Source organism: Zingiber officinale, chromosome 2A, assembly GCF_018446385.1.
Source record: "Zingiber officinale cultivar Zhangliang chromosome 2A, Zo_v1.1, whole genome shotgun sequence".
NCBI lineage: Eukaryota > Viridiplantae > Streptophyta > Magnoliopsida > Zingiberales > Zingiberaceae > Zingiber > Zingiber officinale.
The window spans coordinates 74,587,539-74,731,717 of NC_055988.1; the positions used below are offsets into that span (position 1 = coordinate 74,587,539).

Genomic DNA, 144,179 nt, shown 5'->3' on the forward strand with positions numbered 1-144,179 from the left:
CTTATTCATGAGTAGATATGCATGTTTATTTACATTGTTATTGCATTTATATTTTTCAAACTTAAACGGGTTGTCAAATATCAAAAAAAGGGAGATTGTTAGAGCAATCTAGGTACCCTAGGTTTTGATGTATAGGTAAAGATTTAAGTTAGGTTTATTATTATATTTGGCATGCATTGTGAGTGTGTAGGATACAGGTACAACAAAGAAAGTCCAAGTGTGATCTTAGCAAAAAAAAAGTCCAAGAGGAGTCTTGGCAGTGTAAGTCCAAGTATGTAGTCGTGGCAACGTAAGTCTAAGTGTGACTTGACAATGGTTGAAATCCTAGAAGCAAGGAGCCTTTTGGAAAAGGAAGACTCGACAACAAGGACAAGGCCGAAGGTGTTAGGATGTATACTAAAAGCCTAGCTTTTTGTATGAATATTTATTTTGAAATGAGAATCACATTGGTCAAATGTCTGCATTTAGTAAAATACAGTTGTCTATTTAATGTATATTATAGATAACATGGTGTGTGGTGTCACACAGAAGATCATGTTATCAATTTCTTATAAATTATAAATAGTAGCTCACAACCAAGATGGATTGGGACAAACCATTGGAATGGTTGTAATGTAATTTGGTACTAGTTTATGTTGACTATAAAATTACACTAGTACACTATGTGTGTATTGAGCAGGACCATTTGAGGTTGTTCCTTTTATACTGACTGCATAAAAGAATATAACCTCTGTTATTATGGATGTACGTACTCTTAATCCCGATATAATAACAAGCACATATACTTAGTATTTATTTATTTAATTTATTAATGGGTGAGATTTATTCATTAAATCAATAGGCTCGATAAGTTGGGAAATAATATTATTTATATGGTGGGTTGTTGATTATACAAGAAAACTGTGTCCTAATTATCTAGGTTGATGATGTCCCCTTGAGGAGTTCATAAGGACTATCATGTAAACCCTGTAGGTGGACTTAGTGCGACATGACAATGAAGTTGAGTGATACTACTCTTGGAGCTAGATATTAATTAAGTGAGTTGTCAGTAATTCATTTAATTAATGGTCATTCGATATCTTAAACACAGGGAGATTAATGCACTCATGATAAAAAGAAGTCCATAATGTAATATGAGATTGTTGCGGTAGTTCAATAATAACTCTTTAGTGATATGAGTTATTATTGATGAACTTGAGTTGGGTGTTCGGGTTGAACACAGGAAGCTTAAGCTTATCTGGAGGTCAAAACCAATTCCTCCTTTCGGTCCCTGTTGTAACCTCTATAAAGCCTCACGTTCACCCGTTTTGATTTTCTTTCTTACCCAAATGAGGGGTCGGCCACATCCTTCCTTGGTGCCCAAGCAAGGGGCCGGCCAAGCCCTCTTGGTGCCCAAGATGTGGGTCGGCCAAGCCATGCTTGGTGCCCAATCATAGGGCCGACCATACAAGAAGAGAAAAGGAAGTTTTGTTGAAAATAAAATTTTGTTAAAATCTTTCCTTTTATAGCTTTCTACAATGGATTAAAAGAGATATTTTAATTTTGTTAAAATCTTTCCTTTTTTGTAGTTATCTACAATGATTAAAAGAGATTTTAATTTTATTAAAAATTTTCTTTTTTTTGTAGTTATCTACAATGGTTAAAAGAGATATTTTAATTTTATTAAAATCTTTCCTTTTTTGTAGTTATCTACAATGGTTAAAAGAGATATTTTAATTTTGTTAAAATATTTTTCTTTTTGTAACCAACCATTATAGGAATAAAAGGAAGATTTTGTTTAAAACAAAATTTTGTTATAATATTTCCTTTTATAGCTATTTACAATGGTTTAAAAGAGAGATTTAATTTTGTTAAAATCTTTCCTTTTTGTAACCATCTACAATAGCAAATAAAAGGAAATTTTATTAAAAACTTTCCTTATTAAATACAAAAATTATAAAAGAGGAGGAGGGGATGCTCTCTAAATACAACCAAAGCTCCTCTTCTAATTTCTTGTGGTTGGCTCTTCCCTCTTTTCCCTTTCCTCTTCATAAGGGCCAGTGGCACTTGGAGAAGGACCTTTACCTTGTGGCCGGTTACTTAGAGGAGAAGAAGAAGAAGGAGGAGGCCTCTTCACTTTGTATTCTTTGGTGGCCAAAAGCTTGGAAAAGAAGGAGGTCGGGTGTCTTTGTCTTGGTAGATCGTCTCCCACACGATGTCCAAGAGGAAGAGAGGAATACAGCAGAAGATCAAGAGGTCTTTAAGATACAAAGAAAGGTATAACTAGTTAATTGTTTCCTCGGTGTACTAGTTTAGTTTTTCTTTGTGTGGATCCTGAAATACCAACACAAGATGCTAGCGATTTTGTGTTTCGATTTTGTGTTTCGATTGAGGTCTCTTTACTTAAACCTAGGGTTTACTGCGAGGAGTTTAAATATTTAAATTCTTTGAAAGGCTTTGTCTAGGAAGTGGTGGATGATCCCATAACCAAGAAGGTCGAGTGCCTCGCCAACGACCTGGAAGTCAATCCTTGAAATAGATATTTAATCAACTTTTGTAATATGGTTTAACTTCTGATGATCACATGGGTTGAACTTGGATTAATAATGTTAAGTTTCATTTGCAATCCAAGTTTAACTTCTGAAAAGCACATGGGTTGCTAGAAAAAGTTCTGTGCTTGTACAAATTTTTATACAGAGGAAACAGAACGGAATTCTGAGTAGCACCAAACAATTGGTATCAGAGCTAGTTTTCTGCCTCTGTGTGTTTGGTTTTCAGTTAAATTATACACTTTTCATACATAAATTTAGGCAGGATAATAGTAGGATGTGCAAGTAGATTAACTCCGTGGTTGTAGGCATTCTAATTCCAACTATTATGGCCCTATTGTATTTGTGTGTGATTTGACCCTCAGGCATGTCGAGGGCATTTTTTGTGTGTGCATGATTGTAATTATTAAAGATAGTAGGAGATGTATTAGTTTTTAGGATTTTACATTCTGTTCGATCTAGATTACATGTGCATTCCCTTATGGAATATATGATCGATAAATATAAAATTTTATTTTATCGCGGATCGTATCCTTGCGAGGTGTGGTGCTATTTGAGGACCAGAAGCGCAGTGGAAAAAGAAAAAAGATAGATGCGATGACATGACCCGTTGGCGGTGGCTAGGGTTAGTGGCACACGGAGGACAGCTATGGATGAGACCATAATAGTTGGAAAATTATTTTTCATATTTATTGCCTTTTATGCTGTTTATATGTGTTGTGTGTGTGTGCATGTTAAAATTGTTGGATTGCGGCGGTCGACTAGAAGGGGGATTGAATAGCCTGACAAAATAAAAATACAACCTTTCTCGAACTCTTAAACTAACACTTGCATAAATTAGCTAAAAGAAAATAAATCAGAAAAGACAAGGCACACCAGGATTGACTTGGTTATAACCGGGGAGGTTGTTAATCCAAGGAAGATGATCGTACTAAAAACTCCTTCAGGCAGAGAAGCCTCGTACAATGATGAAGTGCACAAAAAGAAGCTAAACTACAGACGAAGACACAAGTGTTGAAAGAATTGCTTGAGTTCTGATTGATGAAAAGCTTCTGGACCAAGGTTGTATTTATAACCTTGGTCGAGGCGTCCTGAAGGGATTCCGGGCACCCTAGGGGGGATAAAACTTTATCCCCAACGTTTAGATCACGTTTGATGCAATTTGGTCAAAAAGTCAACTCTGGGCGCCCGAAAGGGTTCTGGGCGCCCCGGAGGGTTACGGGCGCCCCGGAGGGTTACGGGCGCCCCGGACTGTTTCGGGCGCCTCGGATAGTTCCGGGCACCCCAAAGGGAAAAGTCAACCCCGTTGAGTTTTTCCAGCCCGGGTCTTCTGCTCCGGCTCCGTTTACCTCAGACCGAGTCTTTCGCTCACTTGGGTGATCTCTGCCATCCAGAATAGGGCTCACCTGAACCCAACTTCCGGTCTTCTCGAGCAGGCTTCTGCTCCACCTTCTCATCCCTCGGAATCACCGCATGCTTCCTTCTTGTCCGCTAGCGTACTCATCCGCAGTCTTCTTCCCTCGGTCGCACCCCGTGCCGACCTTCTCGCTAACTGCGTCTCTTGCTCCTCGAGCAGTCTTCCGCTTCGGCTTCTGGTCCCTCGGAACCACCGCACGCTTCCTTCTCGACCGCCGGTGTACTCTTCCACAGCGCCTCGTCCCTCGGACGCACCGTGAGTCGTCCTTCTCACTAGCTGCATCTTCCGCTCGACTACCTGTGCTCCTAAGCTCCTGCACACTTAAACACAAGGTTAAAAACACACAGAACCTAACTTAACTTATTGATCACACCAAAACAACCTTGGGGTTCCAACAATCTCCCCCTTTTGATGTGAGCAATCCAAGTTAAGCTAGGGAAAAAATAGACATAAAAAAATAAACTAACTTATTTTGCAATAAAGAACTCTTTGGGCACCAAAGTCGGACTGCTAGGCAAGAGGCAATGAGAAAGTTAATGATAGCCACCATGTCTGAGGGGACACCCGTAAGGGATCATATCCTCAAAATGATGGCTTATCTGAATGAAATACAAGTCCTTGGAGGAGAAATCGATGGGGAAACCCAGGTCGATATAATTCTCCAAACCCTACCCAGAAGTTTTGAGCAGTTCCGCCTGAACTATAACATGAATAAAAGGGAGTATACGTTGGCGGAACTTCTGACACAACTACAGGCAGCAGAAGATATATTTCGTCACAGTTCTCAGATTCACTATGCTGAAAATGGTTCTACTTCTAAGTCGAAAGGCAAGAAGAAGAAGAAACAGGTCTTTTCAGCAAAGAGAGTGAATAAACCTCAGGGTACAGGACAAAAAGCTGGAATGAAGAAGCTGAAGGGCAAGTGTTTCATCTGCAAGCAGTCAGGACATTGGAAGGCGGACTATCCTCGTAGAAATCAGAACAATAAAGGTATATCTCATGCTATAGTAGTTGAAACATGTTTAGCGGTGTTATCTACCAGCACCTGGTGTGTAGATACAGGAGCCATTGATCATGTCTGTAATTCTTTGCAGGGGTTCCAGGAAACCCGACGACTATTTGAAGGAGAGATAACCGTCTACATGGGCAATGCTACTAAGGTGGTGGCTGTTACAGTGGGAGACGTCTACTTATCTTTTGATAGGAATAGAAGTTTGGTTTTAGGAAATTGTCTTTATGTACCCAGTTTTAGAAAGAATTTAATTTCAGTTTCTAAATTATATTTGGATGAATATTCTATTTCTTTCAGTAACAATGTAGTTATAAAGAGAAATAGAGTTATTATCTGTTTTTGTGCATTGGTTGGCAATTTATATACATTAAATCCAATTTCTCCCATAAAGTAAAAAATAGAAATTAATAACACATCTTCTAACTCTAATAAGAGAAAAGAACCTTTGGAGATGAACCAAACATATCTTTGGCATCTAAGGCTTGGGCATATTAACTTAAGTAGGATTCAAAGGCTTATAGCCGATGGACTCTTGGGTACATTAGAGTTGGAAAATTTTTCAACCTGTGAATTTTGCTTGGAAGGTAAAATGGCCAAGAGACCTTTTAAGGTCAAGGGGTATAGAGCCAAAGATGTGTTAGAACTGGTTCATTTTGATTTGTGTGATCCTATGTCTATCCAGGCAAGATGTGGTTTCGAATACTTTGTCTCTTTTATAGATGATTATTCGAGATACGGATACATTTACTTGATGCGCCGCAAGTCTGAGTGCTTTGATAAGTTCAAAGAGTACAAGGCTGATGTGGAAAAATGTCTTGGTAAAAGTATCAAATCACTATGGTCTGATCGTGGTGGTGAATACCTCTTGGGAGAGTTTAGAAATTACTTATCAGAGGCCGAGATTCAATCCTAATTGTCTGCACCCGGTACACCCCAACAGAATAGTGTGGCAGAACGAAGGAATAAGACTCTTATGGAGATGGTTAGATCGATGATGAGTTATTCAGAATTACAAAATTTGTTTTGGGGATACGCTCTGGAAACAGCAGCGCACATTCTGAACTTAGTACATTCTAAATCAGTATCTTCTACTCCCACAAATTATGGAATGAGCAAAAGCCCAGTCTAAGACATATTCGGATTTGGGGTAGTCCAGCACATGTGCTGAAAGCTGATGCTGATAAGTTAGAATCTTGTACAGAAGTTCACGTGTTTGTGGATTATCCTAGAGGAACAAAAGGTGGTTTGTTTTATAGTCCTAAAGACCATAAGGTTATTGTTAGCACCAATGCCTAATTTTTAGAAGAAGACTATATAATGGACCACAAGCCCAAAAGTAAAATTATTTTAGAAGAAATGAGAGAGGACACGTCTACTTCAGTACCAACAGTACAAGATGAAGTACCACAAGAGACTGCAACACGTGTCACACATGATACACAACCACAGACAGTGCCTCGTCGTAGTGGGAGGGTTATGAGGCAACCTGAGAGATTCATGTTTTTGGGAGAATCTTCAAATTTGATCCCGGGTAAACATGAACCTGATCCCCGGTCATATGACAAAGCACTCCAAGATAAAGATGCAGTATCTTGGCAAAAGGCAATGAATTCTGAAATAGAATTTATGTATTCTAATAAGGTCTGGGAGCTTGTAGAACCACCTGATGGTGTAAAAGCCGTTGGATGCAAGTGGATCTACAAAAGGAAAAGAGGGACAGACGGGAAGGTAGAAACCTTCAAATCAAGGCTTGTTGCGAAAGGATATACTCAGAAAGAGGGAATCGATTATGAGGAGACTTTTTCGCCGGTAGCTATGCTTAAGTCTATCCGGATACTCTTATCCATTGCCTCTCATATGGATTATGAGATTTGACAAATGGATGTCAAGACAGCTTTCCTTAACGGAAGTCTTGAAGAAAACATCCATATGAAGCAACCAGAGGGATTCATTGAAAAAGGCAAAGAGCATCTAGTATGCAAGCTGAATCGGTCCATTTATGGACTGAAGCAAGCTTCAAGATCTTGGAACATCCGGTTTAAGGAAGTAATCCAGTCATATGAATTTATTTAGTGTCCGGATGAGTCTTGTGTATACAAGAAGTGTAATGGCAATGTGGTGGTATTTCTTATACTATACGTAGATGATATTTTGTTACTTGGCAATAATGTCAAAGTATTATCGGACGTAAGGGTATGGTTGTCCAAAAAATTTGATATGAAGGACTTAGGAGAATGTGTACACATTCTTGGGATCAAAGTTATAAGGGATCGCAAGAAAAGAATGTTGTGTCTATCTCAAGCTTCATATATAGCTATAATCCTTGCTCATTTTAGCCTGCAGAACTCCAAGAAAGGTTTCTTACATTTTAAGCATGGAGTAGCCTAATCTAAAGAGATGTCTCCAAAGACATCAAAGGAGATAGAGGACATGAAGACAGTTCCTTATGCTTCGGCTGTGGGAAGCCTAATGTATGCAATGCTGTGTACGGGACCTGATATCTGTTTTATCGTGGGCATGGTTAGCAGATATCAGAGTAACCCTAGATAAGGACATTGGACTGCTGTAAAGCATATATTGAAGTATCTGAGAAGGACTAGAGATTATATGTTAGTTTACCAAGCAAACGATTTGCTCCCTGTGGGTTACACGGATTCGGATTTCCAATCAGATAGGGATAACAGTAAGTCTACATCAGGCTATGTGTTTACTTTAGGAGGTGGAGCCATTGCATGGAGGAGTGTTAAGAAGAAATGCGTTTCAGACTCAACCATGGAAGCTGAGTATGTGGCAGCCTCTGAGGCAGCCAAAGAAGCTGTATGGCTCAGGAACTTTCTAATGGACTTAGATGTGATTCCTGGTTTGCCCAAAATCATCACAATTTATTGTGATAATAGTGGTGCAGTTGCAAACTCGAAGGAACCACGAGCCCATAAGGAGAGTAAACATATAGAGCGCAAGTACCACCTGATACAAGACATTGTCAAACGAGGAGAAGTTGTCGTCGCTAAGATTGCATCAGCAGATAACCTGGCAGATCCTTTCACTAAGGCCCTTCCGGCGAAAGCTTATGATCGGCATGTGGAGGGGATGAGAATCAGATGTATGGCAGCAGATATGACAGCTTATTCTTTTAGTATAAGTGGGAGATTGTTAGAGTGTATACTAAAAGCCTAGCTTTTGTAAACATTTATTTTTGAAATAAAAGAATCACATTGGTCAAATGTCTATATTTATTTGTTAAATATAGTTGTTCAATTAATTTATAAAGTAGATAACATGGCGTGTGGTGTCACACACAGAAGATCATGTTATCAGCTCTTTATAAATTATAAATAGTTGCTCATGACTAAAATGGAAAGAAACAAACTATTAGTATAGTCATAGTGTAATTAGGTATTAGTTTATCTTGACTAATAAATTTCACTAGTACACTCTAAGTGTATTGAGTAGGACCATTTTAGGTAAGTTCTTTTTATACTGACTTAATAAAAGAACTAGACCTTAGTTATTATGGAAGTGTGTACTCTTAATCCTAATATATTAACAAGCATATATATTTAGTATCTATTTCTTTAACTTATCAAAGGGTGAGATTTAGCTTGATAAATCAATAGACCCGATAAGTTGGGAAATGATATTACTTATAGTGTGTGTTGTTGATTATAGAAGGAAATTGTATCCTAGTTATCTAGGTTAAGAATGTCCCCAAGAGGAGCTCATAAGGATTGTCATGTTAAACCCTGCAGGTGGACTTAGTCCGACATGACAATGACGTTGAGTGGTACTACTCTTGGAGCTAGATATTAATTAAGTGAGTTGTTAGTAACTTACTTAATTAGTGGGCATTCGTTATCTTAAACACAGGGAGGCTAACACACTCATGGTAAGAAGGAGACCATAATGTAATTTGGGATTGGTGCGGTAGTACAACAATAACTCTCTATTGGGATTGGTGTGGTTATGCAACAATAACTCTTTAGTGGAATGAGTTATTGTTGATGAACTTGAGTTGTGTGTTCGAGGTGAACACAGGATACTCAAGCTCATCGGAAGGCCAAAACCAATTTCTCCTCTAGGTCCCTGTCGTAGCCTCATTAGTGCCTTATAAACTAATCATTAAAAGCCTTTCTTGGTGTCCAAGAAAGGAGGTCGACCCATTGGTTGGTGACCAAGCAATGGCCGACCACCATCTCCTTAAGAGGGTCAGCCCTCTTACTTGGTGACCAAGCAAGTAGGGGCCGACCATAATAAATTCAAATAGGAGGGGTGTTTTAAATTTTTAAAATCTTCTCTTTGTAGAAAACTATAAGTTTTAAAAGAGAGATTTTAATTTTAAAAACTTTCCTTATTTGAATTAGGCCACATGGTTTAATAGAGAGTTTTAAAAGTTTTAAAACTTTCCTTTTTTTAACCATCCTCATGGTTTTAGAAAAAAAGGAAGAGAAGTTTTAAAATTAAAATTTTCTATTTTTTGTAACCATGTTAAAAAAGGAAATTTTAGAAGAGAAATTTTAAATTTTAAATTTTAAAACATGGTTTTAATTTTTGAAACTTTCCTTTTTTAACATCCACTTTTAGAAAGAAAGCTTGTAAAATTTTATAAGAGGATTTCTTCTTGTAAAATTTTATTAAAAAAAATTATTATTCCTTCCTATAAGTGGTCAGCCACCCTTGCTTGGTGCCGAAGCAAGGGGCCGGCCAAATCATCATCCAATCAATCCATGATTTGGTGATTGATTCAATCAAGAGGAAAGAAAAGGAAAAATAAAAAGGGAAAAAGAAAAACTAGAGGAAGATTTTAATTTTTGTAAAAATTCTTCCCTTATTTGCCTTGGGCAAGTAATATAAAAGAAGGGGTGAGGAGGCCTCATGAAAATACAACTCTTATTCTCTTGGTGGAGACTCTCTTGGTGGTCGGCCCTCTCTCCCTCTCTTCTCCCTTTGCTCTCTTTTCTTTTGTGGTGGTGGTGACCGAAAGTTTGAGAAGGAGGAGTTTTTTTGGGTGGTGTTCATCTTGGAGAATCGTCGCCTACACGACGTCCAAGGCGAGATGAGGAATACGGCAGAAGATCTTGAGGTCATTAGCTTGCAAAGAAAAGGTATAACTAGTAATTTTCTTCCGCATCATGCTAGTTATTTTTCTTTTTAGAATTCCAAACAGAAGAGGTATTAGATCTAGTTTTTCGAATTAGTAATTCGTGTTTATGTTTTTCTTTGTTTTTCGAATTTGTGATTCGATTGTTCTTTTTGGTTAAACCTAGAGTTATATAAGGAAATTAAATATTAGATTTCCTTAAAAGGCTTTATCTAGGCGGTGGTGGATGCTCCCATACCCAAGAAGGCCATGTACCTTGTCATGCAGTCCTGGAAGCCAATTTTGGAAATTAATATTTAATTGAATTTATAACGTAGGTGGATTTGGATCAATAGTGTTAAGTTCCGCTTGCGATCCAAGTCTAAACCATTAAGAACAGATATGTTAAATTTGGAATCAATAATGTTAAGTTCCATTTGCGATTCCTAATTTAACTTCTAAAGAACATAATAGGTTATTTAGGAAAGATTCGACACTTGACAAAAATTTTGTACAGTGGAACCGGTACGATCTTCCTAGGACTAACCAACATCATTCGCAGTCTTCGTCCCTCTGTCGCACCCCATGCCGACCTTCTCGCTAGCTGCGTCTCTTACTCCTCGAGCAGTCTTCCACTCCGGCTTCTCGTCCCTCGGAACCACCGCACGCTTCCTTCTCGACTGCCGGTGTACTCTTCCGCAGCACCTCATCCCTCGGATGCACCGTGTGTCATCCTTCTCGCTAGCTGCGTCTTTCGCTCAACTACCTGTGCTCCTAAGCTCCTGTACACTTAGAAACAAGGTTAAAAACATACAGGACCTAACTTAACTTGTTGATCACACCAAAACAACCTTGGGATTCTTACAAAAATTCTTCACTTTAAATAACTAAGTGGGAGAGGAATTATTTAAATTCCACGGTCTCAATTACTGGTTTGTAAGTGATGCATTCAAACTTGCACATTGACTTTGAGTGTCTTCCTCCACATCGAATGAGTTTGTTTGCGGATCACTAGATCAAACTTCCTTTATGGATGATAATAGGAAATTATTTAGGTTTGTGTGATCTTCTCCATCTGAAGGGGCACAATCCTATTTAATGGACTAAGTATCAAGTAATAGTATACTGATGTGCGTAGATTGTATACACTTGTTTAGCATGTTTTGACGCACATTCACATATTTTGCGCATGCTTTATCTATGCATTTTTGTACTTCCATCTTTGCTTTTAGCATATTTACTTTTTTTGTTCGGAGATCTGCTTTTGTGCATTTTCTGTACACAGGAGTCGTATTTGGAGAAGAATTTATGATCGAGGCTAAATCTGCAAGTTAACGAAAAGAGGAAGACACCGTCTTGGAGTGCCACACGACCATGTCTGGGAGAGTGACCTAAGTTGTGTGGTGATCCTCACCCATGCAGCAGTGGCAGATCAGGGCAATGTCCAGGCCATGTGGTAATGATCACCCGTGTAGCCTCTGTAGAAAAGGAAGAGGTCACGGTCGTGTGTGTATCACATGGCCGTGCCAATTTACAAGCCTTCCAGATCCAAAGTAATACATGGTTGTGTCTCAGACACGGCCGTGCAAGCCTTCCAGAAGCTAAACAAGGCCTGGTCGTGTCCGAGACACGGTCGTGCATGAGTTCCAGAACCGGAGGCAGCAGAGGTCATGTAGATCTACACGGTCGTGCAAAGAGGGCAGTGGCAGAGCATGTCACGGCTGTGTGCACTACACGGCCGTGTGAGATGGGCAGTGACGGGAATGATTTAGGTCGTGTCTCACACACGGTCAGGTCTCAGGGTCGTGTGGCACCCAAAGTCTCTGCCCTATATAAGGGTTTCTTGCATCATTTGAAGGGGGAGTTCTCCCTTTTGGGAGAGGACGAGATTTGGGAGATTCCTCACCTTCTTGGAGGGATTTTCCGACGATCTAAGGGCAGATCTTCAACGAATCGACTCCGGGAATGAGGATTAGATCCGAAGACCGTTCTTCATCGTAGATAAGCTTTTCTTCCCTTTCTCTTCTTGGATTTTGGGATCAAGATGCTTGAAATCTTCTTATCTTTGGGTTTCTTTTCCTGTTCTATGGATTAGATCTCTTTGTTCTAGGATGGATGAAGTATTTGTAATGTGATTTGATGTAAACTCTTGTGGATTTACCAATTTCCTATTTCTATGATATTATCTTGTTTGTATCGATTTGATCTTGTGTGGATTGATGTGATTGGACTTAATTACCATACTTGATTGAATGTTTGAGTGTCTTGTGGATCTTGTAGAGGTAATCCCTCATTCGATTATCCGAGGGGCATACGTGACAGATAACCCCGTGTAAGGACGATTGAGGAAAAATCTTGAAGGGGAAATAAGGACATTCAAGGGGGTAGGATAGATTGTATGCATTAATCTTTTATATCTTAATATGGGTTGAGAAGCAATGCATTTCTATATTGATTATCCGAGGGATGCACGTGACAGGCAAGCCCGTGTAAGGACATCATAGGAATCATTCCTAATTGATCATATTTAGATATAGATTTTAGTCCTAAGCCGATTGTCTATTACAAGAGAGAATCGACAACCTTCTACAAATGATGGACAATTAAGGAATAAGATTTGGTAGATCATTTACATTGAATAACATTACAAAGAAATCAAAACTCCTAGAACATCATTTATCATAGCCCTTATCCATGTTTTTATGCTTTTACTTCTAGGTTTTACTTTCTATAGTTGTACCTAGATTTTATAAATCAATTGATTAGTTGTTTAGCTAATTCATATTGAGATATCTTTAGTGGTTATAACCAGTCCCTATGGATACGATATCTTTCTTTATTACTGATGACGTATCCGTACACTTGCGGAATGTTAACATATACACTTAGGCGCATTTAATAGTATCCTCCCCATCGGAGTCACTGCTATTATTTGTGTGACCGAAGAAAAACCAACTATTAATTTTATTTGTCATAAAGTTAGATTGACAAGATAATAAAATTAATGGGTAAAACCCCCTCATACAAATGTTTAAATTTGTATATGTCCACACTATCGTGGCATACAAAATTCACGGTGTTTTGAGGTGTTAGTGAATTTAAATGATATTGTTTGAGGAATCAATATTATTTTAAATTCTAAAGTTTTGACCAAATATTTTGTGATTCTTAGGGTTTCAAATGGCTTTCAATCCTCTTGTTGTTATATTGAAAGAAAACAAACTTACTGGTCCCAATTACATTGATTGGAAACAAAACTTGGGCTATCCTCGCAAAAGGGAGAACAATAAAGGTGTATCTTATTCATTAGTATGTTGTTGAAATATGTTTAGCAGTGTTATCTACCGGTACTTGGTGTGTAGATATGGGAGCCACTGATCATGTCTGCAATTCATTGCAGGGGTTCCAGGAAACCCGACAACTATATGAAGGGAAATCACCGTCTACATGGGCAATGCTACAAAAGTGGTAACTGTTGCAGTGAGAGATGTTTATTTATCCTTTGATAGGAATAAAACATTAATTTTGAGAAATTGTCTTTATGTACCAAGTTTTAGAAAGAACTTGATTTCATTTTCCAAACTATTTATGGATCGATATTCTGTTTCTTTTGATGACAAAGTAGTTGTCAAGAAAAATAGAGTAGTTATCTATTCTAGTACATTGGTTGACAATTTGTATACTCTAAATCTAATAACTCCCACGATGCAACAAATGAAAATTAATAATACATCTTCTAATTCAAATAGAGAAAACAACCTTCGAAAATGAACCAAACATATCTTTGGCATCTAAGGCTAGGTCATATTAACTTGAGTAGGATTCAAAGGTTTATAGTCGATGGACTTTTAGGTTCATTGGTGGTGGAAAACTTTCCAACCTGTGAGTCTTGCTTGGAAGGAAAAATGATCAAGAGATCTTTTAAGGTTAAGGGGTATAGAGCCAAAGATGTGTTGGAATTGGTTTATTCTTATTTGTGTGGACCTATGACTATCCAGGCAAGATGTGGTTTTGAATATTTTATCTCTTTTATAGACGACTATTCGAGATACGAGTACATTTACTTGATGTGTCACAAGTCTGAGTGCTTTGATAAGTTCAAATAATACAAAGCTGATGTGGAAAAACGTTATGGTAAAAGTATCAAGATACTACGATCTGATCGTGGTGGCGAGTGTAGGATCGGAAAGAATTTAGATATCTCCACAATTACATGATATTGTCCACTTTGGGCCTAAGCCCTCATGGTTTTGCTCTTGGGCTCTACCCAAAAGGTCTCATACCAATGGAGATATCTTTCTTTTTATAAACCCATGATCTTTCCTATGTATTTTCAATGTGGGACTATGTTTGCAACCTTGCAATACCAACAACCCCCCCCCCCCCCCCCCCCGCCCTCAAACAAAGGACCACAGGCTTCCCATGTCTGATCCTCGACCCACCAGGTCTTCCTGCCCCTCGGTCCACCCGACCTACTAGGACTTCCTTGCCTAGCCGCAACTAGGACTTCCTGCCTGGTGTCTGGTCCTCTTGATCCGAACATAGGAGCCCCCACTTTCTTTGTTCGAGGTCAATATTATACCCACATGGCTCAATTAGACCATAGCTCTTATGCACAATCGACGGTTAAACCTTCTGGCAATCCGGACTCTGATACTAATTGTAGGATCGGAAAGAATTTAGATATCTCCACAATTACATGATATTGTCCAATTTGGGCCTAAGCCCTCATGGTTTTGCTCTTGGGCTCTACCCAAAATGTCTCATACCAATGGAGACATCTTTCTCTTTATAAACCCATGATATTTCCCATGTGTTTTCAATGTGGGACTATGTTTGCAACCTTGCAACACCAACAGCGAGTACCTCTTAGGAGAGTTTAGGAGTTATTTATCAGAAGCTGGGATTCAATCCCAACTGTCTGCACCTAGTACACCCCAACAAAATGGTGTGGTAGAATGAATGAATAGGACTCTTATGGAAATGGTTAGATCAATGATGAGTTATTCAGAATTACCAAATTCATTTTGGGGATATGCTCTGGAAACGACAGTGTATATTCTGAACTTGGTACCTTCTAAGTCAGTACCCTCTACTCCCACAGAATTGTGGAATGACCATACGCCTAGTCTGAAGCATATTCAGATTTGGGGTAGTCCAGCACATGTACTGAAGGAAGACACTGATAAGTTGGAATCATGTACAGAAGTTCGCTTGTTTGTGGGTTATCCTAAAGGAACAAAATGTGGTTTATTTTATAGTCCTAAAGATTAGAAGGTCATTGTTAGCACTAATGCTCGTTTTTTAGAAGAGGACTATGTAATGAACCACAAGCCCATGAGTAAAATTATTCTTGAAAAAAATAAGAGAAGACACTTCTACTTTAGTAACAACGGTACAAGATAAGATACCACAAGAAACTACAACATGTGTCACAAATGATGCACAATTACAAGTAATGTCTCGTCATAGTGGGAGGGTTGTTAGGCAACTTGATAGATCCATGTTTTTGGGAGAATCTTAAGACTTGATCCCTGGTGAACATGAACCTGATCCCTGGACATATGATGAAGCACTCCGAGATAAAGATGCAGCATCGGTCTATCTATGAACTGAAGCAAACTTCGAGATCTTGGAACATCTGGTTTAATAAAGTGATCCAGTCTTATGGATTTATTCAGTGTCCGGATGAGTCTTGTGTATATAAGAAGAGTGATGAAAATGTGGTGGTATTTCTTGTACTATACATAGATGACATTTTGCTCATTGGCAACAATGTCAAAGTGTTGTCAGACGTAAGTGTATGGTTGTCCAAGCAGTTTGATATGAAGGATTTGGGAGAATGTGGGCATATTCTTGGGATCAAAGTAATAAGGGATCGCTAGAAAAGAATGTTGTGCTTATCCCAAGCTTCATACATCGATACTATTCTAGCTCGTTTTAGCATGCAAAACTCCAAGAAAGGTTTTCTACCTTTTCGGCATGGAGTACCTTTATCTAAAGAGATATGTACTAAAACATCAAAGGAGATAGAGGACATGAAGGCAGTTCCTTATGCTTCAGTTGTAGGAAGCCTAATGTATGCAATGCTATGTACGAGGTTGGATATCTGTTTTGTCGTGGGCATGGTTAGCAGATATCAAAGTAATCCAGGATAGGGACATTGAACTACCGTAAAGCATATATTAAAATACCTGAGAAGGACTAAAGATTATATGCTGGTTTACCAGATAGATGATTTGCTCCATGTGGGTTACACGGATTCTGACTTCCAATCAGATAGAGATAATAGTAAGTCGACCTCAGGGTATGTGATTACTTTGGGAGGTGGAGCCATAGCATGGAGGAGTGTTAAGCAGAAATGCGTTTCGGACTCTACCATGAAAGCTAAGTATGTGGCAGCCTCTGAGGCAACCAAAGAAGTTGTTGTTAGGATGTATACTAAAAGTCTAGCTTTTTTTATGAACATTTATATTTTGAAATGAGAATTACTCTGGTCAAATGTTGCATGTTAATGCAGTTAACTATTTAATTTATATTGTATATAACATGGTATGTGGTGCCACACAGAAGATCATGTTATCAGTTCCTTATAAATTATAAATAGTAGCTCATGACCGAGATGGATAGGGACAAACCATTGGAACAGTTGTAGTGTAATTTAGAATTAGTTTATCTTGACTATATAATTACACTAGTACACTATGTGTGTATTGAGCAGGACCATTTGAGGTTATTCTTTTTATACTAACTACATAAAAGAACAAAACCTCTGTTATTATGGATGTGCGTACTCTTAATCCCGATATAATAACAAACACATATACTTAATATTTATTTTTTAAATTTATCAAAGGGTGAAATTTATTCAGTTAAATCAATAGGCCCGATAAGTTAAGAAATAATATTATTTATATGGTGTGTTGTTGATTATAAAAGGAAATTGTGTCATAGTAATCTAGGTTGATGATGTCCCCTTGAAGAGCTTATAAGGATTATCATGTAAATCCTGCAGGTGGACTTAGTCCGACATAATAATAAGGTTGAGTGGTACTACTCTTGTAGCTAGATGTTAATTAAGTAAGTTATTAGTAACTCATTTAATTAACGGACATACGATATCTTAAACACAGGGAGACTAACACACTCATGATAAGTAGGAGCTCATATTATAATATGGGATTGGTGCGGTAGTTCAATAATAACTCTTTAGTGGTATGAGTTATTATTGATGAACTTGAGTTGGGTGATCGGGTCGAACACAGGAAGCTCAAGTCCATCAGGAGACCAAAACCAATTCCTCCTCTCGGTCCCTGTTGTAGCCTCTATAAAGCCTCACATTCACCTGTTTTGGTTTTGCTTCTTACCCAAGAAAGGGGCTGGCCACATCCTTGCTTGGTGCCCAAGCAAGGGGACGGCTAAGCCTTGCTTCCTACCCAAGAAAGGGGCCGACCAAGCCTTGCTTGGTGCCCAAGCAAGGGGTCAGCCAAACCAAAAGAAAAGAAAAGAAAAAGAAAAGAAAAGAAAAGAAAAGAAAAGGAGAGATTTTTTCTCAACAGAATTAGAGATTTTTCTAAAAAGAATTACGTTGATTCTTTCTTAGAAATTTTCTAAAAAGAATTATATTAATTCTTTCCTAAGAAATGTTTCTAAAAAGAATTATGTTAATTCTTTCCTATAGATTTTTCTAAAAAGAATTATGTTAATTCTTTCTTAGAAATTTTTGAAAAAGAATTATACTAATTCTTTCTTAAGAAATTTTTTTAAAAAGAATTATGTTAATTCTTTTCTAGAGATTTTTTCTAAACAAAAATCTATTACTTTTTCTCTTTTTTTATCTAGGGCAAAGGGTTATAAAAGGAGAGGAGGTTGTGCCATAAAAAACAACAATTCAATTAAGAAATGATAAGTTTTTCTCCACAACTAAAAACCCTCTCCTTTCCCTTAAGGTCGGCACCCATTTTTTCTTTTCTTTCCTCTAGGGCTGGTGCCCCACTTCTTTTCTTCTTCCCTTTTCTTCCCTCTAGGGTCGGCGCCCCATCTTCTCTTGGTGGCCGGAGCTTGGAGGAAAAGAAAATGAAGAGACGAAGCACCTTGGTGGCCGGTGGTTTGGAGGAGAAGAAGAAGAAGGAGGTGTTCCTTTCTTTGTATCTTTTGGTGGTAGGCGGCTTGGAAACAAAAGGGGTTCAGGTGTTTTTATCTTGGTAGATCGTCACCCACACGACGTCCAAGAAGAGGAGAGGAATACGACAGAAGATCAAGAGGTCTTTGTCTACGAAGAAATGTACAAGTAGTTATTTTTTCCGTAGCACAACTAGTTTTGTTTTCTTTGTATGGATCCTGAAATACCAACACAAGAGGCTAGCAATTTCGTGTTTTCATTTTTGTGCTTCTATTTTATGTTTTGATCTTGTGCTTTGATTGAGATCTCTGTAGTTAAACCTAAGGTTACTGTGAGGAGTTTAAATATTCATTTTCTTTGAAAGGATTTGTCTAGGAAGTGGTGGATGATCTCATAACCAAGAAGGCCTAGTGCCTCGTCAATGGCCTGGAAGTCGATCCTTGAAATAAATATTTAATCAACTTCTATAATATGGTTTAACTTCTGAAGAACACAAGGGTTGAACTTGCAGTAAAAATGTTAAGTTTCATTTCCAATCCAAGTTTAACTTTGAAGAATGAACTTGGAGTAAAAATATTAAGTTCCATTTCCAATCCAAGTTTAACTTCTGAAAAGCACATGGGTTGCTAGGAAACGTTCTGTGCTTGTACAAATTTTTGTACAGGGGAAACAGAATGGTATTCCGAGTAGCACCCAACAAGTGATATCAGAGCCAGGTTTTCTGCCTCTGTGTGTTTGGTTTTCGGTTAAATTATGCACTGCTCATACATAAGTTTAGGTCGGATAATAGTAGGATGTGCTAGATAGATTATCTCTGTGGTTGCAGGCATCCTAGAACCAACTATTATGGCTTTTGTGTGCTTGTGCGTGATTTGAACCCTCGGGCATGTCGAGATTGTTGTGTGTGCATGATTGTAATAATTAAATATGACCGATTACCGTATTATTATTGTTGTTGTTTTACATTATGTTCGATCTAGATTACATGTACATTTCCTTGTGGAATATAGGATCGATAAATGTAAAACTCTATTTTTGTCGCGGATCATATCCTTGCAAGGCATGGTGCTATTTGAGGACCAGAGGCACAGCGGAAAAGGAAGCAAGATAGACACGACGACATGGCCCGTTGGCGGCGGCTAGGGTCAGCGGCATACGGAGGACAGCTATAATAGTTGGAAAATTATTTTTTCATATTTATTGCCTTTATGTGCTGTGATGTGTATGCTTTTGTGTGCATGTGTGTTATGTGGGCATGTTAAAATTCCTTGTTTAAATAACTAAGTGGGAGAGAGTTTATTTAAATAAATTCCACGATCTCCATTACTAGTTTGTAAGTGATGCATTCAAACTTGTGTGTTGGCTTTAAGTGCATTCCTCCACATCGAATGAGTTTATTTGCAGATCACTAGATCAAACTTCCTCTATAGATGATTATATGAAATTATTTAGTTTTGTGTGATCTTCTCCATCTGAAGGGGCACAATCCTAATTAATGGACTAAGTATTAAGTAATGATATACACTTAGGCGCATTTAATAGTATCCTCTCCATCGAATTCACTGCTATTATTTTGTGTGACCGAAGACAAACCAACTATTAATTTTATTTGTCATAAAGTTAGGTTGACAAGATAATAAAATTAATGGGTAAAATCTACTCTTACAAATGTTTGAATTAGTATACGTCCACACTATCATGACATACTAAATTCACGGTGTTTTGAGGTGTTGGTGTTTTGAGGTGTTGTCATAGGAGCTTCACAGTGTCATATGAGCTTTTTCGAAGCACTGAGCAGAAGAGAAAGTCGTTGCAGTTATTGTCCTGAAGCTCTGGGTCAAAGGTCTTTAAATAGGTCCATTCCGAGCGTCTGGACCACATGGCCCGGCCAATCGACGCACCCTACGTCAACTTGTGGATGATGTTTTGGTTCCGGGTGCCTAGACTGATTTTGAGCACCTAGATCGCCTGGGCGCCCTGGACAACCACTGGGTGCACCTGCTCCGGGCGCCCGGACTCCTTCCATGCACTCGAACCCTTTTCTTCAACAACTTCCACCTACAAGAAAAGGTTAGTCCAGCCAATCAAAAAATAGATTTTACCCTGCAAAACAGAGTTAGCAAAACATGATAAAATATGAGTATTAATTAGATCCTACTCCACGAGACCAGGACCTAGTAAGATCTCAACTTAGGTTTTCCAAATAGACCTAAGTTGGATCGACGCCTATAATTCCCTCAATGGGGAACGCATCCTCACTAGAACTCTCCTCCAGTTGCTTATCTTCACTTACCACTTGCAGTCACTTAACTTGCCTCTAACCCACCAGGTCTTTCCACCAGTTGTTAGGTCCATTGACCCAACTGGACTTCGGCTGATTGTCAGGTCCCACAGATCCAACCAAACTTCCTGCTAGATATCAGGCCTCGCAGACCTATCTGGACTTTCCACTAGCTATCAGGTCCACAGAGCTAGTTGGATTTCAGCCTGGTGTCAGGTCCTTCAGATCAGTCAACTCCTGTACACTTGATAGAAAAGGTTAGACAAACAATACATCTAACTTTAACCTATTTGTCATACATTAAAATCAGATTATTAGTGCAATCTACACTAACAAGGAGCAAATCTATTGTTGATCCCTAGTGAATTTGCTGATTGCTATGCCATATGTATCGGTACCAGATTAGGTATGTGTATTCATTATGTCATTTATGCTTATGTTCATTGATTATGTCGGTTATGGTTATGTGCATTGATTATGTCATATATCATCATGTTCTTATTTCTCTACTGAGACTGTATGCTTTGATCTCCAAGTTTTATTTAGATCAGGCACTATCTTGTCTATTATCCACTGAGTGACCCGCACTCACCACCCCATTTGTATATTATCTTTTTTCTCAGGTAGCAGGTAGATGATTGTGGAGTTGCTTGGAGTATCTTGTCTGCCGATCTCACGTCACATCTGAGGATGGTTATAGGTTTTGTTTCCTATTTTACTTGCATTACGAAATTATAGACTTGGCATTGTATAACTCGACTTTGTTTTGGAGTTTTGCTATGTAGTGGCTTGTATTTGCCTTGTTGCGGTTGTGTAAAGCCTAGCCGGCTAGCAGTCTGTTGTTTTTGGTTTATGGGTTTTCCTTTTGTCTTCAGCTATATTTTTATTACAGCTATGTGGGTTGCTTATTATACAACTGCATAGTTATGTTTTTTTATTCCAGCTGTGTATATAACTGCGTGGTTGTGTATGTTCTAGCCATGTGAGCTATTGATTATTACTTGTGCGGCCTTGTGGCCTTGTATCCATGTTTCATATTCACTGTTACAGAGGAGATGCTGTTCATTTTCTGGGTCGGGACTCCTCTAGGGCGCGATGCTGGTCCATGGACTTTCCTTGCTTGCTCTAATCGGATCTAATCAATCCTATGAATTTCACTTTTCAATCGACTGAATCCTATCCAATCGACTAGACCCTATGGGTTTTCTTTAGTATTCAATCTGATCATATCTGTTTTGCAATTTTCATATATGTTTAGTCAACTAATCCTCTTGATCAGTTGATTGATCCTCTATTTCCTTGTTTTCTAGATCTGGATCTGATCTTTACTTATCTGTCTGGATCAATTGACCAACCCAAACTTTGCTTTCAGTAAAATAAAGTTAGTACAAAATAATAGTAATAATGATCCTGTAAAATAGAGTTATAAACATATAGTTATGCATGAATGAGTCTGATAGTTAACATTGTTTGATCTTTAGTTATGAATGAGTCCGTTGATTTCTTTAGTCGAATCAATGTCTAAGGTTGTCCCCATAACGAGGACTCGGCCTTATTATTCTTCTTTTAAGAAGAATTACTCTACTCCAGGAGCTTACCTTACTTACACGCCAAACATCTAATCTGATTGACATATTTGGACTTCTTCTTTTACTCAGTGTTCGATCAACCCACCAGAACTTTCTTTAGTTGATGTTGTTGGTGCGGTTTGCAGTAACAGCCTAACTCAGGTTTTGATGAATGACAAGTAAGTTAGGTTTTGTTGTGATCTAACCACTTGATTAAGTGTGCAGGAAATCCAGCTAGGTCGACAGGCCGACCAGATAGCTTGTACGAAGTCCAGATAGGTCGACAGGCTGATAGGATATCTAGCAAGAAATTTAGCTAGGTCGACAGGCAGACTAGATAGCTGATACGAAGTCTAGATAGGTTGATAGGCTGACTAGATATCTGGCAAGAAGTCCAGCTAGGTTAACGGGTCGACCGGATAGTTGACATGAAGTCTATACAGGTCAACAGGTTGACCGGATGTCTGGCAAATTGGTAAGTTAAGGTAAGTCACTGGAGGAGAGTGACCAAGTGAGGACGTGTCTCAGTTAAAGGGGCAGTAGGCGTCGATCTAGTTTAGGTCCATTTGAGATCCCTAAGTTGAAACTTTGACTAGTTTCTGATCCTGGGAGGACAGGAACTAATTACTATCCTTTATTATTAATTAGTATTTATCTTAACACTTGTTTTATAGGTTATTTGGACTAACGTTGTTTTGTAGGACAAAAGGAGAAAAATTACTTTAGGATGAATAGTGTCGAAGGTGCCCTCAAGCAGTAAAGGCAGTACTATTCATAGAAGGCGTCTTCTATGGCTATGGAAGGCACCTTCTGTAGGATAAATTTTGGCTGAAGTCGTGGATAAGTGTCGGGCAGTTCGGGATCGGATTTGCCTCATTGGAGGTGCTTTCCATGGCTATGGAAGGCGCCTTCCATGCCTTTTATAAGGTTGTCTCGAGAAGGCATTGGAACAACACTGATACAAGAGCTACTGAGCATCCGTTTGAGCTTCTGACTATTCCAGGCTCCTACTACGACTCTGCTGCAAAGCTGCTACGCCCGACAATTGCTCTGAGAACTTTCAATCATGACCGGCAGACTGACACCGACACTCGAGTGCTCCTACTTCTATTTCTAAAGTGTCAGTAACCTTTCATTTGTGCACTTGATTACTACAAAAGGATAAGTGCAGTGTGTTGCATTTGTTCGAACTTTCTTTTGTACTCGATTTCCTCTTCTAGAGGTACTGGAAGAGACCTTTAGTGAATTACCCATCGATAGGTCCGCGGGAACTGGGTCATGGAGTAGGAGTCACCGAAAGCTCCGGATCAAGTAAACTGCTTATGTCTTTCTCATGTCTTTTAAATTCTGATTTCATACGTATTTTCTGCTGCATATACTTGTGATTTTAAAATCGACAAAATGAGTTTTTGAAAACCACGTGATTTACCCCCCCCCCCTCTCACGTGTGTATCGATCCAACAAGTGGTATCAGAGCAGGTTCTGCTCTGAATTGATGCAACTACCAATCAAGCCAGAGGAATCATTTTTTGTTGTTTTTCATATTCTATTTGAATTGGTAAAACTTTACCTATTCAGATAATTTTTTTGTTCGATTTTAACTTGAAGTTGGTGTAAATTCTCGAGTTCTTTTATATTTCTTTATCTCAAACTCTACTAATCCAAGACCAAGTCTTGGCACCTTTTTTAAATTTTCTATCTACACATGTGAAATGGCCCAAAATGAATGATACATCACCGTCCATCCTCCCCTCTTCAACGGTGATGACTTCCCGTACTGAAAGAAGCGAATAGAGGTGTACCTGAAAACGGACTTCGACCAGTGGTTCAGCATCACCACAGGGTACAAAGCACCAATGGACAACGCCAAAATTCCAATGGACCCAGAAAATTAGAATTCGGAAATGAAGAAAAAAGCATAAATTAACTTCAAGGCTCTCAACACAATCTAGTGTGGGCTAACAAAAGAAGAGTTGAACTGCATCGACCCTCATGAAAATGCCAAAAAGTTATGGGACAAACTCATAGAACTACACAAGGGGAACAACGACGCAAAGATAACTAAAAAAGACTTATATCTAAATAAATTGTTTAATATAAAAATGTAGGAAGGAGAGACTACCGGACAGCTACACGTGAGGATAAAAGATATCCTCAACGGACTTCACACCATCAGCCACCAGATTGAGAACTAGGATCTAATCAGGTATGCTCTAAATGTGTTTCCTCGAAATACACTGTGGGCATCCATTATGGATGCCTATAAGATTTTGAGGAACTTGTCTAAATTAAAATTAGATGAGTTATTTTGTGAATTAGAGCTGCATGAACAAACTAATGCTTAAATCGAGAAGGGTATTGTTCTTATTGTAGGGACATCAAAAGAAAAGTCTAGAACCAAACCTGAACCTGAAATTGAGTCTGACCAAGACTCAGAGGATGAAGAATACCTGGTGAACCTGGTAAAAAAGATGTTCACTAGGAGAAAGAAGAATTTCAGTAAAAAGGACTTGCAAAAGATCAACTCCTCCTCCAATCCCAACAGTAAGAATGTGACCTGCTTCAGATGCAACAGGAAGGTGCACTACAAGACAGACTACCCGAATCTGAAAAAAAAGGCCCTCAAAGCGATGTGGGACTAATCATCTAGAGATGAATCAGACGATGGAGAACTGAAGCACACCAACTACCTGGTGCTGATGGCTTACGAATTAGAATTGGAAGACGGATCCGAACCCGAATCGAGTCATGAGTCTGCACTCGTTTCCAAAGGTTCCGATGAAGTATACTTTACTTTAAGCAAAAGATTTTTCAAAATTATTGCATGTTTAAATAAGAAATTAACTAACTCTGAAAATTACATAAATGAACTAACAAAAGAAAATAATAAACTTAATGAACAATTAAAGTCAAGTTCAACAACTGAACTAATTCAAATTGAAATTCCAACTCAAGTTGCAAAACTTAAGGATAATCTCAGACTGAAAAATAAAATAATTGAACTAAAAGATTTACTATAAAAATTCACAACTAGATCCAAGTATCTTGACATGATACTTGGGTCACAAAGAGCTGTGTACAACAAGTTCAGACTCGGATACAAGTCCAGCTCAACCAGTAAATCCTTTATATCCTTAGTTAATCAAAATAAGACCCAAACTAAAGCTTGAGTTCCAAAAGCCTGTCTAACCACGCAAGTAGGAATCAACCAATATTATGTACCTAAAAATGAGATCCATTATATAAAATCAAATCCAACGAAAACCTTAAATTCGAACCAAAACAAATCTTCAAAAATAAATTCTAAACTTAAAAACGAAATAAAATCAAACAAAGCAAATTACCATCAAATCCACTATAATTATAAATGTAATCAACACAAACCCAAAACTTAAAAATCAAACTCAACAATTCAAGGGGGGACTCCAAATTAGTTGGCACCTCCAAAATAATAACTTACACGGCTGGGTAATTAGGACTAGCCAAAATAGGGACAACAGTTTAACTTGATAAATGTACTGATGAAATTTTGGATGACAATAGGTTAGAAAAATTCTGTCTATGCATGCCTAGGAAGATATGACTTTGACCTGGTGCATTTGACTTAGTGGAACTAACTGAAGTTACCCTTTACAAATCCTAACTAGTTAGACCAAGGTTTTGTACTAAGTTCAGTGGATGAGACTATTTGGAAAACTTCGAAGGCATGGTTACTCTAATCATGTCCAAGTGACTCACTATAGCCCAGAAGTTTATTCAAAGAATATCTATTTGTTGAACCCAAACCTAAACCTGAATCTAAACATAAAGTTAAACCAAACCCTGAAATCAAACTTAACTCATTTCATAAAATCATAGGATTCCTTGATTGAAAATGTAAATTGGGTAAGGTGACTAAGGAATTAAAATTTAAAAATTAAAAATCAAACTTAAAAAAATTTAAATTAAAAATTAAAAATTAAAAATTAAAAATTAAAAAAATCAAAATCAAAATTAAAAATAAATTAAAAATTAAAAATCAAATTTAAACTTAAAATTAACATTAAAATTAACTTAAAATTTAAATTAAATTAAAATTAAAATTTAAAATTTAAACTTAAAATTTAAAACTTAAAATTTAAAATAAAAAATTAAACTTAAAATCAAAATTTAAAATTTAACTTAAAATTTAATTTAATTAAAAAAAAAGGTACCTCCCGAAGGCACCTCCGAGACCATCGGAGGCACACTCAGGAGAGGCGGGAAAAATCTTGCCTAAGCGGTGGAAGGCGCCTTCAGCCATTTAAAGGTGCCCTCCATAACCTATGGAAGGCATCTTCCAATATGCTTGAATGCGCCTTCAAACAGTATTTTTCCAGCGAACAGGACATTTTCTGTTCGCGATTTTGGATGTGACAAGGCACCTTTCAGCCACAATTTCTCAACGTCTTCATCCCCAACACCTCAAAATGCCTCCTAGGTATAACCTCAACTTATTTTATCTTGTCAATATTTAGTTCTTATGTGTTTTCCTTGTCAATTTATGTTTATATACTTGTATAAAATTAGGAAATGATGACATGTTACCCCTAGGCCTAGCAATACTCCATCTACTGATGCCAGATTCCCTACTGAGCAACTTAGGTTATCTTTTTTATAACATACATATGTTTCCCTAAAATCTAGGTACTTAAGTAGAATCTTTTTTACTCAATATTGTGCCCCTATCACACAGATTATTGGGCACTACCAGTTAGATAAACTGGTTTACTGCAGTCATGCAGTAAATCTTGATTTATGTACTCAATTCTATAACAACTTAGAAAAGATAGATGACCTGACCTATGTGAGGACCTTCGGATGGCTAGAGAGGGGGGGTGTGAATAGCCTCCTCTAAAAACTCAATTAATCTCCTCACAAAAGTTTGTTAGTACAGCGGAAATAAGCAAAAGGAAAACTGATGCAAGGAAAAGAAACAACCCACCACTAACACAACAAGGATGTATGAGGTTCGGGGATAACTTGCCCCTACTCCTCGGCGTATCCGTAAGGTGGACGATCCCTTGATCTTTCGGTAGATCACACCCCGGACAGATTTCGGCTAAGTATTTCTCCTTCTCGGTGGAGTAACCTCTCCACAAAGTCTCAGAAAAGATTTGAAATGAAGCACAAGACTTACAGAGTTTAGTGGCTAAAAGGAATGAACAATAAACTTACAGCCACGATGAAGGCAAAGCGCAATGACAGAAGGAGTTCCTCAGCCAAGAGCTCAAAAACACAGCACTCTTGCTTGATCGACAGAGAGTTTTTGAAAATCCTCTCCCAAACCTCTCTTCTTCCTTCTTCTTATTCCTCTACTTTCTCACTGACTTCAGCCAGAGCCGAATCACTGTCACCTGTATCGAATCACTGCGACAAACTCAAGCGTCGCCAATCACTCTTACTCCTCATCTGGTTCTCTGAACTCACACCAATACCATCCATGGTCTTCACTGGTGTCTCTGAGCTCGAACCAATAAGCAAGAGTCAAGCTGTTGCCAACTGATCACAGCCAGTGAATGTTGACGCTCCATTTGCAGCGAAACACAGCAGAAAGAGCACTTGGTCTTATTCTTCTGATGGAGATTAATTTGAATTTAAGCATTAGCATGACACCTGCAACCTGTAACTCAAAAAGCTTACAGCAGATGGTTAGATCAGATGAATCAGAAATCGCAGAGAAACAGCAGAAGACAAACGACATCGTTGTGGATCGGTCAGCGGACCGATCCATACCTTTGAATCGATGTCAGATCGGTCGTGATGAATGCTGATCGGTCTGTGGACCGATCATCCTATAGGTGGATCGGTCCACGGCCGATCCCCTATTGTTCAATCACATCGCTTCTTCGATCGGTCACGGACCGTCGAGATAACCCATGAGAAACTCGTAGTTCGATCGATCACGAGACCGATCGATAACTAGATATCCGGATCGGTCGACGGTGATCGAACGACAATATCCTTTGGATCGGTCAACGGACCGATCCAATACCTGCTGGTTTTAGAGCTTCGACCCTAAACCTAACGTCTTCTGGTCGAGAACGAGCTACCGAGGCCCTCTCGACCTGATGCGGAGAACAGTGCCGAGCCCTCTCGACTTCGTCCGGTCCAGAACAAGCTCCGAGCCTCCGATCGGTCCGGAGAAGGAGCTGCCGAGCCCTCTCCGACTTCGTCCGGTCGAGAACGAGCTCAGAGGCCCTCTCGGCCTAGTCTAGAGAACGAGCTGAGCCCTCTCCGACTTCACGTCGGGTCGGAGAACGAGCTATCGAGCCCTCTCGACCTGAGTGCGGAGAACAGTGTCGAGCCCTCTCCGACTTCGTCCGGTCCAGAGAACGAGCTACCGAGCCCTCTCTGACCTAATCCGGAGAACGAGCTACCGAGCTCTCTCCGACTTCGCGTGCCAAGTATCCGTACTTGGACTTTTCCTCTCCACATGATCAACCTTGATCATTAATCAGTCTGAGTTTAATTAATATCTGATACAAAATTAAATCAGTGTCAACATCAAAACAACAGCCAGGTCAGACTGTATTAACAATCTTCCCATTTTTGTTATTTGACAACACGATTTAAGTTTAGATCAGAAATGTTCATATTTCCCTAATTTTAGGAGAATCAAGATCCTCCCCCTAAGACAGATACAACACCATGTAAGGATAGGGGAATCAAGATCCTCCCCCTAAAGCCAAACTTTCATTTATCTCTAAACTTAGTTATCTTCTCCCCCTTTGTCAAACACTGAAAATGTGTGAACTAGGTAAGAAAACGTTAAAGGACTCCCCCTTAACCCATACTGTCTTTTTCTTAATCCACCTAGAATGCCCTCTAAGTGTATTATAAGACAGTGATAAAGAAATAAGAGACATACAAGACATGGCATATGAACAGCATATTAATAGCCAATAGGAAGTGAAACATAAAGAAAAACAAGAAAATGAGCAGCATAAATATATGAAATCAGCAAGTATCCAGGTCAGACATAAGTATCCAACAAACAACATCCAAAACATAGATAATCAAAATGACAGCATACAACAATGTGTATCAATCAACCTCCTCATCATGAGGAGCATCAGCATCATCAACTTGAGGAGTGGGTCCCTGAGGTGGCATGCCGTTGCTCGAGGATGGATAACCCGGGAAATACTGCGGAGGTGGGTATCTGGCCATCCATCCCATAATCGCCTGATGTGTCGCCAACTGCTGACTGCGTAGATCATCGTAGCGCTGGTCAATCCGAACGCGCAGCCCGTGGAGCTCAGCAACCCACAGCTCATCATGCTGATCAATGCGGCTCTCCAGCTCGGCGATCTGCCAGCGCAGATCAGGATCTGCCTCTCTATCGTCAGCAGCAGTGGCAGGAGGAGCAGCAACAGGAACAGCCGCAACCTGTCGTGGAGGTGCCCATGGTAACTCACCTAGTGCTCTCCCATCCTTCCACCAAACCTCCCCATTCTGTCCTATGATGCCAGACTTAGAAAATGCCCGTTTCCCAAGTCTGCAGTCCTGCCTGACCATCTTGACTATTCTACCCTTAGAGACATCAATCTGAAGGGTCTCGAGCCAATCTGTAATTATATGCCCATAAGGCATATAAACAGTGAAGCTGTTTGGCTCACTATAGGAGATGATCGAAGAATAGATGCTAGACATGATGTCAAAGTTGAGACGCCAACGCAATCCATAAAGCATCAGGCAATGATATGGTCGGATCTCAGACAAGGGTTTAGATGTGATTGGCAGAAGGCAGTTTGTGACAATCTTAAAGAGAATGTAATCTGGGGCAGATAATCTCAAGGCTGCAAAAGTAGGAAAATCAACATCTAATTCATCTAGTCCACCCGGTCTAGGATGTCCGAAGAAATACTCATAAATGGAGTCAGATGAGACATCAAATGGTGAAGATAAGGGGTCTGGTAAGTCAGGATATATGGAAAAGACATTTCCTGAACACCTACGGCAAGCTAGATATTCAAAGAAGGCTGAGAAACTGAAATCAAAAGTCTGCTTAGCAACTTTTGTTTTATAACTTACATCATTAGTTTGATGAAGATTGTTATAAAACTCAGATACTAAGTCATAATTGATATCTCGTTCTAAATAGACAAGTGAATCAAGTTTGTAATAGGCAATGATTTCTGACACAGATGGACAAAATTCGTCCATGAATTTTCGATCCACAGACCTACAAGGGAGCAATTTGAAGTTCCGTTGTTTAAAGGCTTGTTCAAAATGGTGGTTTGGGAATCTCCCGGAGACAGATGGTTGAGGTCGGGAGGGAGCCTTAGTCTCAGACTTCTCAGGCGACTTAGAGGTCCCTTCACCCACTTGTTTCTTCCTAAGGTTTAACAATGTGATACAATGGGGCAAATAAGTGAGCACCGGAGCCACCAACAACCGAAAGCCAAAACAAAATGCACAGATACGGTGAGAAATGAAACTGAAATGCCAAGGTGAGTAGTTCTAGGGAAGTATGGAGTTACCTTGGTGCCATTGAAGTATCTTTTGGCTAGGGCTTTGGCTAGGGCTTCGGCGTGCAAAGAGAAGAGAAGAGTTGAGGTGTAGGAAAGTGTCGGCTAGGGCTTCAGCGTGAAAGGAGAAGAGAAAGGATCGGGAAGATTTAAGAGAGATCGGCTAGGGTCCATGTGTTGAAGTGATCGGACGGCTGTCCGATCAGGAGATATCAGAAACTTCCTGATCGGTCACCAGTCCGATCAGGGAACATCCTGATCGGTCTCTGGACCGATCAGGGAACTCCTGATCGGTCTGTAGACCGATCAGTAGGCTTTCTGGCGTACAAAACGAACCTGATCGGTCCCTAGACCGATGAGATTACAAACAGGAAGGTCTGGAGAGATTTTTGGATCGGTCGACAGACCGATCCACCTTCTCCTGATCGGGCTGTAGACCGATCAGTGTCTGATACTGAAGTTTCTCCAGTAATTTCAGTAACTGAAATTCGTAGAGGTGTTCGATAATTCGTAGAAGTTTCTCCAGTAAAACTTCCAAATTCAGTACCTAGAACCTGAAGAATCTACAAGCATAACTATTTCCTAAAGATTATGGTCAGACATTTAGAAAAACAGACAACTCAAGGCTTGAAAACTGAAATTTTTGACTTTGTTATGTTCAGTTTCAAGTTTGTCAAAATATAACCAAATTACTATCATTATTTCAAGGACTTGTCCTAGTTTCAATCAAAAACATGAAAGGTATCGATCAAAGATATCAATCAACACATTAACCAAAGTTAGATAAATTCTAGGTAAAGGTCCAACCAAGTTTCCTTGGTTGGAATATATGAGTAAGATCTAGGAACCAAATACACATGAATTATGTAATGGTCTTCCCCGTACTCAATTTATGTCTCTTCAACCTAATTATTCAAGGGATGCATGATACATTTTGAATAATTCGGCTGATCCTAGCATCTCACCCCATTTCTAGCAAACAAAAATAATTTGTTAAACCTTATAGTTTGTGTGAGATGTCCCCAAGTTGCCCAAGTTAATTTCCCAAATCCTCTTGTCATTTTAATGTCCTTATCGATCATTATGAAGTCCTAATGGCCTATTGAGCCAAACACATTCCCAATTCTCTCCTTAAATGAATAAATTCATTTTCCGGAAGAGGTTTGGTAAAAATATCAGCTAGGTTTGATTTTGACTCAACATATGTGAGCGCAATGTCTCCCCTAGCTACGTGATCTCTAATGAAGTGATGACGCACTTCAATGTGTTTGGTCCTTGAATGATGGACTGGATTTTTCGTTAGGTTTATTGTGTTGATGTTGTCACACAGCACTTGCACTCCCTTATACGAAAGCCCATAATCTTCTAGGGTGTGGATCATCCACAACAATTGTGATACACTCTCTCCCATGGAAATGTATTCAGCCTCGGTTGTGGAGAGAGCAACGCAATGTTGCTTCCGACTTGACCAACTAACCAATGATGAACCTAAAAATTGGCAACCCCCACTAGTGCTTTTCCGATCAAATTTACACCCAGCATAATCGGAGTCGGTATAACCTATCAAATCAAAAGACTCAGTACGAGGGTACCAGAGACTTACTCTAATTATGCACTTAAGGTATCTCAGAATTCTCTTAACTGCAATTAAATGAGATTCCTTGGCACATACTTGATATCTAGCGCACATGCCCACAGCAAAAAGTATGTCCGGTCGACTAGCTGTGAGATATAGAAGACTACCGATCATGCTTCTATATTGCGTTAGATCAACTGGTTTTCCATTCTCATCATTGTCAAGGCGAGTGTTCGTCGTCATTGGAGTGGATACTTCCTTAGAGTCACTCATTTTGAATTTCTTGAGCATCTCTTGAGTGTATTTTGTTTGATGGACATAAATGTCATCTCGAGTTTGTTTGATTTCAAATACAAGGAAGAATGTCAATTCTCCCACCAGACTCATCTCAAACTCACTTTCCATGTGAGTGATAAATTCATTCAAATAGTCCTTATTATTTAAGCCACAAATTATATCATCGACATACACCTGGGCTACAAATATGTTTTCACCATCTTTACGCAGAAATAGTGTTGGGTCTATTTGACCTCTTACAAAACCCTTTTCTAGTAAGTAAGTTGACAACCTTTCGTACCATGCTCGAGGTGCTTGTTTAAGCCCATAAAGAGCTTTCTTGAGCTTGTACACGTGGTTTGGAGCTTCGGTATTCACAAACCCCGATGGTTGTTCAACATAGACCTCTTCTTTAATGAAACCGTTTAAGAAGGCCGATTTAACGTCCATTTGATAGAGTTTGAAGCCTCTATGTGCAGCAAAAGCTAGCATCAAATGAATGGACTCCAATCGGGCCACGGGAGCATAAGTCTCATCATAATCGAGGCCTTCGACTTGACTATAGCCCTTGTCTACAAGTCTTGCCTTGTTTCTTACGACTTCTCCCTTTTGGTTTAACTTATTTTTGAAGACCCATTTGGTTCCAATAATGGTGGTCTTCTTAGGTCTAGGAACTAAGTCCCACACTTGGCTCCTTTCAAATTAACCTAACTCATCTTGCATAGCTATGATCCAATCAGGATCGTGCAATGCCTCATCAACTAATTTTGGTTCGATTTCTGAGATCAAGGTGACCTCATTAGACTCATTTCTAAAGAATGATCTAGTCCTAACCCCTTGTTGAATGTCTCCCACAATCTGGTCTTGGGGATGACTAGAGGTTATCCTAGATTGCCTTGGTGTTGGCGGTGCCTTATGAGTGGTCTCACTAGACACAGGCAAGGGCTCAGTATCAGGCAAAGGATCAGACTGAGCCCTCTCTTGCCTTTGCTCATCATCATCGGAGTCAATTTTGACTCTTTCTATGTTTTGATCATTCAAATTTAGCCTTCTAAGTTCAAATTGAATTTCTCCTACATCCCTCGATTTATCATTTGATTTAGGTATTTCTTCAAATGCTACATCTGAGGATTCTTCAATCAATTTAGTCCTATTGTTGTAGACTCGATAGGCTTTGCTGATGAGAGAGTACCCCACCAGTATCCCTTCATCAGCCTTAGCCGTGAACTTTCCAAGATGATCCTTGGTGTTCAAGATGAACACCTTACAACCAAACACCCTAAGATGTTTAATTGTAGGGGGTTTTCCAAACCAAAGTTCATGGGGGGTCTTTCCTAAAAACCTATGTATCAAGACTCGGTTTTGCACATAGCAAGCTGTATTTACAGCTTCAGCCCATAAGTAAATCGGTAGTGAGTACTCATTGAGCATGCTTCGTGCAGCTTCTTGCAAGACTCGATTCTTTCTCTCCACAACCCCATTTTGCTGTGGGGTCCTTGGAGTAGAGAACTCATGCCTATATCCTTTTTCTTGACAAAATTCTAAAAATCTATGATTTTGAAATTCTCCACCATGATCACTTCTAATTGTTTTAATTGTTGTTGATTTTTCATTTTCAGTTCCTCTACAAAAGGAAAACAAAAATATCTATGATTTGATCCTTATTTTTCAAAAAGAAAGTCCATGTATATCTAGTAAAGTCATCAATGATCATTAAGCAATATCTACTTCCATTCAATGAAATGACATTACTACAATCAAATAAGTCCATATGCAATAAATCTAAAGTAGTAGAGGTACTTACAGCGCTTTTACCTTTATGAGACGCTTTTGTTTGCTTACCCTTTTGACATGCATCACATAATTTTATCTTTTGGTACTTGATGCTTGGTAGGCCTCACACTAATCCTTTGTTGGCTAGCTTTCGAATATTCTTCATGTTCACATGGGCCAACCTCTTATGCCACAGCCATGATTCTTCTTCTTTTGACATAAAACACTTAGCAGAGGCATTAGTAGCACTTTTAAAAAATACTTAATAAATGTTATCTACCCTTGTGCCTACTAGTACCGTGTCAAGTGTGTCAATGTGTTTGACCAGACATTGACTTGAATGAAACTCAATTGTGTAACCTGTATCACACAATTGGCTGACACTTAGGAGATTAAAGGTCATCCCCTTGACTAGAAGGACATTTTTGATTTGGAGACATTCGGATATATGAATATCTCCAACTCCTATAACCTTAAGGCTACCATTATTACCAAAAGACACATTACCTCTATTTTTTTTTTTGAAGGGTAGTAAAGAGTGACTTGTCCCCGGTCATGTGCTTGAAGCATCCACTATCAACTAACCAAGTTGATAGATACTCCCCCTTGACAAATGCCTACAAGACACGAAAGATAGATGTTTTAGGTACCCAAATCTTGGGACCTAATGGATCTACAATGAAAGACCTAGGAACCCATGCCTTGGTCACACCCTTCCTAGTCTCATGAACCCTAGAAGCATGTGATCTATGAAATTGGGTTCTAGACACTAGGGAAATGAAACTAGACTCCTTAGGTTGATATCCTAACCTAGCCTTGTTGTAGATTGCCCTTTGGGCATTTAGAATCATATCTAAGGTCTTAGAGCTAGTTGAAAATTTCTCAAGCATTTTCTTGAGTTTCTCAACTTCACTCTTTAAGGCTTTGTTTTCATCCTCAAGAAGCTCTTGATGTAGGTCATCAACCTCATCTTCCCTAAGAGTCTTCAAGTGTTCTACTTCATCTTTTAATGATTTGATTTCAGTTTTTGATTTCTTAAGCAAAGTAGATAAATGTGCAATAGTTTTATAGCATTTTTCTAAGTGAGGAGAAGTTACCTCTTCATCATCCGAAGATGATGAAGCCGCGACTGATGTATCACTTCCGGAATCCGATTCCTCCCTTGCCATGAACGCTAATTGACAAGTGCTTTTCTCCTTCTTCTCTTCCTCCGATGAGCTTGAGGAGGATTCATCCCAAGTAGCTTTGAGAGCTTTCTTCTTCTTGGCCCTTTCCTCCTTCTTCTTGAGTTTTGGACACTCGCTCCGATAGTGTCCTTTCTTGCTACACTCATAACACGTAACATTAGTCTTATCAACATTTTGATCAATAGACTTACCTTTCCCTTTGTATCTCCGGCTCCTTCTCATGATTCTCCTTACGAAGTTGGCCATCTCGCTTGATGATGATCCACCTTCATCATCGGACTCGGAGGAGGATGAGGATGTAGGAATCTCTTTCTCCTTCTTCTTTTCTTTCTTCCTTCTTCCATCCTTGCTCTTTTATCCTGCAACTAAGGCAATACCTTTCTCTTTTTGACCTTTGTTAGTAAGTTTATGAAGTTCAATTTCACAAAAGAATTCATCTAATTTAACAATTGAAAGGTCCTTGGAGACCTTGTAGGCATCTACCATAGATGACCACAAGGCATTCCTCGGAAAGGCTTTGAGAGTGTACCTTACAAGATCGTGATTCTCTACGCGTTCATCTACGGAATGAAGACCATTGATGATCTCTTTGAACCTTCCGTGTAGTTCACCTACCGTTTCGTTCTCCTTCATGGTGAGATTTTGTAGTTGGTTTAGGAACAAGTCTCTCTTGGCGATCCGAGAGTCTCGGGTTCCTTCTTGGAGCTCGATGAGCTTGTTCCACAAATCTTTTGCGCTCACAAATGGACCTACCTTGACAAGTTAATCTTTGGCTATCCCACATTGTAGAGTGACCACCGCCTTGGCATCGGCTTGTCCTTTGCGAGTTTGCTCGGCGGACCACCTTGACGACTCTAGTTCCTTACCTTCTTCGTCCTTCGGAGGTGTGAACCCTTCCTTGACCGAGAACCACATGGAGATGTCGATCTTGAGATAATACTCCATACGGCTTTTCCAATATTGGAAGTCCGCTCCGTCGAAGTAGGGTGGACGATTGGTGCTAAAACCTTCCTTCATAGCCATCTTCTTGCTCTTTAGGGTGTTAATCCGGATGAAGAGCGCCTTGCTCTGATACCACTTGTTAGGACATTCGGATGGCTAGAGAGGGGGGGTGTGAATAGCCTCCTCTAAAAACTCAATTAATCTCCTCACAAAAGTTTGTTAGCACAGCGGAAATAAGCAAAAGGAAAACTGATGCAAGGAAAAGAAACAACCCACCACTAACACAACAAGGATGTACGAGGTTCGGGGATAACTTGCCCCTACTCCTTGGCGTATCTGTAAGGTGGATGATCCCTTGATCTTTCGATAGATCACACCCCGGACAGATTCCGTCTAAGTATTTCTCCTTCTCGGTGGAGTAACCTCTCCACAAAGTCTCAGAAAAGATTTGAAATGAAGCACAAAACTTATAGAGTTTAGTGGCTAAAAGGAATGAACAATAAACTTACAGCCACGATGAAGGCAAAGCGCAAAGACAGAAGGAGTTCCTCAGCCAAGAGCTCAAAAACACAGCACTCTTGCTTGATCGACAGAGAGTTTTTGAAAATCCTCTCCCAAACCTCTCTTCTTCCTTCTTCTTATTCCTCTGCTTTCTCACTGACTTCAGCCAGAGCCGAATCACTGTCACCTGTATCGAATCACTGCGACCAACTCAGGCGTCACCAATCACTCTTCCTCCTCTTCTGGTTCTCTGAACTCACACCAATACCATCCATGGTCTTCACTGGTGTCTCTGAGCTCGAACCAATAAGCAAGAGTCAAGCTGTTGCCAACTGATCGCAGCCAGTGAACGTTGACGCTCCAATTGCACCATTTGCAGCGAAACACAGCAGAAAGAGCACTTGGTCTTATTCTTCTGATGGAGCTTAATTTGAATTTAAGCATTGGCACGACACCTGCAACCTGTAACTCAAAAAGCTTACAGCAGATGGTTAGATCAGATGAATCAGAAATCGCAGAGAAACAGCAGAAGACAAACGACATCGTTGTGGATCGGTCAACAGACCGATCCATAGCTCTCTGGACTGATCAGGACACATCCTGATCGGTCTGGAGTGATGCTGATCGGTCTGTGGACCGATCAGCTATATATGGATCGGTCCACGGACCGATCCCCCTATTGTTTCTCACGTTGCTTCCTGATCGGTCACCAGATAACCTACTGTGTGGTTACCGATCGGTCACGAGACCGATCGGATAACTGTATCGTCGATCGGTCGACGGACCGATCCAGAAGCCTAGTATCACTGGATCGGTCAACAGATCGATCCAATGCCTCTGTTGGTTTTAGAGCTTCCCAGCCCTAAACCCTAACGTCTTCCTGGTCCAGAGAACGAGCTACCGAGCCCTCTCTGACATAGTCTGGAGAACGAGCTGTCGAGCCCTCTCCGACTTCGTCCGATCCAGAGAACAAGCTACCGAGCCCTCTCTGACCTAGTCCGGAGAACGAGCTTCCGAGCCCTCTCCGACTTCGTCCGGTCCAAAGAACGAGCTACCGAGCCCTCTCTGACCTAGTCCGGAGAACGAACTACCGAGCCCTCTCTGACTTCTACGTCCGGGTCAGAGAACGAGCTACCGAGCCCTCTCTGACCTAGTCTGGAGAACGAGCTGCCGAGCCCTCTCAAACTTCGTCCGGTCCAGAGAACGAGCTACCGAGCCCTCTCTGACCTAGTCCGGAGAACGAGCTACCGAGCCCTCTCCGACTTCGCGTGCCAAGTATCCGTACTTGGACTTTTCCTCTCCACATGATCAACCTTGATCATTAATCAGTCTGAGTTTAATTAATATCTGATACAAACTTAAATCAGTGTCAACATCAAAACAACAGTCAGGTCAGACTGTATTAACAACCTACTCCACCAGAGTTGGTGGAAAGGATTTTCACTTTTCCCCCATCTTATTGTATAGTAGTTTAGGACTTAGGAGATCTGCATGCACATTTCTGTGTTATCCTAGTAGGGACCTACCACTTGGCGAGTCCTACTTCCATATTACATTAGATACTATCTATATATATTTTTTGGGGGAGGAAAGACTACCTATAGTGATTGACTTTAGGTCACTCTCCCTTAGGGTCCAGAACTATATCCTATATCAAGTCTTGATCACATGCATTTTGTCAATCATATCTCGTAACATTGCGATGATGCGACCCTCTCACTCCTTTTTGTATGCTCTTTATCAGCGTCTAGACATTGACATTGCATTACATGTGTTTTATATTATCATACATGCATTTAGCCTCGTCGTTAGGCATTAGGTTCATATGCCCTATTGTCACATCTGACATATATATTTTTGACCATAGGAGTATATATGTCCCAGGGTACGTCTAGTTCCCATAGTGCATATGATGAGCTTGGTCAGCGTCAGCTAACCTTAGTGCATATAGACATCACTGCTCAGAGGGTTCTAACCTGGAGACGTGGGCCACAGCCAGTCATACCAGTTGAGGTCGAGGATGACTTTCTACCTATTATTCCAGCTGAGGGAGAGGAGTGGCCACAATTTATGACTGAGGAGATATTTGGATATCCTCCGACTTTGACCCAACCCTCGACCTTGACCCAGCCCTCGACTTCTCTATCCGTCGAAGATCGACTTGCTCGACTTGAGGATATTTAGATATCCTCTGCGTAGCTTTGGCAATCAGTCTCGGATGGATTCAACACACTTCAGGGGGAGATGACCACTGGATTTATTTCTCTCTGAGATGACATGACCACCAGATTTGAGCAAATTCTTCAAGCTCTACGCGCACCAGAGCGACCCCTACCACCACCGCCTACTGACGATGATCAGACCTGATCATGTTACATACACTATTATTCATTATATATTATTTGACTTACTATTTTTAATCAGTTTTTTCTTTCAGTCAATTTGTTAAAATTAGGAATGTGTTTCATAGACTAGGACCAATATTTTTAACATTATTTTCAAATAAATTTCAAATTCTAGGGTAAAATTTCTTTTCTTATAGTTTTCTCAAAATTTTCTTATTTTTAGAATTTGCAAAATCAATTTTAGCCTTAGTCTAGGTCATTTCCATAAAAAGCATGTTCCTATAGATTTAGGACTTGAGTATCTCACCAACACATTAGGGGTACCTTGTTTGTGCATTGCCAAACTTAAAAAGGGGTGAGATGCATAGGCAGATTGTCTAGACTTAAGATGCTTATATCAATGCATCAACATAAGTCTGGGCATTAAATACCAAATTTGTAGTGATCAGGTTAAGTAATTCAGTTTAGTCAAACACTAATTGGATAAAGGACTTAACCTTACTAACCAAGTGAGCACTACTATCTTCTGATAGTTAGTTAGTAACTAATGGTTAGATAGATAAGGACAATTTATAGTTGATTAGATTATTTTGAAATAATATCATGTTCAGGGGGAAGATTAAAATCTCTAAAAATTGTCTTGAAATTCGATAAATTTTGAAAACATTACTTAAATCTTTCAAAATTCCACTTTTGAAAATGTTTATCGCATGTTTTAAAAATTCTGATCAAATCACATGTTTTGAAAAATTATTTTAAAAACTGTTTCAATTTTTATAAACTACTTTAAACCATTTTTAAAAAAAAATTGAAAAGCTTTAGTTGGAAATTGCTTTAAAAGATGTTTTGTAAATTATTTTCAAAGCTTCTTAAAATCATTTCTATGCTTAAATTCTTTTCTAAAGCAGTTGACCAATACTTTTTGAAAACACTTTGAAAAGTCGTTATGGTTATAAAAGTTTTTTTAACTCCCCCAAGTGATCCTGGAACTTATCATGTTATCAAATTTTTTACTTAGCACATTTTTTTACTTAGTTGTCTATTAATGTGTTTGATGAATGACAAAGGGGGAGGGTTAGGGATTAAGTTAGCAAACAAACTTAACAACTTAATCAATAACTTAACAACGAAATTATAATCATATTTGACTATTTATGTTTGCATATTTTTTTCTAACTTAACCCAAGTTGTCATTACAACAAAAAGGGGGAGATTGTTGGTGCAGTTTATGTTGGATCACAACGCCCAGCTAGAAGAGGGGTTGAATAGCCTGAAAAAATAAAACACAACCCTTCTCGAACTCTTAAACTAACACTTGTAAAATAATGAAAGTAGAAAGTAAATCAGAAAAGATGAGGCACACCATATTTGACTTGGTTACAACCAGAGAGGTTGTTAATCCAAGGAAGATGATCGCACTACTATCTCCTTCAGGTGGAGAAGTCAGCCTCTTACAGCAATGAAGCACACAAAAAGAAGTTAAACTATAGACGAAGTACAAGTGTTGAAAGAATTACTTGAGTTCTGATTGATGAAAAGCTTCTTGATCAAGGCTATATTTATAGCCTTGGTCGGGGTGCCTTGAGGGTTCCGGGCGCCCTGGGGGGATAAACTTTATCCCCCAACGTTCAGATCCAGTCAAAACTCGATCCTGTGAAAAAGTTAACTCCGAGCGCCCGGAAGGGTTCCGGGCACCCCGGACAACTCTGGGCGCCTCGACTGGAAAAGTCAACCTTGTTGACTTTTTCCAGCCCGGGTCTTCTGCTCTGGCTCCGTTTGCCTCAGACCGAGTCTTCCGCTCGCTTGGGTGATTTCTGCCATCCGGAATAGGGCTCACCCGAACCTAACTTCCGGTCTTCTCGAGCAGGCTTCCGCTCCGGCTTCTCGTCCCTCGGAATCACCACATGTTTCCTTCTCGTCCGCCAGCGTACTCATCCGCAGTCTTCATCCCTCGGTCGCACCCCATGCCGACCTTCTTGCTAGCTGCGTCTCTTGCTCCTCCAGCAGTCTTCCGCTCCGGCTTCTCGTCCCTCGGAACCACCGCACGCTTCCTTCTCGTCCGCTGGCGTACTCTTCCGCAGCGCCTCGTCCCTCGGACGCACAGCGTGCCATCCTTCTCACTAGCTGCGTCTTCCGCTCGACTAGCTGTATTCCTAAGTTCCTGCACATTTAGACACCAGGTTTAAAACACACAGGACCTAACTTAAATTGTTGATCACACCAAAACAACCTTGGGGTTCCAACAGTTTGTACTAATGGTGTAACTCAAGTTTTGATGAATGACAAGTAAGTTAAGTTGGGTTTTGTTGTGATCTACCACTTGATTAAGTATGCAAGAAATTTAACTATGTCGACGGGTCGACCGGATAGCTAATACGAAGTTCAGATAGGTCGACGGGCTGACCGGATATCTAGTAAGAAATTCAGTTAGGTCGACGAACTGATTGGATAGCTGATATGAAGTCCAGATAGGTCGACGGGCTAACCGGATATCTGGCAAGAAGTCCAAATATGTCGATAGACTGACCGAATATCTAGCAAGAAGTCCAACTAGGTCAACGGGTCGACTGGATAGTTGGCATGAAGTCTAGACAGGTCGACAGGATGACCGGATGTCTGGCAAACTAGTAAGTTAAGGTAAGTCACTAAGTTGAGGACAGTGACCAAGTGAGGACGTGCCCCGGTTGAAGGGGATCGCTAAGCTGTTAAGGTTAAGGTAGGTGTTGGTCCTGTTTAGATCCATTTGGGATCGCTAAGCTGAGACCTTGACTAATTCCTGGTCCTAGGAGAATATGAACTAATTGCTACCCTTTATTATTAATTATTATTTGTCCTAACACTTATTTTGTAGGTTATTTGGACTAACGTTATTTTGCATGACAAAAGAAGAAAAATTGCCTTCGGATGAACAGTGCCAAAGACACCCTCAAGCAGTGAAGGCACCTTCGTACTTTTCATAGAAGGTGTCTTCCATGATTATGGAAGGCGCCTTCCGCAGGATAAATTTTGGCCAAAGTCATAGATAAGTGTCGTGTTGTTCAGGATCAGATTTACCTCATTAGAGGTGTCTTCCATGCCTTATCTCGAGAAGGCATTGGAATAACACTGATATACGAGTCACTGAGCATCCGTTTGAGCTTCCGGCTGCTCCAGGCTCCTACTATGACTCAGCTGCAAAGCTTCTATGCTCGAAAACTGCTCCGAGAACTTTCGATCATGACCGGCAGACCGGCACCGACACTCGAGTGCTCCTACTTCTATTTCTAAAGTGTCAGTAACCTTTCATTTGTGTACTTGATTACTGTAAAAGGACAAGTGCAATGTGTTGCATTTGTTCAAACTTTTTTTTGTACTCAATTTCCTTTTACAGAGGTACCAGAAGAGGTCTTTAGTGAATTACCCATCGATAGGTCCGCGGAACCTGGATCTTGGAGTAGGAGTCACCGAAGGCTCCAAACCAAGTAAACTGCTTGTGTCTTTCTCGTGTCTTTTAAATTCTAATTTTATACTTATTTTCTGCTGTGCATACTTGTGATTTTAAAATCGACAAAATGAGTTTTTGAAAATCACGTGATTCACCCCCTCCCCCTCTCACGTGCATATCAATCTAACAAATGTCTAGTCCAGTTAACCCATCAAGTGCTCTACCAGATCAGCTTTTTTGGTCTTCTGCCTAATGTCTAGTCCTTCTAATCCATTGAGACCCCTTTGCCTAATGTTTGTTTCTCCTGACCCGCTAAGTCATTCCAATGTCTGATGTTCGATCTTCCTAACCTATTAGGACTTTCTATGTTAAGTGACATGGACACTTAGCTAATATATCAACACATAATGTCTAACTTTAAATGTTTTGCCAAACATCAAAATATAAGTTTGATTATCGGTGCTGATTGTATTAATAATCTCCCTCCTTTTGATATTTGACAGCATAGTTTAAAGTTAGAGAAAAATAGACATTTCGTTAACAGAATTTAACATGTTTTCTAAAGAATTTCAAACTTAAAACTTTAAAGCAGTTAAACTTAAGATCAAGATGATTTGATAACTGAAACTTAGATCATATATTTAAGCTAAGTTAGACTAAATCAAGATTTGATATCTTTAACAACTTATCTTTTAGCAAAAAATGATAAGAAATTAGTTCATGCTTTAAGTTGAAAGTTCAATCAAACTTGAGATAACTAACTTAAATTTAACTTCAGTCTAAATAAAAGTTTAATTTTCTTTCTAAATTTTCTCTTAGCTCACTTTAAACTTATCTTTCCCCCATCTGTCACACGTCAAAAAAAAAGGATCATTGCATAATTTTCAAAGCAAATTTGAAACAAGTTTGTCAAAATAAAATATTTTTTCAAGACAATAATGCATTTTTTTAAAAATATTTTCAAGACAATAATACATTTTAAAAATATTTTCAAGACAATATTACATTTTAAAAATATTTTCAAAGTAATAATATATTTCAAAAATATTTTCAAGACAGTAATACATTTTAAAAATATTTTCAAAGTAATAATGCATTTCAAAAATATTTTTTAAAAATAATATATTTTTAAAATTTACAAGACTAAATTGTTTTTACAGAGAAATTTTCAAAAAAAAAAATCAAAGATATTTTTTCAAAATATTTTCCAAAAGAATTTATAAAATATTTTCTAAAATATTTCCCAAAGGAATTTTTAAAGATATTTTTCAAAGTATATTCCAAAGAAATGAAAATTTTCAAAAGTATTTAAAATTTGAAAGGAACTATAAAGTATATGCATTCAATTAGATCAAGCACATATAAGGTATTCTGCTCCTGCATAATCAAATAGTATAAGTCACATATAGCAAATCAAAGCATCAAATAAGTTAAATATACTAGTCAAAGCATCAGATAAGTCAAATATAGCAAGGAGTCATAAAGCTAAAGCAAAAGTGCCTAAAAGTCAAACTATCAACATAAATAGATAATACATCAAGGTACCTACAAAATCTTTTCTTCCAAATCATCGATACTTTTTTTTAAATTATTTGTACTTAAATTTAAATATTAACAATTTTTTATCTTTACTTTACTTTTTGTTACGTTTACTCTGGATTGATTTATGAAAATATGAAGAAATCATGAGCACTATTAACTCCCTTCCTCTTTTAACTTTTTGATCCAATAATAAAAGTCTCTTTTTATATTCTCAGAATCTTGACAACTATTAATGATCATTACTCACAAGGGTATAGAAAGGTTAACGCCTACTTATGCTTTAGCCCATGGCCATCTTAATTATTTTTGTCATATGTAATTATTCACCCAATCATCCCTAAATTTCTAAACCCAACTCTTCCATCCGTCCGGAGACTTGTTTTTATATATGCAATTTATATCATCGACCAATTAATCCGAGACTTTTTGTTTTCCATTAATTTTTTTTAGCCTAAAAAGATTATAATTCCTAGTCCCGTCACTAATTACTCAACAATTTACCATCTGACTACCCAAGTCATTATAGGCCCGCTATTAATATCCGATCATTCTAGGTTGACAATTAATGTGCTCATTAAACACTTAAGGTAGATATGAAAATAGTCCAAGTGAAAAATGTTAACTGTTTGGATAATTTTTATCTCAATCAATTCGACATTTAACACTCACCAGTTAAGCTCATACAAGTCAATTGAGCCTCTTATAAACATATAGAAAAAGATGACTTACTTATTTTAAATGTTCCTCATCGTCAACCTCATGTTCTTCATCGTCAACCTCATAATAAAATAAAGGGAGTAAATCACGTTAATCAAAAGACCTCTTTAAATAAAAAGGATTTTATTCTCAAAATATTATTCCTTTAGGAGATTCAATCCCTATTCAATCTAATTCCGATACTAATTCAGCTACAATTGTATTCATATGAGAGAATCTGGAAGAGCGTCCATAATAAAAAGAGAAAATTATGTTTTTAATTCTATAATTTACATTTTTTTTCAATTTTAATCATGTTATGAGTCAATTTACATTTGTAGTCCTGTAACTTATAATATTTTTCAATTTCAATTATTTTTCCTCTAAAATTGAAATTTTTCAACGGAAAATGATGAATTGTAAATTGAATTTGAGGATTTTGATTTTTTATGACCCATGTACTTTTTATATTCCAACTATAAATTAGACATTTTTTGCTAAAAATTTTCAATTTTGGAGGAAAAAATACTGAAATTGAAAAATATTACAAGTTACAGGACTAAGAACGTAAATTAACTCATAACAGGACTAAAATTGAAAAAAATATCAATTATAGAACTGAAAATATAATTTTCTCTAATAAAATTTTTTTAAAAACTTTCATTATTAAGGTGGCTCAAGGAAAAAAGCTATGGGAGAGAGCTCCCTCAACTCTCACAAGAAGCGGCTCCATGGACTCCATGGAGCCGCTTCTTCTCTATTAAAAAAATTTAAGTTTAGTTTTTATAAAATAATAAAATAGTAAATAATAATAATTTATGAGAAAATATCGGATCTATGAAAGAGTATAAGAAAATTATTGAAATTTTTTTTTTTTAATAATGGAGAGATATATGAAGATTTTTACTTTTGAGGTTGTGTAGATATGGTAATGTAAAGAGCCCTCGAAGAGTTTCAACGAGTATGGATGTTTCAATTGACTATAACCGTATTCATACTAGAGAGCGAGAGTATTAGTATATACTAGTGTGACCGTACACACGCGTTGCGTTTATAATATAATAATATATAAATTATTTGGATCTTTAAAAATTCGAATTATTTGGATTTTCTAGTGTCACGTTAGAGAATCCCAACAATAACCTATTAATGAGCTTCCCTATGCAAAAAATTATTTTAATTTAATATTATACTTATCTTAATAAAAGAAACTAAGAAAAGTATATTTTTTAACATCGTCGGTCTAAAATATTTATAGAAGCTTTTTGATCATAGTGTTGTCAATTCTAAGATGTGGGACTAAAGAGAATTATATTTTTTATATAAAACAATCAAAGAAAATTACTAATAAACCTTTGAATTATTTTTAGTGTGAATAGAAAAAAGGACAGTAATGTAAATTCATTTTAGGCTTCACCAAAATTAGTTAGTAAAGGGGGAAGATTTTTAATAAAATAGTAAGATATATATTTATAATATTTAAAATTATGATTTAATACAAATTTTTTAATTAATTTTCTCATTCTCTTTTCTAACAGAGATCTCACAGTGGCAGTGTGCAAAGATCATCTATCAGTTCCTGCTTAAACAGAGAAACTGCACTAAACAGGGCAAGGCGAGCTTCCATGGAGCAAATCGAGTAGATGGAACAGGTCAAATGGATTAAACAGCTCTGCCGAGTGCGAGCTTTCTCTATTGTGAGCAGATCAAGGCGACAGGGTGGGCCTACACCGCGAGCCTCGCCCACGAGGCGCCGCCCTCCTCGTCTCTTTCAACTCCGGCTGCTGCGTGGCCGCGCGAGAGCAACTGCCGATTGTTGCACGTCTCCGAACTCCGACGGTGGTTCCGGACGTGGCGTAGCGTGGCGTGGCGTGGCGTGGCCTGTTTGGTCGGGCTGGGATAAGATCCAACCTTGTCCGTTCATGCTGGATAGGAATTGGTAGACACCTAGACACCGAAGCACTCAAGGTGGTTTTTTTTGTTTTTGTCTTCTTCTTCTCCTCTGAAACAGCCGTGTGAATTACTCAACTCTGTGGTCCAGCCATGAGCCATGGATGCAAGCGAGCACGGCCAAGCTTTTAGCTTTTCTTCTTTATCGGTCATGGATTTCGTAGACCGTATTATTATGCTTTTTGGCATCCAATCACAGTCTAGTTTGTGGATAATCTAACAAGGAGCCCCGTGTCCAAGAAGCTGCCGTGGTGAATCGACGACAAAACCAAGCCCAAAGATGGCTCCTTTTCCACCTTTCTTTACTGTCTCCCTTGTCTTTGCTGATCTACCGCCTGAGCGGCCGTCGGATCGCCACCAGTTCGATCTGTGATTTGCTAGGGAGGTAGATGTCGCTGCGTGTGGAGCAAGACTACATAGGCTCCTCGGAGCGGGAGTTTTCCGTTGGAGGCGGCGAGGAAGGGGCTCTCAACCTCAGGGCGACGGAGCTCAGGTTGGGGCAGCCTGGGTCAGAGTCGCACCACCGGGACGACAAGGTCGGGCTAACCCTAGATCTTCTCCCCAAGAGCTTCGCCTCCGGCGCCAAGAGGGGGTTCTTCGACGCCATCGATAATGCCGGGAAGTGGGAGTGGGGCCTTGCGGCCGGCGAGGGCGGGTCTGAGGTGGACTTGGCGAAAGGCGGCTGCTTGTTATCGACCTCGGGCCAGGCCTCAGAACAAGGGAATGTAGGGAAGGTGGCAGCTCACTGCGGTGGTTCCATTGGGAGAGATGGCTCGGTGGCTCCGGCGGCGAAGTAAGTTGCTCCGGTTGTGATTGAGACATTGAAAGTTGAGATTTTTGGCATCTTCATATGCATTGAAAGTTGAGATTTTTGGATTCAGTTCCTTTTCCTAGATAACTAAGTTTATATCTTCATAGTTGAAGAAAGATCTTCATAGTTTAGATCTTCAGAAACGAGAGGGAACTCATACAGAGGTTTTTGAAGTTTGAGAAATAGAGATTTTTTGGATTACTGCTAAATAAACCCAAACAATGATCTGTGCATTCTTAGGGGATGATTTGCGTGTTTTCTTACAAGGATAACATAGTATCACCTAATGTTGATTGAATGAGGGAATGATCTTAAGGACTATTAATTTTATCTTGCTCGACGACAATATGCTTGTAATAATAATTGGTAGCAACACTTCAATTTGACAATTGGGGAGTCATTATTGAAGCAGACATGTCTTGGATGCAAACAAGAGGGAGGCTAAGTTTGTTTACGGTTGAATCTTTAATATCGTCCACTACCCGAAAGTGAAGGCGCAATTTGGTGGTCCATGGTGGTGCAAGTAGAGGAGGATGAGGTGAGGTTGTTTGTGGGTGAGAATACATTAGATAGTCTTAGCCACGGTGGTGGAAATTCTGCGAAATATTTCTATGGTAGGTAGCTAGCAACGCGAAGCACAAACCAAAAGAGTTATCGAAACACAAGGATGAAGGAAAGAACACTGTAGCTTTACTTTACCAAAAGGTTCCAAATATCTCTTCAATGTTAACTTTTGCTTGTTTATTTCTAAATTTCAGAAAAAGAGAAACAAATAGATCATTGCCGTGCAACGAAAAAGCATTAGGGTATCGTATATTTTGATACTGAAATGCTTTTCTTCAGATTTCTTGTGTTCTAGCTTAGAATTGGCTATCAATAAACAGGAATTATGTTCGATTCAGGTCTTTAGCATTTTGGATAAACAAGATAGCCCTACTGGTCTATCATATTTGATGGAGATTCTATATTTCGTGCGATTGAAACTTCAGTTAGAAAATTGAATATGTTCTTTTCATGGTAGGGCACAGGTGGTTGGTTGGCCACCGGTCCGAAGTCATCGAAAGAATAGTACCATGGCCACAAATCCATCGAAAACTAAAGATGATGCCGAGGGTAAACAAGGGCTAAATTGCCTATATGTGAAGGTTAGCATGGATGGAGCTCCTTATCTTAGAAAAGTTGATCTCAAAATATACAAAAACTACAAAGAACTTTCATTGGCACTCGAGAAAATGTTCAGATGCTTCACGATCGGTGAGCAGTTTAGTTTTACCTTTATATTTCTTTTTCTGGGTGTAAATTGTTTTGTCATTTCATGTTTTGCAGGTCAGTGTGATTCTCAAGTAACACCAGGCAATGAGGGATTATCTGAGAATCGTTTGACTGACCTTCTAAATGGTTCTGAATACGTACTTACTTATGAAGATAAGGACGGAGACTGGATGCTTGTTGGTGATGTGCCATGGGGGTCAGTACCTAATCTGTTTAATGTATATTGTTTTTTTTTTTTTTTTTTTTGCGTACGATAATCCTGAGGGTTGTAAGGAAGATAAGGCGACCGACTTGTCAATGCTTGTTTCATTTCAGGATGTTCACAGACTCCTGTAGGCGGCTTCGGATCATGAAAAGTTCGGATGCTATTGGTCTAGGTAAGTATAATCCTTTCAGTTCTTCTGTTTCATTTACTAGATCTCAAAATCATGTACCGATAAGTGCTTGTAGATTGCAAACAACTTGCATTGTATCGTATACATCTCAGTTTCTGGAACAAAAAAATAGTTAAATTTATCGATGGATTAGAATGTCAGGCAATGTGTAGAATTATTAGAAAAGATGAAATAGAATAATACTACTATTTGAGTATATTTATCAGTTGTAGCTCCAAAACAAGATATTTAACTCGAATAAATGATGTAAGAGATCTAAATATTACTACCTACAATAACAATGCATATAGATCGATGGATAGATAAAATTTAGGTAGTCAAACCTCAGTAATCGGGAGTGATTCATATTTAAATGTCATTAACCTCAATGAGACTTAGTCGAATTTGAACATAAACAACGTATCGCATGACTCCTGATAGTTGCTCACACTTCGATGTGCCATTGGGCCTAACATGACTATTTTTTTCTTTCTCTAGCTCCAAAGGGCACGAAGTCCCGGAACCACAACTAGACGCGTGACACACATGAATCAGAAGCTGCAGGTGCGACTGCAAATAGAGTCGAAGGGGTTTTAGTTAGCAATTGTTTGATGTATCTTGTGAGTAAGACTTGCAAGTAGGTTCCCTATCTTGTTTTGCGAAATAAGTTTAGACTAGTCTGCCTCCTCCATGCTTCTTTCGTTTCTGCAATGTAAATGGTAGTCTTGCTGCTTGCGACATTTGAATGTTATTATTGGCTGTAAAGTAGGCCTTCTATACGAATACCATTGAACGCCTGACTGTTCGTCTAACTTCATATGATGAAAAGACTATAATTTTGTCAATACTTTTAGCCGATTTTTTATGTAGTCGATTAACTGGTTACCGAAAGTAAGATTCTATTGTTGTTGTGGTTGTTTATCTGTACAACGGACCATGTCTCAATTCGTCGCTATTATGTTTACTTTTTAGCGGATGATTGAAACAAAATCTTGTAAATTTTGCATATGATGTGATGGGGTGGCCTTCTGTAGCTCCACATGACCCAGATAATGCTGGCTGTCAGTCAATGTGAGTTGGACGCGACTCAAAGGGAATTGGACTCAACCTAGATGGGATTTGGGTTTGATCGAGCCTACTCAGTACACATTCCCAGAAATAGAATCTGTTGGAGACAAAACAACTATTGTGTCTTGACCTCAGACCCTCGGTATCAGTTGTTGATTTCATCTATATTGCAGGCTTAGATTCCTTCGTGTCTCGGCCTCAATCGTCGACATTCTTCATTTTTCAATCTTAGATCCCGACACCCTCTATAATTTAGTTGCTAACATCCCCTACGCCCCTCGGTCTCAGTCACCGACATTCATCCATGTCTCGGCTTCAATTGTTGGCATCCCCTCTATCTCAGTTTCATTATCTCGACATTATTTCTGTCTCAGTTTCAGGTCCCGACATCTTCTCTCGGCCTCAGTCGCTGATATCCTCCCTGCCTCAGTTTTAATCGCCGACTTCATCTATCCTTAAAGTCACTCAACATTGATGTCATTTCATCATCCGTCCTCGAATTGGACCCATACCAAACCCTCGTTGATGAGGTTGTTTTCCACAAAAGATGCAGACAATGATGACGAATATTCCAGAACACGTGGCATCGGGTAAATGGAGAAGCGGTCATGCGGTTGTTAGATTTGGTCTCCTATATACCCTTTTTCAAACACGTGGTGCTTAGTGGGTGGAGAAATAGCTAACGATTTACGAATCTAGTCTCATTGGCTCCGACATGGAAATACTCTTTTGACAACTATATAAACCATAAAGTAGGTAAATGCAAAGGAAACACTCTCACTCTCTTCAACTACATCAAACTCTCGGATCTTCTTCTTTTTGCTCCAGCACTAGCTTCATACTTCAAGCAACCCCTATGTCAAAATGGCCTACCGAGATCTCTCCTTGCGTCATTCTAACCCTATGTTGAAGTGTGATTCAGGTCCTCCTCCTCTTCACTAACAATCTCTGGAGAGCGCACGCGTCAAATTATTCGTTGACTCGACCATCCATGGTATTTGATGGGAACACGATGCAATCGTCAAACAGACCTCTCCTTTACTCATTTGTTGTGAGCTAGCTTCTTCGTTTGTTGTCGATTGCCTGTGTGGGTCGAAGTGTAATCACCCTGAACACTAAAACCAGTAGGGTTGGCAGGGAAGCTTGTATCGTTTCGCTACCTCAAGGTCTGTGTTAGTTATTTATAGTTTTAGCAGGTCTTCCTGTCGACACACAACTATAGTAAGAATGGGAAACAAATCAGTTGGTGTTAGCTTTTGTTACTTTAGGAAATAGTTTTTCCTCGCTAATGCCCAATTGGCCAATTTAGTCAGAAAGATGGATAACAGAAGGATGGACCAAGCAGTTGACGCAAATCAACCATGAGCTTGGGGCAAAGCATTGCTGCGAGCTCATGAGCTAGCTGTGAGCTTATTGTTAGGCTTGCAGCAAGTGAGCTTGCTGTTGGACTCGCAGCAAGTGATGGCCGCCTAGCCGCGAGCTCACAAAGAGGCAGCATCTGCAAGCTGGCCACAAACTCGTTGTTGGACTTGCGACAAGCAACAAAAGGCATGCTCAAGAAGACAATGGAGGAAAGAAAGTAAACTGAGCATAAGAATCAGAGTTCTAGTTGAAATAAAGCTCCACTGGTTGTAGCTCTCAATGGCATCTCTGATTTGGTGGATGCTTAAAGAATCACCATATTCCATAAAGAAACACACAATGTTCTTAAGCAAGCTGCCCATGATAAAATGTGATGTCATGCGAATTAGTTGGGTTTTTGTCCATCCTTTATTACTAGGTGAAAAAAAAAATACAAAAACTTACACGAGCAAAGAACATTGTTGCAGCATTCTTAATGGAGCAAACCTTGAGGCTTCAGCAACAGCTTATTAATAAGATGCATTTGTTTGTGTACTTTTAACGATCAGTGTTCATGATGCGCAACTTTGAGGAGTTCATCCCATGCCGTCAGCTTCTCTCTTGGTTTGTTTCTCAGTTCACCTTCAAATTTTTCTTTGGCATCTATCTTCTCCCATCCACTGAAAGTAACATATTTTACGTTCTTACTTTCGAGAACCTGGAGTAGACATTTCCTTCCTGGTTTGGGTGTAGTAGCTGACGCGATCAAACCATTGTTCAGATCCTCTAAAATACTCGCTACCTGCAATTTCAGCACCACTCGTCTTGCTCATGTGCACTAGAAGAAGAATAGTTGTATGCCTCAAGGTGGGCATATACTCCAAGCAGAGAGAGTTTATGCATTGTATCGAATCAAAATGCAAGCTTGCTTGTGAACGTAAATTGTTCTTGTTTATGGTCAAAGCAATGGTTGAAGTTACTACCACATCTCGTAAATGAAAGTATGAGAATATTCCTATTTGATGAGATGTTAACGTACTGTTTCTTCGGCGCAGTACAGGTTTGTTCCAATAATTCCTGTTGGTCCTCTTTTCAACCACCCGACGACATATAAACCTTTCTCTAAGTTTGCTTGCTCTTCCTGGTTGCCGCTCAGCACTCTACCCTTCACATTGGGTACTACGCCTGTGAAAATTCATTATTGTAGAAGAAATCAATGTTATGATACAAAAGAATTGGATCAGACTAATTCCACAGTAATTGCGAAGTATATAATAATTGAGTTTCCACAATGGCAAATGAAGTAACTGTATAATTAAAGCAATAAATTTCTGAAAAGAAAAATTGTTTAGGTCAGGAAACCATTTCAAGTCCAAGCATGGACACTGGGAAGAAGCAAGAAAACTGACCTTTGTAATCATCAAAAGGCAATCCATTAACTGGTAGAGACTTGTAACCAATGCTCTTCAAGACCAATCTAAAAATAGAGTATGGAATTATATAACAAAGCGAGCATTCTCTACATTCAAATTACTCCCGAGAAGGAAAACAAAAAGCAAGAAGGTAAATTGAAGTGTCTACCCACAACCGAGTTCCTCAAATTCACCAGTTCCAACCGCAACTTGTTTGCCAGAGAGACCATTTTCTATTTGAATAAAGCATATGCACATGATAGTCAGAAACTAATAAATCTTGCATTCGAAAGTAAATTGGAAAAGAACACATACTTTCCCATGAAGAGCTAATTGCTACATAGATCTAACCTTTCAGACAAGTCTTCTCAAGACACACACCTCCAACTCTTAATGGATCCTCTGAAGGTAAGAACCTGAAAGGTTTCCTGAAAAATTTGAAGTTCAATTCTCGCTGGGCAACAAGATCACGTTGTTGATGGGAAGTAGCTGATTTACATAGCAAATCATAAACCCGTCTATGAATTCTGCTACTCTTCAGTTCTTCCTATAAAATAGCAAGAATAAGCATAAGCTCCAATAATTTAGGGACTGTAGTAATGCTAGATGATTCATCTTTAATACAAGTATAGTTTTAAGAAAATGAACCATGTTTGCAGAATTAATTGACAATGAACAGCCAAACCTACAATAATCGTCCACCTTTTTCATCTAGTCTTAGGACCAATACTAGCATTGACAATGTTTCTTCAGTTAATTCTATAACCAGCACAAATATTACCACAGGTTCAAACTTTGTTTCATGCCGGCCAGCACGATCAGCATTTTTTGGTCTGGTGACCAACCAGCATGCAAGATGGTACAAAATGCCTTGAGCCCTCGACATTCCTGCAAGAAGCTCCACCTTTCTCCTCCAAGACACTCCAAGCCCCCCAGCATGGCCGTGAGAAGCTGCACCTTCCTCCTCTAAGATACTCCAAACCCCCGACACAGCCACTAGAAGCTTAGTCTTCCTCATCAAAGATGCCACCCCTAACACAGCCACGAGAAGCTCTGCCCTCCTCTGAGTTTCCGTGTGTGCCACAAGAAGCTCCACCTTCCTCCTCTACAAGCCAAATGTTTCTCCGAGGTACATGATTCTTCCACCTTTTCCTCCACACCATCCACCTCTTCCTCTTGCACCTCCTCTACCTCATACTCCTCTTCCTCGGCCACCTCCTCCTCAGATTGACACCTGACCAAAATAAGATGATACCGTTTTTGAAACAATATCGTCCGGTCTCTAGCCGATACTCCGAATCAGATTGAGACTTTAAACCTTGACCAAAGTTATTGTGCATTTGATAGCATGCAATGATAAACAAAGCCAACTTAATTCCAATAAACTATTGCACCCATATATTGGACGAGACACTATGTCACACATAACATGTCCCAGTGGCCACACATATATGTTAGCTTGTAGGCACCATATGCATGATGTTTTAAATTATCAGGGATAAAAGAGAACCCAATTAGGATTTGATTTATTCACGCAATGAAATTGATTGACCAAAGTTGAGGTAATGATGCTAGACAATAAAGAGGTGATAACCAGCAGAACCTGCATGTACCTCATCGGTTTTCCTCAACTCTTGAGACCAAGACTAGCATTGACAATGTTCCTTTAGTTATTCCTACAACTAAAACCAACATTATGTTCAAACTTCTAAATAAACTATGAATTTCTATTTTAAAAGAAAATAGTACAATATAATCAAAAGTTGTATTAAAAGGCAAGAGTTAAGGCATCTAGCAATTATTCATGGTGAATATATTATTCCTTGCTATCTAAATGAGATAGAAAACAAAATTTCGTTTGGAAATAAATGAATTTGATATAACTATAACTTGCAACTCAAGTAGAATGTTTGAAAGTAATATCTGCTTCAATGTGGAAGGAAAGGCTATAGGTTAAGCTGCTGCTAAAAACTCTCACACATAAGATGTGAAGGGAAAAAAAACAAGATACAGACTGCATTGTTAATGTATACCGGATCTACAGGGCATTTGCCGGTATGCAGTGGTAAATAGTGTGAACTTAGATGAACTCCTGTGACCATATATTAGACAAGCACAGAATGCTAAAAAGTGACCACAGATATATCTTAGACTGTAAGCACCATATATGTTAGTTATAAATTATCAGGGATAAAAAAAGATCCGAAATAGAACACAGTGCTATTTTCAGGAGTTAATTAATGAGATGAAATTGTTTGACCAAACTTGTGATAATGACGCTAGACAATAAAAAAGTGGAATCACAAAAAAAAAATAGAACACAAACAAATAAGCTTATAGTTGCTAGTGAATATATACATGGTTCTTTTTTTTAAAAAAAAAGATATATATATATATATATACATACATACTTCTTCAGCAGGGGATATAACCAAGTCAGGTTCATCAATGTGAACTCGGAGATCTTTCACACCTGCATGACATTCAAAAATAACTGTAATCTCTATTGAACACCATAAAGGTTAGGGGCTCACTATCAAGTTATTTTTTCTATAATAAGTTAGGTAGGCTAACACGTGGAATGGACAGATATGTATCCAACAGGTAAAAAGCACTTTGCATCTGCCACAGCTAATGGCATCAGGCATCTAATCCCTTAATCTTTTTGCTCTGCCAGTGTTCATGTTTTCTTAAAGGCTTGAAATTCAAATTATTAAATGATCAGCTTTTATTCTTTTCATGATTTTATATCGTTCAATAAACTCAATATGTTGCTCTAAGAGTTAGAATCTTGCACAAAGGAATAACTATCTCCCAAAAGATGATATGCACTATAACCTACTTTAGGAGGTTGGAAAACTTTTCCATAAAGATGGATTAGATGCCAGTTTCTTTCACAGCAATACTTTTCCTAGAAGAAAAATGCTGTTGTAAACTACAACATATCTGAAAACAAGTCATACCTAAGATTTCACGCAGTTCCTTTGCAGTGCATGCCATCTGTGCTGGGCCCCGTCTTCCAACCAAATAAACCTTTCTTTGTAAAGAAGAAAAATGGGTGAAAGCCCAAACAAAACCCCCATTGTCTACAAATACCCATAGAAACCTTCTGTCCTAAAAACTTCCTATAAGGCCTCAATATACTAAAAAAAAAATCAAAATGCCTTTTTGATGAGGATGAGGCCTTAATAGGGAGTTTTCAGAAAAAATAGGCCCTTTTGGGTGCTTTCAACAATAGGGGTCTTTGGGGGGCTTTTCACCAAAAAGAAAAAAATCAGTATTGGGAACAGATTTTGCAAGGTGAACATTAATGTAGAACAAATGAACAATTGGCTGAGCTGAAAACCTTATGGTGCTCTCATGAAGAGAAACTAAAGCATGCTCAGCAATATCTGTTTTCTGCAATTCACTGGTCGATCGCAAAAGAATACGTGCCACATCCAAGGCCACATTCCCCTGAAAGCAAAGGCATTTGGAATTGGAATTGAAATATTGAGGGGAACAACCATGAGATGAATGAAAGATGGTACACATTAGAACTAACATTTCAAAACTAAATTGAAATGCAAACAAAATAATGTACATTTTCCTCTACTGAATAGGTAATAAACCACATTTTTGCTTCAAACAACATAACAGTCTTTTATGAAAACTCTGTTCCTGATCATATGTAAATCAAACTTCTCCACATACAGATGCTCAAGAAACTTGATATGCCTTGATGTTAATTTTGAAATATATATATAACAAGAAAGCCATCAACTGGAAAAAAAAAAAAATGAAATGCAAGTAGTTTTGGCAGTCATTTTAAATGCAGGCGATGAGAAGGTGTTTTCAAGAATCATACAAAGAGATCAACCTAAAGAAAAACAACTTGACTTTGAACAAGACTTATTTGAATAAACTCCTGCATTTTAGGAATAATTGCAAAGAACCTTTAATTTTTAGGCAATAGTATAATGCCGCTATTGGAGAATAGATTAGAATAATAAATGTACCTGGGTTCCGGGTAGATGGGAGATTGGTGAGAGAAATTGGAGAATACTAACAGAACAGCAAACAAAATTAGTCAAAAAACAAAGGCAGAAGGGACAGTGAACCAATCTAGGAGAATCTCATGATAAGAGGAAATTTGGGAGTATAAGCTAAGATAAGGGTGTGGGTGCTAATAGTGCATTTGGTTTGCAAGGTTAGCTATTCTATTTCTATTCCTTATTAATTTTCATGGAATAGGTATCCTATATTTGGTTGGATGAATGAATTTGAAAAACTAATTCCTAGGATTGTTATTCCTTAATGATCCTGCATAGCCATCCCTTTGCTATTCCAAGGAATACATATTCCTCTTCTACCCATTTTCCAATGATCACGTTCTTAGTAGGGTGGACAAGTTAGGCCAACCAAGTGGGTTGAATGAGTCAAACCAAAAGGATGAACAGATTGAGATTGAGAGAGCTAAGAAAAATAGACGAATTGGAAGGGTAGGCTGGCTGGACGGGAGGAGCAGCTGATTAGGTGGACCGGGTGGATTTGTTGAGATGGATGGGCTGAGCTAGTCCGGATGAATGAGTGGGAAAATAGGTCTAGCAAGTTGGGCAAAATGGATAGGCCTGGTAAGTTGAGCAATTCGGATACACTGGGAAGATCACAATGGCAAAGCAGACCAAGCAGATCAGACAAGTAGGATGGGTCAGGTGAGTGAGCAAGTCAAGCAATTGAGGCAAACAGTGACAGCAAGCCAAGTAATTGGGGCAAACAGTGTGGACTAAGCAACCCATGTGTTCCAAGCAAACTAGACATAGTGAGGGTTATGTAGAATATGTCTACATAATATACAAGTAAAAATGAACCATCTATTCCATTCTATAGACTAAATACATAGTCTTATTACATGCCTTCTGTTCCAATTTCTAAAAACAATTGTCACATTCTATCAATTTCAGTCCATGATCCAGATGTACCATCAGAGAAAACAACAATGAAATCTTCAAGCATGGAATGGATGCAGAAGAATCACAATGGGAAAACTCAACCTACCCATTGGCATGATTAATGATCCAGATTCTAGGTATCTTTAGTCTGAAACAACATACTTCAATGTGATTAACCACCACAAATTTCAAAAATGTTACAATTTTTGTTAGCATCAATCACGTGAGTATAGAATCCAGCAAATAAATTTCAGTAAGATACCTGTCCAAGCACAACAGCTGTATCTGTGCTCTTCAAATCAGGTGTCATGTTATGGTAGTCAGGGTGTCCATTGTACCACCACACAAACTCTCTAGCTGAGTGTATCCCCATCAAATCCTAAAACATAAAATGTAGAAGTTGAAAATGAATAGACATTGGCAAAAGAATAATTCAAAAAGAATAAATATCTGAAAGAAATGTATTACTACTGGAGTTGGCTGGAGACAGATTAAGAACCTAAAATTATCACAAAGTTTAAGTAAAAGTGAATGCTTTAATAATTTTACTGGTATCATAACCTCATGTTGCTATGTTCCACACTTCCAATCATACTATGCCATGTTTTGATAAAATACACAGTACTAAACAAAATTGTTTAATTTTTAACTTTAAAACCCTCTAATTTTCCATTGCCTGCTGCTGTGACTGTTGCTATAGCTAGTTGAAATTTCTGAGACAATTATGAGAATGAAAATGTACTCTTCATCCATTTAGATGTTCCACCATTTTATCAAATATCTCATAGTTTCTAAGTATTAAGATTCAAACTTTTGAACATTCACTCCATAATGATAAGTAAAACAAAACTATCAAGTTTTATTTCATTCATACATTATATAGTGGCATATTGAACTAGTGGAACACTGGTCACAAGCAACATTTCAAACATTAGCACTGCAACACAACTTCTACAGTGTTGTTGTCAACCTATAAAGCCTGAGACAAGCGAAAACATATAAACAATACATGTACTACCCAATAGATGCATAATTCCATACTTGTGCTCAGTTGAGATGAGAATGCAAACGTGATCAACTGAAAGAAACTTACTTCCCCAGGCACTCCAAGAGATCTGTCACTTTCGGCACCATATGCAACAACAACCTGACCAAGAAACCATAAAGGCTGAATTAAGAATATTAATGGAAAAAATATAAATTAAGAAGTATGAACCACATCTGCTACCGTCAGACCTTATGAAACTTACCACATCATAAATATCACGGAGCTCAGGCAGATTAACATCAGAACCCAGCGACACATTCCCAAAAAATGAGCATCTCTCGTTCGAAGCAACCCGAGAGAACTGGTTTATAACAATCTGTTGGCAAATTTATGATGAATTGAACACAACAAATAGACATATACTAACGAAAGAATGAGAACCTACATAACAAAGAATAGAAACCAACTAGAATATCTAATTTTATCAAGCAATTTGATTTAATTGGCGTGTCAAAGAATATCAAGTGTCAACATAGTACATTACTTAATCGACATGATTAGCATGAGCAACTAGGGGAGATTATAGTAATTTGACGAAATAATATGTTTTTTGGTAGTGCTACATAAGGACACATGATTCAAATGAATCATGATCAGTACCAAGAGAATACCTATACCTACCAAGCAAATATCCATAAGCATCTACAAATACCTTCAACTAACTACATTGATGGCAAGTAGGGCTCACATTTTCTATGTTCCTTAATACTTTACAATGTCTAGGAAGTTGCATTTCTTCCATATGGAGCCAAAATTCTCAGGGTGGATTTTCAGCTACAAGCAAACCAAAACGAGCCAGGAAAACCCCAGCATGATATTTAGAAACATTTGGGAAAGGTTCAAAAGTTTAGGGTTAAGACCTAGATTCAATAACACTAACTCAGACTAAAGGTTATGTGATACAATGTTGCAACATCACCTTCTCCTTTTAATCATAAGCCTTTGTACACACATTGAACGCCTCCCCTTCATCACCCTTGTTTTTGTAGTCATATATCATGGATCCAATGCCTCAAAAAACTTCTTGATCGAGACTCCAATTCTCCAATATTACATTTAAACTAAAAAATTCTAATCAAGCTGAACTTATCCTCATTTCCCACAAAATAGGGAACACCATTACAACTCAAGCAAGATCTAAATTACTCAATTATATCAAGTTGATGAAGAAAGACATCGGAAAGAAGGAAATGAATGATATCTGCTGTTCGTATTTCAGAAAAAATAACTTTGCAAGATGCCAACCGGCAGCAGCAAACCCCACCTATGAAAACCTGACTCAATCATAATGAACTTACGACAGCCACTGCCTAAACCTAGATTATCTATCTTGTAGAACCATCTGACAATTATCTGTTCTGATAAAAAATCTTTAACTAGCAAAATAATTTTAGTCTTGTTTTATATCACCATATTTTTATATTTCTTGTACACGGATTTGTAGCATTAGGCTCGTTTTAATATCTCTGCATTTGAAATTAGCAATCGGACAAGAATAAAACTCCGAAAATAGTTAATCTATTTGTCAATATAAATTCTTTAAAAAAATTAAATAAAAAATTAACATAACGTGCCTTTGTTTCAGGATGATCAGGTGCTACTCCTGAGCGAACTAATCCAAATGGAGTTGGCAATCGATCAAGAATGTCAACTTGTGCCCTTTCCTGTGCCTTTAACATCTGCCAACAAAAATTCATGACACTGAACAAAATCTGCAACTTCTAAACAAATAAATAACATAAAGTTTAGTAGGAACAAGGGACAATCAGAAAAAGAACCTTCTCTGCTGTGTAAAAACCAGCAGGACCACTGCCAACGACACAAACATGGAGAGGTTTATGATTCAAGGAACAAAAATTTTTAGAGCTGATCTGTTTCCACCCACGCTGAAGTAACCCAATCATCATGCTTTCTTAAAAACCCGAATGGGAGCGTAACAATAACTATACAAGAAGAGCGCCAAATGAGAAAAAATTTGGCATGCAACAAGCTGAAGGGGAAAAAAAAAAAAAATCAACTTTCGCGCCCCAAGCAGGTCACTACAGCCGTTGGCATATGAAACCCACTACAGTACACGACAGTTTCCTCAACAGCCACTAAGTTAGAAACATTCATATTTACCGCACGAAGCTCCCTCGTTGATGCAAGACGATCCTCACTCACTCAGGCTCTGCTGGAGATTAAGAACTGCAAGAAAACATCAATTTTTACCATTAACAAATGCCCAAAACTCCGAAATCACAGCAATGCTCAAAACGCACGTTACCGCACGAAGCTGTGATGCGACAGAAGAATATAAAGAGATAGGGCTACTGATTCCGGAGATGGGGGCTGCACGTAACTGCGACCACAGGATGACAGCGAACGCGGGCTGCTCGCAGGTGATGAGAGCAGCTGCAGGGGCGTCGATCACGCAAAGAGGATACAAGGGAAGGGGACCATCGGAAGGGGGAAACAAAGGTGGCGGTGGCGGCGGCGGCGGGGGAAGTCGCGAGAGGTAGAGGGGATTCGGACAGCCTCATCAATCAAATCAGCCGTGATTCCTTTATTTCCAATTTTATAGATATTATTACAATAGAAAATTATAATTATACAAAATATATGGACAAATTACAATATTTCATTTATTCTCAAAAGGCGCACCAAATTATAATTTTACCCCTTTACATGTATATAAACATTTTTCTCGTTTGCATATGCAAACAACTTCTCTTTTCTCTTTCATTACGAAAAATATGATAATCTGTCATGAATCTATGACAAAAATATTTTTATCACTAATAAGTCGTTGTTAAACACTATGATGAAATATATAAATTCACCGTTAATTCTGGCACGAATTATATTTTCATTGTCAAAATCATTATAATTTTGCAACGAAAAAATAAATCATCGTACAATTTATAAATGCAAATCTATGATGAATTTAATTTGACGACTAATGTGGATATGATTTAGGACAGGGAAGTAATTAGTAGAAAAGGGAGGGATAATTTGATAAAATCACATGGTAGGGATTTAAGAGGGGACACTGTAGCATGCGAAGGGAGGGCTTCGTTCGTGTTTTGTTGTCGTCGCTGCATGGGGATCTCGCTACCAAGCTCCTCGCCGTCGTCGGCCGGCGACCTCCACTTCTTCTCCTCTCCCTCTCTTCTTCCTTGCATGTCGCCGCTGCCGGACCGGCCACTGCCCCTCCCCTCTTCCTCATGCTCTGCTCTTCGCTGGCGCCGCCACTACAGGGGCGGTTGGCTCCCTCTCACGCTACTCGCCGAAGCCGACACCGTCCTCCGCCTCTTCTCCTTTTCCTCTCCTCACCGTGCCGCCAACCTTTCTCCCTCCTGCTCTCCCACGTGACGTCGCCGCAGGAGAGACCCGCTACTGCTTTTCTCCTCCTCACCAGCGCCGACGCCGGCCGCCAACCTTTCTCCTCTTCGCGACGCCGCCGCCGGACCGGCCACGGCTCCTCTTCTTCTTCTTCCTCGCGACGCCGGCCACAACTCTCTTCTTCTTCGCCGCCACACTTCGTCAACAACTACCATGCGCCGACTCCGCCTCTTGTTCCGGCGTTCCAGCCCGCTGCCATAGTCGCGCTTACTCTTCTTCGCACGCTTCCTCCATCTCTTCTCCGTAGCCATGACTATCATCACCGATCAGCGAGCAGTCCCCTGCTGTCGGCGACGCTGCCTGCATCTCAAAGTCGGTGATCCGGCCTCCGGCTCTCGATCTATAGCGTCATACACATCTAAAGTCAATCTAACATCCCATACACCCTATCGTACACTACCAGTGTCGGTCTGATGTCCGATCCGTAGTGTCGTATGTCTCCGATGTCGATCGGGTCCTCGAGCCCTCATTGTCATTATGTTTTGACCAGACTTGAGTGATGTTTTATGTCTCGACTTACGTATCGATATTTATATTTCGGCCTGCGTGCCGATGTCTTATCTCGGTCTGCGTACTGATCTTATGTCTCGATCTACGTGCTGGTTTCGTGTCCTGGCCTATGTGCCAATCTCATGTTCCGGCCTGTGTTGGTACAGTGAGACCAAATGATCGAACTTGAGTTTTGATTATGGCAACGGGTTCAAAGTTAAGCTATGGTGTTATCTAACAAGGTTCATGGAGCTTGCAGGAAAATCCTAAGTGATACTTAGGCAAAAGTCCTAGCTGCGGTTAGGCAAGATGAAAATCCTAGGGGGCGGTAACCCTAGGTGAAGGAAAAAGCCTAAAGGGGGGGAGGGGGTAACCTTAGGTCCTAGGGGGTGGTAACCCTAGGTGGAGAAAAATCCTAAGGGGCGGCAACATTAGGTCCTAGGGGGCGGCAACCTTAGGTCCTAGGGAGCGGTAACCCTAGGTGGAGGAAAATCTTAAGAGGGGGGGTAACCTTAGGTCTTAGGGGGTGGTAACCCTAGGTGGAGAAAAACCCTAGGGGGTGGTAACTCTAGGTCCTAGGGGGTGGTAACCCTAGGCGAAAAATCCAATCGGTATGGAGGATCGGACTGACATCAGGTAATCTCTCCTGAGGGAAGTAGGTGAGGACGCGCTCCCCGAAAGAGGGAATGGTAGGCGTCAGTTCGACCTAGGATTTTCGGTTGGAAATCCGAAGTCAGAACCGGACAGTCCGGAGACTGTCAAAATATTCTATTCATATTATTGTTTTGTGCTAACTTTGTTTTGCAGGGTATTTTTGGGACTAACATACTTTGCAGGTACAAAAGAGCACCTTAAGCCTCGGATGAACAGTGTCCGAGGCGCCTCCATGGAGCTTGGAAGCGCCTCAGGTGCAGAATGTGAGCTGGCCATGAAGCAGTGCTGGAGGCGCCTTGGATGGAGCTGGAGTCACCTTGCATTGAGGCTTGGAGGCGCCTTAGAGTGGCTTGAAGGCGCCTTCAAGCTGATAAGGTGCAACCGTGCAACGAGTTCAGCAGTGCTCCACGTGGGTGACTCGGAGGCCTGGAGGCACCTTGGATGGTCTTGGAGGCGCCTCCAACAGGCTTTAAAATGAGGCTTCGAACAGCAGGTTGAATCATCAATTAAAAAAGCTATCATTTGACGGTTGGCTGCTCAAGAGACGATCCTGAAGTGTTGTAGCTACGCCCCGACAACCAGGAGCTGCGATTCTACTATTCTTTATTGTCGATATCATTATTTCTAAGTACTCTTAGTTGTAATCTCAAATTGTACTGAATTTACGATACTATAGTTGTTGTCCACCGAAAGCGATCAACGATCGCGGGCCTTGGAGTAGGAGTCGCCACAGGCTCCGAACTAAGTAACTCATTGTGTCTCTCTGTGTGATTATTTTATTTCCGCGGCTAACTCTTGAACGTTTTACGATTCTGAAACGAGTGAAAGCCACAAGCGCTATTCTTCACTCCCCCCCCCCTCCTCTAGCGCTTCTCGATCCAACAATTGGTATCAGAGCGGAGTTGCTCTGAATTGGTACAACTACCGTTCGAGCATTTTTTTCGTCGCTTTCTCGCTCGTATAAGGTAAAAATAAAATCTTACGCCTTTCATTTTTTCCCTCCAAAATTATTTTCAAAAAATTCATTTCCATCTTTTCATGGTTTATTAGTATTGATAAAATATAAAATTTGGCAAATTTTGAAATAATATTTTTTTAAATATTTTTTAATAATATTTTATTATTATTTTATTATTTTTTCTCGAAATTCATGAATTTCTATTTCTATCCTTCTACCACACTACTAATCCAGGATTAAGTCCTGGGATAAGTTTTTTTTTCACTTTTTCGTGCAAGATTTAATGGCTCTCCAAGAAGGCTATAGCACCACTCATCCACCGCTCTTCTCCGGCGAAGACTTCAGCTACTGGAAAGGTCGAATGGAGTCGTACCTGCAAACCGAGTTTGAAGTCTGGATGATCACCAAGACCGGGCTCGAACTACCAACTGACAGCACCGGCAAGCCACTACCGTACGAGAACTGGGACGCGAACCTTATCAAAAAGGTAGAAGCAAATGCAAAAGTAACGTATACACTTCAGTGTCGCTTAACGAATAAGGAGCTGAATCGTGTCGGCCTATTCTCAAGCGCCAGGGAGATGTGGGAGAATCTGATTCAGTTACATGAAGGTACCCAAGTAAGTAAGCATAATTTAATAGACGATTTATTTGAATTAGATGAACAGTATGATACTACTTCAGCCGAGGAAGATATTACGTTGGTTGCAGGTACAAACAAGACAGAGGAAGCTAGAAAGAAACAGATGATGAAGGCAACATAGTCCGAGTCTTCAGATGAATCCGAGACTGACAAAGAAGAACCGACAAGCTTCCTTGCACTACCAGTACTAGCATTTGTGGCGGAAACTGAGTCCGAATACGAGACAGATACCGAGAGCGAATCTGGAATCGAGTCCGAGCGAAGCCACGGATCCGTATCCGTTTCCGAAGGTTCTAAACCCACTGTAAGTTCTTTAATTTCTAGTATTAACTTAGATGATTCAGAAAATTTAGTTCCTTACTTACTAAAGAAGTTGGCTAAATCCAACGTCCGAGTCAAGTCACTCCAAAAGGAGGTAACAACCCTTAAGGAAGTGACTAACTCGAGTTATTTAACTGAACCAGTTAAAATTGGAAATTCAACCCAAGTCCAACAACTTGAGGAAGAAAATTCCAATTTAAAAACTCAAGTTAAAGAACTCAAGAACATGTTGGAACGATTTACTTTGGGTTCCAAGAATCTTGATCTGATTCTCGGAAAATAAAAAGTCATTTTCAACCGATCCGAACTTGGATTCAAGACTAAAAGGAAATACCACTCATATTTATCACTCGTTAATAGATCAAATAGAAAGGTAGTCCAAGCATGGGTACCTAAGTCCAACCTGATCAATCAAGTTGGACTTAGTCAATATTGGGTCCCCAAGGATCAAGTCTATTACCTTGATAGACCATATCGAGGCTATGATCCAGTGGGAGCCAGAAGAAAAACTATCTTAATAAAAAGATAAACCATTAAAAGAATATAATTAAAATTAATTAAAAATTAAATTAAATTAAATTAAAACTTAAATTGAATTTATAAATTAAGTAAAAGTATACACAAATCCTAAAAGGTAAATCAATAATGTAGGAGGAGACTTCAGAATAACTGACACCTCAAAAATTAATTTACCCGATAGGGTAACTCAAACCAAGCTACTCGGCAGAGTAAGTAGAACTAATTAGAAAAGGAACAAGTTTAACTTGACCAATGGTACTGATGAAGTTTTGGATGATAGTACGTTAGGGAAGCTTAGTCTATGCATGTCTAGGAATATATGGCTTCGACTTGGTGCATTTGGCTAAGTGGAACTGACCGAATTACCCCTTGCAGATCCTAACTAGTTAGACCAAGGTTTTGTACTAAGTTCAGTGGAGAGGACTATTTGGAAAACCTCGAAGACATGGTTACTCTAATGATGTCCAAGTGACTCACTGTTGGTGCAACATCCCTCAGGTCAAGGTTGACCTGGTTGACCAAGCTTGAGTCTTGGTTTGGGTTTCGATGTTTGACAATGCAAGGTTGATTGAAGAAGAGTCAAGTAGGTCAAGGATGACCGGATACTTGACTGGGAAGTCCTAGTGAGTGAAGCTAGGCAGGAGGAAAATCCTAGTGAGTGAAGCCAGGTGAAAGACCTAGTGAGTGAAGCTAGGCAATTGGGAAGTCCTAGTGAGTGAAGCTAGGCAGGAGGAAAATCCTGGTGAGTGAAGCCAGGTGAAAGACCTAGTAAGTGAAGCTAGGCAATTGGAAAAGTCCTGGTGAGTGAAGCCAGGCAAGAGAAATCCAGATGGGTCAAGGTTGATCAGACATCTGGTGAGAGTCCAAGTAGGTCAAAGGGATTGACCGGATACTTGGCACGAGAAAAAAAAGTCCAAGTAGGTCAGAGGGACTGACCGGATACTTGGCAAGAAGAGAAAAGTCCAAGTGGGTCAAAGGGATTGACCAGACACTTTGTGAGAGAGTCCTAGCTGGTCAAGGGTGACCGGATGCTAGGTCTTATGTACCAACAAGTCATGGTTGACTAGATGTTGGTTTAGGGGGCTTTGGACTTGGTTTTGGGCAAAAACCAAGGTTTGGATTGATCCGTGGATTGATCCAGCAGGTTTGGATCGATCCGTGGATCGATCCAGCAGATCTGGATCGATCAGTGGATCGATCCAGCAGATCTGGATCGATCAGTGGATCGATCCAGAAGATTTGGATCGATCCGTCGATCGATCCGGTGAGTCCCCGCGAACAGAACCCCTCTGGATCGATCCGTGGATCTATCCAGAGGTCCCAATCGATCAGTGGATCGATTGGGACGCTGCTGCTTCGCGCGATAAGCGCTGGATCGATCCGTGGATCGATCCGTGCATCGATCCAGAGGCGCTCTGGATCGATCCGTGGATCGATCCAAAGCCTCCCCGATCGATTGGGAGCAATCCAATCGATTGGGATTCGACCGTTGGCGTCGTTTATAGCTGTTGGCGTGCGATTCCTTCGGCACCTCTTCACCGATTCAACTCAGATCTTCACCAGCTCCTCCACAGCTTTTCCCAAGCTCGAGATCGCCAGTTCTTGAAGGTTCTTGGAGGCTCTTCCAAGTCAAGAGGCGGATCAAAGCAAGAAGAAGAAACTAGGGTTAGGGTTCTTGTACTCATTGTAAGCTTGTATTTCTTGTATCCCTTCCCTCTCTTCTTGTATTGAGTCTTGTAGGGCTTCTCCGCCCTTGGTAGTTACCATAAAGGAGAGGTTTATTTAGTGGAGGGTGTGTGTGTTGGTGTGGATCCTTGGATTAGTCACCTCTTGTGAGGTGGATACCAAGTAAACCAACCGTGTTAGCGTTGTGTGATTGTTTCTTTGTATTTCCGCTGCACATCTTTGAAGAAACAAGCACCGCCGAGCACCGAGCGAACGAGACGAGCTATTCACCCCCCTCTAGCTACTTTTGGTCCTAACACTCACCATAGCCCAGAAGTTTATCCAAAGAATGTCTATTTGTTGAGCCTAAAACTAAACCTGAATCTAACACAAAGTTAAACCAAACCCTATAATTGAACCTAATTCATCTCACAAAATTATAGGATTCCCTAATTTAAAATTTAGATAGGGTGAGATGACTAAGGGTTAAATTAAATTGATAATTAATAATTCAAATCTAATTAATAATTCAAATTAAATCAATAATCAAAATTCAACTTAACTTAAAAATTAAATTAAATTATTATTTAAAATTGTTTTAAAAATCATTTTAAAAATCTCTTAAAAATCTTTAAAAAAATAATTTTAAAAATCCTTTTAAAAATCTTTTAAAAATCCTTTTAAAATCCTTTTAAAAATCTTTTTAAAATCTTTTAAAAATTCTTTTAAAAATCATTTTAAAATCTTTTAAAACTTAATTTCCAAACTATTTGAAAAATCTTTTAAAAAATCATTTTAAAAATCTTTTCAAATTTAATTTCAAAACTATTTGAAAAATTATTTTAAAATTCATTTTAAAAAATCTTTTAAAATTTAATTTCAAAACTATTTGAAAAATTCTTTTAAAAATCATTTTAAAACTTAATTTCAAAACTATTTGAAAAATCTTTTAAAAATCATTTTAAAAAATATTTTAAGACTTAATTTCAAAATTATTTGAAAAATCTTTATTTTCTAAAGACTAATTAATTTCAATCAAAGTATCAATTATTTTAATTTCAAAATTCAAATTCATTATCTACAAACTTTTAATTCTCAAATCATATTTTCAAATTTGGATTGCAAACTCAATTAATTTGTAGCATATTTTAAAATCAAAAATCACTGAAAATACAAATTTATATGACAATATATTTAAATAGTGATAAAGTTAAATTAATTTCATCTCACACTCACTCATTAGCTAAACAAGTTTAATAATCTAGAATAGGTGAGATGGAATATTAGAAATATATATTATGTTTCTTTCATGCTTGGATTCTAGGACCCTAAGGACTTATTTTGGCATTAATTAAGGGGGAGTGAGTGGAGTCAATCTAAGTTTCTTTAAAATAAATTGTGTGGTTTTAATTATTTTTAAAAAAAGTTAAACTCTTTGAAAAAAAAAATAAAGCAAATTCATTTTAATTAAGCTTTAAACCTTTCATCATCTTATACTTAAAACTCTTTTTAAAACAAAGTTATTTTCAGAAAGCTACATAAAGTTTCTTTTGGCAATATTATTTTTCAGAAAAAATTACTAAGTATTTTTGTATTTTTAATTTATCTAAGTACCTTTCAAAACAATCATCTTCAAAGTTGAAGTTTCTTTTTGGCTAAGTATTTTTTTCAAAAAAGTTTTTTGAACTTAACAAAATTATTAGTTACTTTTCAAAGTCAAAACAATTTTCTCTTAGCTAAAAGCTTTACATGAAAGTTTATTCTAGCAAGGCTAAGTGTTTTATCAAAATCTTTTTTTTTTAAAAAAAAAATAGTTTTCAAAACAACAATTATTTTCAAAAGCCTTATAAATTGAGCTAAGTATTTTTCAAAAGCATTTCAAATTTAGTTTTTCAAAGAATTTCAACTTTAGTTTTTTAAATTTGACTAAGTTTTTTTTAAGCAAAGGATTTGACTATGTTTTTATGACAAAATCCTTTTTAAGCTAAGTACTTAATCAAATTTTTATCAAAATCTAAGTATTTAATTATGCTACCCTTCAGAGGGAGCTTAAAATTAAATAGAATATTTTTTTCTCTTCTTAATTGTTTTTGATTTATGTCAAAGGGAGAGAGAAAAGTCAAAGTTAAGAAATCAAGAAATTAAACATAATGAAAAGGGGAGCATAAGCTTTAAATTTTATTTATGCATTGATGCTCATGGTTAACTTCCGTTATTTATTCCTTTATTTAATGTTATGTTTTACTTAACTTTGAACCAAGATTGATATAATAAAAAAGGGGGAGATTGTTGGTGCAGTGAGCACCAGATGATTAAACCTGAGTTTTGATTATGACAAATGGTTCAAAGTTAAACTGTGGTGTTATCTAACAAGATTCATGGAGCTTGCAGGAAAGTCCTAAGTGATACTTAGGTAAAAGTCTTAGCTACGATTAGGCAAGGTGAAAATCCTAGGGGGTGGTAACCCTAGGTGAAGGAAAAAGCCTAAGGGGGGGGGAGGGGAGGGGGTAACCTTGGGTCCTAAGGGGTGGTAACCCTAGGTGGAGAAAAACCCTAAGCAGCGGCAACCTTAGGTCCTAGGGGCGGTAACCCTAGGTGGAGGAAAATCCTAAGGGGGGGGGGGGGGGTAACCTTAGGTCCTAGGGGTGGTAACCCTAGGTGGAGAAAAACCCTAGGGGGCGGTAACCATAGGTCCTAGGAGGTGGTAACCCTAGGCGAAAAGTCCAGTCAGTCTGGAGGACCGGACTAGCATTAGGTAATCTATCCTGAGGGGAGTAGGTGAGGACGCGTTCTCCGGAAGAGGGAACAGTAGGCGTCGGTTCGACCTAGGATTTCCGGTAGGAAATCCGAAGTCAGAACCGGACAGTCCGGAGACTGTCAAAATATTCTATTCATATTATTGTTTTGTGCTAACTTTATTTTGCAGGGTATTTTTGGGACTAACATACTTTGCAGGTATAAAAGAGCACCTTAAGCCTCGGATGAACAGTGTTCGAGGCGCCTCCATAGAGCTTGGAGGCGCCTCGGGTGCAGAATGTAAGCTGGCCGCGAAGCAGTGCTGGAGGCCCCTTGGATGGAGCTGGAGTCGCCTTGGACCGAGGCTTGGAGGCGCCTTGGAGTGGCTTGAAGGCGCCTTGGAGTGGCTGATAAGGTGAGACGAGTTCAGCAATGATCCACGCGGATGACTCGGAGGCCTGGAGGCGCCTTGGATGGTCTTGGAGGTGCCTCCAACATGCTTTAAAAGGAGGCTTCGAACAGCAGGTTGAATCATCAATTAAAAAAGCTATCATTTGACTGTTGGCTGCTCAAGAGACGACCCTGAAGTGTTGTAGCTACGCCTCGACAACCAGGAGTTGTGATTCTACTATTCTTTATTGTCGGTATCATTATTTCTAAGTACTCTTAGTTGTAATCTCAAATTGTACTGAATTTATGATACTATAGTTGTTGCCCACCGAAAGCGATTAACGATCGCGAGTCTTGGAGTTGGAGTCGCCACAGGCTCCGAACCAAGTAACTCATTGTGTCTCTCTGTGTGATTATTTTATTTCCGCTGCTAACTCTCGAACATTTTACGATTCTAAAATGAGTGAAAGCCACGAGTGCTATTCACCCCCCCCTCTAGCGCTTCTCGATCCAACAGCCTGTGTGTCGTTAGTACCTCTCGACATGTGTGCCAGTGTTTTATCTCGACCTGCAGCTCGACTTCCAGCTCCATGACGCATCCGGCTCTGCTTCGTTAGATCCAGCCCTTTATCCTGATCGGGCATCATCTACTCTTCCCGGTCGCGACCACTCGAGCAACGTCCCATCCGAGGGCGCCTCCTAGGCCAGGGTACGTTTTCCGTACTCACCCCTCATTTATTTCATTATTATATTATTAGCCTGTTACTTATATATTCGTTGGATCTACCTCGAGCTTCGGAGTACCAGGAACCGGGGGGACCCGGTCGCTGGCTGCAGGGTAGCGTTGACCAGAGGACTTCTGAAGACTTGGTCAACACGGAAGCCATCTCAGCACACCCTCCTCCGGGACACCGTGACTCGGTTAACATTCTCGCCACTTCACCCGACGGTCCATCCGACTCAGATTCCGGACATGATCAACGACAAATCCCATTTTCGTAGTAGATTTGCAACAAAATAGATTCGTCTTCAAATCTACAACGAACCCAATTTCGTTGTAAATTTGTGACAAATTCAGTTTTAGTTGTAAATTTGCGATGAATCCTGTTTTTGTTGCAAATTTGCAATAAAGATGTATTCATCGCCAAATCTATGATGAATCTATTTCCATTGTAAATTTTTGACAAAAATAGGATTCGTTGCAGATTTGTGATACACAGTGATTACAATAACTTAGCGACAAAAGTTTTTCGGCACTAAATTCGTCGCAAAAGGCAAATTTTTGGCAAAGTCTGCTCATTTTGCATTTTATTGTGTATACGAATATGATATTCCAAACCTTATTATATTAAACACAACATTCCAACATATTTAACATTCCAAGTCAAATCTACAATCCATACACGTCAAAGTAACAAATCCAAAATGAAACCATACAAAAAACATGTCAAAACAAACATATCAATATTCATACAAGTCATTCATACAAGTGATCATATCTAAAAAAATTCAACATTCCAATCTAACCTTCTTAAAGTTCAACAAGTCATCATATCTCCAAATACAAATATCTCATACCAAACCGTCTCAGAACAACAAAAAGATAAATCATCATCTTCCTCGACAAATACTTCCTTCTCCTTTCATTCTTCTTATTGTCTTGCATCAAAAAATAAATAAACAAAAAGTATCATTTTAACATGAAAGCAAATTATATAAACTAACACAAAACTTAATATGGAAAGATTTAGAGATCATTTAATTTCATTTTCATTTTTTGAAAAATACACGTTCTATTTTCTTATAAAATGACTTTTAGGCATTCTATATTTTCCCATATAATGATATCTCTTTTTCTAAAAATAAATGTGGAAATTGTCAACCCAAACAATGGTTTTCCTTTTTCTCAAAAAATGAAAATGGAAAATAACCAAACCAAAAAAATGAAAATTGAAAATAACCAAACCAAAAGTTGCCTTGCTTTCTCTAATGTGGATTTTCAATTTCCACCACCTTCCTTTGCCTCATCAAACCTATTCAAAATAAATTAATAGTATTAATAAAAAAATACAAATAAAGGGTTAACAAATTTAATCAATTAGCACATGTTCAAAAATACTAATTCTGAGACAAATAATATTCATACATAACAAAGTTAAGAAGAACCATCACCACCACCATCATCGTCATCGTCGTCACCATCATCATCAGAAATCAGGAGGAATTTGACTTGGAGTTGAGCCTAATTGAAGATGTTATATTATGACGTCATGTTGTTTATGCATTTCTCTCATTTCCTCATTCCTTTATAATATTATCCTCTTCAAATTGTTAACCTCTTCCGTCAAATTATTTATTTGTTCCCTTACTACTAGTGAGGTGAAAGAAGATGTATAAGTAATTATATGAGTTCTACTCAAAGAACTCATTCCCAATATTCTTTCCCCTTTCAGTCCCCTACTCGCCTCCAGCCATAAACTTAAATTGTTACCAACAGAGGGCTCACATATGTCAATATCATAATTATCTTGCAAACTCTTCTATGCTAGCTCTAGCTCATCATATTTCTCTTGTATTGTCATGAAAAAAATTAAAATAAAATTACAATAACAATATTTTTAAAACACATATACATAACTAATAGATTCGAAGTTATAAATTTAAGATCAAAGATTAATCCAAACTTTAATTACTTTAACTCTATCCTCGCTCCAAGTCTTGTCTTTTTTTTAAAAAAAAATATGCGGATGAAAGTGTCTATAAATAATGGCTCCTTCTTAGTTCCTTGGCTAAAAAAACATGGTTATACATAAAATAATAGTCTAAAATAGATTAAATGATTAGTGGGAGAGTTAAAAAGTTACCAATTTACATGTATGCTCATCAATATTGATAAAGCTTCCCACATATGTCACAGACGAGTCTATAAGCTTGATTTGTTCTTTCATGTTGACTTATTTATTTGCTCTCCTTAGTTATCCAAAAATTGGAGATCTTGGTCCAATTTTCATTGGCGATGTAGGGTGACTTTTTTTTCGAGTCTTTGCATGATTAAGTATATGTCGGATGTGATCGTCACATTTTTTTCTTAATTTTTTTTAATTTCCGCCTCTTCACTTAGTTCCCAATTGAATGTTCGCTAAAAAAAAAAATAATTAATTATATATTCACTTTAATTTTATATCTAAACTAAATGAAATATACTTTAAATTCATTCCACTAGAGCTCTTTTATGGGTGTTGGAGTACTTGTATACATTATTAAAGATTCTCCCCGATGGTTATTCATTATTCTATTAATATCATGAATAACCCATGCAAAATTTGTAAATCTATCATAAAGTTATAAAAAATAATGTTACATAAGTAAGATAGTTAAAAAAAATAAAATATTTTATAGTACTTATGAATCTTTGAGCGAGACTATAAACTATCAACTATCATGCATCTCAGCAATCCAGTGTCCAGCCAAAAGGAATTTGCGTGAGTACTGGCGAAGGTACTGGAGACAGTGAATGGGAAGGTGTTGCCGAAGGTGCATAGGAAGGTCCTACACCTAAAAAAAAAAGGGGGGGGGGGGGGGAGGTTCAATGCCAAATGATGAAGCGGACTAGCCAAGAGTACTCCGTCTATACCCACCACATCAAGACTGTCAACCAAAATTGATAGGATAAAGTAAATAAAAATTTGATGCATAATGAAGAACATAAAAAAACTTACCATATTTGCGAACATATTAGAGAGTGCGTGAAAACAAAATACGAAAATGACACCTCTAATGACATATAGGAAAAAATACAGTGTATTAACAGATAAAATATATAAATTTAAAAATGAGACAATATATAAACAATTAGAACTATGAGTATTGTAAATTTGTAGAATAAAACTAAATTCACCCATAAATTAAATATTATCATATATGAAAATAGAATATTATATGTTTGTTATATTAAGATAACAAAACTTATCCATCATCAAAAATCAAAGTCCTCAACTCCTCATTGTCATTGTCATTCTCCTCCTCCTCCTCCTCCTCCTCCTCATCGTCATCATCATCATTATTCGCATGAATTTCACTTGCATTCACGTTTATCACTACTCTGCTGGGATCTCGTAACATTAGAATAATACATTCCTCGGTCTAAGATGTGTTCGTAACTTCCTTTTGTTGATATGCAATGTCTTCCCAATGTTCCTTAATTTTTTTTCTATGCTTTTATTTTACAAACAGGCAACCATCAATTTTGTCAAGTTTCAAATTACTATTTGAAGCATAGAATACTTGTATTGCTTATTGTGTTAACACAAATAATTTATATCTCTTATATAATTTTTTATAATTTATTTCAACCAAATTATATCGTGGATACACCTTTATCCCTTTGAGAGAGTCAAACCAATGACACATAAATAAAATAACTCACATTTCTAGGTTAAGATATTCTATCTTTATAATTTCATCCTGCAAACCATAAAAATTATTACTTGCACCTCTATCATTGGATGATTGAGCATAAATCCCACTATTCATTATAGTCTTCTCCATTCATATTCTTGAGTATAAAATTATATCCGTTTATGAAATATGTTGGCTAAGTGTGTGTCAATGCTTTTGGATCACATGACAGATAGAGAAATAATTCTTGCTTCAGGTAAACTTGATTATCATGAACATAAAGTCAAAATAAATATGTTTAAGATTCAATATATGTGTAAACCAAATTTAAATTGTCTACTTACATATGATTTGAATCATAGTTCAAATTCTTTATTGTAGAAGGGATCAAACTCTTGTATCAACATTTCAAAATTAAAAAAAAATTATAACACAAATAATTTATGAAATAAGAAATACAAAAAATATGATATATATACTAACTCATAATATAACGATATTTCTAGATAATTCAGTAAAATATATGTCTCGATTGTTCACCATTCTTGACCAGTTAAGTATCTTTGCTTACATGGTCTACTTAGTCGACCAAGATAGTTATAAATTGAGAATACATTCAAATTGGGATCAATATGACCCTCATCATTTCATCCTGGTCTCTATCTTTTGCTTTCAACGTAAGGCTCAAAATAATATGATGCAAAAGTTATTACTTCCTCCATAATCTATGCATTAACAATAGAGACTTCAACCTTACCTTATTTTTTATTTTTTTCATCAAATGATATATAAATCTGATTATAGAAAAATAAATTGTAATACATATTATATATAATAAAATTAGTCAACTTTTATGCATGAATAACGAAGTATAGAATGTTGGTGCATGAAACACCAGATAGTCAAACCTAGGTTTTGATATTGGCAAAAATTCAAAGTTAAGTTTCATTGTTATTTAATAAGGTTAAATAAGTGTGTAGATAGTTCAACTAGAAAGTCCTAATAGGTCAAGTTGAATGAATATTAGGCAAGATAAAAGTCCTAGTGGATACTGTTGGATCGAGAAGCGCTAGAGGGGGGGGGGGGTGAATAGCGCTCGCGGCTATTTTGTTTCGATTATCAGAATCGTAAAGGCGTAAGAGTTAAAGCAGCGGAATAAACAGAGAACAATCACACAGAAAGACGCAGGGTATTTTATTTCGTTCGGAGCCTAGATCGACTCCTACTCGAAGGCCCGCGATCCTTGATCGATTTGCGTGAGCAACAACTATAAGCTCGATAAAAATGATTACAAGATGAAGTATAATAGCTAACAATAAACAATTGAATTATACCGACGACAGTGAGAAAAACTGAAGTTTCGGAGCTCCGGGTCGTCGGGTGGTTGTCACAACAGTTCGGGATCATGTCGTTAGCAGCTGGTCGCAGAGAGATTACTTGGAATTACTTGGGATGAGCTGCTGGTTGAGATCCCTTATAAAGGGTGTTCAAGGCGCCTTCTACTGTTCACCAAGGTGCCTTGAATGAGCCGAGTCAACCGCGAAGATAATGGCTGAACTGGTAAGGTTCAAGGCGCCTTCATCAAGCTGTCCAAGGCGCCTTGGCTTCCTTCAAGGCGCCTCCAAGCTTGCTTCGCAGCCAGCTCAGGTTTTGCACCCGAGGCGCCTCCAAGCTCCATGGAGACGCCTCGGTACTGTTCATCCGAGGCTAATTTTGCACTTTGGTCCCTACAAGATATGTTAAACGCAAAAATACCCTGCAGCACAAAGTTAGCTCATAACATATAAGTGATAGTATAAAAGTGAAAGTTTGACAGTCTCCGGACTGTCCGAGTCTGACTTCGGGTTTCCAACCGGAAACCCTAGGTCGACCCGACGCCTACTGTTCTCTCTGCGGGGAACGCGTCCTCACCTACTCCACTCAGGAGATTTACCTGCTGCCAGTGCGACCCTCTAGATCGACTAGACTTTTGCTCAGCACTCGAAGCTTCCGGACTTTCTGCTGGACATCCGCTTCCCGGCTAGTCCAGTCTTTCACCTGGTTCGCGACACCAGGACTTTCCACCTAGGGTTACCACGCCTAAGACTTTTGCCTGAAGCCTTCGACCTGCCAAGACTTTCCGCATAGGGTTATCACCCCCTATGACCTAGGGTTACCACTCCCTAGGGTTTTTACCTTGCCTAACCACAGTTAGGTCTTTTCCTGAAACGCTTAACAGATTTGTTAGATCATTAAACATCTTAACTTTGAATCCTTTGTCATTATCAAAATACGAGTTCGATCGTCGGATGCTTTCCGCACCAACAGATACAAGGCAAAAGGAAAGCTTTAGTTGCGTTTAGGCAAGTGGAAGTCCTACATGAGGCTAGGCAAGGAGGTCTTGGTTGGTGAGACTGGAAAGACTTGGTAGATCAAGTACACAAGGTGAGAAGTCTAGACAGGTTTGGAGGGCTGGACATTTGTTGTGATAACTTTGTGATGCAGGAACTTAAAGTTGGAAGTTGCCAGGAGAAAGGATCTCCAAGCGTCTAGAGTCCCCAAATGGATCCAGGCACCTGGAGAGACTCAAATCCAGCCACGTGTGTAGCTGAGTTGGCATAGTCTGGTTGGCTAGCACACGTTGTAAGTATCTCATGATAATTTTGATGTGATTAATCAAGTCAAGTTAGACTCTGCGTATTTGATGTCTTGCGTTTGATTGTGCAGGGACTTATGAATGTAAGAAGTCGAGTGAAAGACGCGATGAATGAGAAGGATGACATGAGAATTAAGTCGACGGATTCGGTACATCCGAGGGACAAGAAGCTGTAGAAAAATCTTGACTCTTGAATGCTGTTGTCCTTTGAAGTCACCTCTTGAAATCCCCTTACGATAATACTCCTGCTCTAATTACTCTTTTGTAATCCCACTAAACTATAAGAGGAGTATGGTAGCGAAAGAGCTTCATGATGATATCGTGTTTATAAGAATAGGAAGAGATATGGATGAAGAGAGAGGGTAAAACCACGTGTATCCGAACTACAGAAATTCATTCTCAAATAAAAAAGTGCTTCGGATGCTTTAGAAAATGGGATGGGGAAGAGGAGATTTGTGGGAAGAGTAAAATAAGAATATCAAATATTTAACTGCTCACTTTGATAAATATAAAATTATAGTGCTCCTTTATAATTTGATATACGCCATTTGATAAATGGGCATAAATTAAAAAGATAAAATTTAAACCTTAACGCAAATATTTTAGAGGTCGCCCTCACCTCAAAACGTGCATAAATTATTATTTATGCTCCGAATTTATTCAATATTCATAGAAGAACATCATCATTTACCTTCAAAAATAAAAAAAATAATCGGATAGACATCTTTTTTTTTTTTAAAAATCAAGTCGTTAATAACAGCTTAGCAAAGGCCTTTATTTGCAAGTAAAGATTTCATAAAAGAAGCTCTATATATTTAAATCTGAATTTGTGTTTGAAAAATATATATTATTCGGATTTGATTTAAAACTCATCAATACATATAATTTTGGCTCGATTTGTAAAAAATTTAAGTTTGAGTTTGGTTTGAATTATTTAAATCTTATGCGAGCAGAATTAAATTATAATTTAAAATAATTTAAATTTAAGTTTGATTTAAGTTATTTATATTTTAATTTGAACATATTTAAGTTAAATTTATTTGTCAAAAAGGAGTTTGGTTTAGTAATTCATGAATAATTAAATAAAATATTATAAATTTGAATTTAGTTAAAAAAATTATATTATAAATTTGAATTCGGCTAAAATAATTAATGAATTTGTTAGAGTTTTCGACTGGAATTCTATAATTTTAAATATAAATTAAATATTTTCGAACAATTCGAAAAGCTAACGAACAGCTTTAATTGTTTACTATGCATAAATTGTATTTTGAATTTATCTATAAATGAACCAGAAAAAAAATATCTACCTTCAGAATTATTAGTGAATTAAACCCTAACGCAAATTTTGTCGGTGGTTTACCGACTTTTGATCCTCACAGATGGACTTCACATGATGCTCCATGGGACCATGTCTCTCACCTGGCAGAGGATCCTTGTGATCAAGCTTTTGGCATCTGCTCACATGCTCACTTTGCTTTGCCTAGCATTTGAGAAACTCCCTCCCCCCCAAATTTGAACCCTAGCGCAAGATCTAAACAAACCTCCTCCTGATTCAGCACTGACAGCCACCAGAGGCTGTCCCTCATTCAAGATCTCATCAAAATACTATGCGATCTAACAACACCTTCTTGGAAACTTCAAGGTTCCAGTGCAGAACCATCAATGGTCCATAACAAAGGTGATGTTTTTCTTGTTCTAAACGATTCTTTTGGTTTAGGTGTTGTTAATGGGGGACAGAGATGATTAAGGGGCAACAGTTCAATCAGACATCCACACAGTGGTTTATTCCTTTGGACATGGTTGCGACGAGTTGGCGGTGGACCAACGTGCGCATTTATGCTAGTGACAGAGATTAAAGTCTGATGTCACATGGGAGGACGGTGGGAGGATCGCCGCGGTAATTTTTGTTCAGATTCGTTCTTTTGAATGCGATTTGCTCAAGGGTTGTTTCATCTTTCACTGTAGCTTCGCCTCCTGCCGGCTGCATTCTCGACCAAATTGGTCTTTTTCATTCTGGTAAATTTTCCAAGTTTTGACAGGATGCAGAAGAAATTGAGCGAGAGTGAATGAATCAGCGCAGCTGATGAAGCTGAAAGCGAAAAATACCAGCTCCCCCACAGATCTGGAGCGTGGAGTGTCTCAGACCTGACCTCCCTCCGTTGTGGTTTGTAGGTGCATTTTTGTTTTCCCCCCTTTGTTTTTCTTGTCAGTCCTGCTAAAGATCTGTTTCCATTCTTGAGTTGTTTGCTAAAACACCCTAATTTTTTTTGTGCCCCTTTTCTGGTTAGATTGTAAGTTTCAGAATTGAACTTGGGGAAAGCAAACATTGATCTAGGTATATTATTTTTTTTGTTCCATGAGAAGAAACTTTGAATCTGGTGTTTCAGCCCCTGATTCTGTCAGTGTTCTTTCTCTTGTTCATAGAAAATGCATCAGGGCAGTCTGAAATCGGCTGTTCGCCGATCATTAAGCAGGTCTCTTCTATTGCCCTCTGTTGATGATAATGAAACAATCCAGACTAGAGCAAATGGGAAGGCCAAAGTTACGGCTGCCGTTGGGTCTATATCGGCAAGAGCTCACCAAGGCCGAGATCCAACTCCTGCAAAGGGCAACGAAGAAGAAGAAAAGGCCTTGGCCTACAGAAACAGCAGTGATTTTCAGCTTATGCAGGTGTCCAGAGAAGCTCACAAATTGACCCAGATGATTGATTCATGGTCAATGGCTAGGCATGTTGGGGGTAGTTCTGAATTTTTCGCAGAAGATCTTCTTAGAGGTGCAATAGGTCTGCAGGAGTCACTGGACATGCTCAAAAAGCTTCAGGATGTATCAAAGAAAGTGCCTCAGGTGAGTAATAAGCAGAAACAGAATATCGTGGACAAGAGATACGAAAAGATGTCGCCACAAGAATTCGGCTATGAAGGATTCAGAGTTGGTGATTACCAAAGAAGAATCTGTGAGCCACGAGTTTCATCTGATGACTTTTCGAGAAGTTGCATTGAAGAGCTGAAACAAGTCATCAAAGAGAGTCTTCACAAGCAAAATATAATGTTTGATGATGATGATAAGAATTCCTCTAGTAGATCAATGCAATACAGTGCAATTAGTAATTTGGAGGATAAGTTCCTTCGACAAAACATGGAGCCACTTAATTCTTCTGGGCAACCAAAGAAAGCTAGATCTTCAAATCTAGTTGCTAAGCTTATGGGCTTGGAAGAAACCCCTTTGAAAACTATTCAACCTGTCAAAAAAAAAGAAAAGAACTTTGTGAGCCCACCGAGGCCTAGGTTTGATATAGAAATGCCTAAAGCAAGGAAGTCACACTTTCTTGTTCAGAATAACGAACAACAAGACAACAGACTAGATAACCTCGTCGAGACTATGCATTTCAAAGGACTTGTGAAGCGAAGCCATATTGAAGAAAAAGGACTTGTGAAGCGAAGCCATATTGAAGAAAAAGGACTCGAGCCGACGTTCTTTAGTACTGAAGAACTGGAACAATGCGGGAGAAACTTACAAAGGGTTGATCAGCTGCCACCAATTGTGATAATGAAGCCTCTGCATTGGCACGGCCGGGATAACAATGTCCAGAATGAAACTCTTGCGAATGCCTTGATGCAAGATAAGATCCAAGAAATTAAATTGGTCAAGGAGAATAATAGACCGGATTATCATAAACATATTTTAGCCGAGAAGCAAGAACTGAAAGAATGGAAGCATATGGAGAGGCATGTCGCTAAAACATTACCCTATTATGTTGACAACAAACAGCAAAGGAAAAAGGTGATTGTTACTCAGAAGCTGAACAGCAAGGAGACAAAACCGGCAAGACTAAATATGAAGCAGCAGGAAGATAAGGGAGTTCAAGCAACAAGGAACAAAGTGCTTAATCCTAAGACTTCTATGGTGCAACTGAAGCATAATGGAGAACCACAACATCAGGATCCCAAGTCTCATTACAGAACCACAGCAAAAGCAATCACCAATTCTTCAAAAGATACAGCAGCCAAGTCAGGAGTAAAAGCAACTAGGAGAGCTGCCATTGCCATTTCTGCAGTATGTCTCCATTTCTTTAGATGTGTTTGTTCATTTATTGTCTACACGATATTCAAAGAGGAACAAGAGATTCTTTCCTCAACTTGCCGAATCTATTTCCACTCAAAATATTGATACAACAAATATAAACATGTCTTGTTGTATGATCCGGGTTTAAACTATTGTTCCATCACAATATAATTCCAAACTTCTCCAAAATAATAAATCATCTAGATGGTATTCCTAATCCAATATCACTACTCTTTTTTTCAGAATGAGGACACGAAATGCAATGAGAGTGACACTGCAATTAAACATTGCATCAAGGTGAATGATATTCTAAAAGCTGTGTGTGGTTCCAATGGCAGCATACTCGTCGAGCAGATGAATAAAGAAAAAAAGTCCTCAAATTCAGGTTGGAATAATCAGCTTAAACCTCTATAAGCACAGATGCTATTTGCATACAAAATGTAAAATGAAGTTATCCATATGCTTCTCTTAGCTGCAGATAACCTGAACAAAGACCCTGAAATATTTGCCGAGGCTATACCGAAGACCAACCATGACATACAAATTTCTAAATTAAAAGAAATCGTTGAGCTACCTGATTGCAAGAAAGTTGGAGTAGAGTCCACTGTAGGAGATGAGCTCAAGAGTGTTCTTCTGAGCAGCCAATCATTTCTGAGCTGTGTAAAGAAGCTATTCGGTGTTGATGCTACTAGATCTATCAACTATCAGAAAGAAAGTGCAAGCATGGATAGGAAAATACACTCTAAGCTATACCTAGACATTTCAGAGGAGCTAATGGCACGGAAATACCTCCAGTTGAAGAATACATTTCATCCCTTGATGCAAGCCCAATCATGGGGGAGGATAACATACTTCTCCATTGACAAATTGGTGGAAGAAATTAATAAAGAGATCAGCAAATTGGCAAGCTACAGTGAACTACAGAGTATTGATGCTTGTGAAGGTAGCCTCTACATAAGTTTGGAGAGAGAGCTGACGTCGAAGGATACTATCATAAATTCTGTATGGGATATCGGATGGGACTGTTGGATATGCTTCGAAGAGGCGGACCAAGTTGTTGATGAGGTTAGCAAGCAAATATTTTCTCGGCTCATTGAGGAGGCTGCACTGGAGTTGACACAAGATTGCATCTAGTGAACTATCTTTTACACATAATCTCTAGTTGCTGTTTCTACTATGAAGAACATTGATGTGCTGATTGTACAGGGCAAATCAAGTGTTACACAGAATTTGTCCTTTTTGTGTTTTTCTTGCATATAGAGATTGATATATAATGATCGATGAATTAAAGGTTAGCTTCCAACTCATTCAGAAATCTTTGAACTTTTTCCTTCTCTTGCTTTACTCATTCTAATTTTTTTCCATTGATTTTTGTTGTCTAGGTATCTTTCAGCACCTCAAAAAGCAGGAGCCTTCATATTCCAATTTCAACTGCCAAAATTAATGAAAAGCCAAATCTTTTTTCCCCTGTAGAAATATTTTTTAATGATTTTAACAAAGAAACAATCGTTTGATTATTATTTATATTTATTTATTCCAAATTTGTTGAATTTCAAAAGCTAAAAAATTAAGTGTTCGAATTGAGTCAGCTTGAGTTCGCATTGAGCTCGAACCAGATGTGAATTAAGTTCAAAATTGAAATTTTTTACATTTTATTGCTGAACCAAATTTAAACCTATCCAGCCGGCTCAATTGCCGGCTGAAAATAAATTAGGGTTTGTTTAACACCTACCTCAGGTCTTCACTCTGCGGGCTTCGACTGCCGCGAGCCACGCCCGCTCTCCGCCCCCTTCCGCCTGCTCTCATCCGAGGGCAAGAGCAGGCAGCTAAGTCTGCGCGTGAACTCGAGCAGCCGCCGTCGAATGCATTACCCCCCAGGCAGCCTGCAGTCCTCGCTGCGTAGCTTGAGCGGTGGTCGGCGCCTCACGTTCTCCCTCATCGGAGTAGATTTTCTTCTCCTTTAGAGCCGAGCAACAGCACCTCTTCGGCAAGCATACCGAATCGTCCCTCGAGCGAGCGCCGTGCGAGGTATTTTGCGCTGCGAGTTTCTTCTGGTATCCGCTCAGACATGATCGCTCTCTACCACGCTGCCAGCAGCTTTGATCAAAGCCGCAGCGAGCGAGCAGCTCATCTCCTAGCTACCTCTTCGAATATTTTAGTAGTTGTTCGTGGGTTTGGCTTCAGATATTTGCTATTTTATTTTTGTGATAGGGATGCTTAAATGATCGGATATTGGAGCGAAAGATTCGGCTTCAAAGTGAGTAGCGAGAACTCAAGCGGAGACTCCTCCCGCTTTGGTGAACCCTATGCTTGTGCCATTTCTTTCTCCATGTTGGTAATCGCTAATCATTTTCCTTCTGTTGACATATGGTTTATTGTATTGTTATCGAGTGGATTGGACTTCTGTTAGGACTTCGAAGTGCTTGGCTTGTGATACTTGTTGAAAGGATAGGGGCAAGACTTGGCCTTTCCTTCTGCTAGCAGGCGGGTCCTATGGTGCCTTGATATTGAATTGTAGTTGCCGATCTGTAAGTTGTTACATTGACCTTTTATAGTTGACTGTTGGCTTTGCTGTGCGAAGTTGACTGTTAATTTTGTAGTTTTTAATTTACATAATTGGTCTAATGGAGTTGTGGGTTTGGTGAGACATTCCACGGGTGGGGTCGAATATGTATGTATGACAGTCTTCCATTTTAACAAGCACAAAGCATTTATCTCATTGCCAAAGGAAAAGCATCCTGTAGATCTACATCCACAAAGCCCAATGATCCTAGATCCATTATCAAGGGCCTTCAACAAGCTCTTATCAAGCTCCAATCATGACTACAAAAATCAATCTAGAGGTTGGATCTCTGGTTTCTGATCTCAAGAGATCCACAGGGAAGAAATATGAGAGAGAGATTAGGATATGGTTGCGTTCCATAGAAGATTTTCTCTTGAAGATATAAAGAAGTCTATTTTTGGTACCTACTAACACAATCACCCCCCAAAACCAAAATGTGACCATCTTGATCTATGTGGGAGGAAGCCATAAAATCTGCAAAGACGGTGGAGCATGTGGGGATGGTGGCGGTTTCAAACTTTGTTTCTATCACATGTTTGAGGAAGCCATCAACTCTATGCCATTAAGTCATTGGTTAGGTAAAAAGCTAATGTGTTTGTGGGTTCATCTTCACCCAAATCCAAACCCTATATAGGCTGGAGCTTGGGATCCTTAGGCTTAAAACAAATTGATTATAACAAAGTGGACCTTGTCAAATTTGGTCTCAGGTTGTAGAGAATGAAAAATGTTATCCAGTGTTATTTGATCAATTTTGAAGTATGCCCAACAAAAGGGTATTTTTATCATGTTGACTCAGAACAAAATTAACTTGGTCAACAAAAAGATCTTGCTCATCAAGAACAAATCTTCGAGTCTAAACATCAAAATGGGGCAAATTGAATGCGATCACAATTTGATGAAAATTTTGAAATATTAAAAATATCAAAACAATGATTTGAAAAATAATTTTGATTTTTGCAAATTGATTATTTTCATGTGATTTTTATATTCATAATTGAATTATTGAATTTTATGTATTTTATGGAATTAAAAAATTTTTGATGTAGAAGATGAAAATATTTGATTGAGATGCTATCTAGACTGATCTCAGCAGCTGATAATCCTTTTTTACATGAACATAGGCGCATCATAAACCTTTTGGATTACATAAGATGGATTTTGAAGGAGTTGTGCTGTCAGAAGGCACTGACAAAACTAATGATCGAACAACTGTAAAGAGTTTTGACAATGCAAAAGGTAAAATGAACTTTGAGAATATACAGTCTTGTTCTGTGTTTACCATTTATGCTTCTTTCTATTTCATTTTACTCCAATTTAACATCCATTCTTTTTTTCCCTGTCGTTTGATTACTCTACCATAGTTGAATCTGTTAGCCTTTTATGTTAGAATAGAAGATGTGCCAACTTTGCTCTTCAAGGATAAACTTAACATCTGTGTTGACTGTACTTCTAACCTTGCTTTAAAATATGGATCTAATATTAATGCTGGTATATGCTTGGATTGGTGTTAAAAAGTTCAATTCACAACAATCAGGTTGATCTTTTTGCTAGTGGATCCAAACTTTGTGTTACTATGGGAAAAAAATAATAATTTAAAACAAGACATAATTTTTCCCTTGTTAAAGTAGCTTGTACAAGTTTATTGGACATTCAGCTTATAATTCCATCAACAGCATTATTTTTTTCTCTACGTTTGAATTCTAAAATATAGGATGCTTTCGACAACTGCAATCTAATAGAGTACACCTCTATCTTTTTTGTGACTAGAGAGTACACCTCTATTTTTATTGTGACTAGATCCATTGTTAATTCAATATTTTCCCCTTCTCTAACAACTCCGCCCATGATGACCGGTCATGGCCGGTCCCAAGTCCGGATAAAGGAAGAGGGTTGCGTTAGGTTGCCAGCCAGCGTCAAACTATGACAAAGATTCAATGAATGAATCCATTAAACTATTGTGCTAATGCTAGGTTGTTCCCCGGAAGGAACGCGTTGCAGGGTCCGACTGGAACATCTCGGCAAGGACCGCTACATCTCCAGAACTCGGGTGTAGTGATAAATATGCAAGAGTTCACGTTACAGGATCCGATTGTAACGTCTCAGCAAGGACCGCTACATCTCCATGAGAACTTGGGTGTAGTGTTAAATAGGCAAAAGTTCTCACACCATAGATTAGATAAGAACAAATATGATAGGAAAACTAATAATCTAAGATTTGGAACATGAAATATAGGAACTCTCACTGGTAAATCAATGAAGGTAGTACATATGATGATTAGGAGAAAAATTAGTATTTTGTGTGTACAAGAGACAAAATGGATAGGCGAGAAGACAAAGATGATAGAGAACTCGGGTTTTAAGTTATGGTACACTTGAAAGAGTAAAGCAAGAAATGGAGTGGGTATCATTGTAGATAGTTTGTTAAAGGATGAAGTTGTAGGAGTAGCTAGAAAAGGGGATAGAATTATAGCCCTTAAGATAATAGTGGCGAATGAAACTATGAACATAATTAGCGTATATGCACCACAAGTAAGATTAGATGAAGCTACCAAATCAAGGTTTTGGGAGGACTTAGATAAAATATTACAAAATATTCCACTAAATGAAATGATTTTAATAGGAGGTGATTTAAATGAGCATGTTGGAGTGAAAAATGAGGAATATGAGAGAGTACATGGGAGTTATGGGTTTGGAATGAGGAATGAGGAAGGGAAAACTATATTAGATTTTGCGATAGCATATGACCTTATATTAGCTAATACGTTTTTTAAGAAAAGAGAAGAACACTTAGTCACATTCAAAAGTGGGAATAATAAATCGCAAATTGACTTTCTTATGATTAGGAAGAAGGATAGAAAGATTTGTAAAGATTGCAAATCATCCCTGGAGAAAGCTTAACTACCCAACATAGGATAGTAGTGTTGGATATACGCCTCAAACATAGTATCAATAGAAAGAAAATATATACAATTCCTAGAATTAAGTGGTGGAAGTTAAAGGATGGGAAACAAAATATATTTAAGGAGAAGGTAGAAGTACAAGCATTAGGTGAAATATACGATGACTCTAATACAACATGGGATAAGATGGTATCAAAGTTGAAAATAGTCGCTAAGAGTGTACTCGGTGAGTCAAAGGGATATGCACCACTAAGTAAAGAATCTTGGTGGTGGAATGAGAAAGTATAAGAGAAAGTAAAGGAAAAACGAATAGCTTATAAGGAATTATATATTTGTAAGAACGAGGAAAACTTAAAAAAATATACAATAGCCAAGAAAGAAGCTAAGAAAGTAGTGAGTGAAGCAAAAAAATGAAACTTTTGAATGCTTATATCAAAAATTGGATACAAAAGAAGGGGAAAGAGACATTTATATAATAGCTAAAGTGAGAGAAAGGAAAACAAGAGATCTTAGCCAAATAAAATGTATTAAAGATGAATGTAATAGGGTATTAGTAAATGATGGAGAAATAAAAGAGCGGTGGAAGAGGTATTTTTATCAACTTTTTAATGAAGATTTAGGTGATCAACTTAACTTAGGTAATTTAATTAGGTCAAATGAGCATAGAAATTTTAATTTTTATCGTAGAATTCAAACTTCAGAAGTAAAACAAACTTTAAATGAGATGCACAATGGAAAAGCCGTTGGACCAGATGATATTCCGATAGAGGTATGGAAGTGCTTAGGGAAACAAGACATTGAATGACTTACAAAATTATTTAACATGATATTGAAAACTAAAAGAATGCCTGATCAATGGAGGATAAGTACTCTAGTTCCCTTATATAAGAACAAGGGAGACATACAAAATTATGCAAATTATAGGGGTATTAAACTAATGAGTCATACTATGAAACTTTGGGAAAAAGTAATAGAAAAAAGATTAAGGAAGGAGATCACAGTGACAGAAAATCAATTTGGGTTCATACCTGGAAGGTCGACAATAGAAGCTATACATCTCCTTAGACAATTAATTGAAAAATATCGGGAGCAAAAACAAGATCTATACATGATATTCATTGACTTAGAAAAAACTTATGATAGAGTCCCAAGAGAAATTATATGGAGAATTTTAGAAAAGAGAGGTGTTAGCGTAACATATATTGAACTAATTAAGGATATGTATGAGGATGTAATGACCAGAGTAAAGACTTCAGGCGGAGTAACTGAAATATTTCCAATAAAGATAGGGTTACATCAAGGATCAGCCTTAAGTCCCTATCTTTTTACACTAATTATGGACGAACTCACTGCGCACATTCAAGACACAGTACCGTGGTACATGTTGTTTGCAGATGATATTATTTTGGTAGATGAGATACGTGAAGGAGTAAATGCTAAGCTGGAATCTTGGAAGGAAACACTAGAAGGGAAAGGTTTTAAGCTTAGTAGATTAAAGACAGAATATATGGAATTTAAATTTAGCAATATTAGAAGTAATGAAACAATTGTTAAGATAGGAGAGGACGAGTTGCTCGGAACCGAGAGATTTAAATATTTAGGATCATTTTTACAAAATGATGGAGGGATTGAGAGAGATGTCTTACATAGAATACAAGCAGGATGGGTGAAATAGAGGGGAGCGTCGGGAGTTTTATGTGACCGTAAAGTACCTCTTAAACTTAAAGGTAAGTTCTATAAAACTGCAGTTAGACCTGCTATGTTATATGGAGCTGAATGTTGGGCTATGACTCGAGCACATGAGCATAAGATGAGAGTTGCAGAGATGAGGATGTTAAGGTGGATGTGTGGGCATACGAAGATGGACAAAATAAGGAATGAGAGCATTAGAGAGAAAGTCGGAGTTGTATCTATTGAGGACAAACTCCGAGAGACACGTTTAAGATGGCACGGACATGTACTTAGACGACCAATAAATGCTCCAGTCAGGCGATGTGAAACTATGATAAATATGCATATCAAACGAGGAAGAGGACGACCAAAAAAGACTTGGTTAGCAACAATAAAACAAGATAAAATTTATTTAAATATAGATGATGATATAATAGGATATAAGGCTCAATGGCGTAAAAGGATTCATACAACTGACCCCACCTAGTGGGAAAATGCTTGGTTGTTGTTGTTGTTGTAACAACTCCAATACAGATTGTTCTCAAGCCTTCCAATTTGTGAAGTTACACAATTTCATCAACTTGAATATTAATGTTGTAAATGGCGGTAGACGGTTGCGGTATGGTCAGTAACTGCCTACCACCTCAGTCGCCTAGGCGGTCAAATTTTTTTTACTATAAAAAAAAATTAATCTAAATATATTAATTAAAAATAAAAATAATCTATTTATATATAAAAAAATATATATAATTAATAGGATAATTTTATTAGGCTTTAATTAAGTCTATTTAAATTATCCCAATCATAATTGAGAGTTGATTAAATAGGATAAGCAATGCTTAACTTCTGTTTCAACGTTTCGTCTTATGATCACGTCGCATGACGCATTGCCGGACTAAGGTGAGGCCTCCGAGCCTGTTGTCAGACTCGAGTAATGTGTACGGGCTCGTCGTCGGACCGGGTGACGTGTCTAAGCTCGTCACCGGGCTTGAGCGACGCGTCTGAACTTGTGCAATGGGTTTGGACTCGTAAACATCAGGAGTTGAACTCTTTGGAAAGGTTTAAAATATCGTGGTGTGTCGTGTTGGAGTGAAATATTTCATTCTGCTCGCTGACCGAAATAGGCATCGGTACGCTCGAGGTACCACGGAGGTGTCGTTCACGCATCACAGAGGTCTTGCGATGACCTAGTGGCCACCTCGGAGGCCACGCGCAGGCCTCGCGGTCGTTGCGGAGGCTTCACAATGACCTTATGGCCATCACAGAGGCCTTGCGAGGGTTTCACAGTCGCCGCAGAGGCTTCGCGATCGTTGTGGAGGCCATGCGTTGGCCTCATGACCACCGTGTAGGCCACACGCCGAACTCGTGGCCTTTGCGGAGGGCTTGCATGGGCCTCACAATCGATGTACATGCCACATGCGAGCCTCGCATTCACTGGTAGCGCGGAACATGGCAAGAGCAGTGGAAGAAGAAGGCAGAACAATCAATTTAGCTTTTAATTAAAAAAATGTAAGCTAATAATTTTAATCAACTCATAACTATAGTTGATGATAGTTTAAATAGTTTTAATTAAATCATAATAAAACTATCCTATTAATTTAATATATATTTTGAAAATTTTATTTTTATTTTTTGAATATTTTGATTAATTTATTTTTTAGTTTATATAATTTATATTTTAAAAATATTAAAACCATACCGGCGTGGGACGATATGGTACCGAAACTGTATCATTCTGGTTCAGGTATGAAATCTCAATACGGGTTGAGATTTTAAACCTTGCTCTTTGGTGAGCTCATTCTCTTCCATTGGAGTAAATTTGACAATTTCATCTCAAAAGGGAAAGCAAGGGATAATTATGCTATATATACAAGAAACTCTTGCATTTAAGAGCTCTTTGGTATTTTAAAGCTATTATTTATCATGGAGTGATTTACGAATGTATTTTTGACTGTAAAGATTGCTCGGATACAGGGAGGAACCTTTTCTTGTGTGATCCTCTCCTAGGCTAAATTTTTTTGTAAGAATGTAATTCTACTATTATTTCTTTTCAAGGGTTAAGAGCGTGGGAAAGTGCATTAAAAAGCTAATCGAAAAACTATGGGAATGATGAGATAATATCTGGGGTTATTATGGAAAAAAAGGCAATGTGATCTTAGAAGAACCTCTTACGTATCTGTCTCTTTCAAAAAGCGTTAATTATGTTATCAATCAGGACTTAGCTGTACAGATTATAACGTCATCATACTATCTTGAAAGACCAAAAGAGGAAATAGACTAAAAGAAGATTAATCCAACAAGAATGCAAACATCAATTTTAAAATTGACAGATAAATAAAAACTTCCATTGATATTTTTCCATTTATAGTTGCACAGAGATCTAAAACTTGTCAATTAGATATTTTTTGTATACTTCTATTGGCTAGATTGGGAGCTTTACTATGCGCATGAGAGAGACCATGTCGATACTACCGAAGGAATTGTATTGAGTAATAATTATTATAAAATAATTAGTGATTTGATAGATTATTCTCTTACATGTATGAACTTAAATTTGTCCTCATAGTTATAGCAAAAGGTGATTTTGTTTACCCCAAACATCTCTCACAGTCAGTCCCCAAGTTTTATGAAGGGAAGTAAATCACAAGGTCAATTTATAGTTGACCGTCAAGTGGCTAGGGGTGGGAGGAGTTTTCCTGAGGGCATGCGTCCGCTAGGATTTGATCCCTGTTCCATTGTAGCAAATCTACCACTCTCTAGTCAACTGGGCACCCTCGTGTGGATAAATTTTTCCTCATAGTCACTTCCCCTGAAGCACTAATCCATTCATTATTGTGAGACAATTTTATTTTGGTACTTATTTAATTTACAAACTTAAGTAGGGAGTAGCTTAAATTTTCAAGTGGCATTTTGGCTTTCGTTTTTTGCATCATAATTTCTCTGTAAGAGAGCCGCAAAAAGGGTTTCCACCTCTAGATCAATATTATTTTCTTACTCATTAAGAGGGGCACCTACTTGAGTTATCAAGGATCAAGTGAGATCCAAGATACAAAGATTAAGAGGGGCACCAACTCTTCCATACTAGTTGGAAAGATCATCTGAGAAAGAAGGTGATAACAAAGATAGGCTTCTTGGTAAATAAATCTAAGATAAAGATCCACTAGTATCTCACATTGAAAATGCCGCCCAAGAACAGTTACTAAAGAAACTATGCAATAAACTTGATGAGTGCATTATTACTTATGCTTGGAAACAAGGATTTAAGAAAAGGCTAACAAATTGCTTGGAGTGAAAGTCAGGGAGAATAGGACTTGTCAAAAATTAGGATTTAATTTAGAAATTTACTTTAAAATTTAAGGTTTAGAAATTCTATATGTTTTTTTTTTGAATTTCCTAGTGTAGTTAAAAGCTTGTGATAGTTTTTAGGGATAAATTAGATTTTTTAAATGTTGATTATTTTTTAGCAATAAATTACATTTTTTTTGGTGGGTCCTATTCAATTATATGAAAGATTAGAATATCATATATTAGCTTATTCCTGAGTTTAATAATATTTCTCCTGTTTTGGGAGATGACATGAGTTGTTCGAGGGATATAATATGATTTTTTGTGTTGCATTAAAAGGGATGTTAAAAAATGCGAATGATCTAAATCGTAAGTGATAGTATTGGTATTGGAAATTCAAAAATTTCAAGCATCGACTCTAAGACAAAGGATTTAAAAAAAGATATATAAAATATGGGATTGGTAAAAGAATTTTAAAAAAAATCACAAATAAGAAAAAAAAAATATGAAAAAGACAGTGATAATATTTAGTGAATAAGACAACAAAAGATATATACAAATTTTTACAAGTTCATGCACTTATTTTTCATTAAATTAATTAATTTTGATTGTTTAAATAAATACTATTATTTAAACTGTCAATTAAATGGTTAAAATAAATAACTAGTTATTAATAAATTATCAATAATTATTTATTTTTCAAATTAATTATTAATTAATTAAAATTAAGAATCAAGTTAACATAATTAATTTTAATTAACTATTAATAATTTAACACATTGTTATTGAAATTAATTAATAAATTAATTATAATGTATTATTTAGTAATTTTTATTAATCACTTACCTTGATTAAGAAGTGGGAAGTGATTTATAAGAGCGTGAATTGCAACTCAATTTTGCACTAGAGCAAAGATGAAGGTTAGCTTTGCACCACCAGCAATAAGAAAACAAGAAGTGGTTGCGGTGCTGCTGACTTCCTCTTTGCGCTGATGGCCACAATGCGGCATATAGTTTCTTCGCCTTAGCCGAGTTAGTTTTAGGGCTCAATGGTTAGACAAGCTCTTCGGAGTGACTCCAAATAGTTGGTACACAACTAATTAGTATTTTACTCTTTACTTGTACTGTTGATTGATAGTGCTTTATTTGCATGCTGAATATTTATTGATCTTTTTAGGGGTTCAAAGCTGCTATGTTTTCAAGAGTCGTTTGCAAGAGTATGCCCAAAAAGTAGGCATTCTTACACCTGTTTATCAGACTCTTAAGGAAGGTCCTTCACATGAGCCTGTCTTCAAGTCAACTGTCATTGTTAATGATGTCAGATATGATTCTCTTCCTGGTTTTTTCAACCGGAAAGCTGCAGAACAGTCTGCTGCTGAGGTTGCTCTATTGGAGATCCACAAATCAGGCCTCATGACCGAAAACATGCCCACAGTTGTACGCTCCTTGACATTATTTAAAATTTTGAAAGATTATGATACTGGATTAGGTGGGATTGCTGCTGCATGTCATGAACATAATTTTCTGATTCTTCCTCTTTGCATTTATTATATACATGCACAAATAAAACATTACTGCAGTTTTTTTTGTTTGTAACAATTTTTTTTTCTTTTTTATTGAAATTTACATAAAAATATTTAAACTAGTCAAAACATCCTCAAAATTAGGCTTGTAAATGAGTCGAGCCGAGTTGAGTTTTGGGGTATTCAAGATTGTTTGATAAGGTAATCGAGCCATGTCGAGCTGAGCTTAAAATGAACCAAGCTTTTGAAATGATTGTTCAAGCTTGGTTTGATTTATTTTTTATGAGTTTGAGCTTATTTGAAACTTGACTTGAGCTTGGTTCGTTTAGATGTTATCGAGCTCTCAGTCCAAGCTTAGCTTAAACTTGGTTTGTTTAAATATTATCGAGTTCTCAATTCAAGCTTATTTGATTGTTGAAACTTTTAGTTGTTTGATTGATTATTGAGCTTGATAATTTAAACTTATTTGTTTATTTTATTTTATTATTTATTTAACATATTGATAAAAGTTTTATTAATGAATATGGTTTGTGAATATGTTCACGAACATTATTCACGAATGTTAACGTGTTGAACACGTGTGTTCAAGCTTGTTTGCTTAGTTTAATAAGTCGTTCAAGCTTGTTTGTTTAATTGATCTGGTGTATATTGAACGAACATATATAAGTTCTTACAAAGTTGAACACTAAGCTTGTTTACGAACGCTTGGTTCATTTACTGCCCTATTCAAAATCAATTCATATTATGTTGAATATTGGATAAGTTTTTTAGAAATGAAATTTAACTGATATGATGCAGTCAGTGTTGTAAATTGCAGTTGGCAGTGGCGGCGCGGTTAGTGACTGTCTATCGCCTGGCCATCTAGGCAGCGCGTAGGCGGTTGATTTTTTTTACTATTTTTATACATAATTAAATAATATATTAACTAAAGGATAAAAATTTAAATAAATGATAATTTGTTTTAAAAAATTACTATAAATATATTAACTAAAAAAAGTTAATTAAATATTTTTTTAAAAAATAAATAATAATAATTTATATATATATATATATATATATATATATATTAAATTAATAGGATAATTTTATTGGGCTTTAATTAAGCCTATTTAAATTATCCCAATCTTGATTAAAATTATTAATCTAAAGTTTTGATTAAATCCTAAGTTAAAAAAAACTATTCTATTTGGCGATCGGCTTCGGTGTTTCGGCATTGGATGCGTCATTGGACGTGATCAATCTGGACGTGGTGCCTAAGCCCGGTGACGAGTCTGAACACGTCGCCTAAGTCGGGCGATGTGCTCAGACACATTGCCTGAGTCCGAATCGGAAACGCTTTACCTTTGCCTAAACACAAGACGGTGCGGTTGAGGTTCGCTTCTTGCCTAGCCAGCTCCTCAACTGTCATTTAGAATACTTGATGCAGGTTAAAACTTCCTAAAATGTTTATCATGATAAACATGTCATTTCCATCACTTTTGTCATTATTTTACTAATATCTCTTTAATTCATATGCTTAGTGTTTGGTTCATTTTTCCTAACATCTTCGATATTGAGGGTTTTTTCTTTTATGCTTCTGTTGAGCTTTCCTTTCTGATAATATATGATATTACTATGCTTTGTTTCGTGAATTTGTGTAGGAAAATATTATATTTTGTTATTTTAAATAGTTCAGTTCTCACTTTTCCATGAATATGCCAATGAGTGATGACTTTGTGAGGATAACAAAGATGGGCAATTTTCACATAACTTGGCCCACCCTATCTACTTGTGTCCTTTGTATTTGTATACATGCCAAAGAGACTGTCAAATTTAGATAGGCGATAATATGGTAGTCATTTGGGGGCTGATAAATTTTGTGGTTATAGCGAATGTTTGTTTCTTGTATTAAATGATCTTTGAAGGGGAGCCTTGGTGCAACGGTAAAGTTGTTGCTTTGTGACCAAAAGATCACGGGTTCAAATCTTGGAAACAACCTCTTGCAAAAAAAAAACAGGGTAAGACTGCGTATAATGGATTCTTCCTCGGGACCCTGCGTAGCGGGAGCTTCAGGATGCCTTTTTTTTTTTTTTTTTTTTATTAAATGATCTTTCTCTTTGTTAACTAGCTTTTTTATTGCCTTATTGTTTCTATGCGTGAACGTAACATTATAAATTATGAGTATTAAACTAAAAAATATTACACAATAATAACAACCAAGCCTCTTATCCCACTAGGTGGGGTCGGCTATATGGATCCTTTTACGCCATAACTCATTTCTAATTATATTATCATCTATATTTAAATAAAGTTTATCTTGGTTTATCGTTACTAACCAAGTCTTTTTTGGTCTTTCTTTTTCTCGTTTGATATGCGTGTTTATCATAGTTTCACATCGCCTAATTGGAGTATTTATTGGTCGTCTAAGTACATGCCCGTACCATCTTAAACGTCTCTCGGAGTTTTTCCTCAATAGATGCAACTCCGACTTTCTCTCTAATGTTATCATTTTTTCACACATCCATCTTAACATTCTCATTTCTGCCGCTCTTATCTTGTGCTCATATACTCAAGTCATAGTCCAACATTCAGCTCCATATAATATAACAGGTCTAACTGCGGTTTTGTAGACTTTTCCTTTAAGTTTTAGAGGTACTTTATGATCACATAAAACACCTGACGCTCTTCTTCATTTCAACTATTTTGCTTGTATTGTAAGACCTCTCTCGATCCCTCCTTTATCAGGGCTTGGGACAGGCCATGACTAGGTCATCGTCATCACGGGCGTAGTTAAACGTAAAAAGGTTACAAAATAAATAAAACAATAAACTATGTTTAAACTTATTCAAAAAACAAGTGATATTATATGATAAACGGTATTCTTATAATACTCCTAGCAGTATGCTTTTAGAATCAAATGGAAGAATCTTGTAATATTTTAGCTCCAAAATATCATGCCCTAATGGACCGCATCTATGAAATGCTGAGAGATCGTAGGTCTGATTGCCTCGAACTTGCTGTAAAGCAGCAGGACAATGCCCTCCTGAGTGGGTAGGTCTGGTGTTCATTCCAGTAGTCAGCATGATCCGTTTTGCTTCTAATGGTATCATAACCTATCAGGACAGTTATGCATCAGGAGTGTCTAGAGAGCTTGAACTTTGCTCCCTTGCACCCATGGTGCCAATTCTGGATGTTCTAGGTCTCCTTAAAGGAGTACAGATTTTCCTCTTACGATACTTTTTTTAGGATTGTATTTCCATTTTTCTCCTTGACAGAACTAAATATAATAATTTCACATGCTTGACAACTTAGTTGAAGCTATTCATGGCCATCCATGCAAATATGAAGTGATCTTAAGCACCGCAATCCAAACACCTTGTTCTTCTTAATTTAACATGATCACCCAAATGCCATGCTTTATTGCCTTTTGGTGACTCCTGTGTTGTTTTGGGTAGATGAAGAGCTTTTCATTCTGTAATTTGTTACATTTAACAAAATCTGCAATTTGTTTAGTTTTTCTGTGATCTTTGGTTCGGCCTCTAGTTATTTCCCTCTGTTGAATGAATTACAAACATTATGCTGCTTGCTGATCTTGTATAAAAATTTACCCTCAGCACAAAACTGGTCTATGCAAAAATCTGCTCCAGGAGTATGCTCAGAAAATGAACTATGCAATCCCATCGTACATCCACACCAAAAGTTCCTCCGGAGTAACACCATATATATGTACTGTCGAGATTGGAGGAATTCAATATATAGGAGCTGCAGCTAGGACAAAAAAGGAAGCTGAGATTAAAGCTGCAAGGACAGCACTTTTGGCTATTCAGAGTAGGATAAACATGTCTTGAATTTATAAGTTTCATTATCAAGTTATGAGATTAGATATCAAGTGATGATAACTGAGAAAAGCAATCACAATATTATCTTTAGTTTGCCCTCCCATTTCTTGCCAAACAACCTTGCAGTTGCATCAAAATAGATGCTCAATTTTCTTTTTGTTTGCTTTATCAATTCCTTTTTGTACAGGTCAGTCTAACGCAGGTTATGACGGTGCGTCGCACTATGCCGTACTTCCTGGTAAAAGGAAAGTGAAGGAATTAGAGGTAGAAGCTGAAGTAGTGAAGAAGATCAAAACTAATAAGGCGAGTTTCAAGAAGAGATGGTCCAAAAAGAGGTTTCATCGAAATAATGATGGTCAAGTAGCTGAATCTCACAAAGATGAACCTCAGATAGCTGTCTCAGAAGATGAATCGACGATCCCCGGGAGAGGTAATGATGTTCAAATTCAGGAGCCTAATCATGATCCTTGAAATTGTCATCACAAAAAATTCATATTTTTTCCCACATATAATCTGCATATGAGGTCTTGCACTATTATTGGATGGCAGGCTAGTCTCGGGTCAAACTAGAATCATAAATTTTTCAGTAGATTTAATTTCTATGGGACTTGGAGCTCTGTTTTGGTTGGTGAACATCTCTCTCTTTTTAATATTGAACTCATGGATTAGAGCCCCTCAACTATTAATACGATTTTGTACAGCTAATTTCATAAAAGTGCTAATTCATGTCAGTATGGGCCAGTTTTGCCGGTTAATTTAGGTATGCTTGGATTCTGTAGTTTGAGGGAGCCTAGCCTTCATATCAGTGCAATTGTCTACTCGTCGTGTATGCTTGACTTGACTGACATATTAGGCCCGGCCAACTTACTCGATTAGTCTTATTGTCTTGTCAAGATCATTTGGTCTAGTTTAGCAAGATAATTTGACATTGACTTAACAACTCAACCTAATTGATCGACTTACCCAATTGAACCTACCAACCTGATCAAACTAATAAATTCGCTGAATCTTTCTCAAATTGGTCAAGTTGTTTGACTTACTTAAACAACCTAACTCGATTGACTCAGCTGGATCAATTTGATTAACACAACCTTTTAGCTCGACCAGTTTGATTACTCGACTCAACTAGATCATTACCCCGTTGCACGTTTGTTTCTGGTCGCTTGGAGATGTCCGACGGCGGACCACGAATGGTGATGTTGGCCCGTCTCCGTGTTGCCGCGGCCAAAGGAACGATTGCGGAGGTTCAAGATGCACCAGACTCCTCATCGAGCAAAAGGATGGTGAGATCGTTCAGCGCCTTAACAGGAGCGGCGGATCTGGCCCTCGTCAAGCGACCGATCGCCTCTGGAATCGTGGAGAGCGGAGATGGAGATCTTCAGGTGCTGCCTCCACTGGCGCATCTTCTGAAACGCCTTCGACGTCGTACGATCCACCAAGTGAATCACGGTGGTCGCCGTCGACGGAGTGGACTTGCTCACGGCGAACGCTGAGAATGGAACAACCAAACGAGGCTTGCCTAAATCTATCTCTAGAGGCTTGATTTAGGAATGTCTCTTAGCGGCTTCCTGTGCTTGACTTATTTTCCAGAAAATTCCCGAAACTAACGCGGTTTTGCTCATCCGACCCCACGCGATCCAGCGCGACTCCGCCGCCGACACCGACCCCGTTCCTCGGCCCTGCACCTCACGTTCGTAGCCGTCGTGCTCGCCTTTTCTTCAATGCCGCTTGATCTCTCCCCCTTTCACATTCGTCCTGTCGCCTCCCTTCGCCGTGAAGTCGATGACGACAGAGCCGCGGCAGGCGGAGTGGAAGCCGATCATGGTCGACGGTTATCGCAGAGAAGAAGAAGACGCCGCCGCCTGTCATCCCTACCATTTCCTCGTCTCCGGCCCTCGCAATCTCCCCTCCCCTAATTGGAAAGATCTCCTCCACTCTAGCTGGTACACAGACACTCCGATCTCCCTGTTCGCATCCCCAAAATCAAAATTCAATCTTGATCGACCTCAATCGGCTGGACGTGGATTTGCAGGAAGGATCCGGACTATAGGCGGACAGCCATGGCTTGCTTCGTTCAAGCAGCGTACCTCCTCGAATTGGACAGGCAGGAGAAGCGAGCGGAGGCGGCTGGACTCGCTCCCAATTGGTGGAAGCCCTTCAGGTACAAATTACGGCGCACGCTGGTGGACGCCAGGGACGGTTCCATCTACGGCGCCGTCCTCGAATGGGACCGCGTCGCTGCCATGGCGGACCTTGTGCTCGCGCGGCCCCGCGGCGCGCCAAAGCTCGTGCTGGCCCTCCGGGGCACCCTGCTGCGCCGCCCCACTGCGCGACGGGACCTGATGGACGACCTCCGCTTCGTGGCTCGCGAGAGCCTGAAGGGCTCTGTGCGCTTCGCCGGAGCTCTGGAAGTGGTTCGCGCGGCCGCCGAGCGCTTCGGCAGCGCCGGCGTGTGCGTCTGCGGCCACTCCTTGGGCGCCGCCTTCGCGCTCCAAGTCGGCAAGGCGTTGGCGAAGGAAGGACTGCTCGTGGAGTGCCACCTGTTCAACCCGCCTTCGGTCTCCCTCGCCGCGAGCCTCAGGATCGCCGGCGAGAAGGCCAGCTACGCGCTGCGAAGAACGCCCCACCCATCGAAGAAGCTCGCTTCAGGCAGCACCGTGAACACCTGGCGCGCACGGTGGCTGCCGAACCTGTACGTCAACAACAACGACTACATTTGCTGCTACTACGGCGTCTCCTCCGAGCAAGACACCGGCGGCGAGGGAGACCGAGTGGCGAAGCTGTTCGTAGTGGCGAAGGGGCCCACAAGTTTCCTGGAAGCTCACGGGCTGCAACAATGGTGGTCCGATGATCTGGAGCTGGAATTGGCGGCTAATGACAGCAAGCTCATAAACAGGCAGCTGCGGTCCCTGTATGCGTTCTCCGATCGAAGTTAGCTAATCTGCCATTGAGCTCCTCCATGGTGTTCTCAGCCATGACCTTGGTTCTTCTCCAGCGTCCCCTACAATTATTCATCAATTGTTCTTACCATCCGATTAATTTAAGAGATGACCAATTTCTTATAAAAATTATTCATCAATCATTAGAATAAATTAAAAAGTAAAAATAGATAATTCAATGTTATAATTTTTTAAACTCTCTAAATATAATATAATGAGCTCTGGGTGAAATTTAAATCTTTCAAAAAAACCATCCCACCTTTTAACATGATACTAAAGCCTTTTAAGGCAAATGTATTGCAAGATATGTTAATGGTCTATTGTGAGAACTAAAGAAAATTTGCTAACGTTTCTTGATTTTACCTAAAAAAAATAAGTCTTATTACTGGATCAAAAGAAAAAAAGCAATGTTGAAAGAACTTGTGTGCTAGTATAATTTATAAATTATTTCCTTTATTAATCTAGATGTACCTCTTGTCACGCTAGAAAAATACTTTCATAAATAAAAAATAATAATTGGCTAGAAAAATAGATGTGATTTGGATTTTTTTAATGCCTTGACAAATAAAAAATGATGATGTATTTTCTTAATGAGAATGTTAGACATAAGGACCCAAGTATCATATTTAGGGTTGAACATTCAATTAAAAATAAATTGAAAATAGAAAAAAAAATTTAAGACCGAATTTTTTCTAAAAAATCAAATAAACCAAATTGATTAAATATCAATTAATTCAATTTTTTTTTGACTGAATTAATTGAATTTTTAAAACTAAATTAATTAAATTCAGATTTTATTTAATTAATTACAAATGTATTTTTAATTAATTATATTTTTAAAAATAATTAAATTAATATCCTTATTCGGTTTAACTGAATTATGAATTTTAAAAATCAAAACTGAATTAAATTAACCGAAAATCTAACCGAATTTTATAAAAAAAAATTAAAAATCAAATTAACCGAACCAAATTTCAAAATTCGATCTGTTCAGTTCGATTAATTTAATTTTACTGAATTTTTGCTTACCCTTAATCATATTCCTTTGTATATATATTTTTATCAAATGGTCAACTTATTAACGAGAGGTTACAGGTGACTTATCAAAGAATCAACCAAAATTTAATGAGAAGGATTAAGTCCATGTGGGCGGGTTTAATCCGATTAAGTCCACGTGGGCGGGTTTAATCCAATTAAGTGCACATGAGTGACCTTAATCTCTATAAAATGGACTTACACTTGATTAACACACAACTAATTACCATTAAAAAAATTAAATCCTAATTAAGTGATCTAATATTTTATTCATGAAAGGGGTTTACGATATTAAATGTTCATTCAATATGTAAATCTATTAATCCGGTTCATTAATAATAATAAATTGTTAATGGTGTATAGACTTTTTGTGGATGGTCTGTATATGATGAGTTTGGTATATAAGAGAAGAATCTCATTAATTATGACATCATCTTGAATCTTGGATTCAAGAGAGCATATTCTTTCTCCTCTCTTTCCATTGAGAAAGACTACATATTGCTGCCAACTCTTGTAGAAAGGTCATTTCGTGCTTGTAGAAACTTTGGCGATATGTACGATCAATAGCTAATGCGATGGATCTAGGTTAGACCAATCGCTTGCCATTGTATTCGATTTTTATTTTGCCTTAGAAGCTTCATGATATTTAGATCACAGTGCATGATTGATTAAGTTCCCTATATCTATTAGTGCTTTCAATGAGTAGGATAAGTTTTTAACTACATTTGAGTTTTTCACTTTATTTCACGAAGAACACGAAGAATAACAGCAGAATAGTATTTTTCCACCTCCATTTGCAAGCTGTGCGAATAGCAAAAAAGGAATCTTGCAACTATCAATCGACTGATAAGGACTACCAGTTAACTGAGAGTAAGAAATTTGGGCACATAAGCTTATCGAACTCGATTAGAGCATTCGACTGATTTCATCAGTTGAGTGCAATCAAGTACTAGTCGACTGATGTACCCAAAATTTCACACAGAATGGAGTCAAACTCGACTCGAGCGTTCGATTGGTTTGATCAGTATAATGCTATAAATATCAGTTGACTTAGATATGATAATGAGTCGGGTTTGGGTCATATTCCATATCCTCTGTCCTATACCCATCGGGTGTTAGATATTCATCCCCATACTCATATCCATTAAAGGATTGCATATCTTATATACTCATAAATTTTCTTCTTTCCATCCAACTATCATTATTTAACAAAAGCGCATTAGAATTAATATCACATATATATACATATAATATTGGTAGTCCCTCTATACACTTCTCCATTCGGGTCAGATATCAAATCCTCCATCAGGTTCGAAGGACATTGTCATCCCTAACTCGATTGATGCTCATAAGGTTGCACAGTGTCAACCCAAACTTGACTAGAGCCAATCAACTGAAGTTTGAGAGGTCGCGAATAGAAGTTTATCTGATTCAATTGGAGCATTCGACTATTGCATTAGTAGAATGTTGTAAGCTTATTTGATTCGGCTAGAAGACTCGACTAATGTGGGTAGTTGACTATTAATAATAATCAATCGATTAGTGTGACCAAAACTTGACATGTATAGTGTGCCAGTCGATTGGCTAATGCAGGGCCTCAATTGTTAACAGTATCAGTCAAATGATATTTGATAATATAGTCATCTGATACCTCATTAGCTTGATTTTCAGTAGTTTTTCCTGTATTCTTCCTCGCTCTTATTACTTAATCGAACATATGCTATTGCCAAAACGAGAACTATTGGGGAGGCTAAGAGTATTACTGTAGAGGGGTGTATATCTATGCTAAGGGTGATTGACCCAAAGGAAAATAATGTAGATATATGTTTAAGGAAGCTCACAAATTAAGTCAAACTTCTAAGTCCTCCACATAGTGTATCGGCCCAAAGGAATGAACATTATGTGGCCAATTAGAAGTATTGTGAGTGATAGTTGAAAACATAAGCTAACTAAAGAAACTCATAGATATATCATGCGCATAATGTGTCGACCTTAAGAAAGGCGAGTTGTATGACAAATAAAGGAAATTATGAGTTATTTGGAGAGTACCACTAGCAAGTTATAATTTAGCCGAAAGACTTAATATAATGTTGCACTAGGTATCTCAATTAATGTCCATTAAGTTACATGTTTTGTTTGTTATACTATGTTACTGCACAACTATAAAGATACATGTTTTGCTTAGTTAAATTGAGTTATGTTATATGCTTTTGTTTATATAGTTTTCTCAATGTTTGCTAATTTGAACAATATCCCAATGCTTACTGGCACAAATTTTGGACAATGAAAAGAACATATCTAGACTTTACATTTATACATGATCGCCCTACACTTTTGACTAGTGATTCTACTCCAGATCAAAAGGTGATATTTGACAAGTGGAAGTGATGGAATCACATTAGTCTAATGATCATGAAGATGTCTATTCTAGAATTACTAAGAGATTCAATTACTGAGAACAAAGATGCTAAGACCTTCATTAAGGAGTTAGCAGACTGATTCATCTCAAACGAAAAGGTTGAGACTACTATACTTCTTACGAAGTTAGTGCCCATGTGGTACAATGGGAAGAGTAACATTAGGGAGTGCATCATGAAGATGTTAAACTTGGTTACAAGACTCAAGATACTAAAGTTAGATATGTCTGAAAGTGCCCTTGTAAATTTCATCCTAATCTCTCTGCCTATATAGTTCACTGCATTTAAGATAAGTTACAACACTCAAAAGGAGAAGTGGACACTAATAAGCTTATAATTTAGTGCGTACAAGAAAAAGAGAGATTGATGCATGTTACTATTAGTGCTCACTTTGCATCCTCATCTTAGTATTTGAACAAGAAGAAGAAAAAGGGTATTGGTAAGAGTAAACAACTTGCAATAACTGGGGCTTTAGAGTATAAGGTGAAAAAGCAATAAGATTTGGATCTAACTTGTTTATTTTGTAAAAAGAAATACCATCTAAAGAAGGATGCCCATACGTCAATTGGTAATCATGAAAGGTATACTTTTCAATTTTGTTACTTTAAAAGTCAACCTAGCTACTGTACCTAATAACACTTGGTGGATAAATACTAGTGCAACTACTCACATAAAAGTAATTATACGGCATTGCCTCAAAAGTTGAATGTCAATTGATGCTAAAAGATTTATCTATATGGGAACTGACAAGAAGACAAAAGTAGAGGCAATATGTGTCTTTAGAGTTTGTTTAAGAAACAATGTACTTTTGAAATTGGAAAATACATTTATAGAGATGCTATTTAGACGGAATTTAATTTCTATTTCAGTTTAGATAAATTTGAATACACTTGTTCATTTAGAAATGTAAAGTTAAGTAATTTTTGAAATTCTATCTTGTGTGGTACTGGTTCGTTGATTGACAAATTATACAGATTGGACACTGAAACTCATATGGATAATATTATGATGCATAGTATAGGTGTGAAACATGATATGAAAAATAAGAATTCATCCATATTATGGTATAAGTGTTTATGACAGATCTCTAAACAACGTCTAGAAAGGTTATGTCACTAGGAATTTTTGATTCCCTTAATATGTCAGATTTTGAAATTTGAATTGAGTGTATCAAGGAGAAAATGTCTAATAAGGGTTTAAAATGGAGTAATTGTTGGTGCTAAAAGCACTAGATAATCGAACCTAGTTTTGATATTAGCAAAGGGTTCAAAGTTAAGTTGTGTTATGATATAACAAATTTGACTAAGTGTCACGCCCCGAAGGAGTCCCTGCCCAACAAATGGACAATATCTCTCCCCTTATAATAACATGTGAAATCTAGATACAATGGCACAAGATAGTACTAGTATAGTATATACAATCCACACGGTTGGAATCAAACATAGCAGAAGACACAAGATAAAACATATAAATCAGAATAATTGGTTGTGAGCCAATCCATCTTGACACAACAACATTAAAGCAAATACAAGAATCCACAAGGCTAAACTCCAAGTCCAAGTCGAATCAATACAATGTCAACTCCACAAATTCAAAACATAAATAAAGCAGAAAGCAAAACTAGAAAACCATCCTCCGATGTGATGTGGGACTGACAGTCAGGATCTCTGAGCGACATAATATATCATCTACCTGCTAACCTGGAAACAAAAGAAAAAGCAATGGTAGTGAGTATAACATACCCGGCAGGTATAAGAAGATAGTGTATGATACTAAATATAAGGAGATCAACGAGATGCAATCTCAAGTAAATTACTTACTTCAAAGGTAAGAGCACCAAAATAATAACATGCTAGCCAACAACATAATTAATAACATAACACCCACTAACCTGCTTAACCAGATCTAACCAATAAATCAGGAGTACCTACATCCTCCTGCATAAATAAATACATGACCAACATATAGCAAGCATATAACAAGCATTGATTGTGGGAGAACGCTCCATCATGGATAGTCCTATGGGCAGTTAGGATAAGCAAATAATAAGCGCTCGGTCTTTGATCAACTCAAATTAGTTGCACACTTATAAAAATGAAATTGAACAATTAATAAAATAAAAGAAACTAATAAATTACTTGGTTACAGCCTACGTGGTTGTTAATCCAAGACAAAAGAAAACACTAAAAAGATCTTCTTCGTGTAGGCAGAAAAGCTTGTTACACTCGTTGAACGTTCAAAATGTGTTAGAAAATGAATACATGAGTTGTTAAATATTTCCTAAATCCAAGGGTCCATTTATAGCCTCTAAACCATATTATCCACAACTTAAAGGTGCCTTTAAAGGGATCCAAGACGCCTTCCATCGAATAAACTTTATCCCCCCCTGATCCCCCCCGAGGATAAAACATTATCCTCAGGTAACAGTTAGGGAAGGTGTCTTCTATGGGCTGGAAGGTGTCTTCGATGAATAGTAAGAAGACGCCTTCAAAGCCATGGAAGGAGCATTCCGTAAGGCAGAAGGTAGATCAACTCTCATAAGCTGATCTCTTTTTGTGCAGGTGATGCTTCGACTACTCGGAGTTGAGCTCACCGGAACCCAACTCCGACCTTCTCCTTGAGTAGACTCCCTCCCCGACTTCTCGTCCCTCAGACGCCGGGCATGTCCTTCTCATCCACCGGTGTACTCTTCCACAGTATCTTGTCCCTTGGATGCACCGAGTCAGTCGGTTCCTTTTTTCGTGTCATCCTTCTCGCTAGCTACATCTTTCACTCAACTTCTTTTGTTCCTAAGCTTCTGCATACTTAGATACAAGGATCAAATACACAGGACGTAACTTAACTTAGTCGACCACATCAAAACTACCACAGGATACTTACAATCTCTTCATTTTTAATGTGCATCAACCCAAGTTAAAGTTAGGGTTAAACATAAAGTAATAACATGATTATGCAAAGAAGTAAAGAAGTTACTGTTGGTCCCTTAAGATCGATAAGAGGGGGGTGAATTACTCTGCATAATTTAAAAAAATAAAACACCTTTCTTAACTTTTTAAACTAAATTAAGACACACTTGTTTAATAGTAAACTAATTAAAAAGAAAGTAGATAGATCTTTTTACTTAGTTTGTAATAAGAAGATTGCTAGTTCAAGACGTTGACTACTAAGATTAGGACTATATTTATAGTCTTGCTTTGGGCACATGGAAGGGTTCTGAGCGTCTGAGTGTGGATAAAATTTTATCCACGATGCAACGGATTGCAATAGCTCGATCTGGATAAATTTCTCTGGTCCGGGCGCCTAGAATAGCTCCAAGCGCTCGGACCAACTTTGCACAAGGGTGCCTCACCAAGGCGCCCTGGTTGGACTAGACTGGTCCAGGCGCTAGGCGCCCGGACTTTGGGTGCTTAGAATAGCTCTAGGCGCTCGAATCACAGTTAACTTTAGGTTGACTTTTTGTCTGGGTCTTCCGCTCCAGCTCTGCTCACTTTGGTGATTTCGGCCATTTGGAATAGGGCTCACCAGAACTCATTTTCTGGCATTCTCGAGCAACCTTCTGCTCTGGCTTCTCATCCCTCAGAAGTGTCACGTGCCTCATTCTCATCCGCCAACGTACTCTTTCGCAGTGTACCGCGCCCCGGACGTACCGCGCCCGTCGACTCTCTCCCGTATTGTCCTTCTTGTTAGTTGCATCTTTCGCTCGACTTCCTGTGCTCCTAACTTCCTGTACACTTAGACACAAGACATCAAAAGATAATAAGACCTAACTTTGATTCGATACAATCTCTCTCTTTTTGATGTGAGCAATCCAAGTTAAGTTAGAGAAAACTAAAAAATAAATAATAGTAAGGTAATAAATATAAATCTTGTAATTAAAAAAATGCAAAAAATAAAGATGTACCATCCTCCTAGATTTAACCTCTAAGTCTCCCCCTTCGATCACATTAAACATAGGGTATATTGTGAAAATAACTTGAAATAAATTCAAAAATAGAGTCTAAGGGATAAAAATATAGTGACTATCATCCAGAAAAATCATGAACTTTAAATCTCAAAAATCTGAATTTTTATAATTTATAAACCATTTTTGAAAAAAATAATTAAAAAATATTTTATTCGTGGGAAAATTATGAAAATTTTTATAATGGTTAAACAACCATATCATAAACTAGAGATAAAATTTTTACGAAAAAATAAAATTAATTTTAGCAATAATAAATTCTTTTCTATATAAAGAAATTTTCTTTAAAAATTGCTTAAAAATAGTTTCTAAGATTAAAAATAATGAAAAGTTTTCTAAGAATGAAATGAAGCAATTATTTTTATAGAAAAAATAAATTTTTAAAAATTCGATCTTTGATAATTTTTAATGTTAAAAATATCATTTGGATGAATAATTCATAAAAAATTTAACAATAGTTAAAAAAAATTGAAAATATTTTCTTAATAGAGAATATGATAAATATTAACAGAAAAATAAATTTTATAAAAAATAGCATTAAAAAAATATTTTTAAATTTAATATTATGATTTTTGTTAAAAAATCATAAAAATTATACAACCGAAAAAATGTTGAATTTTTTTACAGTTAAGAAATAAAATCCTCTTTCTTTTTTTTTTTTTTAAATCAATGTCTAATTAATTTCAAACAAAATTATATAAAAAAAATTATTTAGATAATTCTAAGCAAACATCAAATATTAAATCAATTCGAAAGTACGACATATATAAAATTTTAATTTTAGCACGATTTTGGAATCCAATACAGGTTCCTTTCTACTGGATTAATAAAAAATTTTCTTTGAATATATTTTTATGATATTTTTCTAATTGACCCTTATGATATCTAAAGTACCAGTTTAGTCTTTTGAAATTTGAAATAGCTATATTCGAACATGTATAATTCTTTAAATTTTCTATTTCTACTTTCAATTTTTTATTTTCAATTTTTAGTTTGTTGAAATCTTCTAATCGATAAGATGTTACCAATTACTTTTAACTCATTATTTTATTTTAATAATTTTTTATTATCATTTTCTAATTGACAGGAATTTTTTGATAAAATTTTAATAAATTTAAATATCTAGTCAGGAGGTAGAGACCGTACCTGACTTACCTTATCGTTCTCATTATCTGAAGCTTCCCTGTAGTGCTGCTTCCTTCTAACGTTGCTCCCACTTCATCGATGCTCATTCAGATGAGCTTGCGTCGTCTTCTTCTTTTTGGTGACTTGCCATCAACGCAAGTCCAGCGTGGGCTTTGATCTCCGATTCTAACGACATTTCATCCCATGTCACCTTTAGGTTTTTATGCTTTGTTTGGGTCGACTTCTTGTCCTTTTCCTTGTTCTTTAATTTTGGACAGTTGTTTTTGATATTTCCTTCTTCATTGCATTGATAGCATCTTACTTTTCTTCTCCTTTTCTTGGCCCGCACTTGATTGAAATTATTAGTTTTAAATTTTTTTTTTGAACTTCCTTACCAGAAACGTTGTTTCGTCATCGTCAAGGGATGTCTCGGAATCCGGTTAGTCCATTTTGCCTTTAAGGCAATGTTGTGCTTGGGCTCCTTCTTTAGATCTGTACATCTAGTTTCATGTACTTCAAATGTAGAAAATAATTCTTCTAAAGTACTTACCTCTAGGTCCTTAGAGATGTAATATACATCTACTAGGGTTGACCATTCAGATGTTCTAGGGAAAACATTAAGTGCATACCTTAGCGAATTTAGGTCGGTTACCTTTTCTCCGAGATTCGTGAGTCTGGTAATAAGTTCTTTGATCCTAGAGTGGAGATGTGCGACAATTTCACCTTCTTCTAATCAGAGGTTGCTGATCTGGTTCCGGAGTAGATCTTGTCTCGCGAGTTTTACCTCCGAGGTTCCTTCGTGTAGTTCCAGGAATTTCTCCTAGAGCTCTTTGGCTGACTCGTAGATTCCGATCCAGTTGACTTTTTATGATAGTAAAAATGCTCAACAGATGAAATTTTACCTTGTCATTTATCACGAAGTCGGCTTTCTCCTTTTTCATCCATTGATTTTCTTCTTTGTCATTCCCTTGATGATCCTTCAGTGCTACAAATCCATACTTCAAAATTATTAATAATTCAAAATCTATTTTGAAAAATACCTCCATTTTTTTCCTCTAAGTCGTGAACTCCCCCTCAAACTTAGGCGGGTAGATGCTCAGTCTGGCCATCATCTTCTGTGCTTCGGTTGGCGGTTAGTCCTTCTGAAATAGTTAAGCTCTGATACCACTTGTTGGTCCCTTACAGCCAGCAAGAGGGGGTGAATTGCCATGCACAATCTAAAACAAACAATACACCTTTCTCTACTTTCCAAACTAAATTAAGACATACTTGTTTAATAGTAAACTAATTAAAAAGAAAGTAGAGGCAAATCTTTTTACTTGGTTTGTAATCAAAAGATTGCTAGTCTAAGATGTTGAAAGCTCACTATTAAATCTCCTTCTGGCGGAGAAGCCTCTTATAGCAGTTAAAGCACTAGATCATAAAGTATAATAAAAGAGTAAATTATTTACAAGTGTTGTTTTGACTACTAAGATTAGGGTTGTATTTATATGCTTGCTCTGAGCACCTGGAAGGGTTCCGAGTGCCTGGGTGTGGATAAAACTTTATCCATGATGTAACGGATTGCAATAGCTCGATCTAGATAAATTTCTCTAGTCCGAGCACTTGGAACAGCTCCGAACACCCGGACTGCCTTCTCACAGGGGCACCTCGCCAAGGCGCCCGGCTAGACTAGACTAATTTGGGCGCTCAGACTCTGGGCGCTTGAAATAGTTGCAGATGCTCGGGCCACAATTAACTTCAACTCTAACGAATTCAGAAAATGTTTAAGTTATAAACGACAAAAGAGGCACATCTGTGGGTACAAAAAAGATTCCTTCGAAGCTCTTCAGGGAACAACCTAACAAACTCTGACGCATGAAGCCACCTCATGGTCATGGAGATTGTGAGAGGTGGTATAAAAAGGGGGTCCTCTCCGTTGGCAAAGTACGTAATTTTTGCATCTGCGACATTCATTCACACATCCACTACTATTCTTCTTCCTTGATACTGACTTGAGCGTCAGAGGGTCTTGCCAGGGACCCCTTCCCTGGTCCTTGGTTACTAACGTTTCGTTGGATCGTCCGATTGTGTATAGGATCATTGAGAAGCTTCATCCCAGATTGGAGAGAACTATTCATCAACAAACCATCCACCTAAGCCAGCATGTTATCTCCTCAGCTTCAGACATGATCAAATTTAGCCTCGTCTGTGAGAATATTTGCCTGAATTTGAAGCTACGATATGGAAGAAGTTGGAAAACTCGCTACCGTCACCTTAACACAAGAAGATATGGATTTGCTCATCAACGCCCGAGTATAAAAATTACTTCAACAATAACAACAAGCCAATAGTGGTGGCACGCTGCCGCTACCAAATCTAGCATTGTGAACAACAACCATCAAGGGGAAAGATGAGTTTAAGAGGAAGGCCCTGCTCACTTGCTTCTTGCGCCTCTCTCACCAACTCGACACCCCCGAGCACTTTTCCGCACATTATTGGAATAGTTGGGCCAAGGAAGAGCACTCCAGGAATCTTTTGGAGAAGCTCCTGTGCGAGATGAGTGCAAAGGAAAAGTCGTAGACAGTGATAGCTCCCCTGAGCGGATCGTCATCTCATTCTCTCAATGGGTGTTGGATGACCCATTGCTAAAACATTATCAGAATATGAACACAGGAGAGTATTCTGGGACAATCGACCCGAAAGATCATTTCCTTAAGTCTGAAAATGCTGCCCTCCTTTAACAATTTACGGACGGTGTTAAATGTCGAATGTTCCTCACCACATTAGGCGGAGCAACCCAACGATGGTTCAAACGACTATCAGACAACTGTATTTGTCATTTCAAGGACTTCCGCAAGGTATTTCTTCACCACTTCTTCAACAATCGATGGTATCACAAAACCCTTTGGAGTCTCTTCTCACTCAAACAGGGGCCCAAAGACACCATCTGAGCCTATATCAAGAGATTCAATCAGGTGACTATGGATGTTCCTTTGGCCACCACGGAGATTTTAGTGAGTGCCTTTTCTCAGGGACTCACTGATAATAATTTCTTCTGAGATTTGGTTAGAAAACCTTCAGCCAACTTTAACCTGTTAACTGAATGGACAACTAAATTCATTAATGTTGAAGAAGCATAGGCTGCCCGAAAGAAGGAGAGCACCACACCCGCTCCCACTCCAGCCACTAAGCGCCCGACGTTGCCTACCCCTCCACCCAAAGGACCTCGGGCAAGTCCTCAATACTATCATCAAGAATCGCGACCTCAAGCATGCAACATGTGGAGGCCCCTCGGAAAGCTCCACGAAAGTGGTACACTTATCATCGGACAACTACTTATAATATGGAGGATTGTTATACTCTGTGGAACCAGCGAAATGACAATCCCAGATATCGTCGGTGTTCACCAGCCCCAAACCGACGACTGTATACATAACAAAATAGCCCACTCAAAATTGAGTACCGGGCGATCGAGCCGTAGCAGGGCACCCTACAACCCTAGGCCGAGTAAACCCAAGTGCCTACCTGAGTTCAACAAGATCAGAGCGACAAGATGAAAATCGCAGTAATGTCACTCGGGGTAATATCAACATGATAGCTAGAGAACCAACTGATGGTGATTCAAATCGAGTGAGGAAGTCACATGCTTGGCGTTTGGTCATTCACGAAGTCGGATGTAGTGTAGAACGGGCAGTTGGGTCTGAAATCAGCTTCGGGCCCAGAGATCTAAAGGGGTGAAAATACCCCATGATGTTGCTTTAATAATTAAGGTTGTTATAGACAATGATAATATTTCTCATCTTTTATTGATACAAGTAGCTCAGTTAACATTATCTTCAAACAAGCATTTGACCAGCTGCAAATCGACCCAAGTGAGCTTCAGCTCATGACAACTCCTTTGTACGTGTTCATAGGTAATGAGGTCCAACCGCTCAACCAAATAAAGCTGGCTATATCCTTAGGGGAGGAGCCCCTAATAAGAATGCTTCAATCGATTTTCATAGTGGTGGACACGTCATCTGCCTACAATGTCATTTTGGGTCGATCGACCCTAAATGAATTTCGGACGGTCGTTTCAACCTTCTACCAGAAGATAAAATTTCCTGTGGACGACCAAGTGGGAGGGGTCAAAGGTGATCAACTAGTAGTTCACAAGTGTTATGTGGAGATAGTAAAGATGGAGGACAATGTTGCTCGAAAAATGCAAAGGATGGAGGTTAATGCTATTCAAGAAAAGTCATCCATCCTGGTGTATGAAGAAAAAGAAGAGGTACAAATTTAGACCGGTCGGTCGGAGGCCACCACTTAGATAGCAACCGACCTAGCTTCTGAGCTTAAGGCCAAGCTAGTGGAGTGTCTGACACGTAACAGTGATGTGCTTGCCTAGACACCCAAAGAAGTAACGGGCATGTCTCCAACAGACTTTGAGCATTTACTCCATGTCTATCTTGATGCCCATCCAATGAAACAAAGAAAGCGAGATTTCGAGGCCGACCAGAATAAAATCATTAAAGAAGAGGTGGACAAGTTATTGGAGGCGGGCTACATCAAGGAAGTGCAGTTCCCGAGTTGGCTGACTAATGTTGTCCTAGTTTCCAAGCCTAGAAACAAGTGGCGGGTTTGTATTGATTTCAGAGATCTTAACAAGGCTTGCTCGAAGGATTATTATCCTTATCCCGCATCGATCAAGTTGTTGATTCTACCTCTGGTTGCAAATTCATCTGTATGCTAGATGCTTATCAAGGATATCACCAAGTTCTATTCACTAAGGAGGACCAGGAAAAGGTAAGCTTCATAATTACCAAGGACACTTATTGTTATAATGTTATGTCATTCGGACTAAAGAATGTAGGAGCTATCTATCAAAGACTTATGAATAAGGTCTTTTAAAAGCAAATTAGGAGAAACATGGAAGTCTATGTGGACGATATCCTTATCAAATCTCTTTGGGCTATAGATTTGATCAAAGACATAGAAGAAACTTGCAGAACTTTGATATAGTATGGACTCAAGCTCAACCCTTGTAAATGCTTGTTCGGAGCTAGAAGTGGAAGATTCATGGGCTAGATAGTCACAGAGTGAGGGCTCGAAGCCAATCCTAGCAAAGTACAAACTCTAAAGAACATGTCTCCCCCGTGGAACTTGAATGAGGCCCAAAGATTGATCGACCGAATCACTATGTTGTCTCGCTTAATCTCCCGATCGGTTGATCGAAGTCTACCCTTCTTTAGAATACTTTGTCAAGCAACCAAATTCTAGTGGGATGCTGACTGCGACAAGGCGTTCGAGGAGCTGAAGAATTATTTGTTGGCTCTACCCATCCTTGCTAAGCCAATAGTGAATGAAACTTTGTGCGTTTACTTGTCAACTAATGAACATGCTATTGGTTTAGTATTGGTGAAGCGGGAGGGAAAAGAACAATAATCTATATATTTTTTGAGTCATTTATTAAAGGGAGTAGAGTGTTGCTACACCTCACTCAAGACATTAGCGTATGGATTGGTCTTAGCTGCTCGAAGGTTGTGTCCTTATTTTTTGCCGCATTCAATCATCATACTGACTAATAGCACTTTGGGCCAAGTACTCGTTAACCCTGAGGCGTCTGGAAGATTGATAAAATGGACAACTAAACTTAGTGAGTATAATATACAATACCAACCTCGTGTAGTTATCAAAGCTCAGGTCTTAGTTGACTTCATAACAGAAGTATAAGGTCTTGAAACTGAGGAATCATAGAACATATATTTAGATGGATCATCTACCGAAAGGCCTTGTTATTATTTTGTGATTCTTAGGATTTCAAATGGTCTTTAACCCACTTGCTATTATTCTAAAAGAGAACAAACTTACTGGTCCCAATTACATAGATTGGAAAAGAAACCTGGACATTGTTCTAACTGTTGAAGGCTATAAGTTTGTACTGTTAGAGGTCTGTCCTGATGTGCCTAATAATGATTCTAGTGAAGAGGAGATTGAGTATCATAAGAAATGGGTCAAGGCAGATGAGATGCCATGGTGCTACATTTTGGCTTCTATGTCAAATGTGCTGCAACATCAACATCAGGCCATGCCTACTGCCTATAACATGATGTACAATCTCAAGGAACTCTTCGGACACCAGAATCGGACTACTAGGCAAGAGGCTATGAGAAACTTAATGACAACCACCATGTCAGAGGGGACACCTATAAGGGATCATATCCTCAAAATGATGGCTTACTTGAACGAGATACAAGTCCTTGGAGCTGAAATCGATGGGAAAACCCAGGTCGATATTATTCTCCAATCGCTACCCAAAAGTTTTGAGCAGTTCCGCCTGAACTACAATATGAATAAAAGGATTTATTCATTGGCGGAACTACTGACAGAACTTCAAGTAGCAGAAGGACTATTTCGTCATAGTTCTCAAATCCACTTTGCTGAAAATGTTTCTACTTCTGAGTCGAAAGGCAAGAAGAAGAAAAAGAAACAAGCTGGCTCAGCAAAGAAAGTGAATCGATCTCTAGGTACTAGACTAAAAGCAGGAGTGAAGAAGCCGAAGGACAAGTGCTTCATTTGCAAGCAGTCTGGGCATTGGAAGGCGGATTGTTCTCATAGGAAAGAGAACAATAAAGGTATATCTTATTCTCTAGTAGTTGAAACATGTTTAGCAGTGTTATCTACCAGTACCTGGTGTGTAGATATAGGAGCCACTGATCATGTCTGTAATTCATTGCAGGAGTTTCAGGAAACCCGACGACTATATGAAGGAGAGATAACCGTCTACATGGGCAATGCTACGAAAGTGACGGTTGTTGCAGTGGAAGATGTTTACTTATCATTTGATAGGAATAGAACTTTGATTTTAATAAATTATCTTTATGTACCAAGATTTAGAAAGAATTTAATTTCAATTTCTAAAGTATTTTTGGATGGATATTCTGTTTCTTTTGATGACAAAGTGGTTATCAAGAAGAATAGGGTAGTTATCTGTTCTGGTATATTAGTTGACAATTTGTATACTCTAAATCCAACAACTCCCATAAAGCAACAAATGAAAATTAATAACACATCCTCTAATTCTAATAAGAGAAAGGAATCTTCGGAAATGAACCAAACATATCTTTGACATCTAAGGCTTGGTCATATTAACTTGAGTAGGATTTAAAGGCTAATAGCCGATGGACTTTTGGGTTCATTAGTGGTGGAAAACTTTCCAACCTGCGAATCTTGCTTGGAAGGAAAAATGACCAAGAGACCTTTTAAGGCTAAGGGGTATAGAGCAAAAGATGTGTTGGAATTGGTTCATTCTGATTTATGTGGACCTATGACTATCCAGGCGAGAGGTGGATTCAAATGTTTTGTCTCTTTTATAGATGACTATTCGAGATATAAATACATTTACTTGATGCGCCGCAAGTCTGAGTGCTTTGATAAGTTCAAAGAGTACAAGGCTGATGTGGAGAAACGTCATGATAAAAGTATCAAAGCACTACGGTTTGATTGTGGTGGCGAGTACCACTCAGGAGAGTTTAGAAATTACTTATCAGAGGTTGGGATTCAATCCCAATTGTCTGCACTTGGTACACCCCAACAGAATGGTGTGGCAGAACGAAGGAATAGGACTCTTATGAAAATGGTTAGATAGATGATGAATTATTCAGAATTACCAAATTCGTTCTGGGGATATACACTAGAAACGACAGTGTACATTCTGAACTTGGTACTTTCTAAATCAGTACCCTCTACTCCCACAGAATTATGGAATAGGCGTAAGCCTAGTCAGAGACATATTCGAATTTGGGGTAGTCCAGCACATGTGCTGAAGGGAGATGCTGATAAGTTGGAATCTCGTACAGAAGTTCGCTTATTTATAGGTTATTCTAAAGGAACGAAAGGTGGTTTGTTCTATAGTCCTAAAGATTAAAAGATCATTGTTAGCACTAATGCCCAATTTTTAGAAGACGACTATATAATAAACCACAAGCCCATGAGTGAAATTGTTCTAGAAGAATTGAGAGAGGACACGCCTACTTTAGTATCAACAGTGCAAGATGAAATATCACAAGAAACTGCAATACGTATCACAAATGATGCACAACTACAGACAGTGCCTCGTCGTAGTGGGAGGGTTTTAGGCAACCTGAAAGATTCATGTTTTTGGGAGAGTCTTCGGACTTGATCCCAGGTAAGCATGAACCTGATCCCCGAACATATGACGAAGCACTTCAAGATAAAGATACAACATCTTGGCAAAGAGCAATGAATTCAGAAATAGAATCTATGTATTCTAACAAAGTCTGGGAGCTAGTAGAACCACCAAATGATGTAAAAGCTATTGGATGTAAATGGGTCTATAAAAGAAAAAGAGGGATAGACGGGAAGGTGGAAATTTACAATGCAAGGCTTGTTGAGAAGGGGTATACTCAGAAAAAGGGAATCGATTATGAGGAAACTTTTTCACTGGTAGCTATGCTTAAGTCTATCCGGATACTTTTATCTATTGCTGCTCATATGGATTATGAGATTTGACAAATGGATGTCAAGACATCTTTCCGTAATAGAAGTCTTGAATAAAACATCCATATGAGGCAACTAGAGGGGTTTATTGCAAAGGGCAAAGATCATCTTGTATGTAAGCTCAATCGATCAATTTATGGACTGAAGCAAGCTTCAAGATCTTGGAACATATGGTTTAATGAAGTAATCCAGTCTTATGGATTTATTTAGTGTCCGTATGAGTCTTGTGTATACAAGAAGTGTGACGGAAACGTGGTGGTATTTCTTGTATTATACGTAGATACTATTTTGTTAATTGACAACAATGTCAAAGTGTTATCAGAAGTAAGCGTATGATTGTCTAAGCAATTCGATATGAAGGACTTGGGAGAATGCGAGCATATTCTTGGGATCAAAGTAATAAGGGATCGCAAGAAAAGAATGTTGTGCTTATCCCAAACTTCATATATCGATACTATCCTAGCTCGTTTCAGCATGCAAAATTCCAAGAAAGGTTTTCTACCTTTTCGGCATGGAGTATCTTTATCTAAAGAGATGTCTCCTAAGACATCAAAAGAGATAGAGAAAATGTCACGCCCCAGAGGAGTCCCTGTCCGAGAAAATTTCGGCAGCATCTCCCCTGTACGGTGGACAATCTGAAACTTTTCTACATCTCACAAATACCTCAGCCACAGGCGGCTGGAATAATAACAACAAAATAAAACATCACCACGCAGTTATATATGATCTATTCAGCCTCTGGCTGTCACAACCACGCAGTTAAGATAATTAAACAGTAAAATAATACTCTGACTCGAAATCCACCCTAATCCACTACACTCGTAAAGCTCAAATCCGACGAACTCACCTCTTCTGCCATCCAGGCAGGCATGTAGTAGAATAAAATCCAAATCCAAATCCATCGCAATAATAAAATCCATACAATATCCATAAACAGAATAATCCAAAACATATCATGTTCAAAACAGTCTAGAACAGAGAAAAAAACCAAAGAAAACCAAACATATCCTGGAGGTCTGCAGGGACCAGCACTACGTGCAGTGAGGACTAGCGACTGGAACTCCCTCCGGACAGCATCAACCTGAAAATAACAACAATGGAGGCGGGGTGAGTCCAACACTCAGCAGGTACAATTGATATGCAAAGTAAAGAAATAACACCTGGCACTAATCATGCGTACAGTTTCCTGATAAAAGAAAGATAAAAATATGCATATGAAGTAAACAGGAGAGAAACTGTACTAACCAGGACCTGAGTATAAGGAAAAACAGTCCGAGTGGTATAGGAATCCTGTATGCATGTCAAACATAGGTATCCAAACAATATGCAGCATATAAATGCAGCAAGCACAAATACAAACAATAAATGCATCATGCATATGATGTCAATGATGCGTCCTGGTCACCCCTGACGCCAGTCGATCATCTCATACAAAAGTGAGGCCGAGTGGGTAGGGCTGTGACAACCGTGCACTCTGTCGTCACTACTCCTGATGAGTGACCGAGTGGACGGGATGCTGTCGGAGTACACCTATCCTCCTACCCCAAATCATAAATGGGGAGCGCAATGCTCTCATCTCCCGGTACTCAAAGACGGGGAGGAATCCCTGCCGGATAACACGTTGTGTCACACTACCCATGAGCGGACCAACGGTGCCTAACAGAGTCCCTGCCGCAACACACTCAGCCTGAATCGACCACTAACCCATGAGTGGTGGTGTGTGCAGATCCATGTAACTGGCGATGTGCTCAACAATAATGGAGCGGACTATCGCACAACATGCAATCATGCAAATGGTGCATGGCACTAACCATAAAACATCCTGACCTAATCCATATATATAGAAAAGTGCACCCTAGGTCAACGAATCATATCGAACAAAGGTACACAGAAGGTATAAAAAACCTAGGTCCTGAACATGGTGAAGCATGGTATATCACTACCCCCTATAAGCATGTATAAACAGGTAAAATATACATGAGATGCAAATCAATCAATCAATCAAGCACGTACCAAGATTTGGGTAGTGATTAACCGAAACAGATAAGAAACACAATTGATGCAATATGTTAATTTCATTACTAAGCATATCAAAGACAAAAAGTCAAAAGTACTCGCCTCCGAAAATATAAAGGTCCAATCTGACTCCGAGATACTCGTCTCGCGTCAAGGTCCTGTAATATTTATAGTTTCCAGGTTTAGCTAATTTCATATAGATAAAATAGCTAAATCAAATCCACGAGAAGCTAACATAAATCCAACAATTAACTAGGGTTAATTTACCTTAACCCTAATCATACCATCAGACCAATTCCACACCTAATCCATTTTCACATGATTACACCTCTATATAATCAATCACCTAATTCAAATGCATAAGAAATTATATATGTACCAATTCCTACCTAAATCAACTCATACATGATCAACAGCATATATCAAATTCCTATGCCTCACCTTAACCTCCACAGCGGTTCCTTGCTGCTGGATGAAAGTAGCTGCCAAATCCAAGAAAACTTACAGTAACACTTCTCTTCAAGATTCCCCTACACTGTCCGGATCAAAGGTAATGGCAAGAGTGGAGACCACGGATCAGATTTAGGGTTCAAACATAGTATTCCAACAACAACCTAACTCAAGAAAATAATTCACTGATCTTACCTCACCCACAGCAGGGATGTTGCTACTAGAGAAAGGTAGCCGCTGGAAAATGGCTGCCGAACCCAAGAACAACCAACAACAAACCCTAATTCCTAAATCCCCCGAACAGCACAACTTGGAAGCAACCTAAACTCAGAAGAGGAGAAGAAAAATCGGCGCTAGGGCTCGGATGCCGACGGCAGAGGGAGTAGGGCGTGCAGACGAGGGAGGCGATCGGCTAGTGCTCGGTATCTCCACAGCTAGGGCGACAGGGGGTCGGCGGTGGCTCTCGTCGCCGGCGGCAGAGATCGAGAGAAGGGCGTCGGCAGCGTTGTACAGTAGCGTTGAAGGGTTTAAAGCTTCGGCGAGGAAGAAACCGCCGAGCCGGCGGTTAGGGCTCGGCGTCGGGCTTCGGCACGCGCGGAAGACGAAAGGGAAATGGCACGAGTTCGGCGTTGAGGGAAGAAAAAGAAAATAAAAGAAAATAAAGAAAAGGAAATGTAAATATAAACATTTCCTCGCTTAAACGGGGTAACCTAAACAGGCTTTTTCGGGCCCCATTTTTGTCCCCGTTAACTCGTCCGTACGAGCTCCGAAAAATACCCGAAAAATTTCCAAAAATTCTGGAAAAATCCCTTATTAATATTCCCTATTTTTCCGGTATTTTACATTCTCCCCCACTAATAAAAATTTGGTCCCCAAATTTCGTTATCTACCATCAGCACATACTAACAACAGATATAGAGTATAAATGCTGAACGGTAAATAAATCACATACCTCACGTAAAAAGATGGGGATATCGAGCTCGGATCGTATCCTCAAGCTCCCAAGTAGCCTCCTCGTCCGAATGATGCTGCCATCTGACTTTAACCAGCCGGATAGTCTTGTTCCGCAACTGACGCTCTTTCCGGTCGAGAATCCATACCGGAACCTCCTCATATGTAATGTCGTCGAATCGAACCGAATATCTGCCAAGACATGTGTCGGCCTGCACGATCTCCTCAAGATGGATACATGAAATACATCGCACGCCTGATGGACGGTGGTAGTGCCGAAGCTCGCCCGATCCTCCAAGATCTCGAAGGACCAGTGTACCCTCTTTCCCAAATCTCTTCACACCCTTCGTGGGTGAAACTCAGGAAATACATGGTCGCCAACAGAGAACTCTAGTGGTCTCCTCCGATCAAGATAACTCTTCGGGCGATCCCGCCTTCGACATCCTCCGTCGATAAGACGGACCAACTCGCATCCCTGAACTCTATGAGGTCCCAACAACGGGCTTCTCCAACCTCATCCCAGAGACGAGTGTCCGACAAGGTCTACCATACAACGCCTCAAACGGTGCCATCCGGATAGCCGAATGGAAGCCGTTGTTGTAGGCAAACTCTACCAACGGCAGATGATCCTCCCAACCCCTCGAAATCCATAACACATGACCTCAGCAGGTCATCTAAAGTCCGAATGGTCCGCTCTGACCGTCCATCCGCGGATGAAAACTGTCTGAAACGGAGCTGGTGCCCAAGGCCCGCTGCAGACTCTGCCAGAAACGGGACGTGGACCGTGGATTCGAAATGATACTCAATGGAACACCATGTAGTCTGATAATCTCTAATACAGATCCGCCAATCGATCCAGGAATCGGTCCTCCGAATCGCTAAGAGGCGCGGATTTGTTAATCGATCTACGATTACCCAAATCGCGTCATGGCCTCGTCGTGTCCTCGGCAACCCTACCACAAAGTCCATGGTAATGTGATCCCACTTCTACTCGTGAATAGGAATCCGTTGAAGTAATCCTGCAGGTCTCTGCTGCCTTCACCTGCCGACAAACAAGACATCTAGCTACGAAATCCGCATGTCTTTCTTCATACTGTTCCACCAATAGGAACGTCTCAAGTCTCGATACATACGGGTCCCGCGATGGATCGCAATCGAGAACGGTGCCTCCAAGTAGCTCCCGAAGACCGGATGAGACCGAGGTACGATAATCCGCCTCGAAGTATATGATACCTCCTCGTCTCGTAAACCGATCTGCCCAAGCTATCCGACCGCCAATGAACTACAAATGCCGATCACCACTGGGCCTCTGGATCCTCGTCCGATCGACGATCGAGCAACCATGGTAACAAGAATACCGCCTGGGTCCCTCGCTCCTCCGTGTCTAACTCGAAAACTCAATCAAACCAGAATCGAAATCCGTGGCAAGCTAAAGTCCTCTCGACTTCTGCCGAGTGCATCGCAACCACATTAGCTTTTCCCGTGGTAGCTAATGGTACAATCGTAGTCCTTCGTGAACTCCATCCATCTCCTCCGTCAAGATTAAGCTCCTTCGGGTGAAAATATATTTGAGACTCTTATGATCATGAGAATCTCAAATGTGATACCAGATAAATGATGTCGCCATAGCTTCAGAGCAAAGATGATGGCAGCTAACCAGGTCATGAACTAGGTAGTTCTTCTCATGCTCTTCAACCGACGAGAAGCATAAGAGACTACTCGTGTCGCATCGTAGCCCAAACCTCAAGAGATGCGCGGTAAAGTACAACCATCCTCCGTAAGGTAAAACCAAAACCGAGCCGACACTAATCTCCGCTCAGCTCCGGAAGGTCTCGCAATCCTCGGACCATATGAACTTCACGCCTTTCCTAAGACGTGTCGCGGCATAGCAATACGCGAGAAGCCCTCGACAAAACGTCGGTAATATCCGCCAATCCCGAAAACCGCGAATCTCTCGAATCGACTTCTACCGCTCCCAACCGGTGATGCCTCGATCTTCCGAGGATCAACTCGAAATACCTCCGCTAGAAACCACGTGTCCTAAAACCAACCGAGGATAGCCAGAAACTTCGCGTACAGCTGATGTCGTCGAAGAATCTCCAAGACTGTGCGAAGATGCTGTGCATGCTCCTCCTCGGAACGAGAGTAGACCAATATGTCATCAATGAAAACGATAACAAACTGATCCAGATACTCCAGAAAGATGCGGTTCATCAAGTCCATAAACACCGCTGGAGCATTGGTAAGCCCAAATGGCATTACCAAAAACTCATAATGACCGTATCTGGTACGGAAAGCTGTCTTATGAATATCTGAGTCTCTGACTCTCAGCTGATGATATCCGAATCGCAGATCAATCTTAGAATACACTGATGTACCTCTGAGCTGATCAAACAAATCCTCGATCCGTGGTAATGGATATTTATTTCTGATGGTCACTGCATTCAGCTGCCTGTAGTCAATACACAACCTCATAGTACCATCCTTTTTCTTGACAAACAGAACTGGAGAACCCCATGGTGAAACACTAGGGCGAATAAATCTGCCTAAAGCTCCCGGAGTTGAACCTTCAGCTCGCTCAACTCTTTTGGTGCCATACGACACGGAGCTTTCGATGTGCGGTTCCTGAATCACCAATAGCGAACTCCACTTGCCTTCGGGAGGCAAACAGCTCCTTTGGAAATACATCTTGGTACTCCTGGACTACAGAACATCGGAGAGTCAACTTTATCGTCCTCGATCGATCAACGATAACAAAACCATGACAGTGAGACAAAGCACTGAATCGCCGAAATAATTGAGATGCCGTCATCTCTAATGCCAGTGAAACTCCACGAGGGTTGGTTCGGAGGCTGGAAGGTGACCACCCTCGTCTGGCAATCAACGGTAGCATGATAAACTGATAGTCAATCCATGCCAAGAATAATATCAAACTCGACCATTTCCAATACTAGAAGATCTACTGTAAGTATCATGTTGCCAAAGTCTAACGGACAACCTCTGACCTCCTGGGTGACATCTAAAGTATCACCGGACGGTAGAGAGACAGTCAATCGCTGGGGTCTGCAAGTGGGTAATCTACCAATCTCCCGCATAAAGGTACGGGATATAAAAGAGTGCGAACTACCAGTATCAATCAAAATATCAGCAGTAAATGCATAAATGGAAATCGTACCGCGGAAAACGGATCCGTCGGCTCGCTGCGCATCCTCTCTGGTAATCGCATGAACACGTCCAGTCTCTGGCGGAGGAGGAGGTGGTAACGCTGCCAGCGGCTGCTGCGGCTGGGCAGAAGCCTGCCACTGAGGCGCTGCTGGACTATGTGCCAGATAAGACTGAGAGGATGGTGACTGATACTGTGCAGCTGGCTGGGACTGAGTCTGGTACTGCCCCTGAGTCGGAAAATAAGGTCCTGGAACAAAACTCTGGGGTGCTACAGAAGCACTAGAGTACTCCTGTCCATGCATGCCAAATGCTGCTGCTGAGGGAGCTGCTCCCTGCTGACGCTGTGAAGATTGGGCTTTCTGCCCTCCTCGATATGCCCCTGACTGACTAGACTTTCCTGCAATTGTGTGCTGAGCCTTCAGCTGACACTCTCGGCTCTGGTGTCCAGGCAGTTTGCAATAATAGCAAACTGACTGTCCCAGAGAGCAAGCTGAGGTGAGGTGATCTCTGGATCCACATCTGAAACAATGTGTATCACTGGAAGGTGGTTGCCGGTTCTGCTGAGAAAACCGGGAACGTCCTGAAGAAGACCGCCCTGATTTCTGAGGCCTACGAGACGCCCCAGAAGTACCCTGACCTGACCATCTGCGACTACTCTGAGGCTGTCCTGTCGCCTGTGTCTGCTGGATCTGCCCTAATGTCTGACCCGTATGCTTTCTTTTCCTGTCCGGATATGCTGTCTGCCGAGCTAACTCTATCATCAAAGCTCGATTCAATGCATCAGAGTAAGATGTAATCCCTAATCCGGCAAGCTGTACATGCAGATAACCATCCAATCCCTGAATAAACTGCATCATGTGAGTTCTGTCCTCCGCAACTAACTCTGGACAAAACTGAGCCAACCGGAGGAATTCTGTATTATACTCGGTCACTGAGCGGTTATTCTGTCTCAGACTCATAAAATCCTGTCGGCGAGCCATCTGATAAGACAGTGGAAAGAAGCGGCTCTCAAAAGCCTCTCTAAACCTGGTCCATGTGACGTTGCGCTCACCAATAATAGAACGCTGAGTAATCCACCAGGCATTAGCTTCATCCCGTAAATGATAAGCAGCCAGCTCTGCTTTCTCCCACTCGGAGCAAGCCATATAGAAGAAAGTCTACTTCATAATCTCTATCCATGACAGAGCCATACTCGGATCGAGATCACCGCGGAAAAGAGTGAAACGAGTCTTCATCGACTCAGCCAGTGCTGGAATCCTAGCTCGTGCAGCGACAATATCAGTGAGCTGTGTCGGGACGGCTGCAGGAACTGGTACTACAGGTGGTACCGCTGAATAAACCGGAGGAGGAACTCCGATGTCAGATATATCGAGCATAAGCCGGGTGGTAATCGACTGGGAATAAAAGTAGTGGCAATGGAGGTACGTAGGGAAAAGGTACGGATGTGGAGCAATGCACATCAGAGGCATCTGGGGTACAAGTGCCACTGGTATAGGATACACTGTAGATCCAAGTGGTGGTGGCACTGAATACGCCGTAGGCTGCGCTGGAGTAGATGTCGGGTACACCAATGGTACCCCTGATGGTACCGTAAATAAGGTAGGAGTGGATACCGTCGGTGTGGCAAAAATAGGTATCTCTACAGGAGCTATCGGGATTTGAGAGCCCGATGCTCCCGCTGCATCCTGAGTCTGTCCCTGACTGACAGGCTCACTAACAGTGGGCATCTCTGGGATATCCAGAGATCCCGTGGTCCTCGCACGTGGTCATCCAGCACCACGTCTCGCAGCAATACGTGTGGATCGTCTCATATCTGTTAAATTAAATTACAGATATTACTACAAGTATAAAAATCATAAAATAACAACATACCTATTTGTTGTCTGGAGATGTTTCGTCGCTGTCTAGTCCCCAATTTGACCTCAAAATTCCGAACGTACATATCGCCGGAAATCCAAATAAATCCGAAACGGAAATCCGAAACATAACCATATCGAAAATCCGATAATGCCCAGTTTGACTCGCAAACCTGGCTAACCCAAATATCCAGAATACCAACAACAGGTATCCGATAAATCTCCAGAACACCAAAAGCAGGTATCATAACCCGCTCTGATACCAAATAAATTGGTATCAGATAAATCCCGAAAATCCAAAATACGAAACAAAAGATCGTAAAACTGTGCTCTGATACCACTAAATTGTCACGCCCCAGAGGAGTCCCTGTCCGAGAAAAATTTCGGCAGCATCTCCCATATATGGTGGACAATCTGAAACTTTTCTACATCTCACAAATACCTCAGCCACAGACGGCTGGAATAATAACAACAAAATAAAACATCACCACGCAGTTATATATGATCTATTCAGCCTCTGGCTGTCACAACCACGCAGTTAAGATAATTAAATAGTAAAATAATACTCTGACTCGAAATCCACCCTAATCCACTACACTCGTAAAGCTCAAATCCGACGAACTCACCTCTTCTGCCATCCAGGCAGGCATGTAGTAGAATAAAATCCAAATCCATCGTAATAATAAAATCCATACAATATCCATAAACAGAATAATCCAAAACATATCATGTTCAAAACAGTCTAGAACAGAGAAAAAAACCAAAGAAAACCATACATATCCTGGAGGTCTGCAGGGACCAGCACTACGTGCAGTGAGGACTAGCGACTGGAACTCCCTCCGGACAGCATCAACCTGAAAATAACAACAACAATGGAGGCGGGTGAGTCCAACACTCAGCAGTACAATTGATATGCAAAGTAAAGAAATAACACCTGGCACTAATCATGCGTACAGTCTCCTGTACTAACCAGGACCTGAGTATAAGGACAAACAGTCCGAGGGATAAGGAAATCCTGTATGCATGTCAAACATAGGTATCCAAACAATATGCAGCATATAAATGCAGCAAGCACAAACACAAACAATAAATGCATCATGCATATGATGTCAATGATGCGTCCTGGTCACCCCGACGATCATCTCATACAAAAGTGAGGCCGAGTGGGTAGGGCTGTGATGCACTCTGTCGTCACTACTCCCGATGAGTGACCGAGTGGACGGATGTCGAGTACACCTATCCTCCTACTCCAAATCATAAATGGGGGAGCGCAGCCTAACAGAGGAGAACTGTCTGCCGGATAACACGCTGAGTCACCGGACCAGCGGAGCCAAACAGCAGACCTGCCACACACCTCTCTGAATCGACCACTAACCCATGAGTGGTGGTGTGTGCAGATCCATGTAACTGGCGATGTGCTCAACAATAATGGAGCGGACTATCGCACAGCATGCAATCATGCAAATGGTGCATGGCACTAACCATAAAACATCCTGACCTAATCCATATATATAGAAAAGTGCACCCTAGGTCAACGAATCATATCGAACAAAGGTACACAGAAGGTATAAAAAAACCTAGGTCCTGAACATGGTGAAGCATGGTATATCACTACCCCCTATAAGCATGTATAAACAAGTAAAATATACATGAGATGCAAATCAATCAATCAATCAAGCACGTACCAAGATTTGGGTAGTGATTAACCGAAACAGATAAGAAACACAATTGATGCAATATGTTAATTTCATTACTAAGCATATCAAAGACAAAAAGTCAAAAGTACCCGCCTCCGAAAATATAAAGGTCCAATCTGACTCCGAGATACTCGTCTCGCGTCAAGGTCCTGTAATATTTATAGTTTCCAGGTTTAGCTAATTTCATATAGATAAAATAGCTAAATCAAATCCACGAGAAGCTAACATAAATCCAACAATTAACTAGGGTTAATTTACCTTAACCCTAATCATACCATCAGACCAATTCCACACCTAATCCATTTTCACATGATTACACCTCTATATAATCAATCACCTAATTCAAATGCATAAGAAATTATATATGTACCAATTCCTACCTAAATCAACTCATACATGATCAACAGATATATCAAATTCCTATGCCTCACCTTAACCTCCACAGCGGTTCCTTGCTGCTGGATGAAAGTAGCTGCCAAATCCAAGAAAACTTACAGTAACACTTCTCTTCAAGATTCCCCTACACTGTCCGGATCAAAGGTAATGGCAAGAGTGGAGACCACGGATCAGATTTAGGGTTCAAACATAGTATTCCAACAACAACCTAACTCAAGAAAATAATTCACTGATCTTACCTCACCCACAGCAGGGATGTTGCTACTAGAGAAAGGTAGCCGCTGGAAAATGGCTGCCGAACCCAAGAACAACCAACAACAAACCCTAATTCCTAAATCCCCCGAACAGCACAACTTGGAAGCAACCTAAACTCAGAAGAGGAGAAGAAAAATCGGCGCTAGGGCTCGGATGCCGACGGCAGAGGGAGTAGGGCGTGCAGACGAGGGAGGCGATCGGCTAGTGCTCGGTATCTCCACAGCTAGGGCGACAGGGGGTCGGCGGTGGCTCTCGTCGCCGGCGGCAGAGATCGAGAGAAGGGCGTCGGCAGCGTTGTACAGTAGCGTTTGCCGTCACTGGCAGCAGTGGGAAGAGGAGTTCGGCTCTGGAGAAAGAAGAAAAGGAGATGGCCGAAGGGTTTAAAGCTTCGGCGAGGAAGAAACCGCCGAGCCGGCGGTTAGGGCTCGGCGTCGGGCTTCGGCACGCGCGGAAGAGGAAAGGGAAATGGCACGAGTTCGGCGTTGAGGGAAGAAAAAGAAAATAAAAGAAAATAAAGAAAAAGAAATGTAAATATAAACATTTCCTCGCTTAAAAGGGGTAACCTAAACAGGCTTTTCCGGGCCCCGTTTTTGTCCCCGTTAATTCATCTGTACGAGCTCTGAAAAATACCCGAAAAATTTCCAAAAATTCCGGAAAAATCCCTTATTAATATTCCCTATTTTTTTTCCGGTATTTTACATTCTCCCCCACTAATAAAAATTTGGTCCCCAAATTTCGTGATCTACCATCAGCAAGTACTAACAATAGACAGGAAGTATAAATGCTGAACGGTAAACTGAATCACATACCTCAAGTAAAAAGATGGGGATATCGAGCTCGGATAGTGTCCTCGAGCTCCCAAGTAGCCTCCTCGTCTGAATGATGCTGCCATCCGACTTTAACCAGCCGGATGGTCTTGTTCAATCGACGCTCTTTCCGGCCGAGAACTGCACGAACCTCCTCATATGTAATGTCGCGAATCGAACCGAATATCTGCCAAGACATGTGTCGGCCTGCACGTATCTCCTCAGATGGATACATGAAATACATCGTGCACGCCTGACAGGGACAGAGTCGGTAAGCTACCGTTCCGATCCTCTCCAAGATCTCGAAGGGACCAATGTACCGCGGAGCTAGCTTACCTCTGAGGCCAAATCTCTTCACCCCTTTTGTGGGTGAAACTCGTAGAAATACATGGTCGCCGACAGAGAACTCTAGTGGTCTGCGTCTCCGATCAACATAACTCTTCTGGCGATCCTGCGCCTCGACATCCTCCGTCCGATAGTACGGACCAACTCGCATCCTCGTGAACTCTATGAGGTCCCAACAATCGGGCTTCTCCAACCTCATCCCAAAGGACGGGTGTCCGACAAGGTCTACCATACAACGCCTCAAACGGTGCCATCTGGATAGCCGAATGGAAGCTGTTGTTGTAGGCAAACTCTACCAACGGCAGATGGTCCTCCCAACTGCCTCCGAAATCCATAACACATGACCTCAGCAGGTCCTCTAAAGTCTGAATGGTCCGCTCTGACTGTCCATCTGTCTGTGGATGGAAAGCTGTACTGAAATGGAGCTGTGCTGCTAGAAACGAGACGTGAACCGTGGATCTCTATCCGAAATGATACTCAATGGAACACCATGTAGTCTGATAATCTCTCGGCAATACAGATCTGCCAATCGATCCAGGGAATCAGTCCTCCGAATCGCTAAGAAGTGCGCGGATTTGGTTAATCGATCTACGATTACCCAAATCGCGTCATGGCCTCGTCGTGTCCTCGGCAATCCTACCACAAAGTCCATGGTAATGTGATCCCACTTCCACTCAGGAATAGGAATCCGCTGAAGTAATCCTGCAGGTCTTTGGTGCTCAGCCTTCACCTGCTGACAAACAAGACACCTAGCTACGAAATCCGCGATGTCTTTCTTCATGCCGTTCCACCAATAGGAACGCCTCAAGTCTCGATACATACGGGTCCCGCCTGGATGGATCGCAAATCGAGAACGGTGTGCCTCAAGTAGCTCCTGTAAGACCGGATGAGACCGAGGTATGTATAATCTGCCTCGGAAGTATATGATACCTCCTCGCTCGTAAACCTGGCACGCCGAAGCTATCTCGATCGCCAATGAACGCAATGCCGATCACCACCGGCCTCTTGATCCTCGTCCCGATCGACGATCGAGCAACCATGGTAACAAGAATACCGCCTGCCGGTCCTCGCCCTCCGTGTCTAACTCAAAAACTCAATCAAACCAGAATCAACCGTGGCAAGCTAAAGTCCTCTCGACTTCCCGCCGAAGTGCATTCTGCAACCACATTAGCTTTTCCCGTGGTAGCTAATGGTACAATCGTAGTCCTTCAGAACTCCATCCATCTCCTCCGTCAAGATTAAGCTCCTTCGAGTGAAAATATATTTGAGACTCTTATGATCAGTGAGAATCTCAAATGTGATACCGTATAAATGATGTCGCCATAGCTTCAGAGCAAAGATGATGGCTAACTCCAGGTCATGAACTAGGTAGTTCTTCTCATGCTCCTTCAACCGATGAAGCATAAGAGACTACTCGCCGTCGCATCAAAACAAATACCAAACCTCAAGAGATGCGCCGTGTAAAGTACAACCATCCTCTCCGTAAGGTAAAACCAAAACCGAGCCGACACTAATCTCCGCTCAGCTCCTGGAAGTCTCGCAATCCTCGGACCATATGAACTTCACGCCTTTCCTAAGCGTGTCGGTGGCATAGCAATACGCGAGAAGCCCTCGACAAAACGCTTGAATATCCGCCAATCCTAAAATCGCGAATCTCGAATCGACTTCTCCGCCCCAACCGTGATGCGATCTTCTCGAGGATCAATCAAATACCGCTAGAAACCACGTGTCCCGTAAAACCAATCGAGGATAGCCGAATGCACACTTGTCAACTTCGCAGACACCGATGTCGTCAAGAATCTCCAAGATCGGCGAAGATGCAGCATGCTCCTCCTGAACGAGAGTAGACCAATATGTCATCAATGAAAACGATAACAAACTGATCCGATACTCCGTAAAGATGCGGTTCATCAAGTCCATAAACATCGCCGGAGCATTGGTAAGCCCAAATGACATTACCAAAACTCATAATGACCGTATCCGTACGGAAAGTCGTTTTATGAATATCTCGAGTCTCGACTCACCGATGATATCCGGATCGCAGATCAATCTTAGAATACACCGATGTACCTCTGATCAAACAAATCCTCGATCCGTGGTAATGGATATTTATTTCTGATGGTCACTGCATTCAGCTGCCTGTAGTCAATACACAACCTCATAGTACCATCCTTTTTCTTGACAAACAGAACTGGAGAACCCCATGGTGAAACACTAGGGCGAATAAATCCCCTATCTTGAACCTTCAGCTCGTTCAACTCTTTTGGTGCCATACGATACGGAGCTTTCGATGCCGGTGCGGTTCCCGGAATCAGCTCAATAGCGAACTCCACTTGCCTTCTGGGAGGCAAACCTGGCAGCTCCTTTGGAAATACATCTTGGTACTCCCAGACTACAGGAACATCGGAGAGCTTCGAACTTTTACTGTCCTCAGTACTGATCAACGATAACAGAAAACCATGACAGCCGTGAGACAGCAGCTTCTGCGCCTGAATCGCCAAAATAATCGAGATGCCGTCATCTCTAATGCCAGTGAAACTCCATGAGGGTTGGTTCGGAGGCTGGAAGGTGACCACCCTCGTCTGGCAATCAACGGTAGCATGATAAACTGATAGCCAATCCATGCCAAGAATAATATCAAACTCGACCATCTCCAATACTAGAAGATCTACCGTAAGTATCATATTGCCAAAGTCTAATGGGCAACCTCTGATCTCCTGGGTGACATCTAAATTATCACCGGACGGTAGAGAGACAGTCAATCGCTGGGGTCTGCAAGTGGGTAATCTACCAATCTCCCGCATAAATGTACGAGATATATAAGAGTGCGAACTACCAGTATCAATCAAAATATCAGCAGTAAATGCATAAATGGAAATCGTACCGCGGAAAACGGATCCGTCGGCCCGCTGAGCATCCTCTCTGGTAATCGCATGAACACGACCAGTCTCTGGCGGAGGAGGAGGTGGTAATGCTGCCAGCGGCTGCTGCGGCTGGGCAGAAGCCTGCCACTGAGGCGCTGCTGGACTATGTGCCAGATAAGACTGAGAGGATGGTGACTGATACTGTGCAGCTGGCTGGGACTGAGTCTGATACTGCCCCTGAGTCGGATAATAAGGTCCTGGAGCAAAACTCTGGGGTGCTACAGAAGCACTGGAGTACTCCTGTCCAAGCATGCCAAATGCTGCTGCTGAGGGAGCTGCTCCCTGCTGACGCTGTGAAGATTGAGCTTTCTGCCCTCGATATGCCCCTGACTGACTAGACTGTCCCCTCTGACCTGACCCTCCTGCAACTGTGTGCTGAGCCTTCAGCTGACACTCTCGGCTCTGGTGTCCAGGCAGTTTGCAATAATAGCAAACTGACTGTCCCAGAGAGCAAGCTGAGGTGAGGTGATCTCTGGATCCACATCTGAAACAATGTGTATCACTGGAAGGTGAACGTCCTGAAGAAGACCGCCCGATTTTGAGGCCTACGAGACGCCCCTGAGTACTCGACCGACCATCTGCGATTACGTCGCCTGCGTCTGCTGGATCTGCCCTAATGTCTGACCCGTATGCTTTCTTTTCCTGTCCGGATATGCTGTCTGCCGAGCTAACTCTATCATCAAAGCTCGATTCAATGCATCAGAGTAAGATGTAATCCCTAATCCGGCAAGCTGTACATGCAGATAACCATCCAATCCCTGAATAAACTGCATCATGTGAGTTCTGTCCTCCGCAACTAACTCTGGACAAAACTGAGCCAACCGGAGGAATTCTGTATTATACTCGGTCACTGAGCGGTTATTCTGTCTCAGACTCATAAAATCCTGTCGGCGAGCCATCTGATAAGACAGTGGAAAGAAGCGGCTCTCAAAAGCCTCTCTGAACCTGGTCCATGTGACGTTGCGCTCACCAATAATAGAACGCTGAGTAATCCACCAGGCATTAGCTTCATCCCGTAAATGATAGGCAGCCAGCTCTGCTTTCTCCCACTCGGAGCAAGCCATATAGAAGAAAGTCTACTTCATAATCTCTATCCATGACAGAGTCATACTCGGATCGAGATCCCCGCGGAAAAGAGTGAAACGAGTCTTCATCGACTCAGCCAGTGCTGGAATCCTAGCTCGTGCAGCGACAATATCAGTGAGCTGTGTCGGGACGGCTGCAGGAACTGGAGGAAACACTGGAGCTGATACTACAGGTGGTACCGCGGAATAAACCGGAGGAGGAACTCCCGATGCTGCTGTATATATCGGAGCATAAGCCGTCGGTGGTACTGACTGGGGAATAAAAGTAGTGGCAGCTGGAGGTACGGTAGGAAAAGGTACCGGATGTGGAGCAGCTGCTGCTACTGTAGGCACTGGGGGTACAAGTGCCACTGGTATAGGATACACTGTAGATCCAAGTGGTGGTGGCACTGAATACGCCGTAGGCTGCGCTGGAGTAGATGTCGGGTACACCAATGGTACCCCTGATGGTACCGTAAATAAGGTAGGAGTGGATACCGTCGGTGTGGCAAAAATAGGTATCTCTACAGGAGCTATCGGGATTTGAGAGCCCGATGCTCCCGCTGCATCCTGAGTCTGTCCCTGACTGACAGGCTCACTAATAGTGGGCATCTTTGGCATATCCAGAGATCCCGTGGTCCTCGCACGTGGTCGTCCAGCACCACGTCTCGCAGCAATACGTGTGGATCGTCTCATATCTGTTAAATTAAATTACAGATATTACTACAAGTATAAAAATCATAAAATAACAACATACCTATTTGTTGTCTGGAGATGTTTCGTCGCTGTCTAGTCCCCAATTTGACCTCAAAATTCCGAACGTACATATCGCCGGAAATCCAAATAAATCCGAAACGGAAATCCGAAACATAACATGACTCGCAAACCTGGCTAACCCAAATATCCAGAATACCAACAACAGGTATCCGATAAATCTCCAGAACACCAAAAGCAGGTATCATAACCCGCTCTGATACCAAATAAATTGGTATCAGATAAATCCCGAAAATCCAAAATACGAAACAAAAGATCGTAAAACTGTGCTCTGATACCACTAAATTGTCACGCGCCAGAGGAGTCCCTGTCCGAGAAAAATTTCGGCAGCATCTCCCATATATGGTGGACAATCTGAAACTTTTCTACATCTCACAAATACCTCAGCCACAGGCGGCTGGAATAATAACAACAAAATAAAACATCACCACGCAGTTATATATGATCTATTCAGCCTCTGGCTGTCACAACCACGCAGTTAAGATAATTAAATAGTAAAATAATACTCTGACTCGAAATCCACCCTAATCCACTACACTCGTAAAGCTCAAATCCGACGAACTCACCTCTTCTGCCATCCAGGCAGGCATGTAGTAGAATAAAATCCAAATCCATCGCAATAATAAAATCCATACAATATCCATAAACAGAATAATCCAAAACATATCATGTTCAAAACAGTCTAGAACAGAGAAAAAAACCAAAGAAAACCATACATATCCTCGAGGTCTGCAGGGACCAGCACTACGTGCAGTGAGGACTAGCGACTGGAACTCCCTCCGGACAGCATCAACCTGAAAATAACAACAATGGAGGCGGGGTGAGTCCAACACTCAGCAGGTACAATTGATATGCAAAGTAAAGAAATAACACCTGGCACTAATCATGCGTACAGTCTCCTGATAAAAGAAAGATAAAAATATGCATCTGAAGTAAACAGGAGAGAAACTGTACTAACCAGGACCTGAGTATAAGGACAAACAGTCTGAGTGGTATAGGAATCCTGTATGCATGTCAAACATAGGTATCCAAACAATATGCAGCATATAAATGCAGCAAGCACAAACACAAACAATAAATGCATCATGCATATGATGTCAATGATGCGTCCTGGTCACCCCTGACGCCAGTCGATCATCTCATACAAAAGTGAGGCCGAGTGGGTAGGGCTGTGACAACCGTGCACTCTGTCGTCACTACTCCTGATGAGTGACCGAGTGGACGGGATGCTGTCGGAGTACACCTATCCTCCTACCCCAAATCATAAATGGGGGAGCGCAATGCTCTCATCTCCCGGTACTCAAAGATGGGGAGGAATCCCTGCCGGATAACACGTTGTGTCACACTACCCATGAGCGGACCAACGGTGCCTAACAGAGTCCCTGCCGCAACACACTCAGCCTGAATCGACCACTAACCCATGAGTCGTGGTGTGTGCAGATCCATGTAACTGACGATGTGCTCAACAATAATGGAGCGGACTATCGCACAGCATGCAATCATGCAAATGGTGCATGGCACTAACCATAAAACATCCTGACCTAATCCATATATATAGAAAAGTGCACCCTAGGTCAACGAATCATATCGAACAAAGGTACACAGAAGGTATAAAAAACCTAGGTCTTGAACATGGTGAAGCATGGTATATCACTACCCCCTATAAGCATGTATAAACAGGTAAAATATACATGAGATGTAAATCAATCAATCAATCAAGCACGTACCAAGATTTGGGTAGTGATTAACCGAAACAGATAAGAAACACAATTGATGCAATATGTTAATTTCATTACTAAGCATATCAAAGACAAAAAGTCAAAAGTACTCGCCTCCGAAAATATAAAGGTCTAATCTGACTCCGAGATACTCGTCTCGCGTCAAGGTCCTGTAATATTTATAGTTTCCAGGTTTAGCTAATTTCATATAGATAAAATAGCTAAATCAAATCCACGAGAAGCTAACATAAATCCAACAATTAACTAGGGTTAATTTACCTTAACCCTAATCATACCATCAGACCAATTCCACACCTAATCCATTTTCACATGATTACACCTCTATATAATCAATCACCTAATTCAAATGCATAAGAAATTATATATGTACCAATTCCTACCTAAATCAACTCATACATGATCAACAGCATATATCAAATTCCTATGCCTCACCTTAACCTCCACAGCGGTTCCTTGCTGCTGGATGAAAGTAGCTGCCAAATCCAAGAAAACTTACAGTAACACTTCTCTTCAAGATTCCCCTACACTGTCCGGATCAAAGGTAATGGCAAGAGTGGAGACAACGGATCAGATTTAGGGTTCAAACATAGTATTCCAACAACAACCTAACTCAAGAAAATAATTCACTGATCTTACCTCACCCACAGCAGGGATGTTGCTACTAGAGAAAGGTAGCAGCTGGAAAATGGCTGCCGAACCCAAGAACAACCAACAGCAAACCCTAATTCCTAAATCCCCCGAACAGCACAGCTTGGAGGCAGCCTAAACTCGGAAGAGGAGAAGAAAAATCGGCGCTAGGGCTCGGATGCCGACGGCAGAGGGAGTAGGGCGTGCAGACGAGGGAGGCGATCGGCTAGTGCTCGGTATCTCCACAGCTAGGGCGACAGGGGGTCGGCGGTGGCTCTCGTCACCGGCGGCAGAGATCGAGAGAAGGGCGTCGGCAGCGTTGTACAGTAGAGTTTGCCGTCGCTGGCAGCAGTGGGAAGAGGAGTTCGGCTCTGGAGAAAAAAGAAAAGGAGATGGCCGACGGGTTTAAAGCTTCGGCGAGGAAGAAACCGCCGGCCGGCGGTTAGGGCTCGGCGTCGGCTTCGGCACGCGCGGAAGAGGAAAGCGAAATGGCACGAGTTCGGCGTTGAGGGAAGAAAAAGAAAATAAAAGAAAATAAAGAAAAGGAAATGTAAATATAAACATTTCCTCGTTTAAACGGGGTAACCTAAACAGGCTTTTCCGGGCCCCGTTTTTGTCCCCGTTAACTTGTCCGTACGAGCTCTGAAAAATACCCGAAAAATTTCCAAAAATTTCGGAAAAATCCCTTATTAATATTCCCTATTTTTCCGGTATTTTACAGGAAATGAAGATAGTTCCTTATGTTTCAGATGTAGGAAGCCTAATGTATGCAATGTTATGCACGAGACCGGATATCTGTTTTGCCATGGGCATGGTTAACAAATATCAAAGTAATCCAGGACAGGGGCATTGGACTACCGTAAAACATATATTAAAGTACCTGAGAAGGACTAGAGATTATATGCTGGTTTACCAAGCAAATGATTTGCTCCCTGTGGGTTACACGGATTCTGACTTCCAATCAGATAGGGATAATAGTAAGTCTACCTCAAGTTATGTGTTTACTTTAGGAGGTGGAGCCATAGCATGGAGGAGTGTTAAGCAGAAATGTGTTTCAGACTCCACCATGGAAACTGAGTATGTGGCAGCCAAAGAAGCTGTATGACTCAGGAACTTCTTGATGGACTTAGATGTGATTCCTGGTTTGCCTAAAATTATCACAATTTATTGTGATAATAGTGGTGCAATAGCAAACTCGAAGGAACCACGAGCCCATAAGGCGAGTAAACACATTGAGCACAAGGACCACCTGATACGAGACATTGTAAAGCGAGGGGAAGTTGTTGTCGCCAAGATTGCATCAGCAGATAATCTGACAAATCCTTTCACTAAGGCCCTTCCGGCGAAAGCTTTTGATCGACATGTTGAGGGGATGAGAATCAGATGTATGACAACATTTATGGCAGCATAGTCTTTTAGTATAAGTGTTAGATTGTTAGAATGTATTTTAAAAGTCTAGTTTTTTGTATAAATATTTATTTTGAAATAAGAATTACATTGGTCAAATGTCTACATTTATATGCTAAATAAAGTTGTTCATTTAATTTATATTGAAGATAACATGATGTGTGGTGTCACATAGAAGATCATGTTATCAGTTCCTTATAAATTATAAATAGTTGCTCACAACCAAGATGGAATGGACAAACCATTTGAATAATTGTAGTGTAATTTGGTATTAGTTTATCTTGACTATAAAATTACACTAGTACACTCTTAGTGTATTGAGCAGGACCATTTGAGGTTATTTTTTTATACTGACTGTAAAAAAGAACAGGACCACTGTTATTATGGAAGTGCGTACTCTTAATCATGATGTAATAACAAGCACGTATACTTAATATTTATTTCTTTAATTTATCAAATGGTGAGATTTAGTTCGTTGAATCAAAAGGCTCAATAAGTTGGAAAATAATATTATTGATATGGTGTGTTGTTGATTATAGAATGAAACTGTGTCCTAGTGATCTAGGTTGATGATGTCCCCTTGAGGAGCTCATAAGAATTGTCATGTAAACCCCATAGGTGGACTTAGTCCGACATGACAATAAGGTTGAGTGGTACTACTCTTGGAGCTAAATATTAATTAAGTGAGTTGTCAGTAACTCATTTAATTAGTGGACATTCGATATCTTAAACACAGGGAGACTAACACACTCATGATAAGAATGAACCCATATTGTAATGAGCAATGATATGCTCAAGGAAAAAATCTCAATAAAAATCTCAATGATAGACACATAAATTTATGGCCCATTATTTTACTTTTTGTGGACCCCATCATTTATGTGTCTATCCTTGAGCTTTTCATTGAGATTTTTTTCTTTAGCATATCATTTTTCTATTGTAATATGAGATTGGTGCGGTAGTGCAATAATAACTCTTTAGTGGCATGAGTTATTATTGATGAACTTGAGTTGGGTGTTCGGGGCTAACACGGGAAGCTCAAGCTCATCGGGAGATCAAAATCAATTCCTCCTCTCGGTCCCTGTTGCAGTCTCTTATTTATAGAGCCTTATATCCACCCAAAGTCCAACTTCTTAACCAAGCTTAAGGGTCGACCATATCCTTGCTTGGAGCTCAAGCAAGGGGTCGGCCAAGCCAAGCTTGGAGCTCAAGCTAGGGCCGGCCAAGCCTTGCTTGGTGCCCAAGCAAGGGGCCGACCATCCACACATAGAAAAGGAAGTTTTATTTTTTGTTAAATCTTTCCTTTTATAGAGATCTATTAAAAGGATTTAAAAGGATGATTTTAATTACAAAATTTTCTTTTTTTAGATCGGTCACAAAAGGAAATAAAAGGGAGTTTTTATTTTGTTAAAAACTTTTCTTTTATGATACTTTCCACATGGTTTTAAAAGAGAATTTTAAATTTTAAAATATTTTCTTTTATAGCTTTCTACAAAGGATTAAAAGAGAGATTTGAAATCTTTCCTTATTTGTAGTTATCTATAATGTTTAAAAGAAAGATTTTAATTTTAAACTTTCCTTTTTGTAACTATGATATAAAAAGAGTTTTATTTTAAATCTTTTCTTTTATAGACATCCACAAAAGGATTTAAAAGAGAAGATTTTAATTTTATAAAACATGTCTTTTATAGCTAACCACAAAAGAGATTTTAAAAGAAAGGTTTTAATTTTTTGTTTAAAATTTTTCCTTGTTTGATGCACAAGTAGGTGGCCGACCATGTAAAGGAATAACAGGAAGTTTTAATTTTTGTTTTAAAACTTTCCTTTTTTGGATTCACCAAGGATTATAAAAGAGAGGGGGAGGGTGCCTCATGGAGAACAACCTAAGCCTTGCATCCTCTCTATTGTGGCCGAAATCCTCTCTTCTATTCCCTTGGTGGTCGGTCCTCTTCCTTCTCTCTTCTCCTTTTGTTTTCTTTCTTGGAGGACGGTGGCATCAAACTTGGTTTTCTCTTGGTGGCCAGTTGTTTAAAGGAGAAGAAGAAGAGAAGGAAACTTTGGAGGTTAGTTGGTGGCCGAAACTTGGAAGCAAAGGAAGAGGCTTGGGTGGATTTCATCTTGGTAGATCGTCGCCCACACGACGTCCAAGAGAAGGAGAGGAATACAACAGAAGATCAAGAGGTCTATAAGCTACTAAGAAATGTATAACTAGTTATTTGTTTCTGCATCATAACTAGTTCATCTTCTTTGTATAGATCTTGAAAAACCAAACATAAGAGGCTATCAGTTTTAGGCTATCATTTTTGTTATCAATTTTGTGTTTCGATTTCATGTTTCGATATTGTGTTTCTATTAAGGTCTCTGTAGTTAAACCTAGTTTACTGTAAGAAGTTAAATATCTGATTTCTTTGAAAGACTTTGTCTAGGAAGTGGTGGATGATCCCATACCTAAGAAGGCCTAGTGCCTTGCCATGTTTAACCTGGAAGCCGATCTTTGAAATAGATATTTTAATTAACTTCTGTAATATGGTTTAACTTATGAAGAACACATCGGTTAAACTTGGAGTAAAAATGTTAAGTATTATTTCCAATCCAAGTTTAACTTCTGAAGGACAATTTGGATTAATAATGTTAAGCATCATTTGCAATCCAAATTTAACTTCAGTAAAGCACATGAGTAGCTAGGATAGTTCTATATTTGTACAAATTTTTGTACAGGGGAACTAGAACGGTATTCCGAGTAGCAACCAATAGTTCTCTCGCTTGAAAAGTATTATTGGCTGGGCATTTTTGGCCTACTCTACAGGATTATACATCTCAATTAGTAAAGACCTATTTATCTTGTCAGAAGCATCAGAACACTCCACATCAACCTACAGAATTACTTAAAACCTCCATGGTTTATTGCCCATTTGATCAACAGGGGATGGATATAGTAAGACCTTTTCCCTTGGTATTTGCTAGGAGGAGATTTTTACTGGTAACAGTAGATTATTTCTTAAAATTGGTGGAAGCTGAGCTCTTAGCTAAAATAATTGAGCAAATGGTTATTAAATTCTTATGGAAAAATATTATTTGCAGATGCGATATTCCACATTAGCTGGTTTCCGATAATAGAAGGTAATTGTAAGGCAGAAGGATCAGAGAATGGTATTTGGAGTATGGTATTACACATACCTTCACTTCTGTAACTTATCCACAGAACAATGGACAAATTGAAGTAACAAATAAAGAAATTATCAAAGGGCTTAAAACTAAATTAAATCATGTTGGGGGAAGTTGGATGGACGAATTACCTAGTGTAATATGGGTATATCGCACAACTCCCTGAGAATCGATAGGTATAACTCCTTTCCATTTGGTTTATGATGGTGAGATAGTGGTCCTGGTCGAAATAGGATAGAATTCGATTGCAAGCATTTATATGATGAAGATAATGCTGACCGACATCTTATGGAGCTTGACCTAATAGAAGAAGTTCAGGACAAGACATCAGCTCGGCTTATGTCATACTGTCAAAGGATGAGGCAGAATTACAACAGACAGATTTTTCTTAGATTTTTTCAGGTGGGCGATCTGGTCTGGAAGCACATCCAACTGGTCGGGGACGTTAATAAACTAAAGTCACAATGGGGAAGACCATTTAAGGTGGTACAAAAGCTTATCTCTGGTTCTTAATATCTTGAAGATGTTGAAGGCTAGAGATTGGATAGAGACCTTGGAGTGCTAATCATCTACAACCTTATAGAGCTTAACAAGTATGGCTGTAACTTATTCCTGTATTTTGTGTAACTTTTATACATTCAATAAAAAGTACAGGTGGATTCATCTCAGTCGAACTCGATTTTAAACTCTACACAGTCAAACTCGACTTTAAACTCTACACAGCCGAACTCGACTTTAAACTCTATACAGTCGAACTACGACTTTAAACTCTATACAATTGAACTACTACTTTAAACTCTATACAGTCGAACTACGACTTTAAACTCTATACAATCGAACTATGACTTTAAACTATATACAGTCGAACTGCGACTTTAAACTCTATACAATCGAACTGTGACTTTAAACTCTATACAGTCGAACTGTGACTTTAAACTCTATACAGTCGAACTTGACTTTAAACTCTATACAGTTGAACTCGACTTTAAACTCTATACAGTTGAACTATGACTTTAAACTCTATACAATCGAACTACGACTTTAAACTCTACATAGTTGAACTGTGACTTTAAACTCTGCTTAGTCAAATTGTGACTTTAAACTTTACACAGTCGAATGACAGATTTAAACTCTATACAGTCGAATTACGACTTTAAACTCTATCTAGTCGAACTGGGACTTTAAACTCTACATAGTCGAACTCGACTTTAAACTCTATACAGTCGAACTGCGACTTTAAACTCAGGTTATAAACAAGTATTCATTACGAGCTGATTCTAACATCAAGGGCTAATAAATGTCCGTCCTATTTATTTCACTTGGCATTATGTTCTCACTCAGCTTATCATTTAGTCCGAAAATTCATTATAAAAGCTTCTTATATATGCCCGACCTGTTTATTTCGCTCGGTATTATGTTCTCGCCCAGCTTATCATTCAGTTCGGTAATTCATTATGAAAGCTGCTTATATATGTCCAGTCTGTTTATTTTGCTCGGCATTATGTTCTTGCCCATTTTATCATTCAGTTTAGAAATTCATTATAAAAGCTGCTTATATATGTCTGACCTATTTTTTTTACTCGACATTATATTCTCGTCCAACTTATCATTCAGTTCGGGAATTCATTATGAAAGCTACTTATATATGTCCATCATGTTTATTTTGCTTGGCATTATGTTCTCGCCCAACTTATTATTTAGTTTAGGAATTCATTATGAAAGTTGCTTATATATGTACAACCAATTTATTTTGCTCGACATTATGTTCTTGCCAACTTATCATTCAGTTTGGGAATTCATTATGAAAGTTGCTTATATATGTCCGGCCAGTTTATTTTTCTCGGCATTATGTTCTTATCCAGCTTATCATTCAGTTCAAGAATTTATTATGAAAACTATTTATAAATGTCTAGCATGTTTATTTCGCTCAGCGTTATATTCTCGTTTGGCTCATTATTCAGTCCGAGAACTCTTTATGAATATTGCTCATAAAAGTTCGATTAGTTTATTTTGCTCGACACTATATGTTTGACTAACTCATTATTTCGTCCAAAAATTTATTATGAAGACTACTGGGCGATATATGGGAGCTAGGTTATTCTACTAGGTGTTATTGCCTTGCTTGGCATTTTAGGCAAATTAATGTATGCTGAATAAGGAATGCATGTGAGATCTAATCTTATTGGTAATATTGGTAATTCTGAAGATATACAAGGAGAACAAGTGTTACCCAATACTACTTCACATACAGTTTAATATTTAGTTATGATTTTCTTTCAATAATTGCATATAGTTATATGTCCCTGCATAAAAAACTTTAATCAAACTTGCTCAAAAGATCCCCTGGGAGCTTTCTAAGGAGTCGATGTTGGTCTATAGATTGGTAAGAAGGTTCTGAGGATAAATGACCGCTCTCCTGTAATTGTCGAATCACTCCCCCCACAACATGGTCGAGTGTCCTGGAAAATCTCTTAGCTATTTTTTTTTAAAAATCAAGGGAGTCTAGATAAGCTCTCCTCCTTGCATCTATGCATTCCTCCTCCCCAACTTTGTAAATAGATAATTTGGTCTTAGCAGTGTTCGTTTCAGTCTTTGCAGCATTCAAATGGGCTTGTAGGGATTCTATCTGAGCTTCTCGTGCATCTAATTCTATTTGTTGCTGTAGTAGCACAAAATTCTTACTAGATAGCTCCTGAATCAACTCAGGAGAACGGGACGAATGTCTAATCCTCAGCTCTTCTAATAAAGCAGTCTTGTGATCTAGATCTGAAAGGTCTTTCTCTTTCATTGCTCTATCCACTTGGAGCGTGGACTCATTGCTTTGCAATTGAACCTCTAAATTCTACTTATCCGTTGCTTGAGACTTCAATAATCGTTGGCAGTCTTGTAAAGTCTTTTCTCTACCAGAAATAAGCTCAGCCTGTTCCCTAATGTTTCTCTACAAGAGGATCTTCTCGTTATCGGGAACGGTGGGAATAACTTGTAGTTTTGCCACACGACCCT

General features: G+C 39.3%; 5 protein-coding genes across 8 annotated transcripts; 4 read left to right on the forward strand and 1 right to left on the reverse strand.

Moving 5' to 3' along the window:
• The first annotated feature begins 46,393 nt into the window (after positions 1–46,393).
• Positions 46,394–50,011, forward strand: LOC122041212 (auxin-responsive protein IAA21-like). Its single transcript, XM_042600821.1, has 6 exons — positions 46,394–46,727; positions 46,801–47,502; positions 48,542–48,774; positions 48,847–48,988; positions 49,108–49,169; positions 49,665–50,011. Exons 2-6 carry the CDS (start codon positions 47,099–47,101, stop codon positions 49,697–49,699), a joined length of 876 nt encoding a protein of 291 aa, XP_042456755.1. The 5' UTR covers positions 46,394–46,727; positions 46,801–47,098; the 3' UTR covers positions 49,700–50,011.
• Positions 50,012–51,957: 1,946 nt separating this feature from the next.
• LOC122041213 (NADPH:adrenodoxin oxidoreductase, mitochondrial-like) lies at positions 51,958–61,501 on the reverse strand. 4 transcript variants are annotated; one of them, XM_042600825.1, is made up of 15 exons: positions 61,309–61,501; positions 61,088–61,153; positions 60,745–60,909; positions 60,541–60,645; positions 59,169–59,282; positions 59,012–59,065; positions 58,181–58,297; positions 56,334–56,443; positions 55,951–56,024; positions 55,399–55,460; positions 53,339–53,534; positions 53,157–53,220; positions 52,985–53,052; positions 52,615–52,760; positions 51,958–52,377 (listed from the first exon to the last, which is right to left on the reverse strand). In XM_042600825.1, the coding sequence occupies exons 3-15, from the start codon at positions 60,871–60,873 to the stop codon at positions 52,141–52,143; spliced, it is 1,476 nt and encodes a 491-aa protein (XP_042456759.1). In that variant the 5' UTR covers positions 60,874–60,909; positions 61,088–61,153; positions 61,309–61,501; the 3' UTR covers positions 51,958–52,140. The 4 variants fall into 4 exon arrangements, with proteins under 4 accessions (XP_042456759.1, XP_042456758.1, XP_042456760.1 ...); XM_042600824.1 differs by having other exon boundaries at positions 61,233–61,501; XM_042600826.1 differs by having other exon boundaries at positions 59,169–59,267; positions 61,228–61,501.
• Positions 61,502–79,150: 17,649 nt separating this feature from the next.
• LOC122041214 lies at positions 79,151–83,117 on the forward strand. The gene is made up of 7 exons (XM_042600827.1): positions 79,151–79,402; positions 79,478–79,657; positions 79,800–79,932; positions 80,049–80,095; positions 80,185–81,813; positions 82,066–82,207; positions 82,295–83,117. Exons 5-7 carry the CDS (start codon positions 80,188–80,190, stop codon positions 82,954–82,956), a joined length of 2,430 nt encoding a protein of 809 aa, XP_042456761.1. The 5' UTR covers positions 79,151–79,402; positions 79,478–79,657; positions 79,800–79,932; positions 80,049–80,095; positions 80,185–80,187; the 3' UTR covers positions 82,957–83,117.
• Positions 83,118–83,547: 430 nt separating this feature from the next.
• On the forward strand, positions 83,548–98,312 carry LOC122041216 (double-stranded RNA-binding protein 8-like). The gene is made up of 7 exons (XM_042600829.1): positions 83,548–83,850; positions 84,034–84,153; positions 84,233–84,350; positions 85,507–85,621; positions 93,418–93,677; positions 97,357–97,570; positions 97,769–98,312. The coding sequence occupies exons 4-7, from the start codon at positions 85,537–85,539 to the stop codon at positions 98,050–98,052; spliced, it is 843 nt and encodes a 280-aa protein (XP_042456763.1). The 5' UTR covers positions 83,548–83,850; positions 84,034–84,153; positions 84,233–84,350; positions 85,507–85,536; the 3' UTR covers positions 98,053–98,312.
• Positions 98,313–98,451: 139 nt separating this feature from the next.
• Positions 98,452–100,670, forward strand: LOC122041215 (GDSL esterase/lipase At4g10955-like). Its single transcript, XM_042600828.1, has 2 exons — positions 98,452–99,524; positions 99,614–100,670. Exons 1-2 carry the CDS (start codon positions 99,364–99,366, stop codon positions 100,515–100,517), a joined length of 1,065 nt encoding a protein of 354 aa, XP_042456762.1. The 5' UTR covers positions 98,452–99,363; the 3' UTR covers positions 100,518–100,670.
• Positions 100,671–144,179: the final 43,509 nt, after the last annotated feature.

Excerpts from the sequence above, each read along its gene's own strand:
- LOC122041212 (XM_042600821.1), top strand. The coding sequence starts at position 47,099 with ATGTCGCTGCGTGTGGAGCAAGACTACATAGGCTCCTCGGAGCGGGAG. Across the intron at positions 47,503-48,541 it reads TCGGTGGCTCCGGCGGCGAA|GGCACAGGTGGTTGGTTGGC; the intron begins GTAAGTTGCTCC and ends TTTTCATGGTAG. Across the intron at positions 48,775-48,846 it reads GTTCAGATGCTTCACGATCG|GTCAGTGTGATTCTCAAGTA; the intron begins GTGAGCAGTTTA and ends CATGTTTTGCAG.
- LOC122041213 (XM_042600825.1), bottom strand. The coding sequence starts at position 60,873 with ATGATGATTGGGTTACTTCAGCGTGGGTGGAAACAGATCAGCTCTAAA. Across the intron at positions 59,066-59,168 it reads TCCGTGATATTTATGATGTG|GTTGTTGTTGCATATGGTGC; the intron begins GTAAGTTTCATA and ends TTTCTTGGTCAG. Across the intron at positions 53,053-53,156 it reads TTTGAGGAACTCGGTTGTGG|ATTGGTCTTGAAGAGCATTG; the intron begins GTAGACACTTCA and ends CTCTATTTTTAG.
- LOC122041214 (XM_042600827.1), top strand. The coding sequence starts at position 80,188 with ATGCATCAGGGCAGTCTGAAATCGGCTGTTCGCCGATCATTAAGCAGG. Across the intron at positions 81,814-82,065 it reads CTGCCATTGCCATTTCTGCA|AATGAGGACACGAAATGCAA; the intron begins GTATGTCTCCAT and ends TCTTTTTTTCAG. Across the intron at positions 82,208-82,294 it reads AAAAAAGTCCTCAAATTCAG|CTGCAGATAACCTGAACAAA; the intron begins GTTGGAATAATC and ends TGCTTCTCTTAG.
- LOC122041216 (XM_042600829.1), top strand. The coding sequence starts at position 85,537 with ATGGATTTTGAAGGAGTTGTGCTGTCAGAAGGCACTGACAAAACTAAT. Across the intron at positions 85,622-93,417 it reads GAGTTTTGACAATGCAAAAG|GGGTTCAAAGCTGCTATGTT; the intron begins GTAAAATGAACT and ends TGATCTTTTTAG. Across the intron at positions 93,678-97,356 it reads CCGAAAACATGCCCACAGTT|CACAAAACTGGTCTATGCAA; the intron begins GTACGCTCCTTG and ends ATTTACCCTCAG.
- LOC122041215 (XM_042600828.1), top strand. The coding sequence starts at position 99,364 with ATGACGACAGAGCCGCGGCAGGCGGAGTGGAAGCCGATCATGGTCGAC. Across the intron at positions 99,525-99,613 it reads GATCTCCTCCACTCTAGCTG|GAAGGATCCGGACTATAGGC; the intron begins GTACACAGACAC and ends GTGGATTTGCAG.